The sequence below is a fragment of the Protopterus annectens genome, chromosome 6.part0 (genome assembly GCF_019279795.1).
Source record: "Protopterus annectens isolate FY-2018-M chromosome 6.part0, PAN1.0, whole genome shotgun sequence".
NCBI classification, from domain to species: domain Eukaryota; kingdom Metazoa; phylum Chordata; order Ceratodontiformes; family Protopteridae; genus Protopterus; species Protopterus annectens.
The window spans coordinates 706,895,187-707,039,365 of NC_056737.1; positions in this window are offsets into that span (position 1 = coordinate 706,895,187).

The following is a 144,179-nucleotide window of genomic DNA, read 5'->3' on the forward strand; positions in this document are numbered from 1 at the left end:
TGGATGTGGTAACTTAAATGCTGAAAGTTAAAATACTTGAAGAATACATTTTCTTCCCCAACTTGTCTATTACCTTCCTGTCTTCATCAGGAGAAATGGGATTAAAAGAGTAACATAGCTGGCAGCAGCAGATTTACAGAGAGAAAAGACAGTTGGGTCTGCATTTGGACTAGAAAATAGATACTTTTGTGTCTGGGGAACCTTATATAACTTATCACACCTCTTGGAAATCAAAGACTATCCATAAGGTATACTGGCTGTGGTAAGAAAAACATTCTGTAAGGTTGGTAAAATAGGAGGAATATGTGTAGCTTTAGGCATCTGTAATTGTATTAAATCATAATACATTTTCTGTGTAATAGAGGTTTCATTCTGCTCCCACTGAAAAACTTCACTCATATGAGATAAAATCTTAGTGAAAGAGATTTATTCAGTAAGGAAGTCAGAAGCTATGCTTTCTTCTGAATCAGAAAGTTCTGACTGAGTATAATCCTCTAAAGTACACCCCTCCCTCCGCCAAGACTGTTCCCCTAATTTGTTTATAATTTCTTTATAGGTTTTGTTCCCCTAATTTGCTTATAGGTAAGTAGTTTGCCAACTGCCCTTGTGAGCCATGTTAAGCTTAACCAATTTCTCTCAGTCATGAGAATCAAACCCTGTACCTTCTGTCTGTGAGGTACACCTTAACCATTATATCAGTCCCCAAATGGAAACTCTTGTCAGAATGGGAAAGAACCCTTTCCCCGTCTGAGATTTTACCTGGAATGGAAAAGACAGAAATCAACTCTTTAGCAAAGCCAGGTAAATCAGCCCTCTCAAAAGAGATACAGACAGGATGTTAAACATTCTTCTAACCAAGCACAGTGTCCTGCAGTAAGGCTTGACCATTAGCTACTCTGGTCCTAAGTTCTGAAATTCTGTCCTGGTAAAGTAGACCCTTCACTAACCCCTTTCTCTACTTGTGACAAAAATGGTCCCCCCTGACCTGCCTGGGCTGCTCTACAGCTGCAGAAGACTTGACTATTTCCAGGTCTTATGTGGCTACAAATGCTACACCAAAAGGGCAGAAGCAGATGGGTGGACTGAAGAAAAACAAATGACCACAGCAGAGTCACCCATGAGCAGCTGCTGCAAAGAAGGAGCTGTAAAATTCTTGGAAGACTCCTTTGAAAGTTTCTACTTCTTTTTGTGAGCTGGGAAAGGTGATACTGCAGAGACTGACAGCTTCTCCATAGGTAGGCCAAGAATGAGGATAAAAAAACAGGAAGTGTAAGTAAGGAGAGCTGGTAAGGATAATGGATGGACAACTAGTGGATCTGAAATAAGTGTACCACTAAAGGTTCAACACAAGCACAATGTCCTTTCACCAATGCACTATTAAAACTACCTAGGGTTTTCATGCATAAAACAAACTTTTTCACCACAAAACTTCATAGAAACATCACCAGCACATTTTTGTTATGATAACTAACACAGAAGTCATGTCTAATAAATACACATTTCCACAGAAAAATACATTTTAAAAGGAAGCCTTTTCTCAACGGGAATTATCTGACCAGATGGAAGACTGCAGCCCACTGATAAGAACTACTGGAACTGCCGATTAGAAACCATTGCTTCTGCAACAAAAAAGTTTTGAAACTTTTAGCATTCCACTTGTGTTTTATATGGAGCACCCCATATGCTGCTGGCAGGTGGAGTACATAAAAGGCACCCAAAACTTTGAGAAGCTGGCGGGTGTGTGTTTGTGTGGGGGTGAATTTTATAGCTTTACACTACTGCAACAGTGATACTTTAATGAACATCCTGGCTGCTATAGAGTGATGTTGACCATAGATTGAATAATCTGCATGTTCACCATTTCCTGCTAAACATGCGTAGATTATACTTCCCGTTTCTTACTTGCGTGATCTTCAAGGAATTGAAAAATTTAATTTGTCTTTATTCTCTTTTGGTAGATAACAACCAAAATTAATTGCTATGAGCAATGAGTCTTGTTTCTGTAGTGGTTTGCAGCTGCACTTTTCCTGTGTTGCTATAAGAATCTGAACCCGTTAACATAACACCCAGTGCATACAGCTTTTAAAAGAATTAATGTCTCAAACACTGCTGGCTTATGCAGTACATACAGTAAGACAATCATCACATTAAGACTATATTCAGAAGAAAGTTGTGGCCAGCAAGAAGTGTAGATCAGAGTGTGTGTTGTACCTTTAAGAGCCATTTCAGTCTATGGGCACTTGTATATAAGTACTGAGCATGTGCAAGCAAGAGTGCCATTTTGAGTGAGCAGCTGGAGTGAAAACATGTATGTTTGTAGCAGTCAGTCAGTTAGTTCATTTAGGTTTTATGTTTCAGTCATCCATACTAATGTATTTGTTTGTAATAAACTACTTAAACAAAGACCCAAACCTCATCATCTTATTTAAATACACAAGACGAGCGACAGGAAATGTTCTTTTTGAAGGGTTACCATCATCTGGACTTTTAGAGCATGCTTTCTCTGCCAGAATATCCTTTCTTCAGGATTAAGGGCTCATGAAGTGAAGTAGGAATAGCTCCTGGATTCAGTCCTCTTAAATTGTTCAGGTTTGTGTACAGGAACACCTGATGTCACACAATTAGGTGAAGCTGAGGGGGATCTGAGGAAGAGTCTAATGAACGATTTAAAAAAAAAACAGGATTTTCAAAGGTTCACCAAAAGGACAAAAAGTGGGAATTGAGGTATTCTATCATAACAACTTTGGTATGAAGTATCAGATAGGACAATGAAAACTATGTCAGAAAAGCAGAACCTCAGACTGGACCCACTAGTAGGAGACTGAGGGGGCAATCTCAACAGGTAGAAGAATGCTAGGGTGTGTCTTTGGGCTGATAAACCTGGAAGGTAAAGAAGTAAAGCTCTTGATAGCCCATTTGTGTGGCTCAGACTGATAAAGCCCTGACTCTGACCTAGATCACCTAATATCGAGAGGCATGGTGGAAGCCAGAAGATCCAGGTGGGGGAAGATGAGAAATGAGTGGCTTATGACTCCCATTTCCTGAGGGGAAAGGGAGGGAGTGGGAGTTTCCTGATGGCCAGTAGATCTATGCAAGAGAAGGCTTGCAGAACAAGGACCTTTATCGGGTTGATTCTCCCAAGTTAGGGATGATTGCCATTGGATGTGTGTATGGGAGTGCTCATGCATCCAGGCTTCATCCATAACCATCTGGATGATAGCAGCTCTGGTTGTCTGTCACTCAGCGTGGATTAGAACCTCAAGAGCAAATGGGTTCAAGAGGAAGGATGGATGGATGGCTGACATACATGGGGGGTGTATAGAAAATGTGCAGAACATACAGAGTAGAACATCTAGCTGTTATAAAGGGACCTGAGGAAAACCACCAGAATGCATGTGTAGGATGGAGGAGAAAGACCACATACAGATGCTATAGGAGTAAGAGTAGTTCCTCATTAGAGAAAAGGAGGAACGTAGGAAATATGCTCTGCATGTACATAATCATGTCAAGTAGGTGTGAAATCTTCCTCCTGTACTAGAACAAAAGGGCTAAGCTCAGAGAAGGGTCATAGGTAACAGACTTAGGGACCATCTACTTTGTAAGAAAGTCATTAGACATATCCAAAGAGTGGGTTGTGAATCCATGAAAATGTTTATTGGCATCGGTGGTAGAGATGAAACCCAGAGTCACTCAAAAGGGTATATAGTAAGTGTAAGGAAGTAAAGTGTAAGGTTTGGAGAGTAGAAATAGAATGTTTAATGCAACCCAAGGACAGACTAGACAGCCCTGTCTTCTGCCATCAGAAATATAGTATAATAATCACTGCAGCCATGTGTAAATTCACATGAAACATTTTAGATTAGCTCAGCATAAACAGAACTGTATGTCACCAGCCCATTTTCAATGCAATCCTCAGTGACAAATGCATGAAACATGCTAATTTCTCCATCATTTGGAATTATCAGTGCATCTTGCCTGAGATTTTGTTTACTTTTTGTAATGTATTGTATTTTTATCATTTAATCATTTGTATTAACTTTTGTTTTGACCAGTTACATATATTGCATGTTTCACTATATTAAATGCATTACAGCTCTATTTTTATTTATCAAACAAGTGGGTATATATTGATTTTTAGCTTGTCTGTCCCAGTTATCAGTTTCCAAAACATATGTTTAAAGCCTAAGATCTTTTAAAGTTATTAAGATAATGACTTCCTACTTGGCAATGTAGGGCCTACCTTCTGCAGTCACGCATCCTGCACTATCCCTCACCCACATCAGTACCATAGAAGCCCTGTCTTCTATCAGCAAACCTGAATCAGAGAGAAATTCTCTCAAAAACATGTGTGAAAAATCAGGCAGTAATGTTTGGTATTGGTCAAATCTGGCAATAATGTTTGGTATAGAAAAATTTGGTATTTATTATTTATTTATTGTATTTTATTTTATTTTACATTTGTTAACTGGGGAAGTCCAACTGGACACAGGTCCATTTTCAGCAGAGGCCCGGGGAAAAAAGTACACATAACAATAAGAAAACATATGAGTAAACAAGTGTACATACAAGAATACAAATAGGCATATATAAGCAAGCATTAACAATTAATAGTTAGTTTCTATAGTGAATGATACATGCTAGAAAAACTTGAGAGTTACATTTTTTTTTCTTTTTTTCTCTAGAAGAAGGTTATTAGTTCTGTTCAGAACCTTACATTAGTTAAACAGGTCGACTGACTCTGTAAAGGACTTGTCATTGGAATAGTTGGAGCTTGGCAGAATCCTAGCAACAGTGCAGAGTGTGGATTAACCTGGGGAGTAACATGGGCAAAGCCAGTTATTTAAGTAATGGGTTTTGAGGAGTTTTTTAAATTGGAGGTAGGAGGTGGTAGAGGTTAACTGGCTTGGGAGTGAATTCCAGATGTTGGTAATGGAGCAGGCAAAGAGAGATTTCCCAGCTTCATTTTTATGTTTGATGACATTGATGAGGTTTTGATTATTGGATCTTAAGGGTCTAGCGGTGATATAGGGATGAATTAAATGCTGAAGTGCCGTTTTTAATTCTGGAAGGTAGTAGAGCTTGTGTGCTATTAAGAGTTGGTTGAATAAGAGTAGCTGAGGTAACTCAAGCCAATTTAGTTGCTTGAGAGCAAGGCAGTGATGGGATCTGTGAGAGGCATCTGTAGCAAACTTGGCAATTTTGTTGTAACAAGATTCCATTTTGTTTAGTTTGCTGTGGCGAAGGTTGGTAAAGATAGGGGCGGCCTAAAGGAGAATAGATAGGAGATGAGTCCTTGCAGTAGTGGCTTTGGTATGTTTGGTGATGAACTGTTTGTTCCTATAAAGGAGACCAAGGACCAAGCTTTTTATTAACTTTCTTTATTGTTTGGGTTATGTGTTTGTCGAATTTCAGATTATTGTCAGTTTCAACACCTAGCAGCTTAGTGTGTGTGGTTGGGTTGATTTTTATATTATCTTTAAATTTTATGGTAAAGTCATTGGTTAGAGGGGGAGATTTTCCAGGACTGAAGAGAATGATTTTTGTCTTTTTGGGATTAAGAATAAGTTTGATGGTATAGGCCAAGTGTGGTAGTAATGTTTGTTGTAAGCCAAATGGTGGTTCAGACAGTGTTGCCATTGCCAGAGAGGGTATGAATAATTGGCTCTATATTAGAACATCAAAGTTTCAAAACTTCAAATGTTCTAATATCGACCCCTATTCAGCGAAAGCTGAAAATATCGAAACAACAGAAAACCAAATTTTTTCCTAGGGAAAGAATTTGGTTGTCTGTTTCTGTTGCTTCGGTATTTTCAGCACTGTGGTGGAAAGTTACGGGTCAGGTTCAGGTAAGTGTCCGTTAGTTAGGGTTAGGGTGTGGATTAGGTATGTGTGCGATTGTATGGACATTAGGGTTAGGGTGCGGGTTAGGTATGTGTGCGATTGTGTGGATGTGAGGGTTAGGGCAGGGTAGGTGAGTTAGGGTTAGGGCGCAGGTGAGGTGAGTGTGCGATAGTGACAGACCTTAGGGTTTGGGTTAAGGTAAGTGGATAGTTAGTGGTGTGTGTATAGTTTAGTGTAGGGTTAGGTGTAAGATTTTAGGTGTATCTGTGTGGATTGCTGTTTGTTTGGTGTGCTTGTGTTGTGTGTATGTGTTTTGGAAAAGCAAATTTTTTCCTTAGGAAAAAATTCGCTGTTCTGTATGTTCGATGTTTTCAGCTTTCGCCGAATAGGGGTTGATATTAGAACATTCGAAGTTTTGAAACTTCGATGTTCTAATATAGACTCGAATAATTAGTTTAGGCTTTTAAGAGAATGGCTGCAATAGCAACTTTGCAAAAAAAAAAAAGTTTATGGTACGCTAGAGGCAAATCAACAACCAGTTTCAAATAAATCTAACTTTCAACAGATGATGGAATATTTTGCTTGTAAGAAAAGGATGGAGTATGTAAGGCAGAAAAGAGGGCTGTTCTTCATTGACTTGTATGTAATTATTGTGCTGAGTATAGGAAAAGTAGCTAAACAATTGTAATTAAGTTCAATTAAGGAATACATCTTAAAATGATAATTTTACTTATATTCATTGCTTAACAGATTTCTGCATGCCTTTACAATTCAAAGTTTTGAATGTAAAGTTACAAACTACTGTACTTTACTGACTTATTTATTATTACTGATTTACAATACTGTATTAGTCAAAGAAAGTAGCCCAGCTCTGCAGCATTTCCTGTTTTTCTCTTTTCCTTGACATTGCTTATCTTAACATGACTCATCAGGCAGGAGAAGGGCAATGTGTTCCAGCTGCATTAGGCAAAATAACAGATGGGGGAATGGCATAGCGCCATTAATCAGAGAAAACTCCATTTCCTCCTGATAGCTATCAAAAGACTTAAGGGGCAAAAAGAAATTAGAAAAACAGTTTAAGATATATAATTCATATGACTTTTTTGACCTTTTATAAATATTTTGAATAGTAATGCTTGTTTTAAGAAGTAGACAGAATGTAACTCAAACTTGCATAAAAGCAAGCATTTATGTTTAACTTAATTGTTTGCTTAGTTACATCACTGAAATCGCTCAAAATTGCTCTTTGCATTATACAAGTTAACCACCGATTTCTCTTAAAAACTAGCATATATTATGTAAAACTTCCTAACTTACTATTCACCAAGCTTTTGTTTCAGGAAATGCCTCAATTTTGTATAGTTTCACTTTTTGGAAATTTGATACTTATACAAGGGTGACATGACCTAGGTTATTGAATGATTCAGTTAATATAGCAGTCATTTCCTAATGAGTTAAATGTGCATCATTATTTTAACAGTGAAATAATATGTAAACATTTTGTAGCTAAGTATTTTAAAGTTATCAACTATTTTGTTTCTAAAAGGCAACAACCATGTGGCATGCTCTAATCAAACTTCCCATGGAGCTATTGTAAGCAAGCATGTCTGATCAAACTTCCTGTGAAAATTTTTAGAAAAAAGCTTGATTTATTATTTATTTTTCAGTTTTGTTAACTAAGTCCTGCTTTCCATCATAAAAATATCACCTGTCAGTAAGACTAATTTGTAGGATTCAGAGAAAAACAGTTGCTAGGTGTGAAATACAAAATGAAGATATAGATACTTTTGGGCAGCGCAGTGGTGCAGTGGTTAACATTGTCACCTCACCGCAAGAGGTTCTCCCATTCAGTTCTTGGCTGGAGTGCCTTCTGTGAGGAATTTGCATTCACATGGGTTTCCTCCGGGTACTCTGGTTTCCTCCCACATTCTAAAGACATGCATCTGGAGTGTTTCTCCCCGGGCCTCCACTGAAAATAGGGTCTGTCCTAATTAGACTTTCCCGGTCAACAAATGTTAAATAAAAAAATAAATAATAGCATTTTCCAAGACTATCAATGCAGCATCTCTCATTATGCTTCAGTAGTGGTGTTGGTGTGAAGGTTCAGTAGTACTGTTCGTCAGACATGTATTGCGGCTCAGCTCTGTGTATCCTGCAAAGTCAAGCCTTGCAGTAGAATATGCAGACGTAAGGGAAATAGAGTAACACATATTGATTACTGCTGCAATAGCCTTAGCTATATGGGTTATATCCCGCCAAGGATATAACATCTGGCCAGTTTCCAAAGCTTCAAGGCACATTCCAAGCGCCAAAACTTTTAAGCAGCTTGAACTGAGCTGACTAAAAGACAAGTTTGGGACTGAAACCCTTCAGAGCTTTACTGCTGCCAAACAATACACTTCTCTGAGGCTTTTGAGGACTGATCATCAGCTTGTGCTTTCCTCAGATAGGCAGATAAGTTCCCTTTGTGGAAAAAAAACGTCCATTTTCTTACATTTTATTGTTTTATTACTTTCCCCTTCGGGAAAGCTATTTTAAAGGTAGTAGTATTGTGTTTTAACAAACTGCCTTGAGACTGTAATGTACTTTTAAACTGAGTACTCATTCCTGTAAGTTTAAAAGTAGTGTTACTTAACTGATAAAATATTTTCTGTGGATAAATTATGTTTATGTTAATGTTGTGGGGCTACCATACCATTTGAAAGTGCTTTTTAATGTGTTTTGTCTGTCAAAAAAGTAACTTTTGTGGACTGGTAGTTTTACTGGGATTGTTGCTTGTTTTCCCCAAAGCAGAGGCACCATTTTTGGCTTGAACATGCAGATTGCCAGTCCCATGGCTTGTTCTTCTTCTAGCAACAAAAGAAACAGTTCAGCAAATGGTCTTTGCCACCACAGCAGGCTAGCAATTTGCCTTAGCCACAGATGGGTAATTCTGCTGTGACCATTTGTTGTACCTCAGATCACTCATCTTTTATGATGGAGCCCTCTGGTGTAGCAGCTACAGCCCCTATGGACTGGGTTTAGCCACATCACCTTTGGCTGTTGAGATTCCCTCAGTGGGCAAGGGAGAGCCACTCTTGCCTGCCATTGGAGAGGGAACAGGGAAGGTTTCCCTGTTGTGTCAGAAAGCTATGCTCATCCCTGGGGAAGCAGCGGCTGTGATTTGTAACATGGTTGGCCCCATTTTTCCTGTCAAAAAGGAACAGAAAACCAAGCATGTATCTACTGCTCCTCAAATTTCTTTGGATAAGAGTAGTTTACTGGGATTGGCTCAGGATTTGAATCAGGCTATTTTTCCTCTTTGTAGAGTAGTTTCTGATAAAAGAAAGAAGGGTACCTCCTTTACTAAAGAGATTCATGATTCTGAATCTGAACAGGAAGATGCAAGGATGGATTCAGATTTTTGTTTTTAGATTTCTGATTCAGATATATGTGTGTTTGTGAATCTATATCTATATTTAGTATCCATATATCTATATATGTATATATCTATACTTATATTTATGCCTATATCTACTTCTATCTATCTATCTATATATATATATATATATATATATATATATATATATATATATATAGATATATAGATAGATATATAGATAGATAAATATAGATATATATGTATTTCTGCATTCAGCAGTGCTGCCTAGGGATAGCATCCATCTTAAGCAGACAACAAACTCTATTCCCTTACATAATCAGTATGTATTTGGAACAATGCCTGCCAGCTTATTAGCCCCTTCTCCCTAATACCATATTATACCTATCACGTACCAGTGTTGACGCATATGTAACTGGTGCATGATTGAATAGTTAAGTTCATTAACACAGGGGTCAGTCATTGGGACAAAGTGGAGTAGGATCCTACATGGGGTCTTGTGCGATCCTACTCCTCAGCCTTACGAGGCTTTGTGAATCAAATAGAGCTTCCATAGAGCATTACACCCAGCACAATAGTTTACACCCGGCACAATAGTTTACATAAGTTCCGAGTCCACCATGAAATCACTATAAAGATAGGTGAAGCAGCAATTAGCACAAAACACTGTTACTTTATTAAAACTACACCAGATTAAGCACTTTCATCTAATGGTAATTTAGACTTCATCAGAACCTCATCTGTTAGCCAAACTTTGTTTAAATAATTTAACCCACCAATCACTACACGTCATCAAAACTAATTAAAAGTTCAAGAAACTTCAAAATTTCAAAATACAAGTACTTCCTAACATTAATCCTACCTTTATACTACTATATACACAATATATAATAATATACATTCATAAAATCAAATGACAATGAAATAACAACTGTTCATTGCCTGAAATGTTAAAACATTTACAATACACAGCTATGCTATTTTAAAAAAACTACAAATACATGCTGAAGAGTAAAACTTTCATATGTTGCTAAATGCATAATGTCCTAGCTTGCAACACTGGTTTTATTGAAATATATTCATTAATACCAGGAGGTACAGTGGCATTCAATAAAATATGTCACCTAACCTCCTTATCACCCAAAATTGCCTTAATGTTACCACCTCTACTTGATATATTAACTACTTCTAATAAGGCAAATTTAAATGTAGTACAACTTTTACTGTCCCTAAAATGCCTAGACAAGGCATTATTTTCATTATTTCTCCTAATTGCATATAAGTGGTCATAAATTCTATCTTTTAAATGTCTCCCAGTCTGTCCCACATAGAAACTGGGACACGAGGTACACAACGCAAAATAAATAACATTTTTTGTTTGACAATTGCCATGGCTAAAATGTATAACAGTTTTACTAATATTACCTCCCTGAACTGCCACGTCTTCTAATATTGCTCCACACTGATTACAGTGTCCACATTTTCTTGTGACATTCTTTTGTCCCTTTGAAAAAGAACCATTCTTTTCAAATCTCTTTTTTAAATTATTACCTACACTATGTACAAATCTAGGCTCATTTCCAATTAAAGAAAATAACCTCTCATCACACTTTAAAATATTCCAGTTATTTCTAATGATCTTCTTTACCTGTTCAGTGTGACAGTTATAAGGTAGTATACAAGCCCTGTTGTAATCAGGACCATCTTTATTAATAATGGGAGAATCATAATTCCTATTATAAGCACCTAATAATGGTTTATATTTAATACCCCACTGACTGCTAACATGCCCAGTAGTGTCAATCCACCACATATGCTGCATATCCTCTTTCCCTAAACATAGAACTAATAAAATTCAGCTCTTGCAGAATCTCTCGATATTCTGATGTCATACGTGCTGCACGTATACACTGTCCTTTAACTATGTTATTTTTTAACTTGAGGGGATGACAGCTATTGTATTCCAAATAGGAAGTACTGAATGTACTCTTCCTATATATCTTAGATTTAATCCCATTAATAGTGGTAGAAATATAAGTATCTAAATATGCTATGCCCTCTGAACTAAATTGATGGGTAAATTTTAACTAAGTGGTGGATGTATTAACATATTGAACAAAATTTTGTATATCATTAACATGTGCATCAGGGCCAGAAAATCGGCACGTAAAAATCTACTGCCAGTCATTAGCGGACCGGAGTTCCGCTGTGGCGACCCCTAACCGGGAAAAGCTGAAAGACACAACAACAACATTAACATCCCCCTCCCATATAATAAATACATCATCCAAAAAGCGGACATATCATTTAATCTGTTTATAATATTCACTCTTGAATATTACTTCATTTTCCCAATCTAATAAAACTAAGTTAGCATATATTGGGGCACTAGCCGCCCCCATAGCTACACCCTTGCTCTGCCTGTAAAATTCACCTTCAAAGAATATAAAATTGTAATCCAAGACCAAACTCATAAATTCACCAATTAAAGTCACCCTATCCCATTCTAAATCAGTGTACCTATGTATGCTGTTAATAAATCTCTCCATCCCATCTTCATGTGGGATACAGGTAAATAAATCTACAACATCTATGGTGACTAAAGTTAAGTTCGGTTGCCATAAGGTGGGGGTAAGCCTTCCCAAAAAGTCCCACGAATCCTTAACTATGTGTTCAACATTCATATATATAGGTTTCAACCAAGTATCCACCACTTTCCCAAAAGGAAAAGTTTTGTACCTACTGCCAGATATTATAGGTCTAAAAGGTGGATGGTAGATATCCTTGTGTATCTTGGGAATACCTATCATCGTAGCCATAATGGGATGTTAAACTTTCAAATAGTGGTATAAGTCAATGTCAATTCTCTCCTCAATTAGATATTCTTCCAATAATGCATCAATTCTCCCATAGGCAGTATTAACTTCATTAATGGAGGATATCTCATATCTATCAGAATCCTGCAGTATTAGTTGTATTTCGTTCATATAATCAATAGTCTCATATAACACAACCCCCCCACCCTTATCATGTTGCATAATCCTAATGTTGGAATCATTACACAGGTCACACATGATTTTGTACTCATCCTTACTTAAATTATAAGGTACAGTTTGTTGTCTATTATTATTTCTATATCTATATATTTGATCTATAACTACTTTTTCAAAACTGGCAAAGGTAGGGTGTAAACACACTTTTCTTGTAAAGGGGCATTGGTGCTAATTGTTTCTTAGTTCCATCAAATATGCAGAGAGGTTTAATTTCCTTAAATATAACTTAAATTGAATGATATTGTCCACTAAGTTAAATCTGGTGTGGGGTACAAATTTCATCCCCTTTCTAAATAAGGCAAAATGAGCGTCTGTTAACTCCAACGATGTGTAATTGTAAATAAAAAAAAAATGTTTTGACCATATTGTACATCATTATATTTGGTGATACAATCCTTATTACTATCTACCAATTATCCCTGTTGTCTCTGTACTGATGTGGCTGTTGTTTCCACCGACTGTTCATTTTTTTCCCTTGTTGTTCCCCCCAATAGGTCTCCTATTCTAAAAAAGACCTATACTGGTCCTGCGTATATATTTTTCCTTTATTTGCTGCATCATTAGTTCTAGCCTTGTTGTTGGCTGTAATATAAGTTTTACTTCTCTTATTCCAATTATACATGTTTCCTTCCTTATATTGTTGCAAGTCTCTTTTTAATTTCTCACATTTCCTTTTAAAATTTTTTTGAGAATTATTGTCTGCTACCTTAAATTGCTTGTCAAATAGACCTTGCCACTGGTCAAATACCAAATCTTGTATAATAACCTCATTCAGTCTATCAACTTCTTTAATGACATTTGCTTAATCCTAATTTATAATCATTACATTTCATGATAAATTTCATGAAGCTTATACCAAAGCTATCAAACAGTGTATAACATTCAATCAATAAATCATCATTTAAATCAATTCCCATGGGCTGTTTAAAAAAAGTAACCCCATGGGCACAATTTGAAGTTCAATACATCTATTTAAATATGAATTCTCAATTTGCAAGCTTTTGATCAAATTTAACTTGTGTCCATAGTAATAAATTAAATCTTCTAAAGTCCTATTACTGTCCGGACATGATGTTACTTTGTCCTGTAACACAGATTCAGTAAAAATATAATTATTGTCATACATAAAACCATCCAAGTCTCTAACATTCCTTATAGGTCGTTCACTTGACTTCTCCACATGTATAACATTTGAATTAGAGACAGTACCTTGTAAAACAGCGTTCCCAACCACAGAATAAGTTCATTTGGGAACAATTCTCTTCGGTTTGGTGCCCAAAATCAAATATTCATCCTCCGTACTGTTGCCTCGGCCCTTAGAACATGTGCTTACAAGCTCCTTCAACCGTTCGTTGCCCACAACTGCACTATAAGAAGTGCCAATATTTTCTGGTGTAAAGCTAGAAGCTTTACCAGCGCCATCACTCTTTCCTTCCTAAGGAGACTTGCTATAGTCACATGACTGTAGCGTAGACATACGTTCAGTTCCAAAATCAGCTGTTTTCCCGGGCTGGCTGCGCAGCTCGATCAGTCTCGTGAGTTCACCTTTTATAATTCACATTTCCGATTGAAGCTTCTGAATTTCATCCCTCCTAATGGGTGAACACATCGAGGGAAGCTCATCTAGTGAATTCATGGAAAAACCGACAATATAATCCACACACAGTATGTATTTGGAACAATGCCTAACAGCTCATTAGCCTCATCTCCCTAATACCATATTATACCTATCACATACCAGTGTTGACGCATATGTAACTGGTGCATGATTGGATAGTTAAGCTCATTAACACAGGGGTCAGTCATTGGGACAAAGTGGAGTAGGATCCTACATGGGGTCTTGTACGATCCTACTCCTCGGCCTTAGGAGGCTTTGTGAATCATATAGAGCTTCCATAGAGCATTACACCCAGCACAATAGTTTACACCCGGCACAATAGTTTACATGGTTTATGAATCTGGCTTAAACGATTAAACAAGTTCTGTATAAAAACAAAGGCATTATACTGTTGCTTATAAATAAGACAGAATGAAGATGAAAAAGAAGAGAATATTAAATTACAATATGGAATTTACCTTTTCTGAATCATGCAACTTCAATGATTTCATTACATACTATCAACCAAAAAAAAGCAACATTTGACATACTGTGACATTGGTATCAGAAATAATTCACCTAAGATACACAACGTTTTACATTTCAGCAAAATGTAATATATCAAACTGAAGTGTTCCTGTATATTTATGATTGCCTAAAATAATTTTCCAGTTTTGTTTAAACTCTTTTCTTATGGAAGCATCATCCACAGTCATTTCTAATTGAAATGAACTGGAATAGTCTTTACCTATGACCCTAGTTATGATGACTGTGTTAGCTGTAAAACCAATACTGGGGCACACTTACCAGTTCTACATAATTTGATCTCTGTAATATTATCTTTAGCTGTTTATATTAAAACTTATATCAAGAAATAGTGTTTTCAAAAAAATCACATTCCGCTTCAACTCCTGTGTGCCCATAAATTAATCTAGATAATCTGATGAACTGCCCTCTAGTTACATTGCACTTCATACATCTCGGATGTGCACTACTAAAATGTAAATAACTATTTACAAACCTGGGATAGAGGGAGGAAATGTTGCATTTTTGTGAATTTTCAGAACTTCAAACAACACCCCTATCACACTATCACAGGTTTATGAATCTTCAAAAATGCCTAATGATGAAAGGTGAGCTAACCCTGGTGTACCAGTTCAAATAAGCATCATCGGTATAATTATACCTCCTTTGAATGTCTATTAAACCTACGTAGAGTTGGCAACTTTTCATGTAAAAAATTCTGGACATGTACACAGCCATTCCAGTGTCCCATTACTTGGCTATTTCTCCATTTCTTCCCAGTTGCCATAAACAATGTTCACAACTCACAGTGAGCATAATGTTTTCTGCTTTACTTCTACAAAGATTACAGATATTTGGACTTAATTTAAAACTTTTATTTTAAAATTTTATAGCACAAACACTGATAGATATCTGCTAAATAAAGTAATTCAAATTCACAATGAAAATAGACTTAGCATTAAAACCTTTCTGCCTTTGAAACTCGCATTCACTGAAACGGCATGGAAAACCCACATTCAAAGAAAATGCATCTGACCAGTAATAGGTACTAACCCTAAAATGCTGCCTCTTTCCTTAGCCTTAACCCTATGCCTTACCTTCATTAGATCCATCTCATAAAACTGCCACTACACAAGACACACTTGGACATACAGACAATACTATATCTTATCCCCTAACCTAACCTTGATGCTAACCCTAAAATACACAATCTCGTACACAAATATGTAATACCTATCTTTTACTCATCCCCAATCCTAAACCTACCTCACATACAAATGCAGAAACACTCTCACCCCTCCATCCTCACTTACCTATCTTAACATTATACAGTATCAACATTTCTACTGCATGGCTATCCATACAATTGGCATTAAACCACACACCATGTGTTTGTTGAAGAAATGTCATTCAAGAAAAACGTGGGGGACTTATATATATATATATATATATATATATATATATATATATATATATTCAGTATCATGTATGTGGTATGCATATATATATATATATATATATATATATATATATATATGCAGTATCATGTATATGTGGCACTGTAAGGTTTATAATGAGTCATAAAATCAGATACATGAATGTGCACATTGATCACATGATCTTCTGACATGATCCCACTGAATACTGGTTTGGTATCCGTCATCTTTATAGAGAGAGAGGTGTGCTTAAATTGTCTATCAGTATTTGACACAACTATATTTGATTAGTACAACAGCATCCTCAGGCTTATCACACTTGCACTTTTGGATACATTACATTTGTATAGCACCAGTTACTAATATTTTTCAGAAGTCTGTGACTACATCTGTCACCAGAAATTAATTCATCCAGAAAAAGAAACATTTAAAAGACTTCTTTGATCACATTAAATGATTAAGTCCCCACCAATAATACTGAAATGCATAATCAAGTGCAACAGAAATATTCTACTTGATCACTTAGTGAAAACAAGAGTAAAACAGCATCATAAATAAAAACAGTATCATAATATAGTAGCCTACTGTTTCAAAATGCATTTAATATTCATGGAGTCATTCAGACTTACTATCTTTATTGCTTGCAACTTTAGCCAGCAACATAGCTACTTGATATCCAATAACAGTACTTTGAAATATTACTGTATAGCTATGAATTCCACATTCTGCTTCCTCTATATATGCAAACAGGCTGTGGAACAAATAGGTAAAACTGCAACATTTCGTAAGTACCTGAATCACATCTGAAACATGTCTGTTTGTCGTCTACTGCACAGTTCAAATGTCTTCAAGAATTCAAATTCCACGTGCACGGAAAGCAGACATAAACAATCAGTCACACAGAAGCAAAATACTGTTTTCGTCTTCTGCACCTGTGTGTGACCACATGCAAAGGGTGTTCTTAAAGAAGAACACTCAAAAAAAAAAAGGAAAAAAAAGTTTTTTTTTTTTAAAAGAAAATTAATCTTTAATCTCCTGGTATTTTTTCTGGTCAATATGCTGTCCTTTCCATTTTTTGGACAGTATCCCTTAATTCTGGACAGTCCATAAAAATTCTGAGCAGTTGGCAACCTTAAACCTACCTGATAATAACAAGTTTATGTCTTCTAGTAATTTTAACATACTAGCATTGCAATCAGTATTGTTAATGATAATAAGACAGTTGTCCTTATCAGCCTTCGTAAATCTAACTGAACACAGGCTTTGTAATTTTCCAAGGGCAGCTGTCTCTTCACTAGTTAAACTAAAAAAAACTGTGAAGCACAGGCTTGATTAAACATAATCTAATGTCTTTATCACAAATTTAGACAAACGTTTTCCAAGTACCTGTTAATATGGGTTAAATGTGTACATTTTCTTATTACCATCCTCCTCACAGGTTGCAAATGCTAAAAATAAAACACCCATCTTTAATTGCCTAAACTAACTGAAAACACAACTAAATTATAAATATGCAAAATTATTTCATAATCTTTACTATACCACTAAAATAAATCAAATTGTCGACACTATTTAAAGATTAAAAAAATAAAAAAGAATTGGATGAGAAAATCACCTACCTGGATTAATTCTGCTTTTTTTCTTAATACTTCATTTTCACAGGTACAAATAATGAAAAAAATATAACACTGCCTGTAGCTAGTCAATCTGGAAACAGCAATGCCAACAAACCAGACCCCAGGTTTTAATCACCTTAACTAACTAAAACATAACTAAACTGTAAAACTACCAAATCCTTTCTTAATCTTCACTATACTACTAAAACAAATCAAATTGTCTGACACTGTTTAAATTTAAAAAAACTCAGAACTGGAAGAGAAAACAACCTACAGCACAATCCATTAATAAAAACCCATGCAAAACAAGATTACATATTAGAAACACAAATGCAAATGTATGTACATCGACACATAAAGGTCGATGTACACATACACAGCGAAACACATAAACGGCGAAAATCAAAACGCCGAACATGTTTCCTAGCCAGCAGTGCTGTGGTGGGGATAAGGAAATATATCCTTTTCCCCACTGTAGTGTGGTCTCGGTATATTTAAGAAGGGGGATGTGGCGGGCTGCACCCCCATATATCATATCTATATCATATATTTATATATATATATATATATATATATATCATATATTTATATGGCTATCTATGAATCTATGTATGTGTGTGTGTGTGTGTGTGTGTGTGTGTGTGTGTGTGAATTTCTTTAATTTCACTGAGCTGCTGTTCAGCAAATCGCAGTTCATTGAAACTTTTTTTATATACAGGAAGAAATACATCAGCATTATAAGACAAATACCTATTTATAAAAGGGCCTTTATCAAGTCTTGCTATGTACATTACTAAATTCTATAGCCATAAACTGATCATCAAACATAGATTAATATAGCAATAACCCACGCCTGGGTGTGGGTAATGTTGGATTTACCCATGGTTGGTGTGGTTTGGTCACTAGGGCGAAGCCCGAGTGGCCAAACAAAGCCAACCGTGGGTAAATCCAGCATTACCCACACCCAGGCATGGGTTATTGCTATTATACAATGACATTATTTAAGAAAAAAAATAATTACTTTTCTTAAACAATGGCATTGTATAATGCCTCCTTCCGTAGCTGTCTGGTATTCTGCGGCAGTTCTGATGTACTGCGCAAGCGTATGCCTGCGCAGTACATCAGAGCTGTGGGCAAAAGCAACGGAGAAAGCAAGATCTCCATTGCTTTTTAAAAACTGTTTCACTATGTTAAATGGGTTTAACATAGTGAGACAGCTTTAAAAAAAGCAATGGAGAATTAAAGTCGTCTCGCTATGTTAAACCCATTTAACATAGCGAGACAGTTTTGAAAAGAGCAACGGAGAAAGCAAGATCTCCATTGCTTTTTACAAACTGTCTCACTATGTTAAAGGAGTTTAATATAGCGAGACAGCTTTAAAAAAACAACGGAGATTCTCTGTTGCTTTTTTTAAAGCTGTCTCGCTATGTTAAACTCCTTTAACATAGCGAGACAGTGTGAAGCAATGGAGATCTTGCTTTAACCGTTGCTGTAAAAAAAAAGAGTTATAGTAATGGAAAAAGTCCGGGCGACTGGACCTTTTTCCATTACTATAACTCAGATTTACAACGTGCACGCTGCCAATCAGCGTGCATGTTTTTGAATATTAATGAGAGGGTCGTTGTATAATATATCTTTATTAATAACTACATTTTTATCCAGTAACTATATTCAGTGATTATTTTTTTTTTTTGCTTTCATCTTAATAGCAGACATTTCTTTATGACACACAACATTGCCAGTATTTACAAATTCTGTAAATGATGGCATAACATCAGTTTTCCATTTCTTTGTAGTCATTTCCTGATTATTGGTAATAAGCTCCAGAGAAGTGGTAACTGAGATTTGGGTACATATCCAAGAAATGAAGCATTAAACAACATCAGTTAATATAAAAACCAACAATATAAGTAGCAAAGTCCTACCAAAGGAATAAATGCAGCTTCTGAAGATAAAACCACTGAACCAATGGCAAAAATGATGAACCAATACCGCAGATACTACAAAGTCAGAAGGTAGCATAAAAAACTTTTAATGTGTTAGCGCTTTCACAGCAATCCAAGACGCATCATCAGACACAGAATACTAACAGCACTTCATTTTTAAAAAATGAACATCCAATAAAATGCAGTTTAAAAAATGAAATTAATGTATGAACTTGAGCATTTAAAGCTACAACATATAAAAAATAATAATATTATCTAGACTAATGGTGCTTATAAAACAAGTGCATACATATAAAAAATAAAGAATATATAGAATATAAAAATATATATATATACTTAATATGTATAATAACAAAGTAGTACACATATTTCTATATATATTAATATATATGCATGCATTCAATAGAATACCTTACTTATCTAAAAATTTGATTCTTTAAAACTGGTTTAATACAGCATATATAATATATATAAAAACTTTGAGAGACCTGGCATATTGCTAAATAAACTATATGCTTGGTGTCGCAGTTGGCTGTAGCTTGTATTCTTATAACTTGCCCTGTATCAGGGTGCATAAAGACATCTGTAGAATCTATATATTTACACCAATTACATTTGTTGCAGGGGGACGTACCCAGCTGAGGCCTAGGCATAATATTATACAGTATAGTTGGTGGATAACAAAGCATCCGCTTTAAATTCTTTTTATTCTTATATATAAAACCTAGGCTTATTTCGTACTGTTGAGGCCAACTCCTTATCAACAGGAGAGGGACACCTACAGTTTAATTTCTTCATTCTTTCTGTACAATATTATTGCAAGGGTTACCAATACCTTACATGACTGTTTACTGGGATGTAACATCACTTTAAAGCAGTATAATTATCTCAAATGTGAAAAACCTATTGCACCTTTAATACACGGGATACCTAAGAGTCACAAGGACCCATATAAGCCAGCCCTCAGACCTATAGTGTCTGGCAGGGGATGGTGCACAGAAAATATTTCAATATTTGTTGAAAAGCACTTGAGAAGCATACTTAATAAGAATTCATACATGTTGAAAGACACAAGGAATTTTTTAAATGATTTGTATGCTTTTTCAGAACATAATACACGTGGCACTTATATTTTAGTGACATTGGATGTGCAGTCCCTTTTTACCTGTATACCAAATGATGTAGGCATTGAGTTTCTGAAACAGTATTTATTGCATAACAATGAGTTTACTGGCACTTTTATAGAATTAATTTGTCTTTTTATGGAAATAATAATTCTCGAGAACAATGTTTTCATCTTCAATGGACAGTTATATTGGCAACAGAGAGGCATAGCTATGGGTACTTCTAGTGTCAATAGCTACGCCAGTATTGTCATGGCACATTGGGAGAATAATTTAATTGTTAATGCATTTAAGGAGGTCATCTTTTATCGCAGGTTCATAGATGACCTTTTCTTGTGGTGGGATGGGGATGAAAATACAGTTTTGAAATTCCATGAATATATGGATTCTACTACACCTTTTCTTAAATTTGCACTGAATTATTCCAGGGATTTAATAAATTTTCTGGACGTGGCAGTCTTTAAGACTACTGAGCTAGCTTTGTCCACTAAAACATATAGGAAGGACTGCCATAGGAACAATTACCTTCACAGGCAGAGCATGCACCCTCCCACATATCCATTGTAATATTGTTAGCAACCAAGGTTTACTGGCATCTAGATTGAATGTTAATGATTCAGATTTTGTCAGAGAAATTGATCTTTTACATGACATGTTTGAACAGAGAGAATGCAAGATGCCCAGATTCATCAGATAGACAGGAGAGAACACTGGGAGCTGAACCTTGGACATGCCTGAATAAAAAAAAAACTATTTTCCTCTCGATAAGTGAGGAAAGTGAGTACAAGAGCTGTTTTTCTCTAAGCAAGTGAAAGTTCAAAGTAAAAGAAATACAATGCCACCTGTCAAAATTAATGAAGAAGAAAGCTAAAAAAGCACAAACAGATCCAGCGAGAAAAGCAGGGGCAGTTACAATGACTATAACCATGGCCATCAAAGCACAGGTCTCCAAACAAGACCATGAACCAGAAAGAACCAGAAAGAGTTTACAGTGAAGGATGTTCTTCTAGAAGTGAGGGATATTAATATGAAACTTGAGGAATGTGACCAGGAGAATGATACAAACATGCAAGAAATGACTAATGACCTCAATAAGCACTCAGATATTTACAGTCCTTAGTACAAGAAAGCCAATAATTAAAAGTCAGGCTTGAAGCTTCTGAGCCAAAGGTGGATAATATGGAAGCAGCTCTGATCATCCTGAAGACACCAGAATCGAGTAAGCAGAAACAGACCGTAAAACCAAAACAATGAACTAAAAGAAATGGTTGTGTCAGCAAACAGAAGTGGATGTCCAAGAAAAGTTTATTCACCAAAATTCACAAGCACTTTCACCCTAACTCAATTGTAGGGCTTTTTCAAGTATAAAAACTTTTCTTGGACATCCACTTCTGTTTGCTGACACGACCGTTTCTTTTAGTTCATCCTGAAGACATGGCAAGACTCCAAAATATTTGACTGAGCTGGACATCAGAGGTAAAGGAGGGAGCCAACTGTAAGGCATTTATAAAAAAAAATTGGCAGAATGCTCTCAAGTGAATAAATAGGAGATTTGTATACAGCATACACATTTGATGGCCTGGATACCACAGAGAGTAAGCCTATGATGTGAAATCCTAGCCCAATTATTATTCAGTTTAATATCAATGAAACCAAAGAAAAGATCCTGTCTAACATGCAGAAACCAAGTCTGAAGCTGGAGTGTCGGGATGCATGGGTCTTCATTGACTTTGTAGCTCAGACTAGGAGGAGCAGGGCACATTAAATGTGAATCCAGAGACAGTGCAAAATAAACAGAGTAAAACATAGGTTGCTGTATCCTGCTTTGATCAAGCTGTTTCTGTTGAAGAATTCAATGGCTTTCTGCACTCTGGAGGAGGCAGAGGAAGTCTTAATAGGGACAGCAAATGGTCCTGAAAGAAAGTAACCTTGTGTAGAGCAAAGTAGCCCATCAACAGTGATAGAACACAGGGTGCCAAAATTGATTAGTGAGAAAGGAATGCCAATGTTTCCACTATTTAGAAAAATAACCAAAATGTATTAGTGAGAAAGGAATGCCAATGTTTCCACTATTTAGGAAAATAAATCTTTGAAATATCACGTTCATTGATATCCAAAAAGGACACAATGGGGGGGGGGGGTTATGTTAAGGGAAGGTACTGGTACCATACAATGGGCATTATGTTAAGGGAAAGTACTGGGGGTTCTGGTGTGTAGATCGCGAGACAACTGCCCGCGAGCTACAATGCCGAAACCAGAAGGCCGCAGCACCGCTAGCCCGTAGAGCGATGCTGCCGAATGAAAGACCCGCTGGCAGAATCTACGTCGGTAGTAAACCCGACACATACAGACGGCCCCTAAGGTATACACACTGACTGTCAAAAGACAGTGTACACGTCCGTCAGCGGGAAACCGAACGTAAAGGCAAACGGCACATCGGTAGTGCCACACAAGTACAGCACAGACATACACAACACAAACATCTACCTTAAAATCCCATGTCGAACACAAAAACACAGTACACGGTCCATAAGAAGCAGGAAGTAAAATCCACACTATGACACGTACAACACAGCATAGCTAACCCCAAGAACTGGCGCATACAATAGTAAGGCATGTGTCAGACTAGGACCTTAAAGTGATATACACAATAATTATAACCACTTCAGCAGAACTACAAATAGAAAACAACCAAAAGAATGACCAGTGAAAAGTAGCCCTACATTCCAAATGAATCCCTTGTAATTAAAGAACTCTATTCTCTAGTGCCTTGGCCGTTTTTCACTGGTCATTCTTTCGGTTGTTTTCTATCTCTGATTTACACAATAGTTGTAGACCCAATACCCCACACACAGTACAACCGAGGGAAACAACAGGCTGTGTACTCGGTGGACCCATGTCACAGCAGGAGGGCTGTAGTGTAGGACCAAATAATAACAAACCATACCTGCAACAAACAGTACCCGTCCTGGATGAGCTCCTGGGTGAAGTGTTAGTTGGGAACATTCCACCCTGGTCAGGCATAGACTGCTAACCCAGTAGCAGGACATACATTAGCAGCAGCCCACCACCCACACCATGGTAGTGTATGCAGGTGTTACCAAACACAACAGCTTGTCCCTGCAATAGAGATGTACACAGGTATGCAGTTCCATAGACAAGGGTGCAACACACAGGTACCTACCTATGTAACATCTGCCACTGTAAATGAGAGTGGGCCCAACACCCTGATTGGCCAGCAGCAACCACTGGGAGTGAAAGGGGGCTGGTGCAGTACACTGAGAATCTGTGCTGCAACTAGGTAGGGCGGATACCTACCAGAGTACAAGCATACGGCAACACCAGGGTTGTGATAACTGCAAACAGTGACACTATAGCAGAGAGGCAGTCAGAGACAGGTGGGGTGCACACAGTTGTATAGGGCCACTGTGGCAGACAGCGCTAGCACACGCAGTACGAGAAAAGGTGTTGTACAGCGAGTAACCCACCATCTGGAAAGGACCTGCTCCAAGGCTAGTTGTATACCCCATTGCCAGCTACCCTCGCTGAGATGGATGCTGAGAGGCCTTCAACAAGTGCTGCTACCATGCTGGAATCTATGTATCTGTATAGCCACGGTCTGCTTGGCAACAAATACACCACAGTGCCTAGCCAACGTGGTAAACCAATGCTGGTTGGGTACCTCTACCATCTGGAACGTGACGTACCACCGAAACGGTACTGGGCATGTATCGAGCGGAGAGTAAAGGCATGCAGAGGACATGCCATCACTGTATGCCAGGAGGAGGGGGAAGAACTGCTGAAATCACTGCCACACCAGCATGGTCCAGATGCAACAATGGCCCCCATGGCTACACTGCGAGCGGAACTGCGGCAGAGGGCGGTAACCGGTACTGAAATGCCAAGCTTGGTAATGCAGAGTGTCCTAGGCACAGCAGACGACAACGTACTACAGGAGATGCCTTGTCATGCAACACTTCATCGAAGCATAACCAGGGTACGACAGCGGGCACGGGCATCCATGACTACACTTCCAGCAACACTTGCAGGTATTGATGTCAGCCAGTATCCACTCTGTAGTGGCAGCTTCATCCTCCGTAGAAGGTTGGATATGGATGGTACAAATTCCTTGGTTCTACTTACTACTGCACAGAATTTGACAGATTTGTGCAGATCCGACATCATTCTTGACGATGGCACCTTCCCCACACGGGCTGATGTATGTCGCCAGCTGTACACATTACATGGATGTATTGGCATGCCCACCTCAACTAGGATTGTACCCCTGGTGTACTGTCTCATGACACGGAAGTCAGAGTCTGCATACACTGCTTTGTGGGAAGTACTGAAGGGTATGGCTGCTGATCAGGAATGCACTTTGTCCCCACAGTATATTATGACCGATTTTGAGAAGGCAGCAATACGTGCCAGCTGGAAGGCATTCCCTAGGAGTATTCTGAAAGGATGCCTATTCCATTTTGCTCAGATCATCTGGCGTCAGATCCAGCATCATCACCTTGTTGCCCTCTATGGCACAGACACTGCATTCTCAATTGCCATCCGCAAGCTAATCGCGTTGGCATTCCTACCATTGGAGGATGTTGTTCCTGCATTTTTGGACATTGTGGCTTCCTTACCGGAATGTGCTCAGCCAATTGGTGTTTTTCTGGACCATCATTATGTACGGGGCCGTCCACGCAAGTATGCATCCTGCAGTTCATCACAGACACGAATGCCATCGTCGTACCCTTTGCGGTTTTGGAATGTGTCTGATGTCTCAGAAATAGACTTCCCACGGACTAACAACCAGGTGGAGGCATGGCATCGTCAGCTGAAGGTATTACTGGGACGCCCAACTGTACAGCTAGCTGACCTTCTGTGTGTTCTGCAGCAGGAGCAGAACCTGACTGATAACCGACGTGAATCTCTTCTGAGGGGAATGCCTGTAACTCCACATAGGAAGGCTATTGTAGTAAGGGAGCGTCGCCTAAAGCACATCTTACAGCATAAGTGTGACTACAGTGATGTGCAGGATTTCCTCCGTGCTGTGGCACATTTCTACAAGTTGTGATAATGTTTGCGTTTAGTATGCACCAAGCACTACACACATCATTTATTCAATTAATAAAGACTGTGCCCACAGAACACAGTTTCCATGGTACCACTTTCATGCCCGCGTGGCATGCTATGCCAGCTGCATGTTCCACTAACAGTTGCACATTGTGGCTTCTAAGGGGGTGTACAGTCTATCACTGTGTGGGTTTGTATGTGCCACTTGCGGTTAGGGTGTGGGGGTTTCCTCGGTTCTGACAGGGAATAGTCCACAGTCATTTGTCACTGCAGCTACTTTGTCATCCTGCCATGTGTCCACCTCCAGCTGTCTCACAGGTGGATGTCGCACTGCCTAGGTGCCTGAACCCAAGTACTGGTACCGGAAAGCACACTTATTAAACTGACACTTCTGTGTATGGTGATTTAGGTAAACCTGCATCATGGGCTCTGGTCACAGTTGGACAATGCAAAATTGCTGAAATGGAATCTTAAATTTGAGCATGCTATTAATGAGCCGTTGGCTCATTTAGGCAGAGTCACTAAAATTAGGAGGTAGAATTACATGGTACAGGGAGACCCCATTACACACTGAGATCAATAGATCATATTGATATAAGTGTGCAGTACCTGCTCAGATAAAAAAACATGGTGCTAAATATATGCCAATGAAATTTACGGCCCAGCAAGCTGAATAGTGTGTTCATAACAGAGAGAGAGAGAGAGAGAGAGAGAGAGAGAGACTATGTTTAATGAAGATGTAGACTAAAGGAAGAAACCAGTGCTGTAGGGGGGGGTCAAGAGAGGTGGGACATGTTTAAATAAGTAAGGGGATCTACACCACAATGAAAGATTTTAGAAAAGGGATGCATAAAACAACATTTGAATTCTCTGTACACTTATAGACTGAAATGAAGTAGTTGAGCTCAAGAGAGAGAGATTGAGTTGTGACCAAATTATTGTTAACAACATACCAAAATGCAAATGGGGAGGGGGGTCTTTAAAGGGAAAGAAGTCATGTGAAATGAAGGGACAAGAAAATAAAGAGTGACCAATAAAGGGCTTATATTGAAATTAAGAGACAAAGAAAGAAGATCTACCTATAAGGAAGTAAAAATTGAAAAGTAACTGAAGAGGAGAGATGGAGGTGAAATAATGCCTTGTGGACTCAGAAAGTAGTTTCCTGACATCTCCTTTTGGATTTGGAGAGAAAGAAGTATTATGGCTGTGTTATTAAGGGCCAGGTGACCACTTCTTAATAGTCACTGATATTTGTACATATTTACTAGTTTGTTTGCTGGTAAGGAAAAGCCTACAGCAATGAAATAAGGAACAATAAGAAAAGAGTAAGTAATAGAAGGTTAATAAACAGACACAGTACGTGGGCTAATGGAAACAAAGTATGCAAAAGAAGATGTGTTACAACTTGGTAGTTATGGTGAGAGATCTCTGTGGCAGCCAAGTACAAGGTGTAGGAAAGGTCAAAATTTTATTAAGGGGAGTTACTAGGTCAAAAGGTGAAAAGTATATACTGTAAAAATGGGAATAAGGATGTTAACATGGAATGTAAATGGACTGACAAATCAGACAGAATATTGATTTAAGCAAAGGGGACAGATGCAGGCATATAGTAAACTCTCAGTTAACTGGAACTCAAGCAACCAGCACAAAAAAAACAAACAAACAAAAAAAATAAAATAAAAAATCAAAGGAATATAGTACAATTTTCATGTGTTGCACTTTCTGTTCACCCCTCCCCCTGAAGAAACATACCTTGTGTTTTTAGACTTTTAAGAAGGAAGATAGGAATAAATTCCCTCTCTCCCCAACCTGACAACAAGTCAAACCAAGCAAATAGTATAGGGTACAGTATTAGTCAGGCCTATTTTTAATATTAATGGTCAAGCAACCAGAAACCACAGTTATCTGGCATATATCAATCCCCATGGGTGCTGGTTAACTGATAGTTTACTGTACTAACATTGCAGGAAACACATTTGGGGAGGGTGAACACAGGAAACTAGGGAGGAAAGAATAACTGTTGGCAGAGTCACACTATGAGAGAGCCAGAACAGGGTAGTTACTTTGGCATGACAGGGATTGCAATTAGAGGTGGTGAAAACTCTTAGAGATAACCATAGGTGTTAAGCTGGCATAAAAGATTATCTTCTGGGGAAAAATATGCACTGTGGTATCAATCTACAAGCAATCTGGATCTAAGCAGGAAATGGTAAGACATATGTTGTTAGAAATAAGAAAGTCTGACCCGGTGATATTAATAATAATGGGAGACTGGAAGGTGACTTTCACATGAATTGAGGTGAAGCAAACAAGATGTAAAAAAAAGAAGGAAAAATAAAGGGGAGAGGGCAGTAAGTAGATTGTTGAACAGCATGGGATGGTGGATGTGTGGAGTTTAACCCAGGGTTCAAGGAAAGAGGGTTACACTTACTTTAGTCCAAAGACCAAGAGATGGTGTATGATGTACAAGATTTGTATCATGGAGGAGCATTTGAAAAGAGTGGGACAAACAGATGTGAGTCCAATAACAAACTCATATTGTGAGTATATCAAGATTATGATACAGATGGGAACAAAGGCATTATTTCACCTCCCTCTGTCCTCTTCAGTTAATTTCACTAGAGATTCCCAGTAAATTACCAACAAAAATATTAGTATTGATTCCGGAGTGGGATCATTTCTAAGATATTATCTGGAAAGCAATATAAAGTAGATCAAGGGAAAGGAATGTATAGGGGAAAAAATAAAAGAGAAAAGAAAGGAAGTGGAAACCTCCCCAAATTGGACAAATTCGACTGAGAATGAGTTAACTACAGGAAACAGAAAATGAGGACTTGAAAAAAATCTACTGAGGGAAGTTTCTGTGTATATATGCATGTCTGTGTGTGTGTGTGTGTGTGTGTGTGTGTGTGTGTGTGTGTGTGTGTATATATCTATATATATATATATATATATATATATATATATATATATATATATATATATATATATATATATATATATATATATATATATATATATATATATATACATATATATATATATATATATATATATATATATATATATATATATATATATATATATATATATATATATATATATATATATATATATATATATATATATATATATATATATATATATATATATATATATATATATATATATATATATATATATATATATATATATATATATATATATATATATATATATATATATATATATATATATATATATATATATATATATATATATATATATATATATATATATATATATATATATAAAATTGCTAAGGGAATTACATAGGGGAAGGATGAAACGATGACAGGCGATTGTTTAGGTGAATGGCAATGCAAAATGTATGGGATATGAACTCACCAAGAGATTTCAGGACATTGACAGCTCGATTAAGGCAGCAGAAGGTAGAAAGAGCCATTTTACAAATATGTCAAACGGGGCCAGGGGCTAACAAGAAATCTGAATGAAATACTCAAGGATTTTAGAAAATATTACACTAATTTAAATAGGAGTGACTGGGGAGGTCAGGTAAAGGAACAGAGCACGATTCTGCTCTTGGAAGGGTTGTTCTACCTAAATTAGATGTAGACAAGTCTAACCTTTTTAAGGAAACAAGTAGCATCAGAGGAAGAGGAAGAGGTCCTGGACCAGACAGGATTCCCATTCAGGCATGGAGGATGGCAAGAGACAAACTAATGCAATGTTGGGTTAAGCTAATGAATGGAGTGATGCAGACACAAAGAGCCCCATGCTCCTGGCAAAGAAGCATTATAGTGCAATTTAGAGGGAGAAAAAATACATTGCCAAGAATTCTGCATGTCAATAGCAGTTTTAAACCATGACTGCAAGATGTTTAATGAAATTACAGTGGAAAGACTGGTAAGGGTACTACCGCAGTTAGTTAATAATGATCAGTCTGGTTTTGTTGAGGCTAGAAGAAAGGGGATAACATTATGAGGACCTTAATGATGATGCAAGATGCACAGATAAAGGAAAAGAAGCTGGACCTTATCTCCTTGAATGCTGAGAAGGCATACAAAACTGTCAAATTACCATATTTGTTTAAGGCTCAGGCCATAATATACTGCTGCAAGAACTGATTGTGATTCTACAGGGGACAGATGGTGGAATGATAGCACAGGTGAAGATAGCAGCATCTCTTTCGGGGGTACTAGAGATAACAAGAGATACCAGGCAAGGGTGTCTGGCTTCTCTGTTGCTATTTGCTATGGACCTAGAACTGTTGGCAGCAGTGAGGCAGCTGACCATTAGGGAATATTGGTAGGCCAACATGGAGCTAAAGACTGCTCTGCTGGCAATATTATTTTGTGTCTTGTCCAAGCAAGAATGAATATAAATAGGATGTTTATACTAAACAGAGAGTTTGGAGCTTTCAATAGGTATAACATTAACAGACAGTAGATTAAAGCCCTGGGAATCTCTATAGGTGATGATCTACCTTGGGCAGATGGAAAGATGGAGTTATTACATCTCTAGGTGTAATATTAAGGGACACCTATGAAAGCTCCATGTTCAGCATATACGAACAGATCATGGTGAAAATAAAACCACATTTACATAAGTAAAGGAATTGTGAGTGAATTTAGAACAGTGCATACAAGGTTTTACATTGGCATGTCCTTCCACACATATATGCATCTCAACCATTTTGGGCTTTACAAGGGAAGGAGGTAGTCGCAAAAATGTCAGATTAGATGAAGGAATTTGTATGGCAAGAGTACCCTGGGGAAAAATAATGCTTCCTAAAGAGCAGGGAGATTTGGCAGTTCCATTGAGAAGTATCTAAAAGTGATTTAATTAGAATTTTACACAAAGTGTCAGAACAAGGGATTTGCATCAAAGTGGAAGTAAATGATCTGGGGGAGATACCCTGATTTATAAAGGATGGTTTTATTAAGTATTTTTTGGGAGTGGATGCCCAATAAGTTAAGTCCCCCTTTTTAGACACATTGAGCAAAGAAATAAAATGGCTATTTCTGAGAAAAGAGTAGGAAAACAGAGAGACACACGTCTGCCAATAACAGCAGCATTAGGGGATAAAAGGTGGAAAACAGGAATGTGATGGTGGAAGCAAATAAATACAAAACTAGTTTATTGGGAGCAAATGTTTTAAAATGAGGAAGTAATGGCGTGGGAAGAAGCAAGAATACAATCTGAGCTAGATAATGCCCTTTCTCAGGGCTACCTAGCCCTTAGGGAGATGTTAACAATAAGAGCAGTGGACGTACCCTCGAGAGTGAGTGGCCAACCATGATAAAATGGGTGATAGGGACTAGACAGTCCTAGAAGATACCTGCTATCAGGTGCCTATCACCTAATACGGGGAGGGGAGTAAAATAATATTAAACTGGAAAACCAGTTGAGAAGATTTTTTGGTGACCCACATTGACAAGAAAATTTGTAGTATGAAGGGTAAGGTGATGAAGTCAAGAATATTTAGAATTTTTAACATGTAAGTACTTATATAAATATTTTAACACCCCTCAGGGAACTGAAAGGTGTTTCCAGTGAGATAGCAAGATTGTTGAAGGTGTGAAACAGAAGGTATGGAATTGGCAATGCATTTTCTTATCTTGCCTGAAATTGCAGTAGTTCTGGAATGATCTAGACAATCTAATTCAGACAACCGCACAGAGGGGATATGGGCATCTCAGAAGAGTTATTTTTCTTAGGGATTTAAAATCAAAAGGAGATAAGTAGTAGAGAGAAAGTAATTGCTTGTATTGCATGCCTTGTGGCAAAAAAGTGGTTACTTGAAAGTGGGAAAGAAGTGAGAGCCTGACCATACAGTTACTGGAACACCTAATTAATCGGTTTAAACAAGAGGAAGAAGGGACTGGAAAGGAAGGAGAAGGTTTCTGGATATTTGTCTGAGGTGGCTAGAGTATAAGGATAGGGTAGGGTTGCCTGCTGAAACTTGTAGGATGGATGTAAAGATCTGATGAAGACTTGGGGAGATACATGTTTACAGACTGTATTTAGCTAAAGAGGAGAACAGGGGGTGAATGTGTTATATTTAAAGATAGTTTAGAGACAGGAACTAACAAAAAGATAATGCTGTTCTTTGGAAGCATACAAAGAACAAATGGGTGAGCATGATTAGCTGAAGATGAATCATAAGAGATAGAATCCTTTTCGATTAGCACAGGCTTCACTTGGACCATCTGTGAACTATAAAGATGTACAAACAATGATAGGTAAAATGCAACAAATTAATGTGGAGGATGCTGGATTCCATTCAGAGAGTAATTAATTTATTGTATGTATCATACTACTGCCTGGATAAGTGCTATGTGGACTTATAATAGTGGGTTTTATTTATACAAAAATATTTTTGGTTCTGGGTGATTATCACTGTTGATGTCATACCATGACCCCATGTGTAAAAATGGGGGGAAAGGGGTTGAGGATGGATGGCTGTATGGATGCAGGAACTGCCTGTAGCACATTATACAGCCTCATGAACAGCTCAGATGTATGCATGTTGGTCCTGTGCCTTCAATACGGTATTAAAATATTACAGGGATCATCCATGTCTTACTATCTATAAGTACATTATAGGTTGCATGGATTGTTAATGTAAGTATTTTCTCTTTTCTGGTTTATCAGCCTTTTACTGGAAATAAGCTTTTCAATTGATTTAAAAATGTTGATTTTCTTTTTATTGGTGTTAATAAAGCTGTTTAAAAATGATGTAAGGATAACTTAGAAAAAGTAATTATTATAATAATGATGCTATGTTGTGCATTACAGTGGCACAGTGGATCGAGTTGTCACCTCACAAAAAGAGGTTCTCCAGTTCTATTCTCAGATGGATTGTCTTCTGTGTGGAGTCTACATGTTCTCCCTGTGTTTATGTGGGTTTTCTTCAGGTGCTCCATTTCCTCCCACATTCCAAAGGCAATGCAGTAGGTGGACTGGACAGTCTAAACTGGCCATAGGTGTGAGTGTACATTGGTGTTTGTGTGTTTGTGTGTGTGTGTGTGTGTGTGTGTGTGTGTGTGTGTGTGTGTGTGTGTGTGTGTTTGTGTGTGTACTAACGAAGAACAACCATGAAAGGCTAGCCACCCAGTGGTATGAACCTTGGCTTTGTTATGACTGTCAGTGCTGAAATGACACCCAAACCCATCTGCAAAAATGGGAAAAAGAGGTTGTGGTTGGACAGATGAACATATCTTGTGCTTGCCTATTTAAATTAAACGATTATAAACAAATATGTATTACTGTCCTTTAAATCCCTCCTGGTGATGATACAGCTACACTGAAAGATATCCTACACTGCATATCCATAACAGTTCCACAAGAAAAATACCACTAAGTGATGTGAATGTCAGTTGGTTGGACATAAACCTTAACTCTCCTACATTTAACATGAACTTATTTGATTTTGCACAACTATTTTATATCCCCATACATTATAGAAATACATCAAATTCCCTATTAGACTGGATCCTAGTATCAGACCCTAGCAAATACACCACCACCACTGGTACAACATCAGACTCTCTCAGTGATCATCTCCCGATTTACACAACTAGACATCTCACACATCCACTTAAACAGCATGTTTATAAAACAACACATAACCTTTCTGAGTTTAACCCAGAAATGTTCATTCCTACTCTATCATCTATTAACTGACACTTCCTAAAAATCTTCCCCTTAGATAATGCTGTAAATGTATTCAGTGCAACTTTCCTGAATATCCTAAATAGCCTTGCGCCTCTGAGAAGGAAGAGACTAAAAACAAATAATGCACTTTGTCTGTCCAAAAATAGTAGAATGGTAATGCAGGAGAGTAAAAAGCATGGAAACAATAGCAAAAATAAAAACACCACGCTATCCTGAAAACTTCAAAATTATATTATACTAAACAGCAAATAAATGAGAAAATATATACCCTAATAACTTTCAGAGTAATAGTAAACACAACTCTAAAAATTCTGGAGAGCCATTAAAGAATTCTTGCAACCTGACCCAAACCTCTCTCACAATAATTCACCACTGCAATACAATTCAGCTCGTATTTCATAGATAGTATAGCATCTCTAAGGATTCTCCAACATCTAATCCTAACCCGGCCCAGCAGCCACGTATCACCATACCCCCTTGCACCTTCAAACTTGTGCCCACATCCTATATAAAACTACTTTTAAACAAACTCAAACCATGCCCTACTTCAGCTGATGACCTTCCAAGTGAGTACTTTAAAATAGCAGCTGATGGCATTGTCTATCCTAGCTCAGTTCTTATAAATAGTTCAGTCTGGAAATCCTACATTCCCTCTCTCTGGAAAAACTCACACATTATCCCTCTGTACAAAGGAGTATGTTCAACAGGCATTACTAACTTTAGACCTATAGAAATCTTATACCCCCTCTCCAAAATGCTTGAAAAATGTATTCAAAAACAATTGCTAAATGATCTTCCAAAGGAAGAACTCCTGTTATCCACAGAACATAGTTTCCATCCTTTCCATAATACTAACACTGCACTTCTAACCTATATGAATACAGTCAATTAAGCTATAGATAATGGCAAACTAGTCTCCTTCTTATTTATAGACTTATCTAAAGCATTCGACACAGTTTATCACAGCAAACTCCTACTTCAAATGTCCTCTTTAGGTCTTTCTCAGCCTACCCTTCTATGGTTCAAAAGCTACGTGTCCAATATGTATCAGTCAGCGAAATGGCATGCCACCCTCTCTCCATACCTCTGAAGTCTCCAGCAGTATGCCACAAAGCTCTATCCTTGGTCCCTCCTCTTTAACATTCTTACCAACACCCTCCACACATCCACACAACAGGTCTCCCTAATACAGTATGAAAGTATGCAGATGACTCCACACTCATTTGCACATCTGACAACATGTCACACCTGTAAAACATTACCCAGAAAGCTTTAACAGAGAGAGAGAGAGAGAGAGAGAGAGAGAGAAGAAAACTACTACTTTTCCCCAAATCCTCTCTTGTGAAAAAATAAAATTTAATGTCCTCTCTCTTGACAACACAACCAGTGAAGTCACTTCTCTTAACAAATTATTAGTGATGATAGAAGATGGAAATCTTAAATTTGACCCACATATACAAAAACTGCATAAGAAAAACTCATCAAAAACTATGGATGCATTATAGAGCCAAACTTTCTTACCAACACAACTATAACTACACTTGCCACTGCTTATATCCTCTCCACATTTCTTTATGGTGCTCCTATTTTTACTAACCTTCAAGCATCACAAAAATAAAAACTTGAATGATATTATAATAAAGTTGCTAAATTTGCAGCAAATACCACATTTCAGATCCCACCACTGTATAAAAAGCATAAATTGGTTAGAACTAACCCATCAGCTAACATATATACAGTTTCTTGCCACCTATAAAATTATGCACAGTCCATCTGCTTGACAAGCACTAAATAACTTTCTACATAATTATGTTCTCAGTTTGTCATTACGATCCAATGACCAAAAAACTCCTATCTATCCGCAAACCTACTGAATCTGCTAGGAATTGTCTGTACTCATATGATGTTGCTAAGGCCTGGAATTCCTTAAATGTATTCATCAGGTCAATACCTTCCCTCAGATCCTTCAAAGCCATTCTGAAAGACTTCCTAGCCAAATCTGGCACTGTTCTTGCTCAACACCAGGATAAACTATATCCTTAAATGTGAACAAATACCTGTTCATACTTTACCCTTCTTACTCTACCCTTCTTCACTCACTTATTTACTGCTATCAATTTCTGTCCCCTAGCTTTCTCTCTAAATATACCACAGACCTGTTTTTCTCTCACTTAATATTGCAATTCATGTTTGTATTATAGTAATTTACCTTTAATTTCTCTAACAACTGGCTAAAATTTCTATAAATATTAAATCATTGCCACATAACTTGTATCTATTCTTAACCAATGTTTTCATACGATGTCTAATTTGATTTAATTATTTAAACTCTATGGGGTGTTTTGTATTATTTTTAAAGATTGTAAAATTATTGTTCTTAAAATGTTTTATAATACCTTGGAGCTTTTCTCCCTGTGCCTCTGCTGAAAATGGACTCCTACCCAGTTGGACTTTCCCAATAATCAAATGTCAATAAATAAATAAATAGATAAAGCCACTTTGAGCTTCCTCTGTTAATGTAGGTAGTATATTTTTATGTCTATTGGCAAGGACTGACACAGGAATTTTGTAATCAATGATCAGTAATGATTTAGGTCTATAAGAAGGCCATAGAGATGGATCTTTATCCTGTTTTAATAAAGGAGAAATTATAGTATACTTCCATGATGGAGGTATGTTAAATTCAGTTTTCATTTCTGTGAATACTTTCTGTAAAAAAGGTAAAGCATTGTGAAGTAATATTTTATATAACTCAGAAATTATGCCATAATTACCTGGAGCTTTATTTTCCTTCAACCTTTTAAGTTGCTCTTGTATTTCAGTGACAGGAAATTGTTTTTCTTTTTTTTCATATTTGCTCAAAATAATATTCTGTATATTTCTATTTAAAAGGTATCAAGTTTTTTTATTTTTTACAGTACATTTATATGCATTAATTTTCTCATAATATTTAAAACAGTCCAGTATTTCTTCCATATCCACAAGTAAATTTCCTAACACATTCTTGTTTTGGTTACCTCTCGGTTATTTATATGCAAAATATGTGGGCTAAAAACTACCATGGGAATGTATATCTAGGCTTCATAAGATCCTCACAAATAAATAGCCTAGTACCTATGAACCTATACAATTCATATTACTACCAGGGATAAATATACTGTTGATGTGATTAGTTATTTCTGTCGCTTTGCATTTATATAAGCATTTATGAGTTAGAAAACAAGAATGCAATGTAATCTTTTTTTAAACTAAAGGAAAACTTATGCTGTAGGGTCTTCTTAAACACTGCATTCATTTTTTTCATTTCTCATAATTGGCCCTTTTCTGTTTTTTTATTTTTAATTTTTATTTTGTCTGTCTTTCCTTGCAGTTCTGATTAGTCTTTGTCCCACTGATTTGTTTAGTTGTAACACCAAGGAGAGATATTTCTATATAAAATGTTTTCATCGTGTCCCATAGGATTACATCAGAAACTTCACCATTATTATTGAATAAGAATTGTTGACTTTATGTTAGAAACTACTCTTCAAACCTTTTAACTTCTTTATATAAGCTGGCACTCTGTTGAAAGAACCCAATGTCCCTGAATTTATTATTTCTGTATAAGTAATTGCATTATAATCTTATAAAGGACATGTTGCAACCATTACCTTTTCTATTTTAGAAACCAAATCACTCGAAACATATCTTCTCAATTCCTGACTGCATACAATATCTGTAAGAGTAATAAGTATAAAAAAGTCGATCCAGCAGTTTTTAGCATCTATAAGATTAATTAGATCAGTAAAGTTACCTAAGCCTTAGCTGATGTTGGCCTTCTAGGTTTGTTAATTGCACTAGTATCATTATAATACTTATATAATTTATTATTCCGTGTTCTATAATAAACATAATATGTGAGAGATTTCAGTCACATTGCATTAATAACCCTATCTGAATGCTTATTGCTTTAACTAATATGTATTACAGTATTGCACAGCTTAAAAAATCATTTACTTCAAAAGATGTTATTAAAATACAGAGTCTAAACAAGTAACCTGGTGCTAAAATACTGAGGTTGCTGCCTTTGGAACCAGCAGAAACCTAAGAATACTGCTCATCAGCCTGTCTATTAATGGTTACATTTCATAACTTCCACATTGCCAGTTAAGACAGACAAACAAAAGACTATTCTGGCATCACAGTTAAAATGCAATTAATTGAAAATAACATGAAAATAAGGCTTTCCCCTCTGTCAAGAAAAAAATCCTGACAATGGCAACCATATATAATATAGTAATTGTGAAACCATGTTAAAAATAGAATGTAGCATTGTGAAACAGTGAGAAAAAAATTGATAACTGTATGTAAAGATTATGCTACATAAGAGTCAGCACTGAAAAACAAACATTAGTTGCACTTACATATAATGCTAAATACGGTATTTTTGTCTAAACATTCTATATATTGAATGTCCTTTGCTTTGAATGGCAGTTTTTTAAAAGAGGTCAGTGTGCTGTTCTTAGGTTCATAGGTAGGTACTAGGCTATCGGCCTTGGGGCCCATATAAGCCCAGCCAAAAAAGTTCCCTGGCTTTCACCACCCAAGAAAGTTATTTTCCTGTGCCTCTATCTAGCAGAGCCACAGAAGTAATCCCCAGGGTAAATTTCCTATTTCCCATCCAGTTGTCGAGATTTTTCTTAAAGAGGGCTAATGGGAAGCTTTGCTTGACATGATTAGGTAGTCTGTTCAGAGCATGGGAAGTCTCTGGGACAGAAATCTATCCTCCCAGCATGTTCTGTTTATTGTGGGGAAAAGTTTAGGTCCCCAGAGCATGTGGGTCGGAGGGATTAGGGCTTCTTTAAGTGTAGCATGTCCAACAGATCTGGGTTTGGCATGGCTTTGTATGTTAGGTAGAGGTTGCCTCTGAGTAGGGGATAAGTGATGGAGTAGATCTCATGTTTTTTGAGACGGTCTGCATATGGCATCTGTCTGAGGTCAGTAATCCTCGTAGTGAGCTATTTCTGTGGCCTTTCTAGTTGTTGTAGATGTCTTGCAAGGTACATGCCAAAGGGGGCGTTGTACTCTATAATGGGTCTGATGATGGATGAGTAGAGAGGAACAATGACCTCTTTTTTTCTGGAGGTGAACCCCTTTGTGATGAGGTGCGCCATGTAGAAGGATTTCCTGACTACTGTGGCGATGTGATTATCAAAGGCGTGACTACTGTCCACCTTTGTCCCAATGTCTCTTATCACACTTTCAGTGTTTTGTAGGCTACTACCTATGTGGTAGTTCATGGGTACAGTGTTTTTCCCAAAGGGGATGACAATGCACTTCTTGCCATTGAGCTTGACGCCATGACTTTGACACCAAGCATCAGTCTCAGTGAGGCCCCTTTGTAGAATGTCCACATCATTAGGCGATTCTATTATGGCACCTAGTTTGCAGTTGTCTATGAACTTTGTTAGCCAAAGATCTGCTGTATTAGCCTGGACTTCTGAGAAGTAGATGCCAAACAGGAGAAGACCCAGGACTGAGCCCTGTGATACTCCACTTTTTACTGGTCTGAAGTTGGATTTGGAGTCAGCTACTTTCACTGTGTGGGTTCTGTCAGTGAGCCAGTTGGCCACCCATCTTGTGACATTGGGATTTATGCCCAGTCTAGGGAGTTTATCTATAATTCCAGAGTTGGGGATGGTGTTGAAAGCCTTGGTGAGGTCAAGCTAGGCTGTGTGCACCACTTTACCATTGTCCACGGCTCTGGTGACTGCTTCAAAGAAGTCAATCAGGTTTAGGAGACATGACCTACCTTTTATAAACCCAAACTCAGTGGGGTCCAGAGTTTGGAAGTTACCAATGTCCCTGTTTATAAGCTCCAAGATGATATGTTCCATAGTCTTGCAGACCAGGTTCATCAGGCTAATGGGGAGGTAGTTCCTGGGGTCCGTGGTGGCACCCCCTTTGTGGAGTGGGATAACTGTCCCTGTGAATAAAGCCTGAAATGAGGCTATGACTGAACATGGTACTTAGGTAGGGTGCTAGTTCATTCTGTAGTTCATGCAGAATGTAGCCTGGGATGTTGTCAGGTTCCCTGGATGCTGTCTTCTTGGCTTTGTAGAGTGCAGTCTTTACTTGTGCAGCCATGATTACAGGGGCTTTGCATTCTTCTGGTATAGTGATGAGGGGAGGTGAAGTTTGCAGTGAACCTATCTGCCAGGATGTTGGCAATATCAGTTGGTTATGTATATCTAGTGCCATTGTGCCATAACTCAGAGCAGATCTGAGTGTCACCATTGAGATTCTTGACATAGCTGTAGAATGCTTTGTGGTTGTCTTTAGAATTAGTTGCGATTTTATTTTTGTAACTAGCTTTGGAGGATTTTATGAGGGATCTCAGCTTCTTACTGAGGCTGACCAGGGAGTTCCTGCAATCGTGATTTTACTCTTTTTTGCAACGGCTTCGTCCTTCTGTTGCAAAGTTTGTTTATAGTAGGGGATCACCAGATTGGCTTCCTTTTGTTGGAGGATAGCATCTTGGTTCTTTTAGGGATGGCACAATCCATGTGCTCATGTATGTGCTTATACAGTGCATTTGTATAGGATTCAGCATTCATACCTCTATTTTCCATCTGTATGGGTGTCGTGAAGTTTGCCACTTCTGTCTTAAGAGGCATGAAGTTGGCTTTGGAGAAGTTTTTTATGGTGGTTTCCTTAATGGGGGGTGGGGGAGGGATATTGATGTCTAGGGTGATTAGCTTGTGGTCAGATCTGACCAGCGAGGAGTTGACCTCTGGTGTGGAACATTGGTTGCCCAAATTGGTAATGATCAGGTCCAGGATATTGCTGCCCCTGGTGGGGGTATGGACAAGCTGATCCAGGGCATTGGAATTTATGAATTCTAGAAAGCATTGAGCAAATGAGTTAGTACATGAGTAGTTTACCCAGTTGATGGTGGGTAGTTGAAATCACCCATTATTAGGGTATTGGGCTGTACCTTAATATTACCCAGTATATCAAGAAACATGGAGTGGGCATCCTGGGGCATAGCAGGGGATCTGTAACACGCTACAACCTGGATTGCAGTCTTACCCAGTATTAGTTGCACTTGGATAATTTTGGAAGCATTATGTTGAGCATCTAGCCTGGAGGTGTGGCTATTCTTAATGAATATGGACACGTCTCCTTCTTTAGTGTTTCGGTCCAGGTTAGGTGGCCAAAAGGTGTGGTATGAGTTATAGCCTGGTAATGCAGGGGTGCTGTCTGAAACCTTGAACTAGGTCTCCATCACTGCACTGATGTCGATGTTCTCCATTTTAAGGAGTGCCTCGAGTGAGTGCATTTTGAAGTTTAGACTTCTAGCAATGAGTAGCATTACCCTCAGATTTTGCTTGCTTATACCTGCTATGGTGGTGAGTTTGTCATTTGAACCTTGCCTAAAAGAGACACTATAGGGATGGCAAGAGCTTTTGCCAGTATCTGGAATCTCAGGGGTGACAGGTGCAGGCCATCTCTGGCAAAGCATTGTGGTCTGTCTATCATGCCATCCCAGGCAGACACTGGATACCCTTAAAATGAAAACAGAAGCTTAGCCAATTGTTGAAGTCAATCATTTTGTGGTATCATTCTGGGCAAGGGCAGGATGGTACTCAGGGCTAGGGTCATACCTGCCTGGGCTACATAATCCGAGAGCTACTTCATGTCTCTTTTCATGTAGTCCAGGGAGGTATGTCTCAGGTCATTCACACCAACATGGACAATGACAGAGTCATATTTGTACTTGTTGTGGAGTGACTTGAGTGCTTGCATTATGTGGTGGATCCTGGAACCCGACAGGCAGCTGACATTAACTTCCTCCTTGTATAACCTGGTGTGTGGGACATCAGTCTGTCTGACTATAGAGTCACCTATGACTAGTGTGTTGGGTACGTTGTTTTGCCTTATGGGCTGAGGTTGAGTGGCACACTGATTTTGTCGGCTATGTGTCATTTGGGTAGTGTTGGGGGTGGTGGTGGTTACTTGTGTTTCAGCTTTGGAGGTCTCTGTTAACAAATGCTTGATTTAGCAGGTAGGATGATAATAAAAATGTCTACACTTCAGCATGGATACAGTTTTATTGCAGTATTTTGTCAAGATAAGATAAATTTATCTATTGGTATAATATATTTTCTATTTTATTAATTTGTTAAACAGGTAAAACTACTAGGTACAATGTTGTTTTCATGGGGGGGGGGACGTAGTAGCAGTGTTAGTCACACAATGGGCAAATGAAAACTGAAGGAATCAAACCCTGGACTACAGGGTGACTCTAGTTAACAGCACATAAACTTAATTTTCTGCATTAAACTGCTAGGAATATACACCCTTCCACACAACACTTCTCCTTTACTTTTTAGCATCACATTTTCATCATCATCATCATCCCCATTTGTTTCCATTCTACATGGTGTCAGGGTGTTTGTCAACTGTTGCCACCTCTCCTAATTCAACACCCCATCCCACCTTTTTTGTCAGTTGTTGTAGACTGTTACAGGCCTATCCTCATGCAGTCCATACATTTGTTGGTTGTACATCTTTTTGTTTTTTTCCTGTCTCTTCCAAATCTGCTTTACCAAATTTTTTTCTCCTTTCCTACACTTGTGACTGAACCATCTCATTCTGCTTTCCTTGATCTTCTCCACAAATATGACTCTACAAGCCACCTGCATTACCATCTGCAGATTTATCACCCTAGTCCCAAAAAAAAAAAAAAAAAAAACACTGCTTCGTCCTTGATAAAGCTTACTGGCTACCTTTGTAACTCAGAAGTGCTCTACCTAAAGCAGTCCTAGTCTTCAAGTTCACTTACATTAAGTCATGCCTTTTCCTGGTGACCAAGGCTATATGGTAAAACCACTTCCAATAAACTTAGCACATGTCTCCAGAATTTAACGCACTTATTCAAAACTGTACTACATTCAGCATTTCTTTGTTCTTACCCCTAAAATCTGGGCTGCCATCCCTCCACATATAAAATGTATGAAACTCTTTCCTAAATATTACTCAGAACTGTCGTTCTTATGCAAACATGTAAAATGTAAGTGCTTCCTTAGCACTGGAGTCACATAAATCTACCTAAGCATCCTATTCTCAGTATAAGTTCTATATGTATAATACTGTAATTGTAACTGTTCACTAGGACTACTACAGCATGTGTAATTGTAACTGCTTAAAAATGTATATTCTGACAATAGCATTATACTCTGACTGCTATGAGTTACTTTTGATCTGACTGAACATGAAAATGGTCAAGTAGGACTGAGCAGTGGTGCAGCACATAGCATTGTCACCTCACAATTTTTCAGTTCAGATCTCAGATGGGTGCCTTCTGTGTGGAGTGTGAGTGTTTTCTCCCTTTGTTTTCTTTGGGTGGTTTGGTTTCTCCACACATTCTAAGGACATACAGTAGGAGGACTGCAGACTCTAAATTGGCTATAAGTGTGAGTCTGCATGTGTATATATGGTACAGGAGAATGAATGTAGCAGGGCTAGGTACTGGTGTGGACATTGGGTTTAGGAAAATGGTCATTGTTGATGTGAAAACCTGACCCCATATACAAAATGGGGAAAAAAGGGGCTGATACCAGTCTGTGCTATATACCGGTCAACAATTTTGAATACATAAATAAATACTTTGGCTTCAGATATTCTGTCTTCATTTGTTTATGTGAACCCCAGTGTACATCCTACTGCTCATCTCTGGCACTTCATGTCCTTCATCTCAAGCTCACTCATCTGCTTTGCCTTCACTGTCCAGCTTTCTGTGCTGTACAGAAATATTAGTCCCAACACTGTTTTGTGTACCTTACTTTTCAGCTTCTTTACAAATTTCTGGCACATACAACTCCCTGACACTGTACCAGTTGGCTACAGTACCTCTTATTCTGACTCTGATGTCCTCATTTCAATTTCCATTCTCCTTCCAGACATCTGAACCTGTTAAACAGTTCCACAGTTTTCCCTTCTGTCTCAACTTCAGCTTCTTCTGATTTCCTCTATTTGCTGCCATGACTACTGTCTTGTCTGTACTCAGTTTCACCCCATTAGAATTTGGTTTTGCATTCCTATTCAGACTATATTCATGGTGTCACATCATCTGCATGCAGCACCATTGTTGATCTGTCATCTCTGACCTCTTTGCTGAAACAGTGCCTATGACCAGTAACAGGCTCAGAGCTGAACCCTAATACACACCTACACCCACTTGGAACCATTCTGTGAGTCCAAACACTGTTTGTACTTGTGTCACTGGATCTTTGTACATGGCCTACTAATGAGCATTCCTCCTTTGCTTTTTTTGTATTCATCTTCTTCCTCCACTCCTTTGTTCTTGTTTTTTTTTTTACCTCTACAGGATGGAGTCCCATAACTCCGCTACCTGTAGCCAGTTATCCATTTGTTCTGCTGCCACAGTACACAAAGATTCCTGTTTCCATGGCAGGCAAGAGTCCTACTGCCCATTCTTTCTTGTCCAGGAATCCTCAATGAGCTTATCAGCTTATAGCAAGAGGCGGGTGTTAGGGAGAGGGACAGATTTACTGATCCTGCAGGTCAGCCTACTCTCTCTTCTGGCACAGCAACCCATTCCCCTGCAGTGACTCTGCTGAGTTTCACTGTAGCTTTTTAATTGTATATATTTATAAATGTATCCTTTGTTGACCATGTTAGTCCCACAAGTCTAGTTGTGTCTCTTCAGTGGAACACCAAGTGGTATTTATACTAACAAGGAGGAATTTGGCTAAGGCGCCCACTCTTTTCCTGTTTGTGAGACAGTGGTTAGAAACAGGAAGGAGTGAGATTGAGGACAAGGATCATGATGCAAGTTGCAGTGGAGCAAAGGACAATCTGTGAAAAAAATGTTAGACACAGCAGATATGGAGGAGGAGAAGCAAATTTGTCTATTGTCAAGGAAGCTGCTGAGAAGAAAGAGGAGTCTGTGGTTACAGTACTTGCCGAAAGTGGTTTGGAAAATTCTGTGTTGCATTGACTGATGAGTGAAGATAAACCAGAGAACAGTGTTACCATTTCATCGCAGCAAGCTATTGAACTGCTCTAGGAAAGTGAAGGAGGAGGAACTAGAAGTTTGGAAGATGTGCAGTGGGAAGGTGAATTGCAATCACCAACACACTCACAGTCACAGGAAGTGGGAGAGGATGTGCTTATAAGAAGAACATGAAGAAGAACAGAGCAGAATATTAAATGAAAGAAAGCCTAGAGTAAAGACTAAAAAAAAAAGATTTGGCCATGACAGGTATGTTATATGTGACAAAATAATTGAGCTAAGAGGATTTAATGTGTCACAAATTTGATCCTTAATTCATTTTGGAAAAGAATAGTTTTGTAATATGACTTTTGAGACTTGTGAATATATGGACTCAAAGAAGCAGGAGTATCCTTTGAATAAATATGTTTCAGGCAATTACTCCAGTGTTATAAAAAGGCTAACAGTTTATTTTGGGTCAGGTGAGCTAGAACAAGAAGACATTAAGGACTACGGTCTATCTACATGTCAGTCAAGCACTCTGTGGATAGATTACATGATGAAAAAATTGGTCTATGGTATGGGAAATATGAGTAACACTGGAATAAAATGAAAACATTTTGAAGCATATTCTCTGTGTAATTATGCTTAGTACAGTCAGAGAAACTTTTAGATATTTCGGGTAGTCTAAAATGTGTTTTTGTGCTGCAGAAGATCATTTGATTAATAAATATATGAAAAGGTATTGTAATGTGTGTGAACAGGTAGGCCATATGGCTAACAAACTGCTCCATATCCATGAAGATATTACATTTCTAATGAACCTTAATGGCATGACTACACTAAAGAAAATTGAAGTGTTCAGAATGAAAATTTGGAACAAACTGTGCCAGCTAAGTTAACTGGTGAAGATAAAAAGGGAGAAGAAGCTGTTTCTGCAGATGAAGGAGAATATGATAAACAATAGCTGGTTATAGGTAAATAAAGATGTTAAAATCTAATGAGACCAAAAAAAAAATACATAAAACAAGCAGAGTGAAAGATGTTGCTATAGGTAATCAAGTTTGAGAAGAGAAAAGAAAAAAATGTCTTGAAGGAAAAACTGATGCAAAAATGGCCACTAATTTTTTCTTTTTCCTTAATGTTAACAGTATAGAAAATGAAAGCAGAAAAGTTATCGTGGTTCAATGATATAAACATTAAAATATGAGATTATATGAGATAATATGCTTATTAGATTCACATTTAAATAGCATTAAATACAAGGAACAGTTAAAGCTAGTAATGGGGAGGGAAGATCTCAGTTCTATGAGTAATGATTTATATTCTGGAATCATAATATTCTATCAGATTAATTATATTACAATGGGTGTACTTCAAATGATCGAAGTGCCACAATAATCTGATCATCGAGTACCAGATTATTGAAGTTGTGGAACATCAAAGAAAAAATGAAATTAGAAAACAAAAAACATGTTTGCTTCACATTTTTTCAGGGGTGGGCAAGCCCCCCTGCATCCCCCATACCCACAGCTACTTAAATATCCCCACTCTATAATCGCACTGCAGTAAAGAGAATGGTAAATTTCCCCTTCTGCTCTGTATGGCTGTCTCCATTCAGACTTTGACGTAGACCGTTTACTATATATGAAGTTATTGTTTGTCCAGGAAGGTTAATGATATTAGGCTGTTGTATTAAAAGACAAATAAAAGACATAGGAGTCTGTCAGTAGATCAAAGGAAGTTTCTTCAGCTGCCATTTCAGGAAAAAAATTGTTATTGAAAGCACTTTCACCTACAGTGAATAATTCCCTTTGCTCCACTGCTGTGTGATCTTGGCGTAGGTATATTCAGTGTGGGTGTGTGTGCTTTTGGTGAAATATTTTCTGAGTTTTTGATTTTGCAGAGGAAATTGTTGATAGATTGACATGATTCCAAAGACTTACAGTAGCTTATGTATTTACATCAGGTACTAAAAGAACACAACTTTGTCAAGAATTAAAAAAAAAAATGAATGTTAATATGAACATAATGAGTTTGGGAGACTTTAACTGTGACATTAAGGGAAGATTAAGAACACAAGGAAGTCTTATTATCAAGTATATTATCTATATAGTATCTTGCAGTATGTAAAGCATGTTTTTCACAGTTCTGACTTGACAAAGACCAGGAACATAAATATACTTATACCACAGGAAAAGTAAGGACAGAAATTACATTTTTTTTGTATTCTCAGAGAGACTAAAGGAAACTAATTCTGGCACTTTGTAAATTTTCTGATCATATAGCAGTATGGGCTGTTTTTGGATACAAACATTTTATTATTGAAAAAGGCAAGGGATTTAAGAGATTAACTGGGCATTGCTCAAAATGATGTGTTACAAGATGAAAGGCGGGTATCATTTACAGAACATTTACAAATGATAATTTTTTGATAGGAATTTGTTAAAGTAATGGGTTGATTACAAAAGAAGATATAGGACTATGTGTCTTAATGTAGAATGTTTGTAGCATAAGAATAAAAAGAAATGTATGAAGAAGAATGTCAAAAATTCGAAGAAGATATAGGAGGCAATAATGAAAAGGCAGTGATATAGCAAAAACAATATTTATGATGAATGAAGCAAATACAAGAGATAGGTTATTAAGGAAAAATATGTTGTTAAATGTAGAAAGCAATAGATTGATTATTTTTAAAGTAGGCAAATAACATTTAATGAAAATATGCTAATGGAGGTAATGAATGAGAAAGGTGTAATAGCTAATAAGTAAAAAAAAAAAATAAAGCTATTGAATATTTTTTAAATCGATGTATGCACAGAAACAGATTATGCAAAATGTAGAACTGGGGATTAAACACTGTTCTAAATAAATGATGGATATACTAATCAGAAGAAATATTACTGAGGATGTTCAAAAAAGCACAGAGAGGAAGGATTGAGTTTATACCAGTTGAAGATGGAATTGATTACACATTTTACAGAAAATTGAGCAAGGAAGAACAGAAATGCATTGATAGCATTATATGTAAGAAGATGACTCAAGGCATGAAATCAAGAGAAATACTTGTTTGGGAGAAGGGTGATAAGAAACTATTAAGTAAGTGGAGACTCATATCAATATTTAATGGAGATTATTAAATAGTCATGATGCTTTTTCAAATAAGATTTTAATAATGTCATAATAGAGGTAATTGATGATGGAGTATATGGGCTTAAAGGAAAGGAGAGTAGAGATGTGTTGATTAAAGTTAAGGAAGTAGCAGATGAAACCAAAGTGAAGGTAAATTGATGCCATGAGACATTAAGAAGGCATATGATAATATATGTCATAGTTATCGAATATTTTAAAACAGTATAATATTCTAGATAAAAATATTTATCATTAAAACTTATTTATGAAAATGCAACTACAAAGATATTTGTAAATGGTTGACTAAGCAGAGATATTGAAGTTAAATGTGCAATACATCAGGGATGCCCAATTAGTATGATACCTTTTGGTTTGGTAATACTTGTTGGTAAAGAAAAACTACAAAGAAATAATTATGAGGATAATGGAAGGAAAATACATCACAAACAAATGCCATTAAAAACACTGGATAAGAAAATGTGGCAGATGTAAGTACTGTAGGTACATTAATGACAGCCCTTATGTAATGGTTGAAGGGTATGCCAGAAGTTTATCCTGACAAGGTCTGTGTAGTTTTGGCACTGCAGGAGTTGTATATTTGGCAATCAGTACAGCATGTCCAGCCTTTTGTGTTGGGAAGACCAACAGAAGGCTAAAAGAAAGGATTTGCGAACAGCTGTGTGACATGAGAAAACTAGACAAATAAATGTTCTGAACAGACAATCCATAAAGTGTCCTACTTTAAAAAAAAATCATGTTTCTTTATTATAGACAGAGTACAATATGATGGTAGGGAAGGAGATTTAGACAACTTGTTAGAGTACAAAATAACTAATATGGCAGCTAAGACTAAATGTCTGCAATCCTCCCAGTATTAATAATTTTACATCTATTTCCAGCATAGTAAAATTCGGAGCTAACAAATTTTAGGTTAGAATTGTGAGTGAGTAGTATTAATTGTCAGCTGTCAACCATACGATATACATTTATTGTAATGTATTGGATATTGAATATATTTACATGTGGATTAATTTGCTATTATTTATGCAAATACAACATTTTAAGATTATATTTTACCATAGTTTGTTGTACAGTTAATTATCAGATGTTATTTTTTTTTTGCTTATTTGATTACATATGGTTATCAGTTAATTGGTGTTGTGTTATTTGCTTTTAAAAATATGTCACTAAAAGTGTTACACAACTCTGAGGATGTCTCATGCGTAAGGGACGAAAATGCTTAGTTGTATCAGTAGCATTGAATAAAGGAATTTGTTAAATGCATAGTATTTTCTCGTGGAGCCTCACTATCCATTTTATTTTCTAATTTGTCTACAGTGTTTGTCAGTGGTTATGGTTATCAGTCTCCCTTTGTGGTTGGACTGGCTTCCCAGAGCAGTACTCCATTCAACAATTTTGACAAACGATTAACCTAGTGACTTGACACTGCTATTTCAGCAGATTGCAAAATTTATACTTCCACAAATAACATCAGCTGCATAACAATTCCTTCATGATACCATCTTTTTTCTAATGAGAGAATGAGGTTAGTAGTGTGGTTAGACATTCTACTTGGAATGCCGTAAGGGCGAGAACAGAAGAACAGAAGAACTTTGAAACAAACTAGACCAGTGGTTAAAACCTTCATTTATTTCCTTTATAGATCCACCCAGTACAGTTGGAGAACTATGGATTCTCAATTGTATAAACCTGAAGGCAAATTGGTTTAATATAGAAACTTATTTTAACTTATTTGGACAATGTCTATTTATTGGAGTGTATTCATGTAAAATGTGTCCCCAAAGGTTTATATATGTGGAAATTTCCCACAGGTTTACAACAGAAAATGGTATTCCATTATGAATTACTGGAATTGTTTGACAACAAAGCAAAACACCAGAAGTCCACCATTCAAAAAGTACAAACGTCATTTATTAAAACAGAAAGCTTTTGAGTAGAACTCTTCTTCAGTGTTAAATATCATAAAAATGCAAAAAAATTCTCACATTAAATACAAAACACAGCCAATCATTTCACATCAACAAGTAACATCAATTAATAGCTTAAAGAAATTTAAAGTGCCTCATCCTTAAAAATACATACATACATATATAACAATAATACTAAAATCTTAATAAAGCATCTAATTAAATCTTATCATGCTTATCTTTCAGAACTGGTTTAAGGCTATTACTAGTATTTATCCATGGTAAACAGTCTGTCCTAAAATAACTAATCCACTTGTATTCAGCCATCTATGTTCTATTAACTATATCTCCCCCATTCCCATTGGGTTCAATAACTTGTAGAATTCTATACTTAAAATTATGATGAGACCCATAAGAGGACACATGTTTGGCTAAAGCATTAGTAAGAATAACTCTACAAATATCAGAGATATGGGCACTTATCCTTTACTTTAACTTTGTAGGGTCTTCTTAATATAGAAGCATTGGCATTGAATATAATTAGCAAATTAAATCACATGCCTGATGCCTTAAATTCCAGTCTCTCACAGCTAATGGGATGGACAGTGAATAAGTCTACATTTATATCCTTACAATGTGTACAATTATAACAAGGGATGGTACCTGATTTTCTTCTAAACTTATTGCCTAAAGTTCCTTTAGTCTAGGCCTTATAACACAGATACTGATTTAGATTTTTTTTATATACAAACCATGGTTTCACACTGACCACTTCACTAACTTCTTGATTGGACATCAGAATAGTCCAGTTCTTTCTAATAATACATTGTATTATTTTCATGCGTCTGTTAAACTTCATCATATAGTTCACCTTACCCTTATTCTTAGCCACATTATTTGCTTGATTATGCATGTTACCACTTTCTCCAGACAATTATGGTTTAGCTACATCTTTCCTCAATTGATTTACCATAGTTTTAATTTCTTCAACAAGGGTATTATTATACCCTGTAGCCCTAAAATCAGAGGCCATTCCTTCCATTTCTTTTACAAATGTTCCATCCTTCATACTTAACCTGCTTGCTCTCATAAATTGCCCTTTCACAATCCCCTCTAAAAATATGTTGAGGGTGCATACTAGCTGAATGTACATAGTTCACAGCTTGCACTTCTTTCCTATGTATCACCAAGTCAAAAATAATATCCTGTTTAGAAATTATAATATCAAGAACATTAATACTGATTTCTGATGATTTAACATCAAACTGTAAAACGTCAGTAGTGGAATGGAGATATTTAACAAAATCACTCAGATCACTCTGCATACCTTTCCACAAGAGGAATATGTCATCAACAAACCTTTTAAAAAACATAAACTTGTCATTTCTAAAGGTCCCATTGTGTTCTGCATAAATGTGCATCTGCTCCCATTCAGCTAATACCAAATTAGCATACGTATTTGTGACTGGTGTACCTGTCACTACCCCCAGTCATTGATGATAATAAACATTACCAAATGTAAATATATTATTATATAAAACACAATCTAGCATGGAACACAATAGTTCAACCTTAGATGTACTAAAATTACTATGGGAGTTCAAAAAGGCCTGCACTGATTCAACTCCATACTCATTTGGAATGACAGTGAACAGTGATTTTATATCAATTGTCACTAATAAAATATCATCATATATGTTAGTTCTAGACCATTCATTATGACTCTATAAAAAATTGCGTGTATCTTTAATAAAACTTTTAGAATATCTTAACTTTGGAGCTAAATGTCTATCTGTGTATTTAGAAATTACCACTGTGACCCATCTTTTGCCAGAGACTATGGGTCTCATAGGCGATACAGTTAAATAAATGGAATTACAGGATTGGTTAGGTAAAGGTAGTTATAAACTTCTGGTGTCACCACACCATCAATCAGTAAATCATACAAATAACTTTGCACTTTGGAAATAACATTATTACAAAGTTTATATTAACTTCCACAAAAGTAGTAGTGTCGGATAAAAATTCACCCATCCTACTATTATACTGATCGACACTCATTATAACAATCATACTACCTTTGTCTGCAGGCTTAATAATTATATGGTTGTTAAGACATAACAAAGTTAATGCATTATGTTCATCATTAAGATTATAAAATGTATCACCCTTTTGATTATGAAAGAACGCCTCATATATTTCTTGCTCGCACATACTAAGAAATGCTTTTACCCTTTGTGTACTACATGGAATAAAAGTGCTTGCTCATCTCAATGTTGCAATATTATACCCAGAATCATTTTTATATAGCAGTTTCAGGTCCAAAGTCCTTTACTCAAAAGATGTAACTGTGATAGCTGAGAGCCTGCCCAGACAAATTCAGTACATTATTAGTCAATTTAGTTAAATCTTCACTTTCTTCAATTTGTTGTTGTTTGACAACACAAGTTGTGAGCTAATGAAATTAATTATGAAAGACAATGAAAGGAAGTTGCTTTTTTAAAAAAAGAGAATAAAGAACTGAATGGCAATTTAACGGATGATCTTTTATTTTCCTCACGTCAATTAATATAATGACATTTTTGAAAAAGCAGACAAGATGGCCAGAGAGAACAGTGAGAGGAAGCAGAAAAAGTTGGGAAGAGACAAGTGTGACAATAATTTAAAAAAGCCTATTTTAAACCAGTAGCTAAGGATACTGGGAAATGTGATTCAAAACATTTATAGGAAAGAGGTTTGAGGTAGACATTATGGTTGGATATATGGACAATGATTTTCTTTAGATGACGCAGTCGAAGAGATTGCATAGATTAACCCATGGAAATATCACTCAACCCCAACCAGAGACAGAGAGCCACAGACAATACAACAGCAATAAGAAACATCAGGCCAGGGTCATGGTAGATGCAAAAAATGGTAGAGTTTGGCCCCTCCCCTTAGTCACAACATCCCCTCCTTTGGTTATTAACAAAGATAAAGTAGGGGAATTTAAAGTTTTTCACTTGAGAAATGTCACTTTGCCTGAGGGAAATTATTGATTGTTCAAGAAAGGATTTAACTTTGTTCTGGATTACAAAGTTGATATTCTTACAGCCTTGGTCCAACTAAAGTTATAGATTTATAAATTGAACTTGAAATTATTTTTTCAGACAAAACTCCCATTTCATTATATTTAGATGGCAAACAGGTCAAAAAGAAAAGTAGTTTTATTCCCCTCCCATCCAATCATCAGCGTTTTTGAAAGAATTTGCAAAGATCAGTTCAGGAAGGTTGCCACATGCAAATGGTTTGTAAATAACAACCTCACAAGCAGTTTGTTGAATGATTTAACCAGATATGAAACTGTTTAAGTCATGAAACCTGACAAAAGAGGTGGTGTGGCACTATTGGACTATGTGGATTACTCAGTGAAAATGTTGATCCTTTTAGGTTACGAGACAATATATACCAGAGTTTCTAAAAATTAGATCAGCATTGCACATAGGAAGATTGATTATCAGCTTCAAGATCTATTTATCCAAGGAGCCATGGAAAATGATTTGTTAAAATGCATAAAACCCTGTTGTACTGTCCTATTTCAGGATCCCCAAGAAACATAAAAACTGTGCATATCTGCCTTGGAGACATATCATGGTGGCCATGGGGCAAAGACTGAGCCACTGGTGAAATATATTGACATGCAATGTAAATGTGTATTAGACATAAAGCTTCATATACTATGAGATTCATGGCATTTATTACAAACTTTGAACTTAGTATTTCAGATATTTGTCTTTATTACCTTAGATGTGATCAAGTTATTTATGGTTATTCCACACACTGAAGGGTTAGAAAGTTTTTTTTTACAAAAGCTTTGTACGTATAATGAGTTTTCCACCACAAAGTTATTTGTTTTACATACACTAATGGAAATAGTATTACACACTATTTTTTTTTTTTTTTTGAAGGAGAGTACTTTCAACAAAGAGTATAAGCGGCCATTGGCGCAGCTTACACCTCAGTGTATGCTAACTTAGTTTAATAGTATGGAAAGAATAGTTCGTATTTTCATCCCATTATTTTAAATATATACACTCCTATTTTAGATTTATGGATGACATTTTAATTTTGTGGAAAGGAAGTTTTTTTCTCGTGAAGCCTGACTATCCATTTTCTTTTCTGTTTTGTATGATGTTGCTTTGATTGTTTAAGTAAAGAACCCCTATCTTTTTCAGTAAGTGCCATTGGATCTTTTACATATACCTGAGCTACAACCAACTCAGGCAGGAGTGCAGCACCCCCTCATGCTGTACTGCAATGTCATGAAAGGAAAATTAATCCAATCTCCTCTGGTGGGAATAGGAGCCATAACCTTCTGATCTTCCAGCACCAAAGGCGAATGTGCTACCTGTTGAGCCACTGGATGACTGAAGAAGTAGCACATATTTGCAGAGTTATCTGCATTTTGGATTAAATAATTGAGTGAAAGACTGTATGCATTTGATTTATAAATACATTAAAGAGTAAAAGTCCCAATTTTGAATCTTGTGGAACACTTAGTGTTATTTGTTGATGAGCTGAGAACTAATTGCATTGTGTTCAGTGGCCGAGGTAACTTTTAAATCAATTGTTTCATTTTTTTGGGGACCGAGTTCCTTAAATCTAAGTAATACATGTCTAATTAATACAGCACTATTTAGAAACAAAGTGCAGATAAAACTGATGCTCATCTAATTATACTTGTACTGTATTAGAAAACTGAGATGAAGAGAAAAGTTCTGTGATATATAATAAAAGTATATAAAACTATGCAAATAACATGCGACAATACTAACAGTATTACATACACAAATACAGTTAGTAAAAAAGGTTATTTCACACATGCAATATTTTTAGAGGTATGATACTTTAGCATTGCACAGTGCTGGTAGCAGATGCAGTAGCTATCTTTGGGAAGAGAACAAGTGAAACATTTGATAATTGTGCTAATACTACACAAAGAGTCATTGTTGTTCTAAGAGATAAGAAGAATTAGAGTTGTACTTAGGTCTCTTCCAAGGCTGAGAGTAACAGGCATGACTCTGAGCATACAGATTCATGAAATGTGTACAAGTGGTGGGTGCCAAACTAACCCAACTATGAACCCTTAAGTTGAGATTTAAGATATGTCATTGCATGCAGGATGGAACAATATCACTCGTTTTATTAGTCTGATGCATGTACAAACCTTCCTTGAACAAATTATATATTGTGCTTTTTTTAGTCTGTGAGTAATATACTTGTCTGTTTTTGCCTGTGTATATCTTATATTGGCTGAATGCTCATTGTTGTAGCAGCCAGACTGTTGAAATATATTTGTTTTATAAAGTTAATTCTGAAATTTGATTCTGTGACTAGATAAGCAGTATAAGCTGTCATCTAATAAGTATTGTAGGAAAACATTGTGCTGAGTATTAATGATTAGGTAGGTTTGGCATAATGGCTAAGGTCTTCACCTCATAGACAGAAGGTACAGAGTTTGATTCTGACTTCAAATTGCTAAATAGATAGCCTAAAATATCACTATGAACCTACATACGTAGGGACTCAATTGGGTTGGATTGCATGGCTAGGCTTATAAAGGCTCTGGTGGTCATTAGCCTGGTATATAACTATGAACCTATGACTATGCACACATCAAGTTATGAGTAGTAGTGAGGAGCACATATCTTGTCATGAGAAAGCAGAAGAGAAGTTGTTGTCATTTCTTATTTAGTAACAGCCCTTTCATGAATGGGTAAATGCTTCTCCATGATCACAAACTGCATAAAAGAATACTTCAGCTTGACTGAAGTACAATTATACAGTTGTTTGCCAGCACGTCTAACAGCACTTGTGAAAGTAATGTAATTTTAATTTACATTTTATTAAGATCATGATTCTGTATATTGCCTCTCTGTGCTAATGTTTTCTTTGAAAATGTAGATCAAAAGGGTATTTAAAAACAGCACTAACTCTCCCTTGGGGAAGAGAGGTTTTACCCCTTGTGATGCAAATGAAGGCTTGAGCTAGGTAAAAACAAGTGTTTACAGTATCAGGCTGCAAGCAACAAGAACTTGTTTTGACAAAGCTCAAAGCTTTTGGGGCACTTCAGAAATCAACCTGTCTGCCTGGCTAGTTCTTTAAGAAACATGCACAAATTCCTAGAACATAACCCACATTTAGTTAAGCTCATGGTAAAGGTAGCATGGGACTCCCAAAGAACTGCAGTTGTGGCGTTCAGATGATCTACACACTTGAAAGAATGGCTTAATGCAGTGTGTCTGTATGTGAAGTTAATGCATTATTTTAAGAATCCTAATAGCTGCTGGGTCATTAATTTTTTGATCCTTTAAAACATCACTGTGAAATGGAATACAGTCAATAGCTTTCATGACTTAATTTTAGTTGCATATTTTTGCTTAACTTTAGTTTGCCTGAGTACATTTTTACTGCAGTGATTTGCTTGAGTTAAAAGCCACAGTTACTTTAATTCAGCTATATTTTTTCACTTTTTGTCTAAATTATGCTCTACTTAAATTTAGCTTGACTAAATTCATTTAGCTGAAGTCAGTTGCTTGGAACAGAAGCTGCACTTTGCTTGTGTACAGCTATGCCTTGTGAACTTGCTATTGGTCAAATCCTAAAGCCTACTGTACACCAATGATACCCAAGAATGCACCAAGGGGTATCCTAGTATAAATCTTGGCAGTTTTGAACAGTACAGCCTTATATTCAGCTACAGCTGATCAAAATGTCTTTAAAATGAGAGTCAATTCAGTAGCTAACTGGTAACATAATTGCCTTTGGTGAAGGAACATCAGAAGGCTGTAGGCTCTCTTTCTACACTAGCTAGTTGGATTAATTTGTCTGACAGTAAGCACACAGGACTAAAGCTCTGACTTGTGCAAAGGGTAAAGGTTTTGAATCTTTCCACCTTCATTTGCTTACTGTGTGACCTTGAGTAAGTTGCTTAAAAAGGACAATGCTTTAGAGCAATTGGGAATTTGGGCTATGCTTCTTAATGGCATCCCGGACTACATGCATTGTCAGCTTAAAGATTTTCTATGAAATACACCCATTTCTTCATGTTCATATTTCCCTGGTCTGAATGTGCTAGTGTATTATAACCTTGTCCGTATTAATCAATAAGCTATGTAAGTTTACACCTTCATCTAAGTCATCTCATTCATGCTGTAGGTTATTTGCATTCTGTTTGAGACTGTTGCTGTTCTCATTTTACATCTCCTTCATGTCACATACAGTGGCATTTACAAAGCCAGTGGGTGCAGTGTTACCTAATATGCATTACACAGACAAGAATGCCATAATGCATAGCTACATAATGCTATCATTGAAATAAGTGTGACATGAGTCACAGAAGAGGTATGACAAACAAGAACAAACCAGCATATCTACAGTACACTGATATCCTTACAGTGCCACAGCAGTGTGCCAAGGCACTTGGTATGGTTGTACACTGAGGGCATTCTCTGTCTGTTGTAGAGCATATCTATTAACTCTGTATTACAGAGATACTGTATACTATTCACCATCAATGTGTCTACTTATTTCATAACAATGAAGAAGACAATAAAAAGCGATGACAGGTGATGACTGTAATGCTTTCAGTCCATATCTGATTCATACTGCCCTTCATTGTGTAGCAGTAGCTATGACATCCTAAAACTCCCATTTTTTCTCAGAGAACCACACAAAGTTGTTTCACACAAGCTCTGACCAATTAAAATGGTAGCACATCACTAATCTAAATGACTGAGGCTCCCTAAATTGTGCCGTGCATGCACAGAGAGGATACAAAAGCACCACTGTGATATGACTGACCAGATACAGCTTGTGATGCAGAAAATGCCACTATTACATATCCCACAAGTGAAAGCTTCTCACACTGTCCATGCCAGTTGTAAATGGCATCTTCCATGCAAATAGTACTTAGTGTAGTTTGACATCACCTGGTCATAGGGAAAAAAATCCCACTTGTACCACTGATAAATGCTGCTCTTAGGCAACACAGTATCCAATGTGCTTTGTACTATATGTCCTGATGTTGCTATCATATTCTTAGCTTCTTACAACAAGACACCAAGGACATGCATTGCAACTTACACTGAGGAGAACTGCCAGCAATCCTGGAAAAATATTCTGGATTGTTGTACATAATGAAGTACATCTGCCATGTATCTGAAATTATCTAATTTTGACCACAGAATATCATCACAGATACCACATACTGTCCAGAAATAACATTTTTAGTTACTGTCATGCTTTACTAACATCATCATACAGCACCTAACAGACATTATGCAGTGCAGTGTTACTGACTAATAAAAGTCACGGTCATATACCCAGTGAGGAATGTGGTACTAACACAGTGGTCATGTTTCCTGTATGAAGTGTGGAATGTCTAAGACCATCTGCATACTATATGTAAGTGCTGCCAATACATAGAAAGCACAGAAAGACTTTAAACTGTGTTTAGTGATGTTGCATATTTTCATATAAATTATCTATAAAACAGTATGGTTATGAGAGGAGTTATTGCAGTACAGAGAGCATAGCTCAGTCTTAAGCATAAGGGTGTGCATTACTGTGGTTTAGTGCACTGTACACCGCACCAATGTGATGTACCACAGCACTGTTCCTGCAGCAATGGAACCATGTGCAAGACATCACCTGGGCTCTTTGTGTGTATTTATATGTATTATGTTCAGTGCATTGTACAATCCACCAATGTGATGCACCACAACACTGTTCCTGCAGCAATGGAACCATATGTAAGACATCACCTGAGCTGTTTGTGTGTATTTATCTGGTTTCATGCACTGTACAATGCAAGAGTGTGATGCACCACAACACTGTTCCTGCAGCAATGGAGCCATATGTAAGACATCACCTGGGCTGTTTATGTGTATTTATATGTATTATGTTCAGTGCAGTGTTCAGTCCACCAATGTGATGAACCACAATACTGTTCCTGCAGGAATGGAACAATATGTAAGACATCACCTGGGCTGTTTGTGTGTATCTATGTAGCTCAGTGCACTGTAGACTGCAAGAGTGTGATGCACCACAACACTGTTCCTGCAGGAATGAAACCACATGTATGACCTCACCTGAGCTGTTTGTGTCTCTGCAACATTCATATGGAATATAGTTGGTTAGAGCCCTCTGTGATGCAGCTACACATGCTGCAAGCATCAAGGCATGCTGACACGAGACAGTGAGTTGATTGCATGTCATGTGTTATTGTGTGTGGGAAGCCTTTTGTGCTTATAACTTTGCTGCATCTTCACTGCTCTAGTGCAGCATAGACACAGGACGTGCAGTGACTGACATATATAGATGTGGTGCTACAGGGGTGCCCAGGATACAGTTCCTGTGTTGTTTCCATAGCACACTTCACTGCCCCTGTATAGCTTACAGCCATTCAAACCTACTGCTTGGTACAGACTGAATATGCCATAACAGATTTTTGTCTTCCCTGCCACTCTTGTAGACACTGCATGATGATATATACTGTGCCACCTGTGCTCTTTTGCACACTTCAGGTTGAAAGGTACTTTTAAACTTATTTCCCTTGTACTGTTGTATGAAGCTTTTGTATATTCAACATCATCCAATTAAATCAATTTGAAAATGTATGAAAAAAATCATGTGTGGAAGAAATTAAACCTGTCAAGACAGGAGAACCATATGCTTCATCATGGATATATACCAAGTGAATGCTCTTGATGGACCAGGCAGATAACAGGAATGTACATGATGTATAGTGCTTGGAAGATTATACCCAATGTCAGAGTTGCTGGATGTTTTAATCACAGTACATGTGAGCAATGAATATATTAGAAAGTTGCATCAGAAGGCTAAGAAGAAAAGGCAAGATATCATAACTCCCCAGATTACTGCTGGTGAGAATAGAGGTCCATCATTTGTTTTACAGCTACCCACTGATAAGAAACTATCTTACAATTGTCATTATTTTGATAAGACTGGTTAGTGGTGGAACTGAATGGATATGTGTGTGATGTCAGACAACAACAGTATTACCTCATATGTTCAGCATTGTTAGAGACCAGTCATGACTTTCTACAGGTCACCTTCATGCTTATATATTTTCTGTTCACTGACATACCTGTTGCTCACACACTTGTGGTGCTGTTGATCATCTGCAACTGGTAAGCTGACAGAGAATATTGTGTATGGAATTCCATATTTAATTTCAATCTCATGTGTTCTGTATGTCATGTGACATGTGCAGTACTTAGCTGTATGCAATGTTTTGGAATGATCAATGTTTTTCTTCAAGAATGTTGGCTAGTTTCAGCTTTCTGGAATTACTCTACAAAGGTTAATAAAGAACCTTTGTCAAATGAAAATAAGAAACAGTTGTTAAAATTTGTAAATAGCACCACATTGTTATTATATTGGAATTTGTTTACTTGGAAATGTATCCGTAGAGTTTTTTTACCCCACACAAGATTGCTATTATATCCAAATGTAAAGAAACGAAATGTTGGAGATGTGGTGAAACATTGGAATCATAATGGGTTCATATGTTCATCAAATGTAGAATTCTTTTACAATATTGGAATGATTTTAAACATTTTGTAAAAGCTTTGTGGTCTGATAAGTGTCAAATTACTGATTATTTTATTTTACTTAATGTGCATACCCCAAGTGTAATCCCTAAACATCAGTTACCAATTCTTTGGTCAATGTTGGCCATCACCAGAAAAATAATAAGATTGAACTGGAAAAATAAGCAAGATCTTTTATTTGCTGAATTTATAAGACTAGCAAAATGTGCATATAAAAAGTAAATGCAAACCAGTTCTATTAGAACATCTAATTTAACTCATAAAAGATTAGCTTGGCAGAAACTGCAAATTTTATTAGATAAACATTAATGGTTCTTATAGATTAAGTTGAAGTTTGTCATGGATTATTGTATATAGTGTAAATAGTTGTTTATTCAGTGTTCATTTTATGTTTTGAATTATATTGATTGTTTATATCTAATTGAAAAAAAAAATGTTGGAAAAAAAAAGAATGTTGGCCAGTACTTTTATTGCAGTACCTTCAGTTGTCAATGCCCTGTTATGTGCTGGTGGAACTAGTTGTGAAAGACATCATGATTGCCCAACTGGCATCTCAGTGGATGTGCTTGCTGTTCCAACAATGTGTGACATATGTTACCCATGCATTCACTGATATAATCATGCAGGGGAATGAGGACTATGCAGTACAGATGTCCCTGCATCCTACATTAGAGTACTTTCCAAAGCTCTGAGGGAGGGTCACTTAATTACCATTAATACTCCCAGGTGACTAACTAGAGTCAGTAGTGATTCTGTTTGTAAAAAGGAAGTCCTTCTTCCTTTTACTTTATCTAATAATGTCACTGTGGTTGAAAACTACAACTGTCTCTGCTACCACCTTCTTACTAAAGAAACATCTTCTGTAGTTTGTTTTGAAATAGCTCTATCTCACCTGGAAACCATGAACATTTTTCATCCCTCTTGCCCTTAACTGAATATTTGCATTTCATAAATTTGGACAGAGATAATTTTACAAGTCTTAACCATCTGTGTTTTTTTTCTCTTAGCTCCTTCTTTTTATAATGGGAAAATATTTGGCCTTTTAAACCTTCACACAAGTACTAGTTCTGCCAACTCTTTTCTTACCTTGGTTGCATCTGTTTGGATCCTTCCCATGAGCACTGTGTCATTTGCCCAGTAGGATCTATAAAATTAAACGTAGTACTAGAGGAAAACCTCACCATGTGATGTAATCAGTAGGAAATGTTCTCGTTTCTTAGAATTGGTTCATTTGTCTATGTACACCAGCTCGTGTAGCTGTAACAACGTTTATTGTTCTGAGTGGTTTCTCAGTTGAGTTATGATGAGTCATAGGTAATTCCGCTGTAAAGTGGTGTTCACTATCACTCCATCCAACAACCTCTATACATATGAAGTACATTTATCCCTCAATCAGACTCCAAAAAATTTTCTTCAGGTAGACGGCAAATGCTGGAGGTGTGATGGGGAAGAAAAAGATAACTGGGAACATATGTTTTCAGAAATTAATGAGTTGGCAGATTAAAAAAATTCCTACAGACCAGTCTGTAGAAATATTGGGTGAGCAAGTACATGTGAGTAAGAAAATGATTCTTTTAAGCTGTGACACATGATCCAAATTGCCTAGACACAGTAAGTACTTTTGGGTCTCAAAAAAACAAATTACTAGAAAACTGAAATCAAAGTCTACACTAACTGTATTTGAAGTACTGACTATTGTAACAGAAATAAAGGAACTGGAAGTGGGATATGTAGAAAAAGGTAGGAGCAAATTACTAAAAAAAATGGAAAATGTGTGAATAATACATGCAGGATAATGTTTTGAAGGAGGTTAAAGGTTTAAAGGAAGGTAGGAATCGAGCAATTTATGTAATGTTGGATTAATGATAATTGTAAAAAAGAATGTATGTGATGTATAATGTTTTTAACTGTGAACATGTTAACATGGTTTGTTTCTTTTATATAAATGTATGTTTGCCTGTGTCTTAAGTGATAATTCAATGAATGTGTTAAAAATAGATATGAAGTACATTAATCAGCAACTTTGATGCTAAAGCCTGACTTCAGCTTATCCATTCAGTTCTAAACCTGTTTAAGTTTTCCATCTATTATGCTTGCCTTAGTTTTGGTGTTCTGTGTGTGTGTGCATGTGTGTGTGTGTGTGTGTGTGTGTGTGTGTGTGTGTGTGTGTGTGTGCATGTGTGTTTGTTCAGAAGTTGCATTGTATAATGCCTCTGTTCCTCTTTTACAACAAATAACATTTAAAGTGCATTGCCCGTTTGTAATGGTTCTACTTTTCCTACATTAGACTGCCCCATGCAGCGTGTTAAATCATGCATTCTTTCATAAGGTTCTGCTATTACACAATGAAATTTATAAAACAATCAGGTGATTGTTTGTTAGTGACTTTTCCTGTTCAGAGGGCATGGTTATACAGTTAGCAAATTTAACAGATGTGGACGTTTTATATCTGTCCTATGAATACATTACAGGATCCATGTGTCTGTTTGAATTACAAGTATCAGAAGATTTCTGCTCTAAAGGATTTCTTGAATTGGGAAAACTGTGCGGGGATGAGATATCACCAGTTCCCTTTCTTCATAACAGGTTGACCTCAAAACTGGACTAGCAAAGTATATGGTAGGTGGATGTTTTCAGGGTTAGTTTCGTACATGCTGAGTGCTACTGTCATTGGTGTACTTTTGGCAAGCAATGCTTCCATGACCATGTGGTCTTTTGCATTTGGAATCCTATTTAGTATTCAGAAAGGATTAGCGGTTTACACATGCACAGAATTGTGATTTTTGCAGTCTGTACTGATATTACTTTGTGTATTCATTTTTGCTCCCAGCGTGTGCATTACACATACATCGGCAATCCTTTCAGCAATGAATATAATTTGGCTGTTAATAGTTCATGTACTGCTAAGCTTCACAAGCATTAATAGACTCAAAACTGAAAATATCAAAGCACAAAACTAAAAAGTATAAAACATACCAAATCAGGTTTGAACTTTTGCATTTGGAGTCCTGTGTATTGTTTAGAAATGTTTAGCAATTATATATGCAGAGTTGTGATTACTGTTGTCTATAATGATACAGCATTTCTGAGTCATTTTGCTAAGGCAACACTTCCAAACCTTGCTAACATACTAAATACACTCCTGTAATTATTCAGTGTTTACTGTAGCAACTTTGTTTAGTTACAGCTGCTGTCAGATAAGTTTATGTTTTATGTATTTATGTTCTTTTGTTTAAAATTAGCCTGACAGAGAGTATTCATCATGTTGTCACATTCCTGAGAGCTTTCATCCTTTGTTGAGTTGGAGTATGTGCAAGAAAGAGACAGAGACAGAGAGAGATAGGGAGAGAGAGAGACAGAGAGAGAGAGAGAGAGAGAGAGAGAGAGAGAGGGTGAGAGAGAGAGAGAGAGAGAGAGAGAGAGACTGAAAGAAGGCAAGTAAACAGCTCATTACATAAACTTATTCAGCTGTTAACTTTTGTAGGAAAGTAAGGTCCACTATACACCCACTTCAGGGAGAACTGTATCCCCCCATCCGCTATTTAAATATTCCTATCCTCAGGTAGAATACTCACATAAAAATGGAAACGTTTAGTTTTCAAAAAAAAGCAAATATAGCTTTTTCCATGTTTATGCAGTCTCACAGAATTACAATATGCTAGTATCAATGGTATGGGAGACAGAGCACCTTATATGAAGAATGCAGGATGAATTACCTTACTGCACAAATGCATCATATTCATAATTGTCAAATACATTGTTCACTGAGATACACCCCATTGCATAAAATACATTTATCACACCATTTGGTGACAGCATAAATCATGACGATGACACCATCAAAAAAAAAAAAAAAATATTGCACAGAATTTATATATGTCATCAACTGAAACCAAGATTACAGTATCGGCACCACTGCCCAAGCCTGTCACACAATCTCCTTCAAACACTAACACAACTAAACTGGGAACAATCCATTATAACACTGCTGTACGATGGTTCCCACCTGTTCCAGACAATTAAACACATTAATGTAACATAACATGCCTCCTAGCACCCCATTAGTTATATATATATTAACTCCATGATTGTACTACCAGAACCACAGCGAATTTACCACTGCACTGCTATAGTCAAAGAAGTACTAGTCAGATATAGCAGTATTTGTTATTCTGTGATACTGACAAGATGTTCAACCAGACAAAATTGTTGACAAGCTGCATGTTTGGTGATCTGAAGTACTACCACGTGTATGAGGGAAGAACACTAAGGACACCATTTGTTTGTGCAGTTTGTATGATTCATGGAAACCTGTGCGGGAGGATAGTCCTATCAAGGGGTCTTTAATTAAAAAAATGGTTATCTTGGAGGAAAACAAATGCTAAAGTCATGCATAGTTCAAATTCTAGGGCATTCAACTACAAAATGTTATCAAGGAACAGAATTACTAGAAACTGATTTCTCAGTAATTAAAACACCAGTTAGGAGAAACAGGACAGTAGGAGGTTGTAAAGACAGGTTAAATGACATGAGTAATGATAATAAGTCTCTTATGATGGTTAGGTTTATTTGATGTTCTTTACTTCAGCACAAAAACATTGATATGAGCTATTGATATCTGAGCATTTAAATTTTGGAGAATCCGAATATAGTGACTTAGGAGATAGTCATAAAATCATGGTATAAAGGCTGCAGAAATAGTGATGATTAGTTTATCTTCTGTGGAAGAAGCAGCAAATTCAAAAGTCAATGAGTAAAAATGCATTGAGAAGTACTAAAGCTACTAAAGAAAGGAAAAAAGAGGGGTTTGTATGGTATTAATTCAAAAACTTACAATCAAGGGGAAGGGTAAAGGGAGGACAAAAGCTGTTCCAGAAAGTAGGCTGGAGACAAATTTCCTAATTTAGTGGATATTACCTCTACACTTGTGTCTTTAGAAGAAACTGCATGTGAAAGTATTCTGAGTGACATTGACAGTCAAGTTAAAAGAAATATGGTGTTCGTTGATTACTTTCCCTGTAAACAAATGTTAAATAAATAAATACATAAATAAAATAAACAAGACTTTGACAGTGAAGTTAAAAGAAATATGCTGTTTGTCAATGACTTCATAAGTAAAGGTAAAGACATCTACTTTTGCAGAGATATTAATTAATGAATTATTTTTGTTAACTGGGAAGGTCCAACTGAGAAAATCTCATTTTCAGTAGAGGCCCAGGGAGAAAAGCTCCACAATATAAGGTTACATTTGTTAAGTAATAGTTAATCGGTTTTACATAAAGAGAACATTTTACAAGAACATAAGTGGAAAATGTATAGGAAACCGTATATTTTAACATGAACATTAAGAATTCTAGTTTAGACAGTCTGTGAAGTTACAAGGATTGGCTGACCAGCAGTACATGAAGTGTTGGGGAATTAGCTTATACACATCTTACTAGAAAAGTCAGTCTAAAAAAAATGACAAGGATTGTCTTAGCAGCAGTAGCACAAATTCTAAGAGCAGTAGCTGACACCTGCGCTGTGAAGGAGGTCAAGGACATGATACAGAAGGAATGGAGGATTTAGGGATGGGGAGGAGCTAGCCATTTAAGGGAAAGAAGAGAGAAGGAGGTGGGGAAGAAATAAGATAGCTGTAGCTGAGTTAATGAGATTTTTGAGGTAAGATGACATGCTATGTGTTAGAAACAAGGAGATGGATGGAGTTAGTGGAGTCTATGAGGTAAGAAGAACACTGTCTAGAAAAGCACTGCAATGATAAAGGATTAGCCAAGAAAGAAGCTGTGGGGGAAAATAGGGTGGTAAAACTGGTCTTTCCCAAAGTACTGGGTGTTTGACATACCGTCGGTAAATTATTAAATGCATACACTTTGAATAACATGAATATTGATGTAGAATTTAATGGTCTAAGTCACTCTCACTTGTTACATTGTAGTCAAGGAAACTGTAGAACTTCTGAATGATGTTAGTATCTAGAGCATTAATGCTATTCATTTAAATATCTTGGGTATTTAAGTATTTATATAGCTAATTAAATAAATAAACTATAAATAAAAAGTGCATATTTGGTTCAAATGGCACTTATCAAAGGTTGGATATTCTTTGAGCATACTGAGTTACATAACTTAAGTCATACTTTTGGTAAGAGACATTACAGCTGTCTCTAGCAGAGAAATACCTGCTGGTGAATGATATCTTTACAGCCTTGAGACACAAAGAAACAGGTTCTCAAAGTTTAATGTTTACAAGAGAGCAGATAAGAAAGGATGCAGTATTAATTTCCCTTCAGTAACACAAGGAGTATAAACAATAAAATGTTGATCCTGTGGGAGGTATATGTTCATTTGAATAATGATATTACTGAGAGTTAGGAAAAAAGAAGGAGACCGGATACAGTAGATGGATGGATTGTACCTGTTTGCAATAGAAAAAATAGTTGGGGGCTATTGTACTCATTAAAAATATGTTGGAATGGCATGGATGGAGAGTATGGGTGACACTGAAATTAACACAGATTATTTTATTTTAACTGTAAAATGAATGGCAGAATCTTCTCCATTGTAGGAATGCATAGGTTCTGAAAGCAAAGAGCTGTACGATAAAATAACTGTTGAATCTCCTTTATAATTAAAATGTTAATACAGTCATGATGAGGGGGGATTGAACTTATCCACAACTTGCTGGGCTTGTGTAGAAAAGTCCAACAAGGGTAAGAAATTATTTACTGCATTTTGTAGAGAAATAGTTAAAACAGGTTGAAGCTTGACATATCACAGGAAAGAATACATTACACATAGTTCACATACAGGAAAGTATTCCTTTTTCTGAACTTGATCTATAGCCTTCTTTGCCCAGAAGTGACTATACAACAATAGCAAAAGTTACACTTCCTTAGAATATGGCATTAGAAAAACAGAAGGGTACTACAGTTTGTAAATAAGTGACAAATTCTAAACTTGCTTTGGAAGTGTATCTGAGAAAAATTGGAAGGATACATTTTTGAGAAAGTGTGTAGAGGAGATATGAGGTGATTCTAAAATAGTTATGCAAGATAAATATAAGGTAAGACATTACATAAAACATGGATCTAAATCACTAGTTACACTGAAAATTAATCTGTAACTAGGTTACTGATGAAGAGAAACAGTTTTTTAAGTAGTAATAAATTAGTAGGAGAAATAATTTAGAAAAGAAGTAGATAGGCTTGATAAATTATTGAAGAAGATGATTAAAATGATCATTAGAGATAATGGAATGAATTGTATCAGAAATTAAATATCAAAGAAGTTACTTTTTAGACATCTCAGAAACTCCAATGAGATTAAGCTGTGGAACATGATACCTAAAGTTACGGATGGAAAGGTGTGCAGTTCACTTAAGAAGTTAAAAGTTTTTTTGAATATTCTGGGAATACCTTTATCAAACATTCCTGAGATCATGTGACTAAAGCTAAGGTTTCCAGACACGGAGAAAGATTTGTAATGCTGTGCTCCAGAATCATACCCTATTTTAGCTCTTATGTTATATGAGCTCTAGTTCCTCTAGTTAACAGTAGATACATACATACATGCATACACACATATATACATATGTTGCAGGTACAGACAATAATGTCCTTCTAACTTGCCAATAAACCAAAACAGTCATTCCCATAATCAGCATCCAAGTTGTTTTCAAAAACATCTAATCTAATACTTTTCTTTAATATAACTTGGTAGTCTATGTTGTGTATCAGCTATTCTCTCTCATTGCTATATACTCATCTATATTGCTTATTAGATGCTTATCTGCTATTTGATAATCCCAAAGATTTCCAGAGGTAGTTTTCTCTAAGTGTCCTATATACATGAAAAAGGTCTTCTCTTAAATATCCATATGAGACACAGTACTAGTGGAGATCATATAATATTTCATAATGCTTACATTTTCATACCCATGAATGTCCTTGGCATATTTCTGTTGTACTCTTTTCAATTAATCATACTTGTTTTCTTACAAGGTTTCCATATTGTTATTTCATGCTCTAGTTTGGGTCTAATGTAACTTTAAAGCAATGATTTCATAGTTTCTGATTTCCTAGACTTTATTAATCTCTTTATGTAGTCTATAAATTTATAACTATCATTAAAGTATTTGTGGATATGATTAGAAATTTGATGTACTCATATACTTTGGTCCTTAAACTAAGCTACAGTTTCAGTCACTCTGTGATGTAGTAAATAGTCACCCTTCATTCTATGTCTCACAAATCTCGTATACTTAGCTTTTGATGTATTTATCAGAATATTATTTTCCTTTGCCCAAATGGTTAATTTAGTCAAGTTATTTTGAAGATATGTGTAACAAATGTAATCATTTCAACCATTTTCATCTCATTTGTATACAGACTGCAGAACATCTCAGATGAAAAAGACTGATCTGAAAAATACAACCTCAACAAGTAAGGACTAGGACAGAGCCCTGTGGGACACCCTGACTGCAACCTAGAGTTTCATCTGTCCAATAGCTGTATGATAGTTGCCATGACTTATTTGCAAGCTATGCAGCTATTAATTTTATCAATATTACATCAATACCTAGTTGTCCCTATTATTGATCAGTGTTTTGTGTATTACCCTATAAAGGCTGAAGTTAAGTCTATGTATATTACTTCACAGTGCAATTTTGCATTTATAACCATTACTATCTTATTATAGAACATTATTTTACAGGCAGTTATAGGCTTATTTCCAACATATGCATGCTGATATATGGTTTCAAGTCCCAGCCTTTCCAGTTCTGACACTAAAGTATCCAAAATAATCTTACCCATTATTTTTCCACACAAGGATGTAAACTTAAGGATCTAAATGACTCTAGATTTGTCATTCCCCTTCCCTTTAAAGATGGTTTTAACAAGTGCATGTCTCCAATCTTGAGGAATCTTCCCACACTTACCCCCGGATTCATGAAAGCTTGCACGGAGTGCAAGAAGAGTGTAGGAGCTCACGCCGGCATTATGTCTGCTGTGCGATCCAGGAACAGCCGGCGGGGGCGTGCATGAGAGCTGCTAAAGCTACTCTTGCATGGACAGCATCATGGTATGCAAATTACCTCATTTGCTGGTGAAAGCCATGCAAATGAGGTAAATTTGCGATCCAGGAAACACTAACCTGTCTGTGGAAGATTAGTGTTACCTGCAGAAATGTACTCCATTGGTAACGGAGTACATTTCTGCAAATAGCTAAACGGAGCTATGACAGCTCCAAATAAAGGATGCATACAGTTGAGGAAGCATGCCAATGTCCAAATATAAGGCCACTGGCATTTTAAAATGTTTAAAAATATAAAAATGTAACTTTTTTTCCCAGATCTCTGATGTTTAAGCATAGCGCAGCACAGCACAAACGTGCAGCGCTTATAAAAACAAGAAAATAATTTAAAAAAGCCAAAAATAGGCATTTTCACTAAAAAGCTTATTCTGCCATGCAGGTGAATGGCAGGCTGAAAACAACATGGCCACTGACTAGTGGTTGCTAAGGGGGGAAGCTCAGTGTGAGAGATGTAACCATGCATTACTAGGCAATCCTATGCAAATGAGGATAAGGATAGTGAATCCCAATTTTCCCCAGCATGTGAGGCATGTCCCATGAGTGTAAGAGTAGGAGTAGGTGAGTAGAAGACTAGAATATAGGTGACATCATGAGGGGGTGTGTCAGACAGGCTGTAAGCTAATTGGAGCACAGTGGCTTGTGTTTGCCCTGAGTTGCTCAGGAGTGCAAAGAGGCATGCCTACAGTTGTCCTATTTGAAAACCTCAAACCAATGGTGCACACTGTTAAAAGATAGGAAACTCCTTGCAAATATGCACACAGCATGTGCACTCATGTGCGTGCATGTGCACGCGTGTGCACGTGTTTGCGCTTGTTTGTGCGGTGCTTCCCCCCGGGCGGAAATGGAAAGGCAAAAGGAAGGAAAAGAAGTAGTAGGAAGTTAACCAAGGAGAACTAGCAGACCTACCAGGTGAAATATATCAGAATCAGCCAATTACACAGGCAGCAGACTAGCCCAGCCCAGCCCAGCACTTTAAAATCTGCAAACACCATTCCCCCCTGTTTTTTCTCAAGAACTCTGCAACACTGCAGTATACAAAGAGGGAAAGCTTAAAAAGCTTAACTCAAACAAAATGTTAGGGGCTGCTCTTGCTATCATAAACTAACGTGTGCAAGGTGCTGAGGGTGGTGATATTGTGAATGCTGCTGAGCAACCCACAGTGAGGAGACGGAGAAGGGTGTACAGACCCAGGGTAACCTACCAGGGGCTACATGAGCTGGAGATAGTGGAGCGCTATAGGGTGGACAGAGACCTCCTACAGCAAATTGTTGAGCTGTGCCGGCTACGCCTCACACACAGAACCAACAGAGGGGAACCCATTCCAGTGGATACCAAGGTATGTGTTGGCCTAAGAATACTAGCTACAGGTACCTTCCAAAGACCAACTGGTGATATGATGGGGATTTCACAGGCATCAGCATCCAGGATACTCCACCAGTTCCTGGATGCCATGTCAGCACATGTCGGTGACCAGGTATATTTCCCCAATTCCCATGAGGCATTGGCCAGCAATTTGCGTCCTTTCCACCAAATAGCAGAATACCCTGAAGTAGTGGGTGCAGTAGACTGCATGCACATATGCATCAAAGCACCACCCGGTGAGCGGGGTAGGGTCTACATCAACCGCAAGGGCTTCCCCTCCATCAACTGCCAGTTCATGTGCGATGCCCAGGGAATAATAATAAATGTGTGTGCTGGATGCCCTGGAAGCTATCACAATTCCCACATTTGGCATGTGACCCAGCTGTACCACTTATTTGCCAATGGGGACATTCCCTACGGTCACCTAGTAGGGGATGCTGGATATGCACTGGAGCCATGGCTGATGACACCCATCAGAAATGCACACACACCTGAACAAGAACTCCATAATGAGGCACACGCACAAACAAGAAACATAATTGAGCGTGTGTTTGGGATGCTCAAGTCACAGTTCTGGTGCCTGGACACATCTGGTGGAGCCTTGCAGTACTCACCAACTACATGTACCCAAGTTGTTATGGTATGTGCCATGCTACACAATATGATCCTGCAGAAACAGCTGCAGCAGGAACAGCATGGGGCAGAGCCAAACAGCCCCCCACCATTGCAAAGGCCTGCACAGGTACAGCGTGACTCGGAGGAGGAATAACCTCAACTTCCCCCAGTAGGCAGAAGGAGGAGTGCCCAGTATGCCCTGGCCTTGGCAAAGAGGCAACGCATAGCATATACACTGACTCAGTAGGAACCCTGGAAATGACACCTCTCTCTGACTCGCACATACAGTAAAAGGGATGGCTAACTTGACACTACCTGTTTTCAAACATGTATAGGGAGTGTACTATGTGCATCCGACATAGGAAGCCCTACAGCACCACCTGAGGCATGTGTGCCCTATTTTAAGCAATATAAAGCACTGCTAAGCACCAGTATTGTGCATATTTAAATACAATTGCACATAGCTGCGCACCACACTAACCAGCGCAACGTCGAGCAATGTTGAGCAACGTTGGACAAAGTCGGGCAAAGTTGAGAAAAGTCGGGTAAACACGCTCACACCTGCTTTACTGTTCCTTAACCAGTCAGGTCTGCCCAGCAGGAAAATAAAAAGCAGTGACAGGGCTTGAACTCAGGATACTGTTCGCTATAGTCACAGTACTGAACCACTAAGCCATGACAGCATTTCACTGGCACAGACACAACTTAAGTCACTCACACATACCAGTTGGGGGGGTCGCATACCTAGCAGTCACAGCCAGCAGGACAATTGTAGACAAACGCAAACACAAGCAAATGCTGTATCATGCCCTCTGAAGAGGCATATGGGTAACCTCCCCCCAGGCTTATGCAGACAGATAACAGCAGGCAGTGTGATGTGGGTTGGGTAGGCTATGAAGTCACAAACTAATATGCGTGTAATTGGAAGCTAAGGTCTGTAGTACAGGGTATGCCTCAAGCCAGTACGATAGGCAACAGTACAGACTGAAATGGAGTACCTGACATAGCAGTGCAGGCCTAGTAAATGTGTATAAGTGTCAGGTGTACCCCTCATCCTATGTACACCCACAGTAACAATCAGGTGTGCCCCACAGGTAGAAATGTACAAATAATAGCTTTCCCCCCCGTATGTAGAAATGTTGATAAGTCTATGCAAATTGACTCATGGAAGCCCTGCATCACAGCGTGCTTCCTGTCGATGTACAACACAAAGGTGAGCCCTGAGGTAAAAACCAACTTGATTTTTCACACACATATAGTATATATGCCCATATTGGGCATGCTCACACACTTAAACAAATTTAGCAAATGTCAGTCAACAACATACTGAAAGGTCATACTGGGCATGCTCACACACATAGGGCATGTCTGAGTACAGCAGTGGGCCACACATATCCGGCAGTTGCAGTTCTTATTCCAGACACATGTCACTATTCACCAATCCTGCCTTGCGCACACAGCGATATGAAAACATACCCATATAATATATTGAACCCCTGTCATAATCAAACTATGTAATACAAGTACTTAAGTTGTTCAAAGAAAGTTAAAATACAAAGAAGATCAATAAATCTCCGATCAGTATCATCAAGAAACAATGAGCACTCCTAACATTATCCAAGCCAAGCTCTGCCAAAAATATTGCCAAAGATTCCATAGAGAACCATGAAGCTTTCTTTAGCTATGTCATAAATATCAATGTAAACTCATATATGTTCTAAGTTAGTGCAAAGTGTAAATGAATACATGTACATGACTGACATTGCCAACATCATGTCAGACAGGTTCATACATATTTACCCCCCTCTCACTGACAAAAGGGCCATTACCATACCTGGAGATTGTGAAAACCTAGAAATCACATATACAATGGTTAAACAGCTCTATCCAAACCTAAAAACATGGCGTCTATGGGATGACATGGTGTCCCTGGCTGTGTCATATGTGAACTCCAAAACAAACAGACCCTGCACCTGAACAGTCTGTTGAGACTCACCCTCTGTACAGGATATGAAACTGTTGAATGGGTTACAGTAAGTCTGGCACACTCCACAAGTGTTGGTGCACAACAGACCATGATAACTATTGTCTTATAAGCTTAATAAGCCTGATCTGCAAGGCCATGGAGTCCATCTTTATAGAACTCATAAACAGAGCTATTGGGAGCCTACAAACACCCAACCCTACCCATTTTGGTTTGGTCAGGGGCAGATCATGGTCCCTAAACCTGCTAGACAGTTTTCAAGGTAGTTACCCAGGACATACATCAATGAAATGAGCTCCACACAGCCTACATAGACCTTGAAAAGCCCTTTTTCAATATCCCACACACATGTTGTATCCACAAAATTAACAACCTGTGCATCAACACATATGTCAGCTGATGGATTGCCAACTGGGGCACAGATAGATCCCACAAGGTAAGAATTGTGGTCTCCCTGTTGGACTGTAAGCTGGTACCAACTGCTGTCCCCAATGGCTCAGTCCTGGGACCCCTCCTGTCTGGTGTATACTATTCAGAAGTACAGTCAAACACACAAGGGCTATGGTTAGCAAAGTTTGTGGATGACTGAAAAAAGGTTGTCATAATTGATGTTTGGGACAACAGAGACATCCTTAAAAAGGGTCTCAGTCAGACAGCTGTGGTGTCAAAATTATGGCCTCAAGCTACAGTCATACAAATACCACATAGGTGCCAACACCCTAAATATGGAGGTAATAATAAGGGATCTATGGACACATGTGGATAGTCATCTCTACTTTCAGAAACATATTCACAAAGTGGTTAGAAAATCATGCTATGTGTTCCCACAAATTGCCAAAGTCTTTGCATGTAGGTCAAAGGAGGTTCCCTCTACTCATCAGTCATCAGACCCATATGAGAGTACCATGGCACACTCGTGATGAATCTGACGAGGCACCTTCAGCAGCTGGAAAGACCACTGAAGTACCTCAACAAGAGGAATACTGGCCTCAAACAGTTGCCCCATGCAACAAGACTGAAGTAACTCAATCTGTACTCTGTTGCATACCGTCTACTCAGGCGATCTCTGCCCAACAGACAGGTCCATGTCCAAAGCAGAACTGATGTACATGCTCTATCTGAAGTAAAGCCAAGCTCACTGTGCCGCATGTTCTAGGGATATAATCATCACAACAATAAACAGAACATGTTGGAGGGATACATTACTAACTCACAGACTTCCCTTGCTTTAGAACAGGCTCCCAACCTACATTAAGCTGAATCCCTCACTGATACTCTTCCAGAGGAACCTTGATGAGTGTATGTGAAACTGAACTGTCACACCGTGGATCACTTCATCAGCTCTACTACGCAGAGGCATACAGAACTAACCCCATGTGTGGTGATAGCTGCACACTCTGGCCATACTAATATATGCCTTCAGGCAGATTGCCTATTACATACCTATGTACCTATATATGTAGGGGGAACACAGTATAATAAGCCAAAGATGGATGGGCAGAGATGTGTGTAAGAGGGTGAGCATGACAGGGAGCCATCCAGGACTGTCCCACCCAGCACACATCCCAATGGCACAAAAGACATGAGATGCACATCTCTCCCACTGTACATAATAGCCACCAGTATCTGTAAGCATTACAGTGTATGTGGTGCATGTGCCTGCTGTACAACATGACTGTACAATGAAGTACACATCTACTATCTGTAGACATGTACCTGTCACATAGGTTCATAGGTATGTAGTAGACTATCTTCACAAAGGTATATATTAGCCTAGGCAAGTTGTGCAGCTTTCACCACCCCATTGGTTAGTCTCCTAAGCCCTAGTTCTAATAGTTAGTACCTTAGGTCCCTTTCTAGTGGGGCTGCTGATGTGATCCCTGGCGTGAATTGTCTGTTTCCCATCCACTCATCAAGATTCCTATTGAAGAGTGTCAGCGAGGGGCTCTGTCTGATGTACATTGGGACTCTGTTCCACAGTAAGGCAAGTCACTGGGATGGTACTCTATCCCACCAGCATGTTGTATTCATTGTTGTGATGAGGTTCATATCCCTGGAGTGTGTAGTGTGACTCAGTTTTGTTTTCCTTAGGTGGAGCATTTTCAACAGTTATGTGTTGGACATGGCTCTGTTTGTTAGGCAGAGTTTGCCTCTGAGTAGGCGGTACACAACAGAGAACAGATATATTTTTTCCAGTTGTGTTGCATGACACAACTGTTTGATGCCTGTAATCCTCTTGGTGAGGTACCTCTGTGGTCTCCCCAGCTGCTGGATATGCCTAGTCGAGTACATCCAAAATGGTGCATTGTACTCAATGATCGGTCCGATGACTTAAAAGTAGAGGGCCACCACTACCTCTTTTGATACTGATGCAAACCCTTTGTTGATTAGGTGGGCCACATAGGATTTGCTAATCACTTTGGCAACATGGTTGTCAAAGGAAAGATGACTATCTACTTGTGTCCCCAGATCCCTTATTACCTTGTCAGTTTTTAGGGGGTAACACCTATGTGGTAGTTTATGGGTACTTTGTTTTCCCCAAAGGGGATTACTATGCATTATTTCATATTGAGCTTGAGGCCATGATTCTGACACCACACATCTGTCTCATAGAGTCCCTTCTGGGGAATATTTGTGTCATCCAGGGAATCTATTATGGCAAGCACTTTACAGTTCCCAGCAAACTTAGTCAACCACAACCCCCCTGTGTTGGCATGTACTTCTGAGAAGTATATACCAAACAGGAGGGGCCCCAGGACTGAACCCTGGTGGACACCAGTTGTTACTGGTTTAGAGTCTGACATGTAGCCAGCAACTCTAAATTTGTGGGATCTATCTGTGAGCCAGCTTGCAATCCATCTTGTGATGTATGGATTTATGCCCAGGTTGGTGAGTTCATCTATGATACCTGACTGGGGAATGGTGTCAAAGGCCTTAGCAAGGTATAGGTAGGCTGTGTGGAGCTTCTTTCAATCATCTGTAGCCTGGGTAACTGTCTCAAAGAAATCCACCTAGTTCAGGAGGCATGATCTGCATTTTACGAAGCCAAACTGGGTGTGCTCAACTGTGTGAAGGTTCTCAATGTCTTTATTGCTGACTTCCATTATGATTGGCTCTATTGCCTTGCAGATCAGACTTGTCAGGCTCATAGAGCAGGAATGCCAAGGGTCTGTTGTGGCCCCACCCCTGTGGAGTAGGAAGAATGTTGCTGTGTAACATTCTATGGGTACATATCCTGTACAGAGCATGTAGGGAGAGGTGTAGGTATCCTTGATGAATATGGATACATCCCCACCCTATGTGCTATGATCCAGGTTCTGATGCTGGAAGGTATGGAATGAGTAGTATCCTGGTAGTGCTGGTGTGCTCTCTGGAGCCTTGAACTAGGTTTCTGTTACTTCACAGATATCAATATTCTCCATACTGAGAAGTGCCTGGAGTGTGTGCATTTGGAGGCTGAGACTTCTGGCAATGAGTCGCATTTGGCTCACTTTGTGGTTATTTGTGTTGGTTACGGGGTTTGGTTTGTCCTGAGTGACCGGTGTTCCACACCTGAAGTCAATGCCTTATTGGTCTGATCTGACCATAAGCTAATTATCCTAGATATCCACATTCTGCCCCCACCCCCATTAAGGAAACCATGGTAAAAAAATTCTCCAAAGCCAACTTCATGCTTCTTAAGACAGAAGTGGTGAACTTCATGACACCCATGCAGATGGACAATACAGTTACAACTACTGAATCCTACATGATTGCACTTTATAAGCACTTACATGAGTGCATGGATTGTGCTATCCCAAACAGAACCAAGACGCTATCCTCCAAAAAAAGGAAGCCAATCTGGTGGTCCCCTGCCATAAACAAACTGTACAACAGAAGGAAGAAACTGCTGCAAAAGGGATTAAAATTCCATGAGTGTAGGAGCTCCCTGGTCAGCCTCAGTAAGAAGCTGCGATCCCTGATAAAATCCTCCAAAGCTAGTTATGAAAACAAAATCGCCACTGATTGTAAAGACAACCACAAAGCATTCTATAGCTATGTCAAGAATCTCAATGGCAACACTCAGATCTGCTCTGAGTTACAGCACAATGGCACTAAATATACAGACCCAACTGATATTGCCAACATCCTGGCAGATAGGTTCAGTGCTAACTTTACCCCCCTCTCACCCATTAAAGAGCCCATCTCTATACCGGAAGAATGCAAAGTTCCTGTAATCACATTTGCACAGGTAAAAACCACATTCTCCAAAGCCAGGAACACAGCATCCATGGGACCAGACAACATCCTAGGCTGTGTTCTACATGAAATACAGAACGAACTGGCACCCCACCTAAGTACCATGTTCAGTCATAGCTTCACCTCAGGCTTTGTGCCTGCTGAATGGTGCACAGCGATGATTATCCCACTCTACAAGAGGGGAGCCACCACGGACCCTGGGAACTACCGCCCCATTAGCCTGATGAGCCTGGTCTGTAAGGCCATGGAACGTATCATCATGGAACTTATAAACAAAGACATTGGTAATCTCCAAATTCTGGACCCCACCCAATTCGGGTTTGTAAAAGGCAGATCATGTCTCCTAAACCTGATAGACTTCTTTGAAGCAGTCACCAAAGTCGTAGACAAGGGTAAGGTAGTTCACACAGTCTATCTAGATCTTGCCAAGGCTTTCAACACCATCCCCCACTCTGGAATTATAGATGAACTCACTAAACTAGGTATAAATCCCTATGTCACAAGATGGGTTGCCAACTGGCTCACTGACAGAACCCACACTGTGAAAGTAGCAGACTCCAAATCAGACTTCAGACCAGTGACAAGTGGAGTACCACAGGGTTCAGTCCTGGGTCCTCTCCTGTTTGGTATCTACTTCTCTGAAGTACAGGCTAACACAGAAGGTCTTTGGCTTATGAAGTTCGCAGATGACTGCAAACTAGGAGCCATAATCAAAACTCCTAACGATGTGGACATCATACAAAAGGGCCTCACTGAGACAGATGCCTGGTGTCAAAGCCATGGCCACAAGCTCAATGCCAAAAAGTGCATTGTCAACCCCTTTGGTAAAAACTCTGTACCCATGAACTACAACATAGGTGGTAGTATAGTTGACACCAAAAGTGTGATAAGAGACCTTGGGACACAGGTGGACAGTAGGCTCTCTTTTGATAATCACATCGCCACAGTAGTCAGGAAATCCTTCTATGTGGCACACCTCATCACAAAAGGTTTCTCATCCAGAAAAAAAGAGGTCATTGTTCCCCTCTACTCATCACTCATTAGACCCATTATAGAGCACAACGCCCCTTTTGGTATGTACCTCACAAGACATCTACAACAACTGGAAAGGCCGCAGAAATACCTTCAAACAGATGCCTTACACAGACCATCTCAAAAAACTCCAGCTTTACTCCGTCGCATATCGCCTACTCAGAGGTGATCTCTGCCTAACATACAAAGCTATGTCAAACCCAGAGCTGTTGGACATGCTCCACTTAAAGAAATCCCAATCCCTCTGAGCTACACGCTCTAGGGACCTAAACCTTGTCACCACAATAAACAGAACATACCAGAGGGATAGATTCCTGTCCCAGAGATTTCCCATACTCCGGAATAAACTACTTATATATAGCAAACAAAGCTCCTCATTAGCACTCTTCAAGAAAAATCTTGATGATTGGATGGGAAATAGGAAATTCACCCCGGTGATCACCTCTGTGGCTCTGCTCGACAGTGGCACAGGAAAATAATTTTCTTGGGTGGCAAAAGCCAGGGTACCTTTTTAGGCTGGGCTTGTATAGTTCCCAGGGCCGATAGTCTAGTACCTACCTATGAACCTATGAACCTTTGAGCCTTGCCTAAAAAAAGGTAATATGGGGACAGCAAGAGCCTTGGCCAGTATTCAAAAGCATAGGGGTGACAGGTGCAAACCATCTGTAGCGAAGCAATGAGGCTTGTCTATCATGTCATCACAGGCAGACAGAGACTGGATCCCCTTTGAATGACACCAGAAGCTCAGCCAATTGTTGAAGTTTATTGTCTTTCTTTTATATTGCAGTTTCATGTAGGTAGAGGTAAGATGCTACTCAAGGTCAGGGTCATACCAGCCTGGGCTACATGATCATACAGCTACTATATATCTCTTGTCATGTTGTCCTGGGAGGTATGTCTCAGATCATTCACACTGACATGTACAAAGAACACATCATATATGTACCTGTTCTGGAGTGATGTAAGTGCTTGTGTTATGTGGCGGATCATAGCACCTGACAGACAACTGACAGTAACCTTCCCCTTGTCCAGCTGAGTGAGTGGAACATCTGTGTGCCTGACTATGAAGTCACCTATTACTAGTGTGCTGGGTATGTTGTTTTGCCTTAGGGCCTGTTGTGAGGCACACTGCTTTGGTGTATTTTGTGTTTTCTGACGTGTGCTTGGAGGTGCATGTTGCTTGCTTGTCTGCTTAGCAGGACACTCCCTCTTTTTCAGATTAATATTTGTATTCTCCTAGTTTGGTAATGTGTATTTATGTGTGTGTTTTGCTGCTGTTTATATTATAGGTCTATGTGAGACAGTTGGTCTTGTGCTTGTATGACCCTACTCCTCTTGACTGTATTGTCCAGTATTGGGTTGACAGAGCTTAGCCACCGGTTTGACCCTGTCTGTACCAGCATGTGGTGCATCAACCCATGTATGATATGGTCATGGCCTATGCATACAATACAAATACACTCACAATACGTCTAGTATGATAAGCCTGCTGAGGTTAGCAAATGTGAAAAAAACCTTTGGGCAAACTGTCAGCGAGTAAAGTCTGTATTGCACCCTGTAACTCCATATTGCTTGCTGAAGTGTAAAGAAGTACTTACTTGGATTAAGAACCCCACACTTGCCAACTGTGTATGTGTGTGTCTGTCTCTCCCTGGGGAGAGAGCAACCTTTTTAGAGACTACTCACACCCCTTAAAAGTGATATACTCATCTTTGTCAAGTCTGATGATGTCACCATCCTACAAATACACCTGTGAGAAGGTGAAATTCTTGTAATGTGTATAGCATGTCATGTAAATGTGTACTGCTGTAGTATCATAATGTAGTGAGGTAGGGGTTTGAATCCTGCACTTGCTGACTGTATGTGTCTCCCTTGGGAGGGAGTAACCTTCTTGGAGACTACTCACACACCTTAAAAGTGATATGCTCATCTTTGTTAAGTCTGATGATGTCACTTTCCTACAAATATACCTGTGGGAAAGTGAAATCCTAGTAATGTGCATAGCGTGTCATATAAATGCATCCTGCTGTTGTATCATAGTGTCGTTAGGTAGGGGTTTGAATCCTGCACTTACTAACTGTGTGTGTCTCCCTTGGGAGGGAGTAACCTTCTTGGAGACTACTCACACACCTTAAAAGTGATATGCTCATCTTTGTCAAGTCTGATGATGTCACTTTCCTACAAATATACCTGTGGGAAAGTGAAATCCTAGTAATGTGTATAGTGCATCATGTAAAAACATACTGCTGTAGTATCATAATGTAGTTAGATAGGGGGTTTGAATCCTGTAGTTGCCAAGTGTGTGTCTCCCTGGAGAGAAAGTAACCTTTCTGGAGACTACTCACATCCCTTAAAAGTGATATACTCATCTTTGTCAAGTCTGATGATGTCACCATCCTACAAATATACCTGTGGGAAGGTGAATTCCCAGTAATGTGTGTAGCGCGTCATGTAAATGTGTACTTCTGTAGTGTCATAATGTAATTAGGTAGGGGTTTGAATCCTGCATTTACCAACTGTGTGTGTCACCCTGGGGAGGGAGCAACCTTTTTGGAGACTACTCACACCCCTTAAAAGTGATATACTCATCTTTGTCAAGTCTGATGATGTCACTTTCCTACAAATATACCTGTGGGAAGGTGAAACCCTAGTAATGTGTATAGTGCATCATGTAAATACATACTGCTGCATTATCATAATGTAGTTAGGTAGGGATTTGAATCTTGCATTTACCAAGTGTGTGTGTGTGTGTGTGTGTGTGTGTGTGTGTGTGTGTGTATGTGTGTGTCTCCCTGGAGAGGGAGTAACCTTTTTGTAGACTACTCACACCCCTTAAAAGTGATATAGTCATCTTTGTCAAGTCGGATGATGTCACCATCCTACAAATATACCTGTGGGAAGGTGAACTCCCAATAATGTGTGTAGTGTGTCATGTAAATGTGTACTGCTGTAGTGTCATAATGTAGTTAGGTAGGGGTTTGAATCCTGCATTTACCAACTGTGTGTGTCGCCTTGGGGAGGGAGACTTCCTTTCTGAAATTTGTTCTTTTTTTCACTTGGCCTAATATTATTTAATTCATCTCCAAGCTGTGCCAATTCCACAAGTGCAATCACTAGCAGTAAGTCTAGATTTTTCTACTAATAATATTAAGGAAATAATTCAGCTTTTGACAAGACGCATGTGAGTCTCCAGTGTTAGCAGGTGTTACCTTTACATACTCATAGCACTCAGTTACACTGGGCAAGACACTTGTGATTTAGTGAATCATCAATGGCATAATCAGGTAAAAATGATTAAATAATTTTAAAAGAAAAGAATAATCAGAATCAGTGACCACATAATTCAAAGAAATTAAAACCATTCGTAATTTAATTCAAATTGTATGAGGAATTCACACAAACAATATGCAACTAAATATTAAATTAAGTACAATGAGCTAAACTTGTAGAAGGGTAAATAATCCATAAAGTCTTTACTCTGACTTAATGCACCAGTTGTGCAAGTCACACTAAAATGCTGGATGTCTTCTACACTGTTGCTCACAGTCACACCTCATAATAAAAGTAAACTTCAGAGATAAAAAATAAAATATAAATAAAAATAAAATTTCTCCTACCAAACAGCTGCACAATAAATGACAAACCAAACACTAGATAGTTTTAGATGTAGTCTGGAAAGTCCTGTCTAAATTCTGTGAGTACTTTCAGCTGATTAGGATTTTTGGGATGGCTAGAGTTTGCCTGTCTACAATCTATAATTGTCTTCCAACAAACAATGAAAATCAGGGGTAAAACATAAAATAACAAAATAAATATTCTCTTATCAAGCAGTAGCACAGAGAATCATAAACTAAAACAGGATGGTTTCAGATGTGTTCTGGAGTATCATGTATACAGTCTGTGTGAATTTATAGCTGACTAGGTCCCTAAGGATAGCTTGAGTTTACTTATCTACAGTCTAGCCCTTTCTTTCAACAGACAGAGAAAATCAGAGGTAAAAAATAAAATGTTAATAAAAAGAAATCTTCCTGTGCACAGTCTACTCCTTTCATCGAACAAACAGTTAAAATCAAAGGTAAAAAAAATTAAGATAAATCTTCTCTTATCAAATAGTTGCACAATAAATCACAAACCAACATTAGGTGGTTTCACTATGGAGTATCCTGTCTACAATCTGAATAAATTTATAGCTGACTATGCTCATTGGGATGGCTAGAGTTTGCCTGTCTACAATCTATGCCTTACCTCCAGCAAATAGTGAAAATCAGAGGTTAAATCAAAATAAATCTTCCCAAGTACAGTCTATCCCTTTCTTCCAACAACCAGTAAAAATCAGAGGTAGAAAATAAATTGGAAATCAAAACAAATCTTCTCTTGCCAAGCAATGGCACAATAAATCACAAAGCAACACTGGATATGTCCCCTCCCCTGCATCTTATAGACCTTCCTTTTCCCTGTATTCCTTCTAGAAGCCTGAGTTGCTTTCCTTATAATGCCTCCAGGACTCTACTCAGTACTCCATGTTTGGTCTGAGTAGTTCCATATAGGGGAGAAGCATTTCCTCTTTAATTCTGGATTCAATCTTCTTGAGGATGCACCCCAGCATTCTGTTTGTTGTTGCCACTGTTCCCTCACTCTGCTCCTTGCTATCCAATCCAAATGTGATCAGCACTGACCAATCCCTTCTCTGCCTTATTTCCCATCAGTTTCACTCCTGTAGGGTGATACTTCACACCAGGATTGCTGTAGCCCAGCTGCATTACTTTATTTTTATTTGCATTGACCTTCATCTGCCACCATTCTGTCTACTTGGTCAGCTATTTTGAAACCTTCCCTAGGTTCTCACTACATCATACACAGGTGCACCTGTATTTACAACATCACAGAAGAGGCATAACCTGTTCTCTACTACCTCAGGTATGCCTGAGATAAACACAGTGAAAAGTACTGGACACAATACAGATCTGTATGATACTCCACTACTAACTTTACTAGTTCATTACATTGTCTTTCTCACAACAACCCTCCTTCCATGTCCTTCCATTCAACCATGCACCTGTCCAGTTCCTCCTTCCAGGTCCTTCCATGAACTGCTCCAGTTTTTCTATCAGCCTCTTGTGTGGGACTGATTCAAAGCCCTTTCTAAAATGCACCTCCACAGGTAGTTCCTTGTAAAGTTCACCTACAGCCTACTCAATACATCAGGTTTATCTGATAACTTCTTCTGGCCATGAAGCCACATTGCTTGATGTTTTATAGATTGTTCTGTTCTAGGAATTTACCAGCCTTTCATTCAGATTCTCTCCAGCACCTTTCTGCTACTATTGTTAAGGTAACAAAGTCTGTAGTTCCCTGGATTTTTTCTGACCACCTCCTCCCATGACATAATACTTGCTGTCTTCCAGTTCTCAGGTATTTCAACACTATCCATTGATCTTTTGAAGATCTCTGTCAGTGGTCTGCCAACTCACTAGCCTTATTTCCGATGGCTCTGGGAGGTAGCCCATTTGGATCTTGTGTATTATCTTCTCTAAGGGCAGTCAGATCCCTATAGCCTGGTGTCTTCTCCACTGTTATCCACATTCAAACTTGCCTTCCTTCCAGCATGGCATCCATCTGTTGCTTTCATTTCAAAGACTGGAGAAAAGTATTTATTATATATCTTCACTTTTTCACATTCAGCTATGATCTCCCTCCCATATTTGCCCACCCTGGCCAGGTCTTGCCCCTTCCTTCTCTGAGTATCTACAAAAACTCTTTCTGTTCTTCTTGGTCCCTTCTGCCATCTCCCTCTCAGCTTTCAGTGTTTCTGCCCTCACCGCCTTTGTTGGCATTCTATTAGTATCCTTATTTTGTACCTTCTCCACCTCCACCTACCCCCTTTTCCACCTCCAGTAAGCCCTGTCTTTTGTCCCAGTCTCACGTATCCCATTCCTGTCTAGCTACACCAGCATTCTCCTCTTCATCTCTTTCTCACTGCCTTATCCACAGCCCTGACTATGGCATCCCTACACATTCACATAGCTTGTTTACTTCATCAATTTAGTCTCAATTTTCTAACCAATTCTTGGCCCTTCCCTCTATACAGCATAATCCACTCTTTTAAATACCACATCACCAACTTTGTGTTTGTATTCTTGTTCTTTCCTTTACCCTAAACCTCAGAGTGAAATGATCACTGTTAGCTAATGACGCTTAATCTGGGCATATTTGATTTCCTCACCCTGGTTAGGGCTGCATCTAGAACTCTTTCCTTCCTTTTACCATCGTGAACCAGATGAATGAACTACTCATGGATTAATGTCTAATGAAGTTTTACTATCTCACTACCATAATGCTCAGAACCTCACAGTCTGCCCTTGTCGGATTCAAAATGCCAGTGAGTACTACCATCGTTTTCCTTTCCCATGGCCTTATACTGTCCTCTACTCTCTTGTCTTACTCTCTTAATATGTTTGGGCAATGATGCACTGCATCAAGCCCAGCAGTTCTGCCTATATCCTCTGCTTTAGCTGTTACAGGACTTAAACTAGCTATTGTTTCTATCTTTCCTTGCCTCATTCTTAGCTAGCTGCCTTTACTCCTCTCTGTTGTGTATAGATTGTTACTCCACCTCCATCTATCCCTTCTCTGTCATGAACAACTTACTGCAAGGTATATTTGTATCTCACCTCTTCTTGTCACTTGCACATGTGCCTCTGAACCTAGCAATGTCTCTCTCTCTGCTCTTACATCAGTGTCTGCATCTCCTCCATCTTCCTGCTCCAACTCCCTGCACTGTACAGTAATAACAACCAGCCATGTTCTGAGTCACCCTTCTTGTTTCCATTTCAGTACCTTGCATCTCCTTTTACCTTCTGTCTGCTGCTTGAATACCTAGTTTGTTCTGATTCTGTCATGTCTCCCCCCATTCCATCTTAGTTCAGACTTATGATGGTTGAAATGTATCTTTTCAATGCAGCATTAAACACTACAATTATTTCTGGGCTGAGATGAAGCCTGATCTTTGCACAGATGTGCTTACTCTGCCCAGTCTTAAGTCCTTCTTTCTTTCCTATTACCACAGCTACTCATTTTACAACCTAATCCTATCTTTCCTCAGTGTGCCAGCTGTGCACTTTTGGAAATGCTTCTTCCAGCTTCCTGTTGTGTCATTTCTCTGCCACCTTCCTGGTTTTGCTTGTTACTACCTCACCCATCTTCCCTGATATGCTGTTGATATCTACATGCTTCACAACATGTCCACCCCTCCCCCTTTGGTTATCATTTTAATCAACTCCTCAATTTATTGAATCTCAGCCCATCAGCTCAGAAGCTAGTACCATTAAAGTATGTTTTCTTTTTTTCTTTTTTTTTTTTTTTTTTGAATTGCCAAGGCATTTTATTCCTTTTATGACTGAGTCTCCAGTCTTTATTCCTACACTGGCTGTTGTCGATGTACACCACTGTCATTGGCCAACACCAATCCTGTCTGTAACTTTTCCCCACTACTTCCATCAGGCTCATCCCTTCTGACTATTTATCCTGATTTCCCAGCACACTCTGCTGCATTTGATCTCTTTTTCTATCCTATTTTGCCCTTTCTACAAGAACTCTCAACTGTTGTATCTCTTTTTCCCTCTACCTCCCTCATATGGCTGAGTGCTTCTCCCAGCTCATTTTCCCCTCTATCCCATCTTGTGGACTTTACTCCTACATAGCCATCTCTGTCTCTGGCTCCATTTTATTATATATGGCTGCTCTTTACATCAGCCCTTCCAGGATATTGTGGTTGTTTGCATCTGTCCTTCATTCTGGCTGTCTTTCCCTTGCCTTCTGTTTCATGAAAGCATCTCTCACTGCCTTTACTCGCCCTATTCTATATTCTCCCACTTGCCTGTACTCCTCAGACTGTCCTGTGTCTTTCTCCACCCGATGGTTTTCCACAACATTCTGCTTGCTGGCCTCCTGTTGCCTCCTCTTCCTCCTCTTCAATCTTTTTGTGTCTTCTTAGTTGACTATCTACTCCACTAACTCCTTTAGCTTCCATATTCTCCCAGAAAGCCCCATCATTCTGCAGAACCCACACCCCCTGTCACTGCAAAGCTTACAGAACCGACAGCTAATTCATATCTCACAATATCTGTTCCATACTTCTTGTCCACTCTATACCACTCTTTTCATGGCCCTTACTTAGACCCTATACTTTTTTTTCACTTTTTGTTTTGACTTGAACATGTGCAAGCCCTCTTCACAAAAATACACTCATCTAGTAGGAATGTTACTTTGCTGCTTGGCCATGCAGATAGAAGTGCTGCATCTTTAATGTCCAGCACTGAACAGTTGTTCAGTGGTTGAAATGTGGAGCTTCAAAGTCTTGTGTTCTCCAGTGGTGTCATGAGAAATGGTGAATTAAGTGTACTAAGGGCCCCAGGTGGTTTTAAATCCATGGATCCCTACAGGCAATTGTTCTTTTGGAGTCACATCCCTGAAAATGTATGTTTTAAATGTGTAATCAACATTTCTTCTAATAAGAATTGACACATAATTTACTAAACAACAAAATTACCCATTTAGAACATTTCAGCCACAAAGACCACTCAAGCTGTTGTTTTAATAATTTGCTAATGTCTGTACTCATCATTTACAGTTACTTTCATTATGCACATTTCCCATGTCATTTAAAATAAAATAACCATCATAAAGTATTACAAATTGCTTTACACAAATGCACCATAGTCATGCAAAGCCAGACTCGTGACTGTTTAACCTGATCTTCACAGCAGGGTCAGTCATTTTCATCCACAGTACCCATCAATAATAGCCTCATTGTTGACTATTTGCACCTCAAATACCAGTCTTTGGTTATAAAAAATAAATTAGTACTACTACAACTTCTACTACTAATAATAATATTAATAATGGCAACAATAACAATACAGCAACACTTGTTTCATACAAAGTAGTCAAAGTTAATTATTCCAAATTAAATCATACAACTGCACACTAGTCCCACACAGCCATATTAATAATTATTTAAAATAAGATGACAAGAAAATGTACTTTCATCTATAGACAACATCCCACATCGTACAGCAGTTATAGCCACTTTGTTAGTAAGTACACCTTAGACACCCAATTGTAATGCAAATGACCAAGTTAATGTATTTCAGATTTTTGTCACACACACACATACACAGTAAAGTATTCCAACTTATTGCTGAAAATTTCTACTTTGTCTGCAGAGTTCATCAAATTTCCCACCAAAAATATTCTGCTAGACTGGGAAAGAGAAGACTTTCGCAAAATGATTTGAAATCTCAGATTGAGTAGAGGTTCCTGCACAGTTGTTTCAGACCCTTGACAGCTGGAAAAACAGTCTTCAAAGATAAGACAATCATCTAAATATGGAAAATGTGTATGCCTTGGAGTGTACAGTAGGCAATGACTGCAGCTAGGCATTTTGTGAATACTCTTGTTGCAGTGGAGAGCCCAAATGGTGCAACAGAGAAATGATAATGTAAACCAGATGCAACAAATCTTAAGAAATTCCTGAAGTGCTTGGATAGGAATGTGGTGATGACATCCTTTAGATCCAGCTTTACCAGGAAACATAAATGTGGAATTAAAGGTAAGAGACTGTGAAGCAATAATGTTTTCAACTTGGGAATCTTGAGATGGAGATTTAAAGTACAAAGATCCAGTACTTGCTCCAGGATTACCTTTGCCTAGTAGGTTGAGGAGCTCTGGTTCTACTACTCCCTGAGATAGCATGTTCTGCAGAATGGTTGGAAAGAGTTTAATCTGGTTCCCTGGGTAAGAGGGAATCCCTTGGAAGGGAGGGAGGGTATTTCCATTGCCAGAAGTACCCTTGTTGGATTACATTTGGAATCCAACTCTTTGAAACTACCTGAAGCTAAAAAGTAAGATGAAGTCTAAGAGCCTTAGCTGTGTAGCTCTGAAATATCCCTTCAAACCAGGTAATCCCAAACCACCAGGCTGTATTGGAAGAATCAACTTTTCCCATTTGACTCTTGCCCTCTTACCCTCACAGATAAATTCCTTCAACTCTTTATTAATTGCTCTTCACAACTTCTACTCTTGTTGACAAAACATGCCTAACCTGTGAATAAAACTAAAGGCACTAAAACATTTTCACTGCTTGTATCTTGCTATCCATATCCATAAAACAGAGCTTCCACTTTCTCAGTTTTGCATTATATTTTGTTTAGTCTCTTTCCACATATCATTAGCTGCATAACAGAAGCCTTTTAAGCCATATTTTTAAGTACTTCGTTTTTGTACCCATAAATATGGATATTGCTGAACCAATTTAATTGTAGGTGCACAGTTTACAGCTATAGCCTTGTTTTATCTTCATTAATTTTGTATCCCTAAAAGACTTGAAACTGTCTTAGAATGTTCCACAACACACTGAGATGTCCTTTTCTGATTTTATCAGGTACAAAATATCATTTTCAAATAAAGTTAACTTTTCTTGATTACCATACCAATTATTTGGTTGAATTTCTGAGTCCCTTATTTTCTTTGCAAATGGTTTTAAATATATCGCAAATAACATAAGGGAAAAGGGGTACTCCTGCCTGGTTCCTCTGTTCAGACAGAATTTATCAGAGAGGAACTCCACCCCACTTTAATTTTTACTTCTGATCCCTCATATAGCCTGCTCATTAAACTTATTATTGTGTCAGGTAATGCAAATATTTTCATTGCCCTACTCATAAAATCCCAGCTTACCCTGTCAAATGCTTTCTCTGCATCAAGACGCACCACCAACAGTGGTATTTTCTTACATTATGCTTCCCTCTGGATCATCATTGTTCTATTAATATTATCAAATGTTTGTCTTTCCTGCATAAAACCACATTGATCCATGTCTATCAGTTTTGGCAATGCCTTTTCCATTCTTTTAGCCATTATAGATATAAACACTTTATAATCATAGTTTAGAATCAAAATGGGCTTATATGAAGCTGCATATGATGGGTCTTTACCATCTTTAGGTATTATAGCCACCATAGCTTTCTTCCAGGATGCTAGTGCTCCCCCTCAAAATACTGTTAAACAAAACTTTCTAGATCTTTATCACTTTTTCCCTCCTAGCTTCCAAATGTACATAGGAATACCATCTATTCCTGGAGACTTTCCTATAGATTGGTTATACATCACTGTTTTTATCTCATCTCCTCCTATCCTAACTGTTAGTAATTGAGCCTCATCTACCTATAACCTTGGCATATTTATTTCTTACATAAATATTTCCATTTGTACTTTTTCTTGAGTTCCACATTTCTTTGTTTTATACAGATTTTCATAAAAGTTCTACAAAATTTCTAAAACCTCTATAGAATTGATGGTTATTTTTCTTGTTATAGGCGCTCTAAGCTTGGCAACAAATCTTTCTACTTTCTCTTCCTTGCATCATGCTATATGCTTTTGTGCTCTGCAGTTACTATCAAAAAACAGTTGCTTAACAACAATCTTTCTAAACTAAGGTCTTGCTGAGATTAATTCTGGTGATCGCCAAAAAATCAGTTACTAGAAATTGGAAGTCAAAGTCTAAACCGACTGTAGTAGAAGAAGAAGTAGCGACTATAGTAACAGAGGTAAAAGAACTGGAAGTGGAATCTTTAGAAAAGGGTAGGAGCAAATTACATAGAAAAAAATGGAAACTATGGGAACAATACATGCAGAATAATGTTTTGGAGGAGGAATGAAGTTTAAGGGACAGCAGGAATTGACTGAGCCTTGTAATGTTCAATTGACAATGACTATACAGAAGATTATATGTGATGTATTGTAAGTGAGAAAATTGAGAAATGGCACAAGTGAAGGCAAAGTCTTCACTTGTTTATTCAAGCGCTTTTCATTGGAATATTATTCAAAACTTCTTCAGGGACATAGAGAAGTTGCCAGGGCTGGGGGGAAACGAGCTTGAACCAGTGAATAGTCATCCTAACTAGGAAGTCTGGCTTTTATTTTTTGAGGCATTTCCCTTCTTTTTGAGCCTCATTTTCATTGCTTTTCTTCCCCTCTCTGATTACTGGCCATCTTGCTGTTTGAACTAGTTGATGGGAAAGGGGGTTTAGGAGGAGAAAAACTGCTATTTCGTTTATAAAAAAGTTGTGTCACTCCTTGGATAATTTTTCCCCTTTCATTACATGTCTTAAGCACTTCAGCTGAAGAAGGGGCAAATAGTGACTCTTTAGCTAAATGAGTATTTATGATCTGTGATTTGACTCCATCAGGGAGGTTCTGAGAATGAAGCCAAACAGGTCTCCTCAAAAGTGGTCCAGAAATGGCTCTTCTAGATGCAGAATCAGTGGCACCAGAAGTCCACTTTAGAATATGCTTAGTCACCTGAGAAACAACTGTCATGCAAGTATTTAATGATTTTTTTTTACCTCAGAAGAGGGAAAGTTAAGCAATACTATCTGCATATTAACAAAAGACCCAAGCAAAAACTGTAAAAAATCAGCTGGCAATTTAAAATTCTGAAATTTAAAGTACTAGAAGAATACATTTTCTTCCCCAACGTATTCATTGCTTTAATCCAAATGAATAACCATTGTTTTACCCTCTTTATCTGAAGGAATAACATTTGAAGCAGTGACTTGTTTAACAGCAGCAGAATTATAACTAGATATGACTGTTGGATCTGCTTTCGGATTAGAACACAGGTACCTTATATAAAATATCACACGTCCTGTAAGCTGAAGGCTATTCAATAGGTATACTGAATGCAGTAAGAAAAACATTCTATAAGGCAAGCAACGCAGAAGGAAAAGGTGTAGCCTTTGGCATTGGTATTTCTGCTCATCGATTCCTATAAGAGTATAATTGTCATGAAAGCAGAGTTCCTGTGCATCCTGTAAGAGTATACTAGTCTTTTCAGGAGAATTCTCTGTACTCCTGAAACAAGTATAGTCATCACTGTTTTCAAATTCTAATTCCTGAAGTCCCAGTAAAGTTACACACATAAAACTAAGCCACCAATGTAGCATCTACAAGCTGCCATGAGACAATCATGCATGGCTGGGTTAGGGTACATAAACATGAAGGATGTGTACCAGTGCCTTTGCAGGGTACATGCATGGGATGTGCAGAGCTGGAGTTAAGGAATGTTTGACAAAAGATATCGAAAAATAAGATATTTCCATGTTTACATTAATAATGCAAAAACAGCGTGTGATATTGTCATGCCTGGAATGGTGTATTCAAGCTCTGAGTGTTAGTAAAAATTGACATTAAAATATAGCTGGTGATTTGAAGACATTCTGATTAATGAAAGCTCTTTCAGTAAAGTGGTTATGACTGTTACCTATATTTTCATAACTGCATTAATTTCATAAAAGCTGTGTGACCTACAGGAAAATAAATGGTACCATCTTATGCAAAATATTAAGGCACACGATGTTGCCACAGATACCTGCCATCTAACACAAATGGTTTTGTAGATTAATGTTGTTTTGAAATATTGTGAACTTACTTATTTGGCAATATTATAAAACAGCAGTATTCTACCCCTCTTGTCATGTATCATTGAAAAGCTCATGAACAGGTGAACAATTGCCTGGCTGATATCTTGGATTTATCTTGCACACTTACAGAGATATAACCTTTTACATGACTATAAAACTAATAGTTTTAGGCAAACAAAATACAATCTCTCTTTTATAAATCTGAAATATAAAAGCAGCTTCTACAGACAGATAGCCCTTTGTAACTCACAGCATTTATCAGATAGTATAAATCTAATGACGTTTTGTTTTCAGTAGAGAATTTTGGAGAAAAGATCTCCAGAAGTAAATGGATTCCTGGCTCAGATCTCAAGAAGCAAAGGTGTTAATTGGCCCCTTACTGCTCAGGATTAAATGTGTTAAATCATAATACATGTTCTATGTCATAGAAGCTTTATTCTGCCTCCACTTAAAAACCTCAGTCATATTACATAAAGTCTCAGTTAAAGAGTTTTTTTCAGTAAGCAAGTCTGAAGTGTTTCTTCAGAATCCAAATGCGCAGACTAAGAAGAATCCTCTGATGTACACTCCCTACATAATGATTGTTTTTCTGATTAAAAGTCTTGTCAAAATGGTAAGGAACTACTTTTTTTCCTGTCTGAAGCTGAAGCTGGATTAGAAAATGCAGAAATTGATTCCTTAGCAAAGCCCAGTAAAACTGCACTGCCTATAGAGATAGAGACAGGATGTTGGGTGTTTTTCACACCGAGGAGAGTGTCCCACTAGTAAGGCTTGCATCTTTGGCACTTTGGTGCTAGCATTTTCAATTCCCTCCCAGCCAAATGAAAACATTTCACCTGTCCCATCCCAAGCCAGTGAAAAAAGGGGTTCCCCCCTTGTCCACTCTGGACTTCCCTACAGTCACAGGGGATGTTTCTATCCTTTGATTTTTGATAGTTGCTAATGCTATACCAAGAAGAGCAGGGGAAGAAGATGGCTTGTCTGAACAATGACCAGCCACAACAGAATCTCTCACCAGTAGCTGAGGCAAGAAAAGAATCAGATAAACCCTAAAAGACTCCTTAACAAGTTTATTCTTTTGTGTGCTGGGGAAGGTACTACCTACTGCTCCATAGATAAATTGAGAAAAAGGATAGGAAGGCAAGTTGTGTAGCCCAAAAGATTTGGTAAGGATGAAGAAAGTAAAACTACTGATTCTGAGGAAAGCATACCAATAAAAGTCCCCCACAAACTGCACAATGTCCTTTTACAAATATACCATATAATAAAATAAGTTAGGTTTCTAGTCATAAACATTTTTCCAAACAAAAAGTTCAGAGAAGCATTATCGATTCATGTCCATTAACATAACCGACAGCTCCTTTCTCTTTGTTTCAGTAGCACTTAACACATAATTTTTGCCAAAACAGCACAAGTTTTCCACATAAATTACATTTCAAAACAAAAGCTTTCCATAGTAGAGACTTATCTGCCCAGTTTAAAGATTTCAGCTGATTGATAGGATAAAATGGGGACCATCAAATAGGTACTCAATTCAGTCACAAAAAGGCTCAAAAGCTTTTAGCACTCTACCTGCCTTTTATGTGGAGCATACTGCATGCTCCTGGTAGGGAGATCACCTAAAGCTTTGAGACAGTGGTTAATGAAAGAGAGATAAACCATATAGTTTGGTCTGCTGTAAGGGTGATATATGTATGAACATCTAATTGTTACAGTTAATCTGAAAAGTAATGTATGTGTCTCATACATCCACAGATAAAATTAGTGATATTGTTTACACATACACACTCACACCTAGCTTCATTCATGGTCCTACAGACGTGCACACACACAAACCATTAATAAGACTCCCACCCCAATGTCTTCACTAACTTGCATTACTTGTTAACTGTTCCTTTTTTACTGTGAGTCAGAATATTTATGCATGTTTAGCAATATTGTGTATATGTCCACAGATAAAATCAGTGATATTATGCACACAAACATACTTACTGACACTGCCTCTGAGTAGCCAAGCAGATCACAAAATATCCACCCCCACACATACACTCTCACACTGCATGTGAAAATTGGAGGACTGCCAATTCACCTAGAGGTGCTGGAGGAAGCCACATCAACTGGATAAAGCCCGGAGAGATAGTGAGCGAGAGAAGAAGGACATGCAGACTCCACAGAGAAGGAAACACTGCCAAAAACTCAGAGAGCCAAACTATGTGAGATGGCAATGAAACTATTTGTGCCAGTGACCAGTTGTTTTCACACACATCATTTTCAGGTCAGACTGTGATACAAAGTGAAAACAATTTTGGCTAATGTTTTTCTCTTAGATATACTGCAAAACCCCCCAAACACACACACACACACACACACACACACACACACACACACACACACACACACACACACACACACACATATTGATAAACCATAACAATGATTATTTTATATTGATTTCAGTAAATACAATGCAGGAGAAACTGCTCCTGCCAAGACAGGTCTATGACTGTTTTACTGTGATTAAATAACAACAATCACTTTTATCCACAGATGTCTGGTTGTGATTTAAACAATGATCACAGTACAGTAGTCCAAATTGCTTCATGTAAATTCAGATTAATCTTTTAAAACAAAACTGAATGAAGGGTCACTAATTGTCACCCAGAGATAGTCCCCTGTCCAGCAATCCTTGCCACTTTGTTGGCTTTGTGTACCACAGATGTCTAGATAAAATAAAATAACAATGACCAGAATAATGTATTTCATCTTTGTTTTGCACAGATATAATTGGGCAATAAAATATTCTGACTTGCTTCACAAAGGGGCACAGTAGTAGTCCTACAAATCCACATCAATAACTGCTTAATTAGTAAGTAATTTTCATCCAGGAACAACCCTTGTATCCAGCAATTTTACTCACTTTGTTGAGTACATATATCACATGTATATGTCTTTGATAAAATTAAAAAATAATGACTACAATAATTTATTTCATCTCTGTTTCATACCCACACACACACACACACACACACACACACACACACACACACACACACACACACACACACACACACACACACACACACAAAGAGAGAGAGAGAGAGAGAGTACACATAGTAATATGTCTCATCTTCCTTCATACAGATACACACTAGTCCTGTAAAGCCAGATGAATGACTAGATCCTGTGACTAGCAGATATAACCTCTTTAAGTACCTCAGATGTTTACTTATGATAACAATACAATGGCCAAAGTAATGAATTTCAGCCTTGCTTCACATAAGCACATAATAGCCTTAGTAAAGTATTCCAACTTACTTTACACAAATCCTCAATAATCCCACAATTCCATATTAATTGCTGTTTAATTTGATCAAGTAGCAGCAGGGTCACTAAATTTCATACACAGTAAGATATTCCATCTTGCTTCACAAAAATACACACTGGTGTTACAAAACAAGATTAGTCATTGAGCAAGTGACAGTAATGTCAGTCACTATCATCAACACAGCTTGTGTACTCAGTAATTATTTCCACTTTGTTGACTGTGAAGACATCAGATAACTGATTATGATTAGGAAAATAATGGCCACAGTAATGTATTTCAACATTGTTTCACTGAAACACACAGTAGGCTTGTTAAACCTAGCACAACCAGATGCTTGCTTGTTTTATCTTTTCTGGACAGCAGGATAGCCCAAGCATATCTTGTTACTTACATCCAGAACTGCATTCACAACACAATCTTCTCAAACTTAAGAAATGCTTATATTTGTGTTTCCAATGTAACTGCATGCTTGGACAACTGGAAAAAGACTATTTAGTCTTATAGACTTTCTGTCTTCTTCTTCCTCTTCTGACCACCCAATTCATGCTTCAATATGAAGATTGATTTCTGTTCATCGATTATTTTTTTAGTAACTAGAGTCTTGCAAGAGGTTAAGGACAGTGAGCTGTTACTGACCCCAACCACTACCCCTAACGGGGAAAGTAATTGCACTCATTGCTGTTATCAGCTGATTTCAGAGTGAAGAATTATATACTGCCTTCTGTTGGTTTCTTGCTGTTACTTGCATTTACATGCATGCATGCCAAAGTATATTTAACTATTTATTCTGATCAACTAGTCTTATTACTCTATTTTACTAAGTACAATAAATACACAGAGACACTGCTTTAGTTAATACGCTTTACTATTACATTTTCCTTTCGGATCTACAAGCATGCAACACAGATGCTGTCAGCCCTCTATGGCAAATTCCCAAAGCTTGTTTATACACACATATTTATACCAAAAAGTCTGATATTTTTTTCTCAAAGTCTGATGTATAAGAGTTTTCTTTGTATAACAGTTTTGCTTTGTTTCCTTGTCCTTGGTTCTTTGTAGTTTGATGATCCATGGAAACTCAGTCTTGCATTATCTGAAATGTGGTGTTCCAGCACTATCTGAAACTTGATGTTCTAACTTTATCTTGCTTGATGTTACATCTCTTTACTTCATTGATGTCCTTCCAGCTGCCATCTGCGCAGTTATTTTTACAGACTTTGTTTCTCAATAACATGCTCCTTTACATGGATGCCAATATCTAATTAAGCTATATATGCTTTCCAGCACACTTACTACTTTCTGCATGTTATACTATTTCTAAATTAACCCTTTATATTTCATATCATTCTTGCAGCTTTTTATTCAAACTAATAATCATGCTAGCAACAGTTACTATTATTCTTTCAGGTCCCCCTTATTTAATTTTATTTTTTTGAAGGAACAGACTAAACTTTAGTTAAAGAAAAGCCTGCATTTGTTTCATTAGCATTATAATTTACAGCATTTATCACTTTGCTCATATTTATAATCATAACTTGTTGAGTTATTGCAACTCTTTGTAACCTGCAGCATATAAAACAATTCCAAGCTGTCATTATTATTATGATCCCCAAAACTACTAATACAGGATGTATTAACCAATTTAGCAATCTGGTTCCAGATGATGACCATTCTCTGAATATGCCCCATTAATTATGGCCAGTGTCAGCTTCTGTTTTTGTTTTTTACTATTAACACTGGGTTATTTGAAACCACACATACAAACTGTGGTGCCACTTTAACAAACATTTTGAAATTTGAAGGCATTATTGTCCATTTACTCAACATTTTGTTCAATTTACAAATTTAGATACAATAGTACTAAATTGTAATCTGTCTATCAAAGATACTTGTAATGACTTACTTACCTTGTGATTGTAAATGTACAATCTGTGAGATATCTTGTTTTACTAGTTTTCCTACCAAGCACTTTTAAATCTGCATTTGATATCTTTAAAACCTGGACATGTAATTTGGTATTGTTGTCCTATCATTGTACAAGTGGATGGTATTTTTACCATTTGATCTGTATGAAGTATTGGCCTGTTACCCAAAATGGTAAGTATTTTAACCCATGGTCCTTTTCCTTGTATTACTGTGTTTATACAAATAAACAGAGTATTGGTAGAAATCATACCCTTTTTTCCCTGTTGAGTTTATCCTTATTTTTGTGTTATTGTCTACACACTGTGACATTTTTGCATGATGTCTTTCCTTGTCAGAACTGTTACATTTTCGAGGTAATGTACAGCATCTAATAGAGATAGAGCTGTTTGTTTAAATGTTTGTTAGTCTTTGATTCTTCCTCTACATTTATGTATGCCTGACCTTGTTCAGCTAACCATGCTGTTATATTTGTGTTAAATGTTATCTTCCCCAACATACATGCTGTATGCTTTTTACAACTGAAATTTCGTGTAGCATTTTCTTAACTGTTTTATTCATGAAATATTGTAATTCCCTCTGTTTTGATGTTCAGAATGATGCAAATAAAATGCAGATGTCTGTGTTTAATGCTGCGTGCCTTGTCTCGCAGCTGCATTTTTATTTATAGTCCTTGAAGCATGTTCCAGACACTGAACATTCAGCTTGTCTCAAGCTGTACCAGAATATATGTATGCTAGCAAACAGCAATACAAGTATTTAACTAACTATTATTTTTACATATATTATAGCAACAGATGTGTATATGCATCTAACTAGCAAATAGATGTGCATATGTATTTATACATTTTAAACATATCTATCACTGTATACATTCCCGCTCTTTTATTTTAAATCCAAAACTGTCTATATTAGTACGTACTTTTTAGTAAGTTATATTGCTATTAACTAGAAACACACTGGAAAACAAAACATTTAGTTTTCTTTTGATAATACAGTTTTATATTGTTAACACAATGATGACAACCATTACTATTAGAAATGGATTAATCTGAATATGACTCTATACAGTGATGTTCTAAACAGTAATTTATTGACAATGTTTGAGGATTTTATTTGCATTTGTACATACATGGCTGTAATGTACACTCAGTCCAGTTTACAAATTTAGCATTAAACTGAAGCCTGCTATTTACATTACTTGAAACATTAAGATGTATTTTTGGTATTACCACTTTGCACTTTTATTTGAGTCCCTTTTGCAGTGCTGTTTACACAGTTAGCATACGCATGCCCTTCCCCCTGTAGTATACATCATTTTATTGCAGTATTGTTTATTTGCTTTATGCTGTGAGAATTGAATGTACGGTTGCCCTTTGGCTGTTACCTAGAGTGTAACACTTTGGTCTTACACATTTGCTCATTTTTTGGCCATTTTTAAAGCTTTTGCTGTTGCCTATACTGTCAAAGTTGTAATAGGAATTGCTTTTACCCATTTTGAAAAGACATTTACTGTTTCTACTAGCTATTCGTTCCCACCCTTTTTGTAAAGGGACTTGCATAATTTATTTTAACTGCATACTATAGCCCATGTACTGACTGTACTCGTAGTATTTACTTGCAAACAGATTATTAATGGTATGCATGCACTCGTATGACATTTTATTACAATTACCAAACATGATTTTTGTAGACTTCTGTGCTTTTTGCTTAATGCTGCACGTGAATACTTAAAAATAATGTTTTAGAAAAATGTAAGCCATTTGGTCTGGCAACCAGTCTTGTTTCCTTGACCTTATAAATTTCAGTACCAGTAACATTTTATGTTATGCAACATTCCTTGTAACTACTCATTCCAGCCTGGAAAGATTTGAGCTCACATACTTTTTTTTCTTTCTGCGCATTCCAGACGCTTAACCCATAACTCCTTCAGCGCTTACTTGTACCTTCAGTCATTTGGTAATATACTTGCAACTTGACATTAGAATGCAGTTGTAATAAACATTAACTTGCTTAACTATGCATAATATTGTTTTTGAATACTGTTTTTCTGGAGTCTTTGCTATTTTTTATGCTATTACACAATTACAAAATATTGTAAGAAACAAAAGAGATATTGATTTAACTAACACATGCTTAAAACAGATATATTTACATTTGCTGTTGTCTGTGTGTTGTTGCATTTTAGGTGAAAAGAAAATACATGCATGTCAGTCTTGTAACATCATGTCTTTACTGCGTTTAACTATTCTCATTTGATTTTTATACTCTAGAACTGTTTTGTTATATGAAATGGTTTTAAAATCACCATTTAAGTGCCTTGCTTTAACTGAATGAAAGTTTGTGCTGTGTATGCTTAACCATTTTCTAAATGTAGAATAGTATGTCGTAAATTATTTTTATCAGCGTAGTTAACTACAGTTGCTTTAAATCTTTACTAACCAGATTATATTTGTCAGTATTCTGTTCTGCTGACTTTACAGCTCTTATGCACTTCTGAAAAAGTGTTTGCATTTGTTGTCTGAACTTTTTGAACTCACTCTGACTGTGTCTTAGAAGTTTAATAAATCTTTTTGTCAGTTTACCATGAACCACGTCTCTGTTTTTATATGTTTTATAATGTGCAGTGGTTTTATGCCACTTTTGTCTAGCAAGATGTACAGAAGATTTGCCAAATAACTGTGTTGACTGATATTGTAACTCAGAACTTAACATTTTAAATGTGGTGACAGGACTGGTTGTTTACGATTACTTTTATGACATTGCACACAAAAAACAGTTTCATATAACTTGCACAATAAATGTTTACTGTTATACAAATTATGTTGCTGTTTAAGATAGCAGTCAAACGTACAAAAAGCATTGACATGAACTGTACCTAGTAAAGTACTACATGTGCTACAGTTATGTTTATACCAATACTTAAAAACTGACCATACATGTGCTTGACTATTATTACTGTCGACTTGAAAGGTAGTGTTACATTTAATACTTTTCTGTCTTATGGCATCCATGCTGTAGAATGAGAAACAAAAAGAGAATTACCAGTTTCTACGTGGATGTCGGTGATCATGTCTTCCCTCGAGAAAGCATGGAAAGTCCCTCATTGATTCTCCCAAAAGGTGGTCAAACACAGCTGGCAGATTCAGTTGTGTGAATGTACAGGACCTGTGGAATCTGCAAAGATGCACTGTTCTGCTACTGGATACTGTGCAGAAGAAGGAGGCAAACATTTTCACTGGAACTGAACGTACTAACTGAATAAAATAAAAAAGAAGCTATAGTTATCACAGTAAGAAACCATTCGGTCTGTCAACTGTGGCTCGCCATTGAAGAATTATATACTGCCTTCTGTCGGTTTCTTGCTGTTACTTGCATTTATGTGCATGCATACCAAAGTATATTTAACTATTTATTGTGATGAACTAGTCTTATTACTGTATTGTACTAAGTGCAATAAATACATGGATACACTGCTTTAGTTAATATGCTTTACTGTTACATTTTCCTTTCAGATCTACAAGCATGCAACACAGATGCTGTCAGCTCTCTATGGCAAATTCCCAAAGCTTGTTTGTGCACACTCATATTTATACCAAAAAGTCATATTTTTTTCTCAAAGTCTGATGTATAAGAGTTCTTTCTTTGTATAAGTTTTCCTTTGTTCCCTTGTCCTTGGTTCTTTGTAGTTTGATGATCCATGGAAATTCATTCTTGCATTATCTGAAACTTGAAGTTCTAACTTTATCTTGCTTGATGTTACATCTCTTTACTTCATTGATGTCCTTCCAGCTGCCATCTCCGCAGTTATTTTTACAGACTTTGTTTTTGAATAACATACTCATTTACATAGTTTCCAATATCTAATTAAGCTATATATGCTTGCCAGCATACTTACTACTTTCTGAAATTTATACTATTTCTAAATTAATCCTTTATATTTCATATCATTCTTGCAGCTTTTTATTCAAACTAATAATCATGCTAGCAACAGTTGCTATTATTCTTTCACAGAGGACCAAGAATGGACTAAAGCACAAAAGAGAGAGTAATGGCAAAAGTGTGAGAGGCATCCATATCAAGCAGACAAGAAGTGGTTGATGGCCCTCAAATACCTGAATTAGTACAGCCATGCTGCCTATAGTATATGTACATGATTAGAAAGTTTTACTGCTTTAGTTGCATTCTGTATATCTTTCAGTGTCTCAGCCCAGAAAAAAAGTAGTGGTATCAATAGCCTTGCAGTTTATGATGTACAAATGGTAAAGGATAGGATCTGTATGTACTTCAGTAGGTCAAAGGCAGAGCAGGAGGCTGGAAGCTATCAAATATGGTTGCAGTCACTGGCAGAGTGAGAAGCATTATGTGGTAATACTTAGTTGCAAAGTTGAGCCAGGCACAGTCTATTCTTCTGTCATCTGGTTGATTGGCAATTCATATATCAGCAGTGGCTGTACTGTGAAAGAATGAAAACAAATCTGAGTTTCACAGATAAAGTACACAACAGCATATGGTTAGGCATGCCAAAAATAAATGAAAACAATTTAAGAGAGCACTGGGGTAGTATACTGAATGTTAGGGTACTCGAGATGTGATTTTGTTTCATTTAAGTGGCAGAAGTTGTTTATGTCGGATTCTTAGAGGTAACGTAAGGAGAATCACAAAGCACAAAATGGAAGGGTTTTTAATCAAGGTTTGTGTTTTGTTCAGAAGCATTATGGAGGATAAAATGATGCAATGCCAAGTGTAAAGACTCACTTATGAGGTAAATGCACCAGTAGATGTTTGAACACAGTGGACTACACCTTGGTCATTCACTCCCTGAAGTTAAATAGCAAGAAATATATCATGCAGATGAGGTTCACTTACCCAACCAGGGCATGTAGGTCATCTTAGATGATTTGAAGGTGACCCTGGGTTGAGCTTAGAAGGAGATGTACTTTGCAAAGAGGGCATAGCTCTCCCCTTCTTCTCTGAAGAAAGGCAGGACTGGTTTGGGAAAGCAAGGCTAAGTAGAAGGAAAGAGAGGACATAGTAATTATCAGCTGATTTGTTTCACATACCTGACATCCCAGAGGAAAGTCATGAGACTTTTTTTAGCCAAATCCTTTTTGGCAGATTTTAACACAGCCTAAAGCATGTTGCTTGAAATGATGGAAATGAAAAGGGGTGTTTCATTTTGTTTATAAGGCTGGATGTTGACATTACAGTCAGCTTTGCAAAGCTTTAGGTCAAAATGGGACCCTTGAAAATCCTGCCTTGTACACATCTTCTGAAGCTGCGGTGGTGCAGTGGTAGCATTGTTACCTCACAGCAAGAGGTTCTCCCACTTGATTCTCGGCTGGAGCTCCTTCTGTGTGGAGTCTGCATGTCCTCCCTGCGGTTGAGTGGTGTTCAAAAAACATGCATAGAATGGGCGTGCCTTCATTGAAGGTTGGGCATCGAGCTGGCACCTTAGCACCCATAAAAAATCTACTCCAATCATTAGCGGACCAGAGTTCTGCTGTGGCGACCCCTAACCGGGAAAAGCCGAAAGAAGAGCATCTTCTGAACTGATTGGTTGAATTCACAATAAGTGCATGACTGCAGCTATTTATCTCCATTCAGTATCATTTCATTAATTTTATGGAATACCGTTGAAGTAGGTGATGAAAAGAAGTATGACATATATTATTGTGTGTAAACAATGAAATGATGATGCAACATTACTAATGGGAGAGAAGAATAAGCTAGTTAGGGTCTATATTATATCCTCGAACGCTTAAAAAAGCGAACACTGATTGATCAAACTTATTTTCGCAAAACTGAAAAATATCGAAGCAGCAGAAACTCAAATTTTTTCCTAGGGAAAGAATTTGGTTGTCCGTTTCTGTTGCTTCGGTATTTTCAGTGTTATGGTGGAAAGTTACCTGTCGGATTCAGGTAAGTGTGCGATTGTGTGGATGTGAGTGTTAGGGTGATTTAGGTGAGTTAGGGTTAGGGCTCGGGTTAGGTGTGTGTGCAATTGAGTGGACATGAGGGTTAGGACGGATTTAAGTGAGTTAGGGTTAGGGAGCGAGTGAGGTGAGTGTGCGATAGTGACGGACCTTAGAGTTAGGGTTTGGGTTAAGGTAAGTGGGTAGTTAGTGGTATGTGCATAGTTTAGTGTAGGGTTAGGTATCAGATTTTAGGTGTATGTGTGTAGATTTCTGTTTGTTTGGTGTGCTTGTGTTGTGTGTATGTGTTTTGGATCAGCAATTATTTTCCCTGGGAAAAAAAATTGCTGATCTGACAGTTCGAGATTGTAAGCTTTCGCTTAAATTAGGTTGATCAATCAGCGTTCGCTTTTTTAAGCATTCGATTATATAATATAGACCCGCTAGTTAGCAGCAGTAATGCCCTATCCCAAACTTTTTTTTCTAGCAGCAAACAACTTTTTTGTTAGTCTCACCACTGTTTAACAGCTTGCTGTTATAGAGAGTTGTCTTGGTGTAAAGATAGCTGCATATAAATGCTCCTGTACAGAAAAATCCAAAAAGTGAGCAGTTAAAATGATCAGATATTTATTAAAGAAATGCTTGACGAGATATACTTTCTAGAATTAGCAATACTAGAAATAACAATATCATACACATAAATTCATAAGTTCTCTTAATTATTCACAGATTTTAAAAAGTGCATATAGCAACAGTGTGACTACGAGAGTTGAATTGGTTTCAGATTAAGGGGAAGAGAAAATTAATTGGTTTTAACTATAATAAACCACCCTGCATTTCTGAGTACTGCAAGTGTAAAGATTTTTGTTGATGTGTCATTTAAAATAGATTATGGCAAGTCTGAGCCATTACAATATTAAAGTAAGAAAGCACTTCTTTATTCCCCATAGTGTATTACCTAATACAGCAGGATGATGTAATGCTATGTTAATATTAAGATAATCCTTTTTACTTAAAGAGTCACAGTGAAAGAGGGGTTATTGTGTGGAGCAGTTCATTCAGAAGCTAGACTAGGCCAATCAAAGTTAAAACTGACAAAAACGTAACTGATAAGGAACATCTGAGGGGAAGCAGCTGGCTGAATGAATGGGGAAGTGCATCAGAATCTCTAGCCAGCATAGTAGAATAAAAGTAGCTGAGTCAATGTTTTTTTTAATCTGAGAAGTCTGTCTTACAGAACCATGTTTTGATTTCTTTACAAACACTACACTTTCTTAGTTTGTAAATAATTTGATTTTGTTCCTTTCTCAGGAAATACTTTTTCAACTTAGCATCTGTTGAATGGCAGATTATTGGGTGCTTGTTTTAGCCAGGATATTCAGAATTCATTCTTTGACTTTCCTGTTATCCTTCATGATTTGCCTGTCATTCTGTTTGTTTCATTGTCTCTCATCAGTCATTTAACAACTGTCCTAGCTTTTTACTTTGTGTGGAAAAGCATGTCCGCAGACCATACATTTTTTCCCTAAGCATGTTGAATACAAAATACTGAGTAAAATATAGAATATGATGCAAGGTTTATTGTACGAACAATTTAACTGTTTCAGGAAAGTGCATTTAATTAAAAGGTATGGAATGCTTTTGTAATTAAAAACATACCTTTTACTCAGATCAGAAGATATATATAGTAGGCAAAATATGATGGCAAACGTTACTAAATGTCAACATTCCAAAGAATGAAATGAAGGGATGTGGGGGTAAAGCCAAATTGTGTGTAAGCATCTCGTTCCTGTTACTGGGCTAGCGTCTTGCTCTATGCAATCATTTTTTTATACTAGACAGTGCAAAACAAGTTACATTAGTGTACTACTTAGGATGAATACTAATGTGACACAACTAACAAAATTATACCATTTAAGAAATGTAAAATGGAGTTGGGAGTCAGTATATAATGTGTTAGTAGCTTCTTTTTACAAAGGCATATAAATACTGTTATTCCTATATGCCCTCATTTTCACAGCCTTTCCCATTACATTTTATGCCTCATTTCTTTTCGTAAGACACTTGTTTGTTTATATGCCATATATTTATTGTTATAAAAGTAATTTCAGTTGTTTTAGTGCAATAGAAAACCTAAACAAAGTGACATTATAGCTGTTGTTACTTTACACAGGCACAGTTATTTTTAAAAAAAAACTTTGCTCATATTCTGCTAGTTCTTATAGTTCAGGTCTTGGTAGTTACATACATACAAATATTTAAGGCATGGCCAATAATGCCCTTCTAACCTACCCATATACCAAAACAGTTATTCCTATAGTAATTGCCCAGTTTGTTCTTAAAAGCATCTAAACCTTTGCTTGTTTTAATGCAATTTTGCAGTCATCATCAGAACCAACTAACGCACTTGTCATTCCTATAGAATCTTGTTTTTTAATTTCTCCAAATCTTTTGGATTTCTAATAACATGACAGGAATGGACCCCATTCCTAAGTCAAAGTATGATTAAAGTTCATGAAATTAGTATTGTTTCAATCTTTGATGTCAACCAAAAGTGCTCTTTGCAGCACCCGCAGTGTGCCCAGTAATGACTCCTTCTGCAAACTGTATGGAGTTACATGGATTGGTAACATATCCAAATACGAATGTAAATTATTTTTTATAAGACCCGCTCCTCCTACTACTATTGGAGCTGTCTGGGTGTCTTTCTTCCACATTGCTTTCATTTCTACCTGCAGATCCTGATATTTTATGACTTCATGTCTCTCTGTACGCAAGACACTGTAGTCACTGGGTGTGGCGATTTCAATGATCGATGCTATTCTTGTCTTCCCTTCTTGGACCATTATATCTGGTTTTCTAGCATCTATCATTTGAACTGTTGGTAATGGGTGATCCCATGTGATATAAACTTCATCATTTTTTATGATGCTTTGTGGCTCATGTTTCCAGTGTTTTTCCACCACTTCAATACCATAATGTTTGCACAATCCCCAGTGTAACAGCCACATTATGCCTTTCAGTATACAATCCTTCCGCCATTAGTATGTCGCAACCAGCAGCAAGGTGTGCAACTGTTTCCAGTTCGGTTTTACAAAACCTGCATTTGTCTGTTTCTCCCGCATGTTCAATGGACTTTATAAACCAGCATGTAAGTAGCCCACTATCGTGGGCTGCCATTATTAACCTTTCATCTCTTGTTTTGAATTCTCCTCTCCTTAACCATTCCTGCATTCTTCTATATAGGCTGTCTGATGATTCTCTTCTACGTTTTGATAACCTCAAACATTCCTAAAAGTAGTTGTCTCTAAACACCCTATATACCTTTTTAAACGTCTATCTGAGATACTGTACAAGTTCACATACTTCAAGCTTTCATAATAAGTTTAGTTTTCACATCTATGGCTACACTTGGCATGCTTGCACTGAACATTTTCCAGTTTATTCATACTTATTTTCTTATTAGGTTTCCGTATTGTTACTCCATACTCAAGTTTGGGTCTAATGTAATTAACAGACAATGACTTTATAATTTATGATTTCCTAGACTTTATAATTTTTTATACAACCTATAGTTCTATAACTATTATTAAACAATTGGTTGATATGATGAGAAAAACTCAAAGTTGGTTCTACCCATATACTCAGGTCCTTAAATGTATCTACAGTTTCAATAGCTTTGTGCTATATTAAATATTAACCTTTTCATCTATGTCTCCCAAGTCTCATATGCTTATTATTTGATGTAATAATCAGCAAATTATTTTCCTGTGCCCAAGTAGTCAATTTAGTCAAGTTCTTTTGCAGACATGCCCTAGCTGGAACACATGCAATCAGTTTATTCATTTTCAAGTCATCTGAATACAGACTGTAGAACATTTCATATGAAAAAGATAGAGCTGAAAGATGCATCCTAAACAAGTAAGGGCCTAGGACAGAACCCTGTGGGACACCCTGACTGTAACCAAGAATTTCACCTGTCCAATTGCTGTATGGCACTTGCCATGTCCTATTTGTAACCCATCTTATCAACAGTACATCAATACCTAGTTGTTCTAAGTTATTGATCAGTGTTTTATGTGTGACTCTATCAAATGCTAAAGTTAAGTTTATGTAAATACATCACAGCACAAGTTTGCATTTATAGTTGTTATATTGTTATAAAACATCATGTTAGATGTGGTTATAGATCTATTTCAACATATGAATGTTGATATATGGTTTCAAGTCCCAACCTTTACAGTTCTGACAACAGTTCAAAATAACCTTCTCCATTATCTTTCCACAACATGAAAGTAAACTTATGAATCTGTATGATACTGGGTTTGTCCTCCTCCCCTTTCCCTTAAATATAGGTTTAACAAGTGCATGCCTCCAATCTTGCAGAATCTTAAATGACCTAGTGAAGAACAGATATAATGGTACTGTAGGATTCATGCTGGTGTTCTCTAGACATTATTACTAATCCCCTCTCTGTGCTTTGTTTGGGTCCAGTTTCTGTAGTCTTTCTTTCAGTATAATCTAATTTGATTTCAGTATCTGAGGTTACCTGGATATTACTAGGACAATTTATAAGCTCCTTTGTGGAGACAAACTGCTTTGCATAAGATTTTGCAAATATATCTATAATCTGTTGTGTCTGAGAATACATTTTAGAATTTATACAAAATGTATCAATTTGTGTGTCTTTACTCCTACAACATCTTATATATCTATAAAATGGTTTGCAATTATGTTCGGTATCTTTATATAAATATTCTTCAAACCTTTTCTTGATCTTGTCTCATTGTGTGTTTAACTTGTCTTTCTAGCATGTTTATTTCAGTTTTCAAAGTTATAGTTCAACTTCTTTTCCCATTTCTTATATTTTTTTTGTCTCTCACTATAATCAAGTATCTTGTTCCTATGGAAATATATCCTCCTGATGTTGTGTACGTAGATCCCGATAGTAAACTTTTGTTTTATTTTTTGCTTTCAAACAATTTCACTTTCAAAAAATAAAAAAAAAATAAAAAACACCTAAATTATATAAAGTAAAACAGTCAAAATGTAAACTACAATTAGCCAAGAAGAAAAAGAAATACAGGGTTTTGCTAATGTTAATGATGCAAAACCTACATGGTTATCACTATAGAAATAAAATGTAGCAATAGGTCAATAGCAATTATTTATGTTAACTTCTTACACAAAGTATACACACACATACACACACATAGGAAATTGTGTTACAGTGCATCCACTAAACAGTTAAAATGAAACTTGACTAACTACACTGATCCAGATAGAGATTGTGTTCATACCTCTCAGGTGTCTACATTTTTACAGAATGTACAGATTTTTGCCTCATATTTTTGGTCTGTCCCTCATAACATTTGTGGTTTTCTTGCAAACCACTGATGACTGAAGTCACTGAGTAATGACAGACATTTGAGACCAGACTTTATATCCTTCAGAAAATGCATGCTGACGGGGCGTGGCCAAGGATGAACACAGGATAGCAGCAGATTTCTTCAGCTCCATCAACTTAACTGCACTGACAGGAAATAATTACTTTAAAAATCAACTAATGAAATAATTTTCTTTCTAAATACGTTTGGAATATCAGTTTCTTGAATAATATCTAAAAAAGAAAGAAAATTTCAATAATTTTCCTGTCAGAAATCATCTTGGAAATTTCTCTTTCATCACCTCTGTTCAAAATGAGTTCCAGTAAGGCAAACAGTCAGAATTCCAGCATCAAGAAAGAGCTTCAGTCTCTGATATCTACTATTCAGCAACTAACAACCGAAATGGACAAACTGGATACTAAAATTGATAACTTCATAGAAAAAACTACAAAAAAAATGGATTTGTTACATCAAGACTTGCAACAACAGAAGGCTCAGATTACAGGCATAGAAGAGACTGTTAATGATATGGAGAACAGAATCCAGGAAGAAGAAATTAACATTGAGTTTTTGCTGAAGCAGAACACACACCTACAATCCAAACTTGATGACCTGGAAAACAGATCTAGACGCAATAATATTAGGATTTTTGGACTGCCAGAAAATATAGAAGGTAACAACATTACTTCCTTTTTAAATACTTGGCTTCCCAAAACTTTAGACTTGTCAGAAGCATTTTCTTTTGGTATTGAAAGAGCCCATAGGTCCTTATCTAATTTTAACTCTAACAAAAAGTATCCTAGATCAGTTATATTAAGATTTTTATCATCTTATGACAAGGAGATGGTATTAAAATCTGCATGGGCTAAAGCACCTATTAAAATTAATGAGGCAACTGTGCATTTTGACAATGACTATTCTTCCTTGGTAATAACTAAAAGAAAAGTTTTTTTGCCATAAATAAGAGAGCTTAAGAAAGCACAGTTCAAAACTTACCTTTTATTTCCTGCCAAACTAAAAATCTTTTTACCTGATGGCCCTAGAATTTTTGAAGACTTGGACTCTGCTTTGCTGTATATTAAAAAAAATAAGATATTAGATAAAATAGAAGATATGGAATGGGCAAGTCCTTCGTTAAAAAGGATGGCAACAGGAACTTCTTGGAAGACTTCAGAGAAGCAAAAAAGACTAAAAAATAAATGACATGTTCTATATTTTTTTTTCTTTTTTTCCTTCTCTCTTAATCTCTTCAAATACAGTTACTGCATCTCCAGAAAGCCACAAATATTTTAAAGATTTATTCAAAGTTATTTTCTGTGTGCAAAGAACTGTTTTTGTTTCATAAATAGTCAAACTCTCTGAGGAACAAATAACATGCTATCAATCAACTTGTTTCTCTTTGTGATAAAGAGACCTAATGTTAGTAATTTGATACATTTTCTTTCTCTTCTTGTTTTAAATAATGGCATTCTTTATAAACCATGCATTTAGTGAGGGGTGGGAGAGGGCAAGGAGAGAAGTATGATGTAAAATATGGAAAAAGTGAAATAATAACTTATTAGTTCTTTAAAACTATATATGCTGTTTAAACACTGTTGCTAAATATTATATCATGACTTTATTGCTTATACATGATTACAAATAATATGTCATGATATAATTGCAAATAATTAGAACTAAAATAGTTGTTAGTAATATGTTTCATGTTTAACTTTATTAATACAAACAGCAAGTAATATTTCTTTGTCGATACTCTTTGAAGCTTCCTTTTTTTCTTTCTTCTCTCTTTCTCTCTTTCTTTTTTTTTTCTACTCTTTTCCTTTTCTTTTTTTTCCCTCTCTCTCTCTTTCTCTCTTATAAGTACAGTTATATGCTTCTGATAATACTGATATATGTATATAATAAGATTTGTATGAGAAAATGAAATGGGGCATATAAAAATAAGTTATATAACATGTTAAATAACTGTAGGCTTGGTTTCACTGTCATAGAGACTGTAATGACTTGTAAAATACTTCGCGAAGGTTTTGCACTGTTTAGTTTCATTTGTATTACTAAATGAATGTCAGTCACTTGTATTTACTAAAATTCCCACCAGAATGTTAAGGGAGACAATTTGGGATGTGGGTTACCTCGTGAAGAGTGTCCTCGAGTTGTTTTAAAAGCTTCAACACTCAGAATACACGCAGAGAAGCTGAATGCAGTCATTTTGAACTTTGACCCCTGATTTCACACTGACACATCGCAGATTCAAGAAGAACACTGTTCCAGGAAGTAGAACTGCTATAAATGCGACTTTGTGATGAAAAACGAACTTTATGACATCTAAATGTGAGTTATTCTTTATAACAACTTACTTATTTAAGATGTAATTTATAAAATATGAAAGTTATAATTATTTTAAATGATTCAGTATGCCATAGTAAGCAAGTGAGATATTTTAGAAGGCATAGAAGGTAAAACACATATACACATGTTTTTGAAAGCTTACATGACTGCAGCATATTAATGTATATAAATACTTATGATTTAAATATATATAATGTTATAATTCATTTGCCTTAACTAACTGACAAGCACAAGTATCATTATGTCTATATTTTAGAATAAACTGTCATGTGACATATTTTAAAGCTGCAGTTCAGATATATAAAATATAGATGGCTTTCATCACAATGATTTATGTATAACTAGGAATTATCATTGCTGTGCAGTATGACTTCTAAACATATGTATGAGTATAAATATTTTATTTACTGGCAATAATAAGTATGAGAAGAAAGCTTTGGTGCAAGTAATTTAAAGTTTTTTAAAACTGTTAACTGCATTTCTATGGCAGAAAGTAGGAATACCCTAATATATGTGATGTCTGAACCATTATAGCCTAAGTTATTGAATCCAAATGAACATAAGAACTTATTTTTACAAACTTTTAATAAACTAATATATAGATATGCTTTTTTTTTCTCTCTCTCTCTCTCTTCCTTTCTCTCTCTCTCTCTTCTCGGTTCCCATTATCAAGTTTATTAGAATGCTATTTTTGATTATGAGTGTATTTTACAAAAAAGATGTACATAGTAATAGGAGCTGTTTCTAAATGTTCTTATTTGTTTATATGAAGCTGATTTATAAATTGTTTAGCTTTGTCTTACTAGATAATCTAATTAAATGAGGTTAACTTTAGTTAATAATAGTTAGTATTGAATTGATATGGTGGCATCTGAGGTACTGCTGCTTAGGATAGGGGGAAACCCGATAAAGGCAGTGGCATAGTAATAGTAGATAATAATGACTACATTTCTTATATGAATGCCATGTTGGTAGAAAACACATACAGTGAAATTAGTAGAAATGAGATCAACATAGCACATAAGAGGATTGACACTACACTTTTCGATATGTTATTTCAGGGAGAAGTGGACGAACATGAATGGCGTTTTTTGCAAAATGATTTTCCGGTCATTAGTGGTATTTTTGGTATTCCCAAAATACACAAGGGTCTGGACAATTTACACTTTAGACCAATAGTGGACGGTAAAAGGAGTAAGACACATTTTATTAGTCAATTTTTAGATTACCATCTCAAACCAGGCATTGCATCCTTTTCACACATTCTGAGGGACTCTTGGGACTTTTTGGGTAAAATTAATAATATAACATTTGAAGATAAGGATATTTTTATTACTTTGGATGTATGTAATTTGTACACTGTTATACCCCACGAAAAAGGATTGGAATGGTTGGAAGAACAACTATATTATACTAATATTTACGACCAGAATAAAATTAATGTTATAGTTAAATTAATGGGGATTGTACTTAAAAACAATTTTATATTTTTTGATGGGGCATATTACAAACAGGTCAGTGGTATTGCCATGGGAGCAGCATGTGCTCCGGGTTTTGCTAATTTTGTTTTAACATATTGGGAATTGAATTATGTATTTAATTCATAATATTTTAAATATATTAAATTTTATGGGAGATTTTTAGACGATTTATTTATTATTTGGAATGGAGAATGTGCAATATTAAAATGCTTTTTAGAATATCTTAATAACAGTATATCCTTTTTAAAATTCACACATGTGGTTAGTAAGAAAAGTATTAGTTATTTGGACATCAATTTAACTTTTGACAATGTTAAGAAGAAGCTTGTGTCTAATATTTATAGGAAGCCCACATTCTCAAATTCGTACCTACATTTTGATAGTTGGCACCCTCACCATCAGAAAAAAGCGGTGGTTAAAGGCCAGATGGTGAGGGCAGCAAGAATGGTCAGTGAGGATGTGGACTTTGATCATGAAATTCAATTTATTATTAGTCTATTTTTAAATAGGGGATATCCACAAGATTTTTGTAGCAACATAGCTAAAGAAGTGAAACATAAGAGAAACAATGGCATATACAAGGCAATTTTACACAGCAACATGACGATTCCCAGTGGAAGCCACTTTAGTCAAGTGGTGGATGTTGGGAAATTTATTTGTAACAACATCCCATTGTATATAACTACACATAACGGCATTTCCTCAAGCATTATAAACATTATTAACAAGAATTGGAAATTTATAAGCACAGACAAATCACTTGAGGGAATGTTCGTGGGTAGTGTTAAACATGTTTTTAGAAAGGACACTTCATTCAAAGATTTATTTGAAGGTCTGAATACTAATATTCATAACACTTCACAAAAACCTATGGGGAGCTTTAAATGCGGTAGATGTTCAACTTGTAAGTATTTAATTAACACTGATGGAGTGGTGACTGTGAATAGACATAACATTAGAATTAACCATCATATAAATTGTTACACTAAAAATGTTGTTTATATTGCTGTTTGTCAACAGTGTGAAGGGTTTTATGTTGGCAAAACTTGTAGACATTTTAGAGACAGGGTTAAAGAACATCTACTGGATATTAGAAATAATAAATTAACAAGTGCCCTGGCCAGACATATAAATCAATTTGAAAGCCATTCTTTTAGATTTTTTGGTGTTATACACCAGAAGTTAGATATACAAGGCAAGTTTACTAAATATAATTTAGACTTGTCAGAATTGAGGGTGCAGATATTACTCAATGCTAACCAACATCCTGGATTAAACGAATATATAAGTATTAAGCCAATTTTATGGTTGAATAATATCAAGGGCAGTTAGCATGGCTCTGGCACTTTATTACATTTGTTGTGTTTTTGTTGTTGGTTTATGTAAACCATCCTGTGGTATATTATATGCATTTTTTCTTATTATGTAATTATTTTATATGACTGTTGGTTATGTTAAGACATTAGGGCATTTGTTATATATACAATTTTTAATATGTATTCTAGTGAGAGTTTGTTATATATAGAACAAACACTGTGTACAATATAGGGTGCATATAACGTGTATATGGTATACATGTATTAATTTAAGGTTACATATACACACATTTGGTGTATACATTTACACGTTATTATATGTATAACACAATGTATAGTCACTATTTAATTATTTATTTACCTACATATATACATACATTTGACACTTAAATAGTTATTTATTCATTGGTACACAGATGCTACATGTTTTTATGGTTTTTTTGTTCCCCTTGTATTTATATTAACAATAATTTATATATATTATATAGTTCTACTCATATATATATCATTTTTTATAATAGTACTTAGATATAATGGTCGTTTTTAGATTTATATTAATAACATCAACTTAACATCATATTCTACAACTAAATATGTTTCATACACAAATAATATTTTGCAATAGTTTTTTATAAATAGGTTGGTTTTAATTGTATTTTAGTGTGTTCAGGTAATCACCTATATATATTATTATTACTATTTTTACATGTACTATTTATATTAGCAAATATTTAGTGGTTAATACCAAGTAGTTTTATTACTAGAGGGGTCAGTGGTTTTGGGCATTAATACACAATTCAACTTAGTTGCATTGCTGCTTTAAGATTTCAAAATGTTTGCACATGCATTTCATTGGTTAACAGGCTCATTAAGTAGGTTTATGCACAATATTTAAGAGTTTTGGAGGCAATTTGTGGTGTTCTGATGAAGTTCGTACAACGGACGAAACCTAGGTCGACGTTTTTACATGGTTGTGGTTTTATTCAATAAACTTGTTTGGAGCGTTTATGGGCCTGGAAGTTTTATTGGAGAACAGCAGCACATTCATTCTTGTTACAGCTGTCCCTCGTCTGTTGTGGTTACTTTCTTCCTGATCAGTATATACAGTTGTTGTGTTCCAGTTTACTAGGATAGGGGGATAACTTGAGTGGTATGTGCTACTCAAAGTTGGAGTTCTTAACTCCAGGCTGGGTGCAATGTTTAATCCTAATATTATTTTCACCTGTTTATTGTTGTTTGTATATAGTTCTGACATCCACAACACATTTTATAAACTTATTGTCACTACAAATAAAAGTGAAGCTTATACAAAATCCCATAAGATTTTCAATAAATACAGCTATAATTAATGGTACATCTAAAGGAGGAGGTATAATATCATTTATTTTGTTAATTGTTATTCTGATTATATGTTTTATATGTTTATAAAAGCTAAATGATTTCTCTAAAAGGAATTTCTTTAAACATTAATGGACTGAATAACCCATGTAAAAGGGCAAGTTTAATGAGATACATTAATTTGCATAGGGCCAACTTAGTATTCCTTCAAGAAACACATCTCCTGAAAAAGGATATTGATAAATTAGCCACTAATAAATATACAGTCTTGGTTAGTTCAGAACACACTCAGAAAAAAGAGGAGTGGCTATTTTATGGAATAAAAGTATGCCCATACCTAAAACTATTAAGTCTTATAAAGATGATAAAGGAATGTTTTGTATGGTTACAATACAGATTAATGGAAAGACATATACATTAATCAATGTATATTGGATACCAGGAATTGGCATTAATACAGTGAAACACCATCTCAATAAGATCATATCATTTTCAATAGGAGATATTATTTTAGCAGGTGACTTTAATTGTATCCTACATGAAAAATATACTACTACTATAGGAAAAAGGAAAATTACATCTAATGCAAAACATTTAAAGGATTTTGTTAATTTATATCATTTGAATGATATTAATAATCAGATAGATTCAAAATCATTACCATACACTTTTTTTTTTCTAACAGATATAAAACTTATTCAAAAATAGATAGAGTCTTTATTTCTAACCAGATGGTTACAGACTTAATTAATTCTAAAATCATTTCGTGTCCTATATCAGATCATAATTCAATTGTCTTTGAGTTTATGATAAAAAGTACTTACAATGTGCAGATCAAAAGGATACCAGCATACTTAACTCAACTAAAAGACTATAAAGATTATATACTTTCAGAAGTGCAACATTTTTAGACTTAAACAATACACCTGAAGTCTCCATTGTTTATGTTTGGGATGCTTTAAAATCATATTTATATGGACAAAGTATCAGATGGTATAATAATAAAAGGAAATCTTGGGACAAGGAATTACTAGATATTCAAAGCAAATTAGACTCATACAAACATAATAATAAAGAAAATATTATGGACAAAAAGTCAGTGAAGAAATAAATAAATTAAATGAGAAATACAAAGAAATTTTAACTCATAAAGTTAAAATAACATTAGAGAAATATAAGTTTTGTCTTACTCAATAAGTCCCAAATACTTACATAGACTTAAAAATAAAACAAAAAGGTTGAATAAACAAAATCATATCAAAGAAATTTTCTCTCCAAGGAAAAAGAAGAATGTTTCTAGTTTACCAGAAATATTAGATGAATTTAGAAATCACTTTCACAAAATTAATCATAATAACATTAACATGGAGCCTAAAGATAAAATAAAGAAATTTATAACTACAAACATGAACAAAAAACTTAATAAACAATAGACTAAACTAATGGATAAAAATATTTCATATACAGAGGTTATTACACAAATAAACAAGCTTAAATCAAACAAAGCACCAGGTAATGATGGTATTATACCAGAGATCTATAAAATTCTTCCCAAAAGTACTTACTCATTAATACATAAGGTTTTTATTTTGGCCCAAAATGAGTTAACAACTCCCCCATCTTGGCAATACACATTTATTTCACCAATTTTAAAACCCAATAAAGACCCAACCAGATGCACTTCATATAGACCTATTTCATTACTTAATGTTGATTATAAAATGTTTATGAGTATTTTTGATGATAGATTAAAGAAAATCATCCCAGGCATTATAGATATAGACCAGACAGGCTTTATTGTAAATAGAAATACTTTTGATAATATAAGGAGAACTTTAACGTTAATTGATTTTGCAAATAGGAAAAAGAAAGATTTAACACTTATTAGTCTCAATATAAGTTCAGCATTTGATTCAGTAAGTTGGGACTACTTGTTTATCTTACTGAAGTGCACAAACGTCTCAGATGCATTTGTAAATCTAATTGAACATCTATATAAAGGAGCATTGGCTTACATTAAGATAGGAACATATGTCTCACAAAAAATACCCATTTTAAAAGGTACAAAACAAGGGTGTCCACTCTCCACTATTATTTACTTTAATAATGGAGCCTTGGGCTAATTTGATCAGAAACAGTACTGATATAGAAGGATTTGATATAGATGAAAATACAATATCTAAAATTCAACTTTTTGCAGATGATGTTCTAATTACATCAGCTGGATCTAACTCTTCTATGCAGTCCTTATTTGATAAAATGATGGATTTTAAAAATATCTCTGGTTTAATATTCAATGAAGAAAAAACTAAAATATTACCAATATACACACGAAAAAATGTCCTCATTAATGATTTTAACAATATATACCCAACTCAGGTCAGATAACTTACTTAGGTATAATATTAACTAAAGATAGCAAATTTATTATACATAATAATTATAGTACCTGTCTTCTTAATATACAAAATCTTTTCAATAGCTGGAACAATATGTTTTTTACCATGGAAGAGAGACTCACAATTATTAAAATGATAGTATTCCCTAAGATATTATACTTAATACAATCAATAATACTCCCACCTACAAAAATAATTATTAAGAAATTGAATTCACTAATGTTAAATTTCTTATGGGCACCTAATAGACCTAGGATTGCATTAAAGAAACATACTAATAGCTGGTCTCAAGGGGGCATTTCATTTCCAGACTTTAATTTATATACTATCTCTTCTATTATAAAAGTTATTACTTTGTTAATAGATCAGTCATATGTTGCAAGATGGAAAGATTACTGGGAACTAATTAGCATTCACTTCATGAAAATCTCTTTAATACATAAAAATATTATTGTAAATAACCCCATGTTATGGTTACTAAAAGAATTTTGTACTTCATCCATTACACCAAAATATGTAGTTAGTTACCCATTAAACATTATTATCAGTTATCGTAATTGTATATTCATGCATCCTAAGTATAAGGAATGGAATTTTATTATATTCCCTATAATGTATACACAAGGTATGCTTTTGTCAACCACCTCTGAAAGAACTCTTTTAGTCACAGAGAATGATTTAAAGTATTGGTATCAGTTGCTGTCTGATAATAAAGTAAAAAAATTCGACTTCTTAAAGCAAGAATTTGATTTGAGAGAAACATGTTGGTTAGAAATTCAGACTTTTAGACAACATCTTATTAATAAAATTGATTTAATGTCTTTAACAGTTAAAGAATCTGTTCCAATACTGATTGATAATTTGATATTAAATTTACAACATAGAGTTTCTGATAAAGGTAAGCTCTGATACATACATAAAATTATCAGAGAAGAAACTCATTACAGTTCAGATATCTATTGGAATTATTTCATTTCCATTAATGGTGAATCACCAAAACAACAAGATAAACAATATATATTGGAATCTGCTTATAAAGCTACTTCTTCCATTAATTGGAGACTTTTTACTTGGAAATTTTTACATAGATCCTTCTATACACCTTTAATGATGAATAAAATAAATAATAAAGACAACTTATGTAAAAGATGTAATGTAGAAATAAATGCTGATTGGGCACATATGTTTTATGACTGTATAAAATTGAAGGAATATTGGAAGTTAATCAGTGATTTTTTGCAGGCCCTTTTCACAGATAATTTCACTGTTTCTAAATCACTTATATTTTTTAACACACCTGTTCCTAAAAGTGTTAAAAAAGTTAAACTTCCCTTATTATGGTCTATTCTAGCAGTGGCTAGAAAAATAATAACCAGAAATTGGATTTCAGATACCCCTCCTTCATTTAATGAATTCAAAAATGTTATGACTGAAGTGTGTCATATGGAATTGATGACAATAAAATCAGGAACTACTAGAAAAACATCTTATTATATTATATGGGATACTTTACAAAACCTGTTAAAAAATCTTAGTCTCAATAGCATGACATTATTGTTTAATCAATTGATTTGATTTGTAGTGGATGTCTTTGTAAATACTTTGGTTATTTTATTGAATGTTATAACTATTTCTATTTTAATTGCTTGTATAAAATTGTTATGGTATTTATTTTGTATGTTAAAAACAATAAACTTGTTTTAAAAAAAAAAGAAAATGCATGCTAATGCAAAACATGTTATTCTAGCAACTTTATAAGTTTATAAGAGCAATATTTAAAAATTGTCCCTATTTTTGGGCCTTTGACCCCTGATTATTTTTAGCTTTGTTTGAATGTCTTGTGTTGAGAGACTGATATATATTAACTGTCTTATATTGTTTCCACAGGAGAGCTAAAATCCAACAATGGCAGCCACTTAATCTAAATGCATTCGTACACACAACAGGTGTTATGTAAGTTTGTTTTAACTATGAGCTTAAATGTAGCACTTACCCTACATATACAGAACACATGGTGCATAGAGTGCATTTAATCTAAAATGTGGCAGTTACCCTAAATATACAGAAAACATGATTCATCGAGTGCATTTTATCTAAAATGTAGCAGTAACCCTAAATATACAGAAAACATGATTCATCGAGTGCATTTTATCTAAAATGTAGCAGTTACCCTAAATATACAGAACACATGGTGCACAGAGTGCATTTAATCTAAAATGTAACAGTTACCCTAAATATACAGAACACATGGCGCTTAAAGTACATTTAACCTACTTCAGCATTGTGCTGTTTAGTCTTAGAAATATTCTGTAATCTTGTAACATATTATTTTTCTTGTACTGTATTTGTCTTCTGACATGTTTGCATTAGAAAGGCTTTAATTCAGTTAAAATATAAAGTTTGTTGCAGCTATGTTTTGCATAAATTAGTGATCTTTAGTGTGCATAATGGTTAAGCGTCACTGTAGTAAACATGCCTTTTAAATAAACTTTCAGCTTTATCCCAAGGGATTTGCTATGAGATTGCCACAAATCTGCACTCACTTAGACATCACAAACTATAATAAAATATATTTTTATGACTAACTAAATCATTTATAGTCAGGGCACACAGCCATAAAGGAACATCACCATGGAACTGAACTGCAGTTTTGTAATGTGAACTGTAGTAATTGTACCAAATCCATCTAGTGTTCATTGTCATATATTCATATTGGTGGGGTAGAGGTTTGATTCAAAATATCTATTCTTTTGTTATGTACGGTATCTCCTTTGCTGCAGCGAACAGTTGTGGAACTTTTGTCCACTTACATTTCTTGACATCTAAAATTACCCTAGCAGGCTGGAATAATCTTTCCCAACATATTATTAGAATAAACAACTTTTCAAAACAAAAAAATGAATTCCTGCCTAAGTGAAGACAAGTCAAGATAAATTATTAGGCCGCAAATATTGTGCTGCAACTTTAAATATTTATTTTATTTTCAGTTTGTTAAATGGGTAGGTGGGCTGGTCAGCAGAATCTTTTCAGCTATGATCCTGTCCAATTGTCACAAAAGAATAATACAGTACTTAGTAATACAGTAATTAATATATATATATATATATATATATATATATATATATATATATATATAGGTCAAATAATATAACAATGCATAGAAACATATAAGATAAGCAGAGTAAAATATATAGAGAGCAGGGAAAATGTAACAAAGAAATGTGAGCTATTTTACAGAGCATTACAACGTTAGAATTGCACAATCATAATACGTTTAAGTGAGATTTGTCATACACATAGTGTGCAATGACTAACCATTCCTCTCTCGCCTTCTCTCACCAATCACGGATGAGCCATTCTCTCTAAGGCACATGCATTTGGAATCCTGCAGTAATTACTAAGAGGAGTATACTTTTTATAGTCACTGCTCTTTGTTCCTTAGTCATCAGAGCAAATGTTATATTCAGAATTGATGTACATAATGTATACAATGTAAATAGTTAGTGCAATTAAATAATGTATACTTTCAATTATACTGTCTATGTGAATACCCTGCATGTTACCAACTTCAGAGTAATTGATTTTACTTTTAGGGAACAACTACAAATATACTAATTTCCTTAAAGTGCTACTCTAATAGTATTGACTGCATGTTGTAGTTTGTATTTCCTCATGAGAAGTCCTGCATGATATATTTTGCTTTTCATCAGTTGATCTCACTGTGTGCCATTTGATTTCTGTATATCCTTTGCTTGTTTGTCTTTCCTATTAGGTCTGGTTTATGACTGAAAAGGGTCCTCGGCCCAGGCTAACCCATCTGGTTCCTGGATCCTGGATTTTCTCCCATGCCCTTCAGCACATTGGGCAAAGAGCACCCTTCAGCACTTGTTGTTTCTGTAGCAGGTATGAGTTTTATGGGATCGGGTTGCTATCCCAAGGCCCAATCCTCCTCAGCGGGTGCACCACACATTTGCATGCACACACTCAGACCAAGGGCCAATTTAGAGTGTCCAATCCACCTACTGCCTATGTTTGGAATGTGGGAGGAAACAGGAGCACGCAGAGGAAACCTACATGAATGCAGGGAGGACATGCAGACTCCACACAGAAGGTTCCCCAGCAGAGAACCTCTTGCTGTGAGATGACAGCACTAATCTCTACACCACTGCTCCATCCATCCATCTGGTTACCAAATGTAAAATAATCAAACACAATGAATAAATGATTATTGGTTATATTACAACTGCTGCTATCTTAATATCTATTAACACATTCCACTACTTTACTTTTGGAGCCTGTCTGAAATGTAGTAATAGAAAATCTGCTCTAGCACTTTTCTGTACTTGGTGCAAAGCATTATTCTTGGCAGCACACTGTCCTGAAAACTACGATTTAGCTGTTGGGAGGATGGCCTAATGGTTAAGGTGTTTGCCTTACAAACACAAGGTACAGGGTTTGAATCTCACAGGGGATAATTAGCTAGGCTTAAAATGGCTCGCAAGGGCAGTTAGCCTAGTATGAATCTATGTAATCTCCCTTTACTAATATCTTGCTATTCTTTACCTTTATTACCCTACTCAGTATCATTTCTGTTTCTTTACCTTCAACTGTTTAGCTGTTTGTTGTCCATGACTTGTCAAGATTTCATCTTCGCACTGCTGGAGTCCAGTCTAACATTCAGCATTGACAGTTTTGTATCATCCTATACTCCAGTTCTTTTACTTTATGCATGGAGAATGAACTTTTTAGCCATTTGATGTAGCATCACTTCATAACCTTAGCTATTCAAACATTCATATTCCACTATGCTTATTTTCCACCTGGTTTCAGGATCAGGAAAGGGATCCTGTGACAAGTAAATTCTTGTTCTGGATGACTGTTTGCAAGTGCCCTTACTGTCTCATCCCAGCACATGGTGCTGTATCCTGCAGAGACCCACTGCTAGCATTCCAAGACTTTTAAAAAACTTTTTGGCATCAAAAGAACTTGTGTTTTTCCATACCAGTGATTCTGATTATATGATAGGGAAGGAGAACAAGTGGAAACATTGAGAGAGGGAGAGTATGTCACTAAGCATGAGCACAAATCTTAGCCGTCCACTTCCCTTGTGCTTTTGGGACCAATTTGATGCATGCCCCTATAAGCAACACCTAATAGAAGCTCAAATAGAGATGACTTCTTCTTAGGCTGCTAATACAAGCCACAAGTGACTGCATCTAAGAATGTTATTTCATCTCCTGGCAATGTTACTTCTGCTATTTCTCCTAGTCTCCTCTTCCTTATCACTATTTTTGAATGACCTCAGTACAGTGCATGGGTATAGACACTGTATGCTCCACTATGTTTTACATTACCCAAAACTTTGTGGAGGTCCCAATAATCATTTCACTTCAAGAATGGCTACAATTGACTGATTTAGGCAATTACCAAACCCAAAGAATGTCATCCAGTGATTTTTTTCTATTATCATCTTGTCTCTTTTTTATTTGCTATATGTTTTTTTTCTGTGTGTTGGCACTCTGACCATATGCTGCATCCAAGAGAATCACTTCTTCCCCAGACCAAAGTGTCCAGCTTTTCTAGGTTGAGGCTACTCCCAGTTAGGACATTTTGACCAAGAATGGAGACCTGTCTGCTAAAGATGGCCACCGAGAAAGCCACATCTTAGTTCAGCATCATACTAAATATTTCACTGGAAGATGCTTGTGCTGAGCTGAATACTCTCCCCAAGACACCACCTAGATAGGAAATGCAATTTTAGAGCCCAAATGCATGTGTGCTTCGGTTCATGTGTTAATCTTGACTAAAAAGTGATGTGCTGTTTGGCAGTTCCAGGCACTTGGCTCAATCATATTCTAATGGTGGAATTCACTTGATCAGGCTATCACTCTCCCCCGGATGGGTGAGCTGATGCTGGCTGCTCATTCCCACTCTCTTCAGTTTGTTCTTCCAGTGCCCAGACTGCTAGTTGTTCCTTGGTTATATGGAACATAGATCTTTATTCTTCCTGCACCAAGGAATAAGTGCTAGTCTATGGTTCTTTAGCTGCAGGCCTCTGACACCGGGCTTTACTTTAGTCCAATTAGCACCTCCATCTCTGGTGTGGTTCCTATATGTGTCAGATCCCCTTAAGTTCGATCTTATGCCAAGCCACCCAATGCAGATTTAGAAGATGATGACTCTCCTAACACTGCAGAGTCACACCATACAATAAACAACAGTGTGCTAGATGATAAGGCTGATGCTGAATTTCCAGACATCAAAGTAGCAGATATAAACCCACTAGCAAAATGTTACAGATGAAAAGTTTCTTACTTTTAATGTGTCTCATACACTAAACCAGATTCTGCTTCAGTAGGTATGTGTTTAGCAATAGGGGAACTTAAGGTTGATGTTTCCTTTCAAGTAATGTTTAAAGCAAGTATGTGGGTACCATACCAGATTCTTTTGGTGGTACTACTCATATCTAACACAATTAAGAACCTTATATCCTACAACTGAAGCCATCCAGATACACTGAAATTGGTTCCTTGGAGTAAAAGAAAAGTTATTTTATAATCTTTTAGGGAGTTTGCTATGTGGGTGGAAATCTCTGCACAATACTCTGTTTCATTTTGGTTCTTTTTTGAAATTCTGAAGACTATAAATGCAATCTTAAGAATAGCTAGACTGAAAGTGTGACTATGGGAACATACACTGTGAATGCAGTTGTGGTACTTTGGAGTATTCTCTCTACTCTGAATTAATATATAGAAGTAGCAGAGGTATAAAACACCAATGCAGAAATGCTTTAGAAGCATTACTGTGAGTTTCAGAATTTCCTATATTTCTTTTGCAGTCAATTTTTTTCAGATTTTCTGACTCACAGTTATTGGTCCTAGAGAACCACTTCAACCACAGAACTGCTATGAGAGGCAAGTATGTAAATAAAAGATCAGTGTACTTGTCACTTGATATGGGCAATGAGAAAGCATTGCTTGTTGAATATTAATGGGCTCATGTGAGTGCCATATTATGAATAGTAGTAAGGAGGTGAGTGGAAGTAAAACTGACACCGTTTTCCTACTCACAATCCATTTCCAAAATGATAAATGCTTCCCTACAATCATAGAACTGAAAGCAAGAATGATTCAGCTCATCTTGGATAAAACTAGTTTATACTGTTGTCCAGCATTTTATGTGACTATCATTTTATTAAGAGAAGAACAATATATGTTGCTTCAGCACAATCATTTTAAAATGTTCTATATTGGTACACCAACAGTCATAAACTAATTAGCAAGAATGTTTCAACATTGCTGAGATAAAATCTGTTTGCTATCACTTCTGAAAGTGCTTATGAAAGCAATGAAACTTTTGTATCATGAGCAACATGTTTTATTTTGCTTCTCCACATTCCTACAAACACTTTTTAAAATGCTTTATGATGCTTTTGTGTGATCATGAACTGCAAATATTTCAGATCAGCTACAGTCATAGCCGACCTTAGGCATAGGCCAACTAGGCAGCCGCCTAGGGTGCCACTCTAGCAGGGGTGCTTTTCCAGTATTTATTTGGTGTAGGTAGACCAGGATAGGGGTGTGATGGGGGTGCTGTGGAGCCCTTTTGCCTAGGGCACCAGTTGACCTAAGGCCACTCCTGGCTACAGTGAAATCAGTTTCAAATGTTTTTAGTTCTACTGATGTTATACATTGCTTCCATGTGATCCTTTAAAAAACTTTTATGTAATTTTTCCATGAGAATAAATGTAAAACAAGAAAGCTTAAGTTCTCTTTACTTTAATACATGTAGTTTTCAGTTGTTGCTAACCATTATGAAAAAGCTTGTGAAAGCAATATAATTTTTGTCATAAGCAAAATTCTTTATCTTACTTGTCTGAGACCATTTTAAAATGGTTTGTGGTGCTTCTCTGTGATTATAAATTGCAAACAAGATTTTTTTTTCACCTTGGCTCAGACAAAATCAGTTTCAACTGTTTGCTAGCACTTCTAAAGTGCTTGTGATAAGAACATTATTGACTGTTTTTATTTGCAGCAGACTACAGTGCATTGCTTCCTAATAATCATTTCCTTAAAATTAATCTCAGTTTCAGTTTGCTTTGTTTGTAATAAGACCAAAATGGTGTATGTTGCTTCCTTGCAAAAATGTTGATCTCACACACACACACACACACACACACACACACACACACACACACACACACACACACACACACACACACACACACCTCTAAGTACTAATGATCCACATAGTCCATATGTAAGCCAGCATTCAGTGTTAACAAATAGTTGTTCATACACTTAACAAATGTGAACTGTAAAAGCCCCGAAAGAAAATTTTCAAATTAGAATGTTATTAGCCTATCCTTTTATTTAAAGTTACTGTTTTGCACCACACAAAAGTTGAAAGCATAAAAAAGGAAGGATGACACTCTGAGGTCAGTTTTCAGAAGTGAGGACAGGAGTGAGGAAAGGTAGAAACAGTTTGCTAGAAATTATTTTAATACACTAATACCTTCATCTGTCATCCTAGATTCTATGTTCACAGTTCATAACTTAGCTGACATCTTCCATTTTTTAGAAAATTCTGTGGGCTTTCAGGGCTTAAAATAATGAAATTCATGATACATCTGAAATGCCAACAACTTGCTATGCCTACAATATGATTTTATTCAAAAATATAACATCAATACTTACAACAGAAAACTATTTTTTACACCACAGTTTGTGTATATTCAAGTTGTTGTTGTTGTTGGGTCTTTTGGCTTATCCTGGTTAGGGATCGCCACAGCGGAACTCCGGTCCGCTAATGTTTGGTAGTGGATTTTTACGTGCCGAGTTACCAGCCCTGATGCACAACCTTCAACGAAGGCACACCCATTCACGCATGCCTCCACACAGAAGACGCTTTAGCTGAGAATCGAACAGAACAACGTCTTGCTGTGAAGCGACAACGCTACCGCAGCACCACTACCGTGAGTTTGTGTATATTCAAGTGCCTTATACAATTGGAAAATAGCAGTATATAACACTCATTCAATTGTCATTGTCAGTTTATTTTTTACCAAAGTTGTTAGTCCTTTTCAAATTAATTTTCTTGCTTGTGTTGTCTAATTCTTTTTGCAATTATTTCTATTGTTTGGAGCAGCCTTTCTCCGCAATATTGAAGCTTTTCATATATGCTGTCTACTCTCTGGCCCTCTTTCTGAAGGATCTTTCTATTGCTCTCAAACCTGAGCTTTACCGAAATAAAGTCATGCAAAAATATATCAACTTTAGCTTCATTGCTAAATAGTTCTTTTGCATATCTGCATTTTTGGTGTTGATTAGTAGATCCACTTTACTTATATTGCTTTCTTTGTTGTTTTTGTTTAATGCAATATTTATGCTATTTTGTACCCTTACATAGGATCACAGGATCATAGGAGGTTACTAGACATGCATCTGGAGCATTTCTTCCCGGGCCTCCACTGAAAACAGGCTCTGTGGAACCTAGTCGGACATTCCCGGTCAACAAATGTTAAATAAAAAAAAAAAAATGACCATAGGGCCCTTTCAAGCCTAGACAAGTTTTACCCTTATTTCCACGATCAGCACCTATCGCCCCTGTCCAAGAGGGACACAGGTGGAACCCCCGGGGTGAATTTATGTTGCCCATCCAATCATCCAGATTGCATTCGAAGAAGGCCAATTAGGTGTTCTGGTTCACATGAAGGGGGGAGTCTGTTCCAAACATGTGGTAACCTCTGGGAGACAAATCCCAGAGGTTACCACATAGAGAATGTACCTCTAGACGATAGGAGTAATTCATGTGATGAGCAAGCATTTGTTTTAAACAAATTACACAACAAATACTAATACAAATATTAAAAGCCTGGATCCAGAAAGCTGTTGGACAATATAATGAGTCCAACCCATCTTTCTAACACTGTTTAATGATGTTTTAAAGGCAATGTCAAATTGACAAACCTACCAACAGAGCAAAATCAAAACAACTGAACCTTAAGGTGTTACTAGTCAATGCTAGGAGTGTAAACAAAAAAGCATACTCCCTCTAAGCCCTCCTCACTTTGGAGAATATAGACATCTATGCAGTTACTAAGGCATCATTTAAAGCTGCAGAGAATACCCCATCAGTGCAAGGTTTCAGTGCCTTTCATGCTTTTAGACCAATAGCTGCATAGACAGATACTAAAGGTAAATGTGTCTCAATATACGTCAGTAGCAATCATACCCCTTGGTTAGTTAAATAAGATGATGCACTGTAGTTTCTCCATGTGCAGGTTACTGTAGATAAAATTGTGTACCATATCCTAGCAAGCAATAGATCACCCTCTATGTCCCATGAAACTCATAGTGCATACTTAAAACTATTGGAAACACTCACCATCCAACCTAACACTTTACTTATGGGGGACTTTAATTGCCCTTTTATAGATTGGGAATCCTACAAAGTCTCAAATCTGCAGGCACAGATATTCTTGGACTTTTTAAATACAAACACCCTTAACCAGTTAGTGCCTACACCCACTAGAGGTTCCAACATACTGGACCTCATACTCACAAATATGGAAGAACGCTGCATCACCCCCAGTTGTCATGTCCCGCCTGTTAAGAACTGACCATAACGCAGTCTTTTTTTTTTTTTAATCAAGTTTGTAACTCCAGTAAACCCATTAACAATTAGGAACTATACCAAGGCAAACAACCTTTTTATTAAGTGATAGTTTGTCAAAATAGCACAATAAGGCTTATGTAGCAGCAGTTTGGTGCCTTAAATAGTAGTGACAGTCTCAATCCCACATGTAGAACATTCATTAGTAACTAGGTCAGTTTAGCAATCTTACCTGGTGACTTCAAAAACTGTGCAGACTAGTGAGAAAGTTGCAGGTTTATCAACACGAAATCCAGTCTTAGTTCAAAAATCACTTCTGAAGAAGCCCCAAGGTTTGAGATTAAAATGTTAAACTGTACTTATGTTTCTGTTGTTTAATATAAGTGATTTTGTTATTGCACTATTTGGTGATTTTTCTGAATACACAGTCACATGCTGCTTCCCTGTTCTTATAGTTTGTCACAATTCAGTGCCCCTCCAAATCCAGAGAGCACAGCAAACAGCCATGTCAGTAGCTGCATAGAGGCTACTGTAACTACCAGAAGTAAGCACAAAACTAACTCCAAAACTAAACCACCCTGGTGGTATCCCAGATTAAACAGCTTATACAACAAAAGGAAAAAAATCATGGCTAAAATCAAAAAGTGTAACTATCATAAAGATAAGAACTCTCTATCAATAAACAGGCAGCTAAGAGGGCTAATTGACTCCAATAAATCCAGTTTTGAGTTCAAGATAGCCTCCCAGGCAAAAGGCAACCATAAGGCCTTCTTCATTCATGTCAGAACCCTCAAAGACAGCACACAGCAGTGTGCTGGACTGGTGATTAATGGTGCCCCATTCACTAAGCCAGGTGACATAGCGAATCTGCTGACTGATGAGTTCAGTTCCACCTTTACCCCCACTCACCCCAGCCACATGCCAAAGACTACATTCAAACATAACCCCTACAATAAATAGCGAGCATGTCCTGGTTGCACTTGCTAAGGCCAAGAACACAGCCTCAATGGGTTCCAATAATACCTGAATAGTCTAAAATATGACCTATCAGGTCCACTGGAGTTGCTATTTAACTACAGTAAACTCTCAGTTAACTGGAACTTAAGCAACTGACCCTCTCAAGCAACCAGAAAAAAAATAAATCAAAGAGATACAGTACAATTTTCATGTGTTGCACTTTCTGTTTCCCCCCTGCAGAAACATACCTTACAATTTTAGAGTTTTAAAAAAAGGAAGATAGGAATAAATATCCTCTCTCTGCAACCTGAAAACAAGTCAAACCAAACATAGTATAAGGTACAGTATTAGGCCTGTTTTTAATAGTAACTCTCAAGAAACCAGAAACTACAGTTATCCAGCATCTACCAATCCCCATGGGTGCCAGTTAACTAAGAGTTTACTGTATAGTCTTAAAACAGGTTTTGTGCCATGAGAATGGAGAACTGCAGCAGTCATTCCATTAGTCTGACTAGTCTTATATGCAAAGCCATGGAAAGAATTACCATAGAAATGATCAACAAAGGCACTAGATCCATCCCAGTATGGCTGTTTCAAAAGAAAGTTATGCTTACTGAGCCTGGTGGACTTCTTTGAGAAGGTCACCAAGGCAATGGATGAGGGTCAAACAGTGCATACAGCCTACTTAACCTGGCTAAGGCATTTGATACAATACCCCACGCTGGCATTGTTAACAAACTTACAGAATTAGGCATAAACCCATTTATAACACATTGGATAGCCAGATGACTCACAGATAGAACCCAGGAAGTTAGGATTGGTGAGACCACCTCCTCAAAGAGGCCAGTAACCAGTGGAGTCCCACAAAGCTCTGTGCTAGCCCCACTCCTCTTTGGTATCTACTTTTCAGAAGTCAAGGCTAATGTCTAAGGCCTCTGGCATATGATTGCAAACTGGGAGCAGTCAAAGAATCTCTCCAAGACACCTTAACATCTTACAAGAGAGTCGGACACAGACAAATGACTGGTGCCAAAGCTATAGCTTAAAACTAAATGTAAAGAAATGGATTATAGTACCTTTTGGGAAGTCAGCCATGCCAGGAAACTATGTCATCAGTGAAACACCCCTAAGAGTTGGCCCATTACTCAGTGATCTGGGAACACATGTAGATAGCAACCTGGCCTTCAACCAACATGTATCCAAGGTAGTAAGGAAGAAAGTTATGGCGCATTGTATCTATCTAGGTCCAGGGAAGTAATTTTACTACTATACTCAGCCCTCATCAGGTCCATCGAATATAATGCCCATTCGGTATATACCTGACAAGACACATGCAACAAAAGGAGTGTCCTCAGACGTTCCTTAAAAAATGAAAATGAGGCATAAACACGATGTCCTACACAGGTTGCCTCAAAGCCCTAGAATAAATGTACATAAAGCACAAGAAAGCATAAATAAGAAAAAAATAAAGTTATTTATCAAGCATTTCTTCAGGGGCATGCCCCTCAAACCTCCCCAACATCCATAACATCCATGGGTGTATGGTAATATCTGCACTATGTACAACCCTTTGTGCATTATTATATATGCATTCTGGTTAGCTGAATGGTACATGCTACTAAGCTGGCTACAAAAAAGTTCAGAAATAAAGTGCAATTGTTTTCCCTGACAATGAAGAAGAATACATCATCTGTCACATGCCTCCTGTAGCCCCAGCATATAACATCTTTATCCTTACACTTTCCTTACACCAAATTGTACAATCCTTATCCATATACTAGATATGGTTCTCACTACTCAGAAGTTGTCTGCTTACTGATTAAATTGCAATAATTTTCCTATTGTTTCCTATGAGACTTTTAACAAAATTACCTTAACTTTGAATAATTTCTTAGTATTTTGAGCCCACATATGGTGAAATATTTGTAAGCCCCCATCACATGATTTATGTCCTATCTTATCAGAAAGTATTATTTTGCAGAGTGACTGCAAAACTGACTTTAAGAAATTCTATAGTGATACTTCAGATTTTAGGATGCACACCCCTAAGATTAGAATGCTGACAGAGTGGCCTTAAAATGTTACTCAACAAGTGTTATGACTCAGACTTTAATCCAATAAACATCTGAAAAAATACCACCTACAGAACCTCATCTTATGGTCACATTGTTCTTGCACATGTCTGTCCCAAAACGTGATCTTGGGAAGGTAAAGACATTATGCACAGTAACAATTAACTCACTTTTTAACATGGAACCACAGAATGCTATTTTCAGTTTCCTGTCAGGGACCCTTTAGGTGAGTTTTCTGAGAGTTTTGTCCTATAATTACTACCACAGTAGTATGGGTGTGCTTTCACTTCAGCGAACATATCCTTAGAACATTACATTTAATACAATACATTTCCACAAGGCCATAATGTCGGACCTTTCCTTGCTAAACTTCAGTAGAAACATAGCAGAGTCAGAAAAAAGTGGTAGGAAGAAATAATGTTAGTAGCGTGTGCAAAAAGACGGAAGGGCATAGTGTAAGTAAGAAATGTAAAATGTAAGTAAGAATTAATGGTGTAACTATTCCATGCTGCTGGGAAGTTAAAAAGAAACAGAGACAAGTGCAAAGGCAGTTTGTAAAAAAAGAACTGATCTGTAGCAAACACGAGAAATTGTTATAATTAGGTGCAGTCAGCAGAAAGTATGCAAGTTTTCTTTTGACTTCATTGTAGGTGTTATCTACAAAAAGGAAGTTAAATATAGCTGTGGTTATTTTAATATCATCAGGCAGTAGTACAGTGGCTGATATAAAGATATGTAGTGTGATAAGTAAGGACCAATCTAGTCTTACAACACAGTTTTAGTGCTTCCATGAATACAGTATATTTATTAATGCTTCTAACATTAACTAAAAAATGTTTCATAAGCTTGGAATATAATGATCAGAGAGGCTTTGGACAAATTTGTTGCTAAATAGTACTGTGTTTAGTAAAAAGAGTATAGCTGATTTGATCTCTTTAAAGGGTTTCTGCCAATGGTGGGTTTTAGACAACAGTGAATTAATATTTCAATAAAGCATTTTGAAGTTAACATTTAGATGGTATAATCATATCATGTTCTAAAGCTCAAACCATCCTATTTTACTTCAAAAGTCATTGAAAAAGTCACACTGGCAGCATGGAGAGATAAAGTCCCAACTATGGCCCAGACAATCTGGGCTCAATTAGCAGTTCGGGTGACTGATGGAGCATAAGGGTGGAATGGGCATGCCCATCATTGGAGGGAGTGCAGTCATCGACAAACCCTTTCAGCCATGACCTGGGACACAGGTTTGGAAAAAAAAAAAAAAAAAATATATATATATATATATATATATATATATATATATATATATATATATTTATAAAACTGCAGACAATAATGACAAATGTTTTAGTACAGTCAGTTATATAGTACATTAGGGTTGCAACCATGATCCCAACACATGACCAAATTGGAAATTAGTAAGTGCAACATTATTCAGTGGTAACTATGCATTATGGCTACTAAGCAAGGCATTTTTAAATGGAGCCTGTAACATGGCTGAGAGTTTCATGGGAAGTCTAGTAGAATGCCAAGGTATTTTGCGCAGGCAGTGTATTAAGCTGCACCATTAATGGCAGGAATACCGAAGTCTGAGTTGTTATTTTCTAACCACAATAAAACCCCAGCTATGCCAGAGTCATTACTGTGTAATGCCTTAAACTTCCTGTAGTGGAGACCCATGGGATATTTGAAAATCACCCTTTAATTATATACCAGTGTTTTAACTGCATGGCTTCTGCATGCCCATGACTTTTTATGTCCTTACCAGTGCATTCAGGCCAATAAAGCCAAACCCTACTAGCTGTAGACATGCCATGTTTTGCTTTTCCCTGAGCTTAAAAGTACAGCGTAAGTGGATTGTTTGGCCAGATTTTGTAAGCACAGCACTTAAAAGCAAGCCTGATGTCTATAAACATTAGGATATTGGCAAATTATCCCAAATAATGTTGAAACCAAAGAGTAAACAGGCCACACAGACAAATCATTCAGGATGTACCAATAAAGACTTAAAAAGTAAAAAGTCAATGTCTTGGCTGGGTTTTTCTAGTAATTTTTACTCAATGGTCTGTCTGTATGACAATTTTACCTCTGATTGAGTTGATGATATTTTCTATGATTGTACAGGAATGAAAGACATGGTTTTACTTTGAGTAGGATTTAATAATATGCTGGATGCCCTTACCTGTTTCTCCAGATTAACAAAGATGTCCTGCAGAGCCAGGAGTATCAGTGGGAGGTCTTTAGCACTGACATTGGCATGCTGTATGCCCCATAGATTGGACTACTCATTCCACCTACCATGGAGGAATATCTTGGAGTAGGTTTCATGAACACTCAAGACATTCCAGTAGAAATCATAGAGATACCATTATTCCAATTTATAAAATATTTATCGCTCCTCAGGAAGATATGCATAACAGAATTACTGATAATTTTTCAAGCAGAAGACTCTTTTAAATGCTTTCAGGAAATTTAAATAGAAGGCAGCCATAAAGTATTGTTGATTTATCTCATTTCTTATGTTTTGCATGAGATCAAATAAAGTTACATGCTTTCAGGAAATTTGCCATTGTTTGCTTTTCAGGTATTTTAGATTTAATTAGCCATAGTAAATGTAGTGGAGGACCTGGATGAAGGGACTGTTGATGGTGAAGAACCAGAGAATATTGAATCCTGAGGTTATAGGATATGCTGTGTACCAAATTAATACTACCATAAGAACATAATAAAGAAGAAAAGCAGAAACATGCAAAAGCACTTGGGATGTGAAGAGTTTTGTATAGATCAAGTCAACTGGAAAGGCCACAGGAATACCTCACAAAGAGAATCCATGGCCTCCAACACTTGTCCTATACGGACAGGCTCAAATCATTATCACTCTGCTCAGTATTGGTCAGATTGCTCAGAGGTGATCTGTGTCTCACCTCCAAGGCAATCTCGGACCCTGCCCTTCTAGAGATGCTCCATAATCCATAAGTCTAACTCCTCATGCATTACCTGATCGAAAGGCCTGAATCTAATATTCAACATCAACATCAACAAAACCTGCTGGAGAGACATGTTTTTCTCCCATAGGCTGCCCCGTTTCTGGAATACACGCCAAATAGAGTACCTTGCTGGCCCTCTTCAAATGTAACCTTGATGAGTAGATGGGAAACCACACATTTGTACCAGGGGTTCCACCTGTCTCCCTCACTGACAGGGGTGACAGGTATTGACTGAGGTTTCTTTTTGGGGATTAACTCTTGGCTAGGCTTGTAAGGGCCCCAGGGCCATTAGCCTAGTAAACTCCTATGATCCTATGATCCTATGAACTAAATTTCTAGTGCTGTCCTACCAGGACAAAACTCATATTGATATAAAGCCGTACATCCATTATGATTCATTGAGTCAGAAAGTAGATTTTGTAGAACTCTTTCATAACACTATTTTTTTCCTGAGACTGTGTTGGCTATCTACTAAAGTGGCATTGCAGTCATACTAAAGTTTTAACTGCCTGTGTACATTGAATTCCATTACTTCCACAAGGTGGTATAGTAAAGAAATGGTTCAGTACTTACTTTATAAACATACCAGGTCTCCTTTGTGAAGGAAATTACAACAGATTTTCAATTAGTTAGGGCTAGTCACCTTCAGATGTTTTCATTATTTAGCAACTTAATTGGGGTACCTGACCTTTTTAATGTTTAAATAGAAAAGAGGGTTGTTGTCAGGGTTAGCATCAAAGGGAAAGCTTTAGCTTACATTTTTAAACCTTTTCTCTGCGTCAAATTTTAATATGAAATTGTTTGGTGATGGGATGAGCGGCAGTAATTTACAGTAATTAGTTATAACATTATGTATTGCAGTCCTTGAGTGGGTTACAAGGGGGTCAGTTACTGTTATGCTATTTTCTTATGACAATAGGAAGAGGTGTTTTGTATATCTAGAAAGATAATTCTGTTTGCTTTTTCACTAGTGAGATTTTCAGGTTTCTCTCATTTTAGTTTCTCCAACTCTTTTGGGTTTCTATTACCATGATGGGAATGGACCTAAGTCAGGGTATGATTAAAGTTCATGAAATTAGCATTGTTTCAATCTTTCATAGTAGCCAGAAATACTCTTCGCAGCACCTGCAATGTACCCAGTAATGATTCCTTCTGCAATTCATATGGAGTTACATGTACTGGTAAAATATCTAAGTATGATTGCAAATTATTTTTTATAAGACCTGTTGCTCCTACTACTATTGGAACTATTTGGGTATCTTTCTACCACATTGCTCTCATTTCTACCTGCAAATCTTGGTATTTTATGACTTTGTGTCTCTTTGTACGTAAAGCACTGTAGTCATTGGGTGTGTCAATTTCAATGGTCAATGCCACTTTTGTCTGTTTTTTCCTGGACTACTATATCTGTTTTTTCTCACATCTACTTTCTGAACTGTTGGTAATGGGTGATCCCAGGTGATACAGACTTCATCATTCCCTATAATGCATTGTGGCTCATGTTTCCAATGCTTCTCAGCTACTTCTCTATTGCAGCGTTTGCACAATCCCAAGTGCAACATTCTCTCCACACTGCATTGCCTTTCAGTATACAGGCCCTCAGTCGTGAGTGTATCACACCCATAAACAGGATGTGTGACTTGTTTCCAGTTCTTTCTTTTACAGAATATGCATTTGTCTGTTTCTCCCACATGTTCAATGGACTTTTAACCCTTCATCTTTTGGTTTCAATTTACCTCTCCTTAACCATGTCTGTGTCAAATCCTGATTGTCAGGAGTTTATTCCAGGAGAGCTCTGTATTTGCCACAATATTTATGCGTTTCCATATATTTTTACCTTCTCATATGATCCCTCCTCTTATATTCTTACTGTTGTTTTTGGCACATTCATTTACTGTCTGATTTTTATCTACATCTAATTTGATTTCTATTTCCTCTTAACAGCGAAATGCTTCTGCTAAGCTATGTAGAGAACTCATCTTAGACATCTTCTGCTCCTCCTTATGTTTTAACACTTTCACTATGTTTGGATCTGGTGAGGTCAGCAGATATGCACACAGTCCCATGATTGTAGATCTATACATGTAATCAGTTTCAAGGAGGCCCATACCTAATTCAGAACGAGGAACATATGATCTTGGTCTACACTCATTTTTATATAGCATTTCATGTGCATGATGCATTTTTCTTATTTTCCATTCCAACTCATCCAGTACCTTTTGGGACCAGTCAATCACCTGAAAACTGTAAGTTAGAACAGGAAAGGCAACTTGGTTTATAGCCTGGATTTTATTTGGTTTGTAGCCTGGATTTTATTTGTAGATGTCCAGGCAGTTTTCAGTATTAGTTTTAAAGTATTTCTTACTGAATTTTATTTGCATTTGTTCATACTATATTCCTAATCTCTCATCAGTTCCAAAATATTTATGCACTCTCTCTTGCTCAAGTTCTTTTATATCACATTCCTGCCCTAGATTGATATTTTCTTGGTATCACATTTCTGCCTTAGATTGATATTTTCTTGGTTTCCTGCTTTAAACATTGCTTTTGCACATTTATGAAGACCAAATGACATTCTTATATCATCTGAAAAAGTTTTATCTACTTGCAATTGTACTTTCAACTCCTCCTTTGAAGAATTAAGTCATCCACAAGAAGCAGATGAGAAGTCTTTAAACAAGGTTACTTTCTGGGAGCCAAATTGTAACCATAGCCTAATCTGCTAAGTAAACAGTTTAATGAGTTAAGGGCAAGACAAAACAGCAGTGGTGACAAGAGAATCCCCCTGGAATATCCCCTTTGATTTTTTCCCCCGTCATAACAATTTGCCCTTTTCCATGGCTTAACTGCAAAGCAGTTTGCCACTGTTCCATGGTCACTGTATTGTAATTCATTAATGTAGAATTTATATTATACATCTGTAAGCATTCCTTTATCCATGAATGTGGGATGCAGTCAAATGCTTTTTGTAATCTATCCATGCCATATTTAGAGTATTCCCCTTTTAGCAATTCTTTATTATGCTTTTATTTAGGGACAACTGATCCTTTGTTCCATATGACTTTCTTTTGTTACCCTTTTGTTCTATTGTCATAACTATTTTTTTTTCTAAATGACAAACTCTGTCAACATTAATTTCAGTATATAGTTTGTATATTGTCAGAAGGAAAATTATTGGTTTATAATTTTTAGGTTGAGTTACAGATTCACTCTTAAGAAGGAATATCATTTTTCGTGTTGTTATCCAGACTGGTGTCAGTTCAGGATGCACATATAATTAGTTCTTACACAGGGCTAATCTTTGTGCAAAGATGTTAATACTTTTAGCCAAAATTAGGTACTGCATCTGGGCGTGGGAGTTTTCATTTATGAGCTTTTCTTAATTTTGTTTCAATTTCTCTGGCTATTACTTCATCCCATTTCATATCCTCTGCATTAGAACTCCTTTCTGTTTCTTTTAATTTTTCTGTGCATTTAGTAACTTTGTTATGTTCCACAGGGTCTTCAAAATATTTCTCCAAAATGTCTATGTCTTCCTTTTTGATGGTATTACTATTCCTTTTCCTTTGATTCCCAGTTCTCTATAAAACTTTGTGGATCATCAATGAATTGCTTATTCTGTACTTTTCCTTTATATTTATCTGCATATATTCTGTTTTTTTCTGACTGTGCTAGTATTTTTAGTTTATTATTTGCAATAGTGTATGATAGATCCTGGTCTGTTTTTATAATGTGAGTTGCTTTTGCCACAACTATCTTTCTAAGTATTTTTGATGATCTGTTCCCTCTTCTGTATTCTTTTACTAGTGATACTTCTTGTCTTAATTGCTTTATAGTTTTCTGTAGTTGAAGCTTCCATGGTGACATTTTATTTTTTTCTTCCTTTCCTTTACTGCTCTATGGTTTTGTGATAAGACTCGAATTAATTTAGCTGCACAGTAATATATCCTATTTATTTCTGTTATATCACAAACATTTCTCTTAATAGTCCTAAATACTGTACACATTTATTTTACAGGCATTTAATATTTGGGGTCTTAATTACATTCTATAATCCATTTGTGTCATCAGTCTTGATAAGCAGGTCTTCCCTTAGACCATTTTCTTGTAGACAGAGCACATTCTTTGCTCTCAGTTTCCTGCGGGCTTTCTACAGAAACTTCCAGAACATCTTCCTGTGATATATCCTCTTCAGATGCACCTCGCTTTATTGGCTGCTCCTTGATATGGAAGCTCATTGGCTCATCACTATGCAACATTAACTGTGTCAAAGTTGGCACTTCTTCCTGCTCCTTCTCTTGCTGTGCAACTTCAGCTGAACTTTTAGACCAATTTCCTACAGAAGGTTCCAGAGCATCATCATGTGGCAAGTCTTCAGATGTCTCCTGGTCCACCTGTTTCTTTTTAATTTGGGGACTCTTTGCTCTATTATGCTGTGACATCTCCTATGTTGGATTTTCTATATTAAATCCTTCACTTTGCATGTAATCTGTAACTTCAGTTTCTATTTCTTTAACTTCAACATTACTAATCCTTTTTTTCTACTTCCACCCTTTGTCTTATTTTTTGTACTGTGACATTTTCCATGTTTGGGTGCCTTTGCCTGGATCTCTCTTCAAATGTCTTTGCTGCTGCTTTTTTATATTGATTAAGTTTTGCTTTCTCCATTGCATAAATATTGCACATACCAGATGCCCTTTACTTTTCCATGCCATATTTCTTCTTCACATTCCTCTATGCTCTATTTGCTGCTCAATAATCTGGGACTTATTGTTCCATTATGCTGCAACATTGCCTCAGTTGGATATTCTATACTAAATTTCTCACTTCACAGATAATCTATAACATCAGTATCTATTTGTTTAACTTCTACCTTATTAAACCTCTTTACCACAGTCCCCCTTAACTTTCGTTATTTGTTGTATTGTAAACATTTCCATATCCCTGTGGCTTTGCCTGTATTTCTCTTCGAATATCTTTGGAGCTGTTTTTTTTTTTTGTATTGATTAGTCTGGCTTTCTCCTTTGGATAAATATTGCACCAGAGGTTTATTTAGCTGTATAATGGCTAATTTGGACTTGTTTTCTACAACTAATATGAGCTGTCCCACAATAAGATGTGAATTCATTTCTAAAGTACTAAAAAGTTTAGGGAAAAAAAGAACTCTATGTGTCCAGATTTTATTCCAGTGATGATGTCACAGCTTGAGAAATACTTTTTTACCAGTGTTGCATACAGTCTTTAATACTATGCTATGCAATAGTATAGTAAATTCAATTCTGAAAAAAAAAACAGTTTCACCTATTTATAAAAAAGTGAAACAAAAGCGACATGCAAAATTATAGACCTATTAAGTCTTATATCTCTTTTATGTAAGTGCTATGAAAGAGTTCTACAAAATCTAAGTAACCAAACAAAACTGTTCCAAAATGGATAAAGGAGGCTCACCACATAAAATAAATTATTTTTAGTGCTTTCATCCATCAATAGACTTCATCAGAACAAATAGTAGCCCACCAGAATAACATAAATAGAGTTTCGACATACGTAATAAACAATCTCACCAACACATGAAAATTAATGAACCAACATAAAACAACATAGAAATAATGTATGTAAACAAAATCTGAAACATATACTGTAAAAAATTAAACCATTAACCTAATAACTTAATCAACAGTATACATATCAAGGTTTATCAGCAGTTGAGATATGGGGGATTTATTGCTTTCAGTCGCAACTTCCAATACAATTATCTCACTTTTATTAAGATTTCCAAGGACCTCCCAAGGTTTCCTTGGAATTTTATCTGAGAGAGCAAACAAAAACCTTATATAGTTGTTGCATTTAATTTAATGTTTGTATAAATCATTATTATCATTCCAATGAGTGGTGTCATAATTATGCTCACATATTCTCTTATTCAAAGTTTTCTGTTTAACCACATAAAATGACCAAACTGCAATATATATATATATATATATATATATATATATATATATATGCGTGTGTGTGTGTGTGTGTGTGTGTGTGTGTGTGTGTGTGTGTGTGTGTGTTTGCGTACTGTACCTTTTGTTTTACAACTGCATCCTCTGGTGAATGAGACTGATTGACTATGCCCTTCAATACTGATATTAATCCCCTCAAAAATATAAAGGCATTGAATGCAATGTCCACACTTCATAGTAGCTGTAAGTAGTTGTGTTTTCTTCTTATTCCTACCAATATTGTCACAAATATTTCTAGACTACCAGATTTTTTATGTACAAATTTGGGCTCTTTACCTATAATCCAACTAATTCCATCATCAAAATTAAAAATAACCCACTTTCTTACTATGATATCCTTAACAAATCTGGAATATGGAAGAAGTCTGAGTACCAATGCTCTATTGAAATTATCATTTGATGTTTCTCCAGGTCTGGATTGTCTAACCAATCTCTGCCCTGATAGGATTTTATATTTACTACCTATATCTTGTACTACTTTTACCTGAATAGATCTAATAAAATCAACAGGGTATCCCCTTTCTAAAAACATATTAAATAATTTATGACATTTGTTCTAAAAAATCAAATCATCAGAAATCATCCTTGCTAGTCTGAAATATTGCACCTTCACCAGGGATTTTTTCTGTATAAGTGGATGAAAACTATGGCAATGTAAATTGGCATTGGAAAATGTAGGTTTTTCTATAGATGTTAGACTCAAACAACCAATTTTTTTTATAAATTGTAACTTCTAAATAATTATTCCTTCTATTTATATGACAATGAGTGAACATCAAAAAAGAAGTAGTACTTCCAATATACTCTAAAAATGTCTTAATTCTTGATATAGTATCTTTTCACACTATGCACATATCATCTAGAAAGTGGACATATAGTGAGCAGCTGTAAACAAAACCTGATCCTAAAAACATATTTGTATTCCCAATCTAACATAATCAAATTTGCATAAGTAGGTGTGCAGGCCTTGCAACCCCCTTAACTTGTTTATTTAGGTATATAATGGCTAATTTAGACTTGGTTTCTACAACTAATAAGAGCTGTCCTACAGGTAATACCTTTAATAATGTTACATGTTGGAGATGCTTGCAAAGTTGTAAAGCAGATTGGATACATGTATTCCATGACTGTATTAAAGTTAAAACATTTTGGGAAGATGTCAGCAATTTTATACAAGCCATATTTTCAGATACATTTGTAGTAAGTAAACCTCTAATTTTGTTAAATGTTAACGAGAATTTAGAATTAAATAACAACAATCTTTATTTACTATGGAACATTCTAGCAAATGCTAGAAAATGTATTACCAGAAAATGGAAGTCAAATCTGGAACCATCATTGAAAGAATTTTTGTCAATATTGAAGGAATCTGCATTGTTGGAAACCAGAGTAAAAGAACTAAGAATAGCACCAAGATGATGGAACAAGAATCCATGGGAAAAATACTATCACTTATTGAGACACTAAACTTGAACTGAATCTCTTAACGAGGGTGAAAGAAAAAGGAACAAATGATCTCTCATTAATACGATGTTACTCTGACTAGACTGATCAATATAATAATTAAATTTCAGGCCAGTTGTAAATATTGTATATAGTTAATAATACTGTTCTATTTATCAGAAAATGTATTAAGATTATTATACAATGGAATTATTTGAAAAATTAATAAAAAACATTTGAACAAAAAAAAAGAATTGTCCTACAATAAGTACTGAATTGATTTCTAAATTATCACAAAGTTAGGAAATATAACCTCTATGGGTTCAGATTTTATTCCAGTGATAATGATTCATGGCTTGAGAAGGGTCAAGATTTTATTCCAGTGATGATGATTCATGACTTGAGAAATACTTTTTGCTAGTGCTGTAGAAGATCTTTAGTAATTTATGTAATTGTATAGTACCTTCCAATAGGAGAAAAATCAATTATTTCACCTATTTATAAAAAGCCAAACAAAAGGAACATGCAAAATTACAGACCTATAAATCTTACATCTATTTTATGTAAGTGGTATGAAAGAGCTCTATAAAATCTAGTTTCTGACTCAATGAATCATAATGGATGCACTGATTTATATCAACATGGGTTTTGTCCCGGCAGATCAACACTCATAAATTAAGTTGACTTTATCTATGTAAAACTCTTCACATTCCAAGTGTTTTTGCTTTTCTTTTGCATCATGTTCCTGTGGTAGTATTCATTTTGTACATAGCATATCCTATAGCCTTAGTATTGAATATTCTCTGGTTCTTCACCATCTACAGTCCTTACATCCTGATCCTTCCCTAGATTTATTATGACTAATTGGATCTAAAATAACTGAAATGCAAATATTGGTAAATAAAATATCTAACATGGTTAGTGTCCCACACAAACTACTGCTTTAAAAAGTCACAAGACCAACTGAGAAAAGGGTTTTCATCCCTTACCGGGGATGGTGAAATCATCTCATTCGCTCAGTAGAGGGTGCCACAAGAGGAAACATTCCAACGAGTGCCCACAAGGAATACGCAAGATGAAGAGGTAAATTGCATAGTGTACAACCTTTCTGTCCATGTTTTGACTGACGCAGAACTATTTATTCTGAATAAGGGACTCAGTTTTATTTCCTTTGTACAATCAGAGGTGAGTGATGTTCTGATTGATTTAAGACTTTTTTTGTCGGAATTATACTTTAAAACTAATGTTTAATGACAATAATAATGCTACTAACAGACTGCAATTCAGGCGGCCAAGTGTTTTTGTTCCATCTATGCCTTTACATATACAGCTTTTTATAAAAATGTGTGAAAATGAGTTATGTGAATGCATGTATGGAGAAAAGGCTAAGGGATATTATAATTTAGCAGCATCACAGCACCAAACCCTAAATGATTTAAAGAATAATCAGACTATAAGCATCATACCCTCTGATAAAGGAGGGTCTATAGTAGTCATGAATCATAAAGATTATAATATGAGTATGCTTACCATGCTGAATGAGGATACAACATATGTACAGATCAGCAAGGTGAGGGTAAGATCTATTATTGATTATGTACATAGTGCCTTATATGAATTATTTATGGAAACTTCCATTGACCGTGACTTGTTTGATTTTTTTGTATGTGACTGAACCCAAGATACCATTGATAAAGGGCCTTCCCAAGGTTCATAAATCTTTGATTAAGTCACCACTACATTTGATTGTGTTAGGGGAAGGATGGGTCACACAAACATGTTCTTTATATTTGGAAAGTAAACTTAAGACAATGTTGGCTTCAGTCTCTGTTGTACTCAGGGACACTGAGCAATTTTTAACTGACCTCTTCATGTTTTTGGAGAGTTGTGGTGATATAACAGGTTTTTTTTCTTGCGACCCTTGATGTAGTAAATTTATTTATGTTCATCCCGAATGAGTATGGCCTTGATACCATTAGAGAACTGTTGACACACAGCGGGAATTTTGACAACAGTCAGGTTGATATGGCTTGCTGCTTGTTGGATTTGGTTTTAAACAATATATATTTTTTTGTATGGTGACTGGTTATATGCACAAAAATGGGGGGGGGCTTGGGCACCCCCTGTGCAAATTCATATGCTAATGCAGTAATGAACTCATGGGAGGAACAATTTGTGCTTAACAATAACAATATATACAGACCACACATTAGATTTTACCGTTGTTTTGTGAACAATGTTTTTATCTTATGGGGAGGGGGCCAAGAAGAATTATATGGTTTTCTTCACTACATTAATCATACCACTGAATTATTGAGGTTTACTATGTCCATGACACAGAAAGAGATAGATTTTTTTTTTTTTTGTATGTACGATTATTGGTTAACCAAATGGGTCAGATAGATACCAATTGATTCCGAAAAAGATGTTGGAAAAATAGTTACTTGTCCTTTGATAGTATGCACCCCAGACATCTATATCCTAATATATAGTAAGAGGCCAATACATGAGAGCCTCTAGGCTATGCACACAATATGAACCATTTCATGAAAACATTGATGCATTGAGTCAACTTTTTTTGAAAAGGGACTATAAGAAGGACCTTCTGATGCAGCATAAGGAGAGGGTGGTCAAGGATAGAAAAAACACTGCTGCCCCATATTTCTCTAGACGTGTCTCTAGTGCACATAAGGATTGGAGCTTTGTCAGTAAACTCAGATTTGGTTTGACGTACACAAATGATGTAGGCTCTGTATGTAATATTATACGAGAAAACTGGGGAATACTCACAAGTGACAACAAGACAACTGAAATAGTTGGGAACAATCCCTCTTTGTATAAAAATTGTTTAAACTTGAAAAGACTACTGCGCACAGGGAATTGTAATACTAGGTCAAGTAACTTGCCATCTGCCA